Below are 121896 nucleotides of genomic sequence, written 5' to 3'. Positions count from 1 at the left end.
CACCTGGTCTTGTTCAGATTCTGCAACCCGCTTGCGTGGGACACGTTGTCAAACGCTACTTTCAGGTCGAGGGGGCGTATCCCTCGCGGCGCGTGCCTCGTTGCCTCGTTGCCGAGAGTCATTCGTTTGTTACAGAATTGACCAACTTTGAACTCTTCCGTTGAAGGCTTTGAAAGAAATGAGCCAAGCACCTGGTGAAGATCACATAACCGCAGACTTCTTGAAAAGGATGGCGGGCCCATTGTACTATTAAAACTGTCAAACCTGTACACGCAATGCCTAATGACCGCGAGTGTATCGGAACCTTGGAAGAACACGAACATCACACTAATTCAGAAAAAACGTGACATGAAGGACTTGAAAAATTACAGGCCGATCAGCTTAACAGTCGTCTGCCCAGGTAATCGCTAACAGAATTTCTGCCACCTTAGATTTCAGTCAGCCTGAAGAACAAGCGGGGTTTTGTGAAGACTATTCATCAATGGACCATATTCACACGATCAATCAGGTGATAGAGAAGTGCGCGGAGTATACACTGAAACCTATATACAGGGTGTCCCAGCTATCATGCACCAAGATTTAAAAAAAGAGAAATTGCGTAACTCAAAGAAAACCTATAGTGCATAATGTTTGCAGTACTGTGAAGAAGCGGATAGTAATTGTTTCGTTAATTAGACCTAATTAATTAATTTTAATTTATTATCTAACTCGCGAAATACTGTCCTAATCACTAAAATGTCAATGAGGCACTTGTAGGTAACCACGACGGGCATCTAACTGCGCTATTGTCAGCGACGAACTATTGCGTACTTATTTATTCTGACTGATAAAGGAAACCCTCGAAATATGAAAAATACCATGTGACGACGCTTACACGCGCATTGTAAAGCAGCGTCCCCAAACAAAGCTGATTGAAAGCAACTGCTTCGCCTGGCACCCGCCCGAAGAGACAGCGCATCACCTTGATTACAGCATGAATGGAAGGAGCAGCAGCAGCAAGATTCGCGGAACGCGTGTGAAGATAAGGAACAAACTCGGTCGCGATTTCTTCTTTCTTTCTTTTGTCTATTTCATGCTGGCTAACTCAGAGGCTAGCTGTTTGAGGGCGTTGCTTTACGGTGCGCGCGGAGGCGCATTCACGTGGTATTTTTCATATTTCGCTGGTTTCCTTTATCAGTCAGAATAAATGTGTACGCGATTAGTTCACCGCTGAAAATACCGCAGTTAGATGCCTCTCGTGGTTACCTACAAGTGCCTCATTGACACTTTAGTGATTAGGACATTATTTCTCGAGTTAGATGATTAATTACAATTAGTTAATTAGGTCCCATTAAAGAAAAAAAATACTGTCCGCTTCTTCACAGTACTGCAAACATTATGCACCTGGTTTCCTTCGAGTTACGCCTTTACTCTTTTTTTAAATCGTGGTGCATGATAGCTGGGACACCCTGTATATACTTTATAGACTATGAGAAAGCATTTGACTCGGTCGAAACCTCAGCAGCCATTCAGACATTACAGAACCAGGGTGTAGACGAGTATTATGTGATAATACTAGAGGATATTTACAGTGGGTTCACAGCTACCACTATCCTCCATAAGGAGAGCAGTAAAATACCTATAAGGAAGGGCGTCAGACAAGGAAACACAATCTCTACAATGTTATTCACAGCATGTTTACAAGACGTATTCAAAACGTCGGATTGGGAACAGGTGGGAGTAAGGGTTAATGGAGAATACCTCAGTAACATCAGATTTGCTGATGACGTTGCCTTGTTAAGTAACTCTGGGAAGGAATTGCAAAGCATGCTTACCGCACTGGACAAACAGAGTAGAACCGTGGGCCTGAAAATCGATATACAGAAAACTAAAGTAATGATCAATAACCTCGGGGAGGCCGTGGAAGTGGTAAGCGAATATATCTACTTAGGCCAAGTTGTGACCCCGGATCCCAACTATGAGGCAGCGATAATTCGAAGGATAAGAATGGGGTGGAGTGCATTCGGCAGGCATTTTCAAATAATGAATGACAGTCTACCATTGTCCCTGAAGAAGAAAGTGTATGACAGCTGCATCTTACCGGTACTCACCTAAGGGGCAGGAACTTCCAGGCTCACTAAGAGGGTTCAACTTAAATTGAGAATGACTCAGCGGGCAATGGAATGGAAGATGTTAGGTGTAGCATTGAGGGACAAGAATAGAGCGGAGTGGGTCAGGGAACAAACGCGCGTTAAGGACATAGTAGAATAAATTAAGAAGAAATGGACGTGGGCAAGGCATGTAATGCGAAGGCAAGATAACAGTTGGTCATTAAGGGTAACAGAGTGGATTTTTAGAGAAGGCAAGCGTGGCAGGGGGTGGCAGAAAGTTAGATGGGCAGATGAGCTCAAGAAGTTTGCGGGGATAAACTGGTCGCAGTAAGCACAGGACCGCGGTAATTGGAGATCAATGGGAGAGGTCTCTGCCCTGCTGTGGGAGTAGATAGGCTGGTGATGATTATGATTATGATGATGATGATGATGAACTCTTCCGTAGAGGGTCACTAAACTCTCTTTCAAAGAGAGTGCCGCGACTCTTAGGCCGAGAGTCGTGACCAAGGGTCGAAAGAGAGAATGCAGGACTCCATAAAATGTAGTCACGGTGACTCTAGATAGGTGATCAAAGACAGTCCAGTTGACTACTTTGTGACCCCACTAATAAGAGTCACACTGACTCCTTTTGAAAGAGTCCCGAGACTCGGTCAGGGTAGAAAAATTTCCCCGCATTTCCCCGAGGGGAAGAATGTGAAAGTGCGAATGCACGAGTTGAATTTGCGCGGTTCGGTAATGTTCGCGAAAGAGAGATCACACACACACACACACAACTACAAAGAAAGAAAGATGCATTTATTCAGAGACACCTATTTGTGTTGTCGTTGTATTTGATTGCTAGAGCGGATCTCAGCTTTGAAATTTCGTGTCAGTACTCCTTTAAGCGGGTGCATTAGCCCTTCTCACGCCCGATTCCTGGCCAATCCCCCATGTGGGTATGTGCCATGTCAGCGGCCAGGCAGCGCGCGCCCATCTCCCCCCGTTGCCAAGGAAGACGAGGAGATTCCTGGCCAATCCCCCACGTGGGTACGTGCCATGTCAGCGGCCAGGCAGCGCGCGCCCATCTCCCCCCGTTGCCAAGGAAGACGAGGAGCGCGCGCACCCGCAGCTGTTGCTATGTGGACGGACGGCGGTCGCCGGAATTCAGGGTCGCTTATAAAGTGCATTCGCACTTAAAAGAATATGCCGGACTCCCTAGGACGTAGTCATTGCGGCTCTATATGGACGAACAAAGGGGGTCTTGTTGACTATTCTGTGGGGCCTCTAACGGGAGTCGCCAGGCTGGTTTTAAAAAAGAGTTCCGTTAGTTGGAGTTCCACTAGACGAAGAGAGTAAAAAAAGAGTATGGGTGGCTACATTAGACATAATCACTGCGATTCAGTAGGGTGACGCACGCATGCATGCAAGAAACATCAATGCGAAGAACTAAAATCTTATATATAAATACCAATCTAAAACAATATAAATTTGTGAGTGTCGTCAGCTGTAAATGTTGACTTAATCACTAGGAAACATCTCAGGTTAAACACAAAATCACTAGAGGTAATCCTAGAAGATATTTATATTAACATATAAAAATAATTTTCAGCAGCATTGAAAAAGAATTTGCAAGGTCACAACTACATCAATTATAAATTGTCCTTCATTGGCCTTTCACAAAGGCCACATGACAACATTTGATACATTGAAAATACAAGTTGAATGAAATTCGAACGAGAAGTTCAATAATAGCCGATTGGGCTGCCTCCAGTGCAGGTGGCAGTTGGGTGGGAATATATCATTCTTGCAACCTGCAGAAACGTGGCAAATAAACGGGAAATTTCACTGCAAAACTTGGTGCAAGAACGTACTTTTTAAAAGTGTGCAGCAAATAACAAATACAATGTTCATACATGCTGCATGTGTTAGTACAGTGGAAGAAGTATGCATGATGCTATAATAAACAAATAAAAATTGAGGGGTTTAGCACGCCCAAGCTACATTTGTGCTACTAAGTGTGCCATATAGAGAAGCGACCTGAATCCATTTTGACCTCCTGGGGTAAAAAGGCTAAAAGACCGCAGATGTGCAACAAGCCAATATTAAATGCAGAGCATTTCTTTAACTCACGATGTCACCCGGCGTTGGCGTGCCTCGGCGTCCGCAACAGCCGTCCCAGGTGCGCCCTCTCCCCCACTCCTCCTCTCCCGCATCACGCTACCCTCCTCGCTCTCAACAACAGGTCCGCACCCCTCCCCCTACACTATATAAAAAAATAATACTTACCGGCGCCTGGTTTCGATCCCACGACCCTGCGGGCGGAACGCAAGGTACATGGTGCTCTCATCTTAAAAATCCAACTGCGCGCAAATTAACGAGGACGTGAACACACTGAAGACACCACAAGCGCAGTGGTCCTCATTCACGTCCTCGTTCAGTGGTTCACGTCCTCGTTAATTTGCGCGCAGTTGGATTTTTAAGATAAGTCAATACCAACTTGCCCAACTTTCGACCCTTTTACATGGTTCTCTACCCACTGCGCCACAAAGCCGACACAGAATGAAAGGCTACGAACGCGCCTTATATCCTTGACTCATTCAAACTACGTCAAGAAGCTGCTGATACAACGCATTCACTACCGATGCGCGGAACGCGAGGTACATGGTGCTCTTCCCACTGCGCCACAAAACCGTCACAGAATGGAAGGTTACGAACGCGCCTTATATCCTAGACTCATTCAAACTACGTCAAGAAGCTGCTGATACAACGCATTCATTACCACCAACTCCCCAAACACTAAACGTTAACGCAATACACCCACCCCCTATGCGACGCATTTACTCGAGTCCCCCTCGCGGGGAGATGGGCCCTTTTTTTCCTTTGAATTAAAATCTGTGATATTTGGGTGGGTTGCTTTGCTACATATGTGAAGTAATTTTCAAGCAAATAATATTAAAAATAAAACTTCCTACATAAACCCCTACGCAGTGAACCCTCACGGATTAAGTGTATATTGACCAGAAGCTTAATTAAAGGAGTACTAACACGAAATTGCAAAGCTGAGATAACTATGTAAAATGCTTTCTTTTTATGAGGAGATATCTCCCAGCAAGTTTCAACAGCAACCGTTCGGCGTGACAAATTTTAAATCCATTTTAATCTTCGCACGCACGAGAAAGCCCATGACATCATCTGCTACTTTTCCCGAACTGCCGACGTCGGGGTTCCCGTGACGAAGCCGACGCGCTGCTCCGGCTTGTGTACACGTCATGCTTTTGGGACTGATGTCATGCCGCACGGGCGCGTGAAAACCTCGGCCGGTCTGGGCGCGCGCGCGCGTCCAGAGCGGCAGCGGTACGGCAAGAATGGTGACGTCACGTGATACCTCCTGTCATGGCGGCTGCTCGGCGTTCGTTTTGTCGAAACCGAAACTGACACGAATCAACGACGCCGTAAATGAATGCTTACGCTGCGGTCGACCGTCTAATGTGTCATTCTATGATTAGTGGGCTGCTAGGCACGCATAGCCGCGAAAAAACACGGAACACGAAAATTTCGTGTCAGTACTCCTTTAATGAACGCTTTCTTTCCAGTTGGGACTGCATCAGATTTTAAATTGCATCTGTAAGAATTTTGAGCAGGCAGTTTGAAAGTGTGGCAAAGGAGCGTTTGAATTCTATGGTTTAGCTTAGCAGTCCTTTGTGGGTATCCACAGGCCTTGCGAATGTTACCGAATGGTTTGAAGTAGAGAAGTGTGGAACAATACAGCGGCTCAAGCATGTGCAAAAAATCTAAACTCAGCCGGAGATGCTTGAGATTCATTTTTTAAGAAGAAACCATTATTTCAACGCAAAATTCCTTAATCGTGAGAGCCTTCCAGCTTGGCTGTGACCAGAATCGTTTCTGATCATGGGTTTCTTTTTGCCTTCTGCACATTTTTAGTCCTTAAAGTGTTCTCTGTGGTTGCTAAGCAGATTTTCCTATCACTACCAACAGCAACGGAGATTCCATGAGCTATATAGGCATCGATTCCTTTGTTTTCGTTTACATTCACACCCTTGCAACGTTTATTGACGTACCAGTACGCTCACCTGCCCGAGCTGAAGCTTCTGTGAAATAACTTCACAAAATAACAGTTTGTAAAGGCTTAATTACTTCATAAAAGGAACAGTATCCCTTTAAGCACGAGGCAATCGTGTTTAATTATGACGCTGAAAAAACGCTTACCTCACAAAATATCCCCGCTTCAATGAGTTATATTCAACACTCTGCTCAGACGTGCACGCACTGAACCTGTGACTGCACTTGGCGGCGGCTGGAATGGTGAGCATTGCTACACCAATGCACGGCACAAGGGCAGAGCTTTCGAAGAAAACACTTTTAATTTTAACATCTTGTGCAGCAGTCGGCCACAAATTTTACACAAATGAAGAAAAGCATGGCCTAAACCCCGCTAGCGCAACAGTCATCATGTGCGAGGTAGCTCCGAGTATGGTTACGCATAGCTGGAAACAGCTGGCACACAGGTTGGCTGCTTCGCGAGGGCCCGATCCCCACGTAAAAGGTGTGCTCGTTAAGGAGGCGCTTCTAAGCTTTTTCCTCACGAATATGGCCTTGCATGGCAGCTGCATCTTACCGGTACTCACCTACGGGGCAGAAACTTGGAGGCTCACTAAGAGGGTTCAACTTAAATTGAGAACGGCTTAGCGGGCAATGGAGCGGAAAATGATAGGTGTAACATTAAGGGACAAGAAGAGAGCGGAGTGGGTCAGTGAGCAAACTGGTGTTAAAGACATATTAGTAGAAATTAAGAAGAAAAAATGGACGTGGGCAGGGCGTGTAATGCGAAGGCAATTAAGATAACCGCTGGTCATTATTAAGGGTAACAGAGTGGATCCCTAGAGAAGGCAAGCGTTGCAGGGGGCGGCAGAAAGTTAGATGGGCAGATGAGGTCAAGAAGTTTGCGGGGATAAATTGGTCACAGTTGGCACAGGACCGAGGTAATTGGAGAATAATGGGAGAGGCCTTTGCCCTGCAGTGGGCGTAGATAGGCTGGTGATGATAATGATGATGATGGCCTTGCACCAGTCCCATCATCCCGTTGCAGGTTTTCTATATAGAAATCCCATAGAGCATGCAAAGTCGAAGTCGAAATAGACGGGGCAAGGATATTACCCCTAGCACGCATACCAAAATCCTTGGCCTGATAATACAAGCAGACGGCAAGGCGTCGCAAACGGTGAAAAAGCTCAAGACCACAACGGACCAGATTCTCAACATGATACGTAGAGTCTCCAACCGAAGAAGAGGCATGAAAGAGGACGACACATTACGTCTGGTGCAGGCCTTCGTGATATCAAGAATAACATACGCAGCACCATACCTGAATCTCAGAAAGGCAGACACCATATACCTAGATACTTTAATCAGAAAAGCGACCAAACAAGCCCTGGGGATACCGCAAAACTCGTCAACAGCGCGACTTCTGCGCATGGCAATCCGCAACACGCTTGGCGAGCTAGTAGAAGCCCACCTTTCAAATCAACGAGTTCGCCTCAGCAAAACGGACGCCGGAAGGGCTGTACTTAACAAGATAGGATGGCAAGAAGCGCCACACGTCACGGAGCGACAAGTCCCAGACCAATGGACTTCACAAATCGAGACCAAACCAACCCCAAAGAACATGGACCCCTACAGAAACAAAGGAAGAAGGGAGGCGAGAGTAAAAGCAATTAACAAACTGTTGGAAGAAAAGAGACATGAGGGAATACTCTACACTGATGCTGCCCTGCCCAAATTCTCCAACAAAGCAACTATATTAGTGACCACCAAGAAACGAAATAGTGAACTGTGCATCATTGTACACCACGGAGCCAGATGAAGCGGAAGAGGCCGCCATAGCACTGGCGCTAACGCAACCTGGTACAGCGACAATTCTCATGGACTCAATGAAAGCCTACAACAGATACAGAACAGGACGGATCTCAGAAACTGCCGCCAAAATCCTGACAAGCGGAAAACCCCCGGAAACAAGAATCAAACTCATTTGGGTCCCTGCGCATTCCTCGATCGGGGGCAACGAATTCGCCCATCGACAGGCCCGAGACTTAAAAACCTCCGGGCCACAGAGGAAACGGAAGAAGGGATGCACCCAATAACCAAATATGCAGAAATCCTCAAACATTACAGGGAGAACAGAAGAAGCCTTCCGCGCCCTCACCCTAAACTATCCAGGGAAGAACAATCAATTTATCGACAGATACAGGCAGCCTCTTTCCCACACCCTCTACCACTGAACCGCATGTTCCCAATTAGATACGCAAAAGAATGTCCCCTATGCTCAAAACGAGGCACCCTGAAACACACCATCGGAGAATGCACAAAACTCAAGTCCCCCCCAATTCTTGTTGACTCCGTCAGCATAGAGGATGAGCGATGGGAGATATTGCTGACCAGCCCCGCCCTGGAAGACCAACTTCGGCTGATCAACAGGGGCCAGGAGGCTCGGGAAGCATATGGGAACCTGTGAATAAGGAACCACTCCGACTGAGCTGAAATAGCTCCATCGCAACCCTTTTTCTAACAATAAAGTTTAACCTCTCTCTTTCTCTCTCTCTATTATCTAAAACATCACGCATATTAACTCAGAGTACCTCATTTTTACCACTGCCTGAAGTTCTTCAGATTAGTTAACTCGAAAGCCGCCTGAATGCTAACAATATTGATTTCGTTAGACTGGCAGCCTATGGACCAAACTAATGTGCGCGAGCTGCAGCCGCATGGTCCGGACTTTCAAGTTTTTGCAATTAAACCATCAACACATTGCTGGGGCGCGCGAGACCGCACTTGCAAGCAAAGCATAGAAGTGGCTCCGTATACCAGCATAGTTTCTACCCAACGATGAGCCACAGGCGAAGAATAAAAAGTGTTCTGTGCACTAGCCATCCCCTAGCACCAGCCACCACAAGCTTACCGACAGGGTGTTCAGACACAATCACTTCGGGACACTGGCGGCATTTGTGTCACGTCTGTATACAACTGTACTGGTCGTACCATGCTGAACATGTTACACATCGTACTTAACTATTTCCTATTCTGAATTTAAACATCACAGTTCACACGGGATGTACACGACGTTAAGTTATTTTAGAGAAATGTCTAGTAGCATTGCCGATGATGGACACGATACTGTATCGGACGATGCGCCGCCTTTCGAGTAGGGCCTCCATAGTTTGGTGTATATCTCGTAAGGGCTGGCGACCGGGCTCAGAGGGCAGAAGTCGGCGTTGTCTCCACGTCATCAGTATCGCCTCCACATGGGATCATCATGCACTGTATTGGGCAGGTATTCCCTAAGGCTCAGCTTTTTCCATCTTTTGTTCTTCTTAGGCTGCTCCGATGTTACTCACATCGGCGTCTTTCATTTGCGGCTTCATTCTTGCTCCCAAAAGGCGAGACATTGGCCGAAGAGAAGCGAAGTTTGCCGTGTGGCTCACCTCTGTAGGTCTCTTTTACCGGGTTTCAGCACCAAAGATACGTAAAAAAAGGGACAAGCCGCCGAGACCCCTCCCAATGATTACTTCAATCCTATCAAGTAATGATGATGATTATCTGGGCATGAGAGAGGCACAGCTACTTTTCTTACAACCTCTTCGCTGTCAAAACTTGATTACAGAAGTAATTTATAAAGAGACAGTGCGCACGATCGGGTCTCTTAGCTGCTAGGGATTTTTTAAAGTTTTCAATGATATAGACCGCCAGGTTTCAATGATATAGACCGCCAGTTTTCAATGATATAGACCCCTCTTTTATTTTACTGCCATTTTCAACCCCATTTATGTCCAATACCAATGGCGGAGATCTTATAATCATAAATAAATGACACGACAAGGACCTCTTTCGCACCTTCCTCTTTTATTTACAATAAGAAACACGAATTTAAATGTACAACTGCTTGCGCAGGGTCAGCAACGATGTTGGTCACTTCAAAACAGGCACAATGTATGTCTCAGTCATAGTTTCAAGTACTCAAAAACAGGCTTCCAACGCACAGATACACTTTGTACAGATTATTTGACAGTTGACATAGCAGGCAGTAGGTTACACCCCCTACGAGATGATTTTGACACCCCCCAAAATCGAAATTCTGGATGAACCCGTGGCAGGGATCATCAGCAAATCTCACATAAGCATCAAGTACCGGCCTTTTCCAACATCCCTACCTTGTACACAACTATGTTCTTAGTTTTTACATGCTTACATACACTTACAGACAGCGCACAACAAGATGAAAACTTCCTATAACTGCTGGCCCAGAATACCAAGAAACCGGCATTCAATGCACAGCCAGCACTGCCCCGGGCACATTGGCTGGGCGTGAGACTATAAAAGCAGGAATGCTCTTGCAATCTGCCCCCAGACCACATAATGTGCCTTTTCAGAACTTGCACTCATGCCCTCATGCAAGGCAGAAACAAAGTTGAAAACAAATTTTAACACTCATGCAAGGCCGAAGCTAAGTTGAAAACAAATTTTAACGAATGCTGCGCCCTTGCTGATAAATGCGAATTACTGTAGGCATACTTTTGTTGCCTAGTATATACAGATGAACCTTGATATAATGAAGTTGTAAAAAACAGCAGTTCACTTCGTTGCATCAAAAGTTCACTTCGTTGCATCAAAATTTCATTGCATTTATATTCTGCCCCTACCATGCAGAAACACTACGTATGCAATTGCCACTTGTAAGGATTCACTCAGAAGACCTGAAAGTAATCTGTGCCCATATTTTCCGCCTGTTAAGCTATCAGGTTTTGCTACCGCGTGGGTTACCCAAGCCGTCTGCTTCGGCAATGCTTTCTTTTTCCCTCAGCTCTTACTGCCACAAATAAGTTGTCCTTCCGGGTCAATTTTCTTCAAGCCGAAAGACTTTGTTGTATTATAATTGCACCAACGTTATTTCTTTATATCTATATTAAATATATGGGCTTTCCAACAAACATTTGATTACTTGTTCTTTACAAGTTGATTACACCGAGAATTTTGTTATATTGAAGCTTGTTATGCTGAGATATTACTGTACTGTATTTTCTCGCATAATGCTCGCATCTCCTTGCCCCAATGATTTTTATAAATTAGAGCCTTTCTTCCCAGTACGATCACTGCACCCCCAAAATTTCTGCCGCAAGAGCCATCTGCTTATGCCAACCAGTGACAATGATAGCATACGGCAACCAAACACCATGTTTTATACAGTACGCAAACCGTATTTGTGCTCACAAGCGCCAGAGTGGTGAAGTTGGCAGACGCTCTTGTGTTGATGATGCTTTCAGCCTTTGGTGCGATTACGGCATTTTGCAAAACGACTTGTTGGCATGTTGGTAGCTGCAGGCGGAAAGTTTTTATTTTCCCGAAAGGGGGGGTGTCAACCTATATATATGTATAAATATACAAAGTTACCCGACGCAATATATATATATATATATATATATATATATATATATATATATATATATATATATATATATATATATATATATATATATAGATATATGTAGCGAATCAGAATAGGAAATGAGGGGCTCGTTGAAATAAGACAGAAATAAGGGTTGGCAGTCAAGAAAACCTCGGAAAGCAAAGGGGAGGATATGGTAGGTCATTGAAACAGATAAAGAATTTGGAAAGAAAGAAAGTGTATTGTAATATATATTTAATATAATATATATATATTGTAATATACATATTACGTCACCCACTTCAATTGTAGCCCATGATGGTGGTAAGATGATGACGGTAATGAAATGTACCTATCATCATCACCATCATGTATACAACATGGTGCGTCGAGGTTTTGGCACATGTTAACCATACCCACATAGAATTAATCCAGAGCCCACCACTACGGTGTGCCTCAAGTGAGAGCGTAGAATTCAGCATTTTCAACTTCATAATATGAATCTGATTCTGTTTCTGAGTGAACGTGGCTTGGCCTCATTTTCAGTCGTGAATGAATTATATATATTTATGACCTCTGCATGCAAGCGATGATGCGTCCATCCCTAAAAAATGCAAATTATTAGAAAAGCTTCTTCTTTCATGCATCGTCAGGATTGCCTAGTGGAAGGAGTAGCAATACTGAGACACAGCACACTCACGTGCATTTGACAAGCTGCTGATAAAAAAACTCTGCTGACACTGAAGTCTGCAGCCTTTTTCCAGGCTCGAAAACACATGCACAGCAGTTTAGTGAGGCGAACATACAGCGACGCATAAACTCCGTCCTACTCTTAAAAACATAATTTATTCCTGTGTGTATATTTAAATGCATTTTGTGTGTACATACCATTCACAGTCAAAAGATAAAAAAAATGAAACAAAGGTACAAAGGCATCAACGACGGAACCAGTGCCGGTTCTTCTAGCACTTGTCCTCCAATATTAAGGATTTGAAGAAATAAACAGAAAGAATGTAAGTAAGCGCTGCACCTCAGCGCCAACAATGATGCAGCAAGCCTTTAACCACAACAACACTTTAAGTGAAAAGGTAGAGGCAACTGAATTTGGGGAGTAGTGGCGAGGGGGGAAGGGGGGGGGGAAGAATCTCCCCCAGGAAATACCGGAGCTACAAACATAGTGGGCGCCTATGTTTGTAGCTGAAAGCTATTGAGTTTGCTTTTGAGCGCAGTAACCGTGCCTCCGGGAAACACTTTCCCAATCAACCAATTTTGCGTTGACTAATGGAGAAATCACAAGAGGTCGAAGACAAGATATACTCAGCAAACTGCGGTCCAAAGTACACCAAGTTCCGGGGCATTGAAGCGTAACTCCTTTTAAGTACACCAAGGTTTGTCAGCGCAAGATTGATTAGAAACTAGGCTCGTGTAGTTGCAAGGAGTGAGGGCATCTTGCTGCAAGGTTGCTGGGCCATAAACAGATGAGCCACGCAATCGATGTGGCGCATATCACTTAGAAATTAGCAGCAATTACTTACAAAGCTGCGACCAGTGAGACTCGAGCACGTAGGGCTTGACTAGCCTAAGGAAACAAAGGCATTCACACTTTGTAGTTATGCAAGTACCTGCACTGTCCATCCGCATATTTACAGAGGCTGGCACGAAAATTCAGGTTCAAAGCCTATGTATATTCCTGGGAAATATTCCTAGGAAACAAACCCGAAACATTTGGTTGAAAATTTTTTCTTGCATAACTATCGCGCCCCCTAGGTTCACGTCACTTTTTTGTGGGGAAAAATGCCAGGATTATACAAGTAAATATGGTAGTATTACATAATGAACACTTCTCCGTCACATGTAACAATCCCAATGACTGGAATGATGAGGTCAGCTGCAACACATACAATTTCATACACAAAAACTACATGGCCACCTAAGCACTTCTTCTGATGTAGGGATTTCGTAGGAATACTGTCGAATTGCTGAACGTCTCCTTTCATTATTACCTTTAATCTTTGTTTTGCATCTTTCTCTTTTTCTTTCAATTACTAGGACTTGGCGCGCACCTGCGTTCACCACTCCAAGCAAAGTGGGCATTTAAGTGGGAACATGCTATTGTGGTCGCCCAACTGCTATTTCCGTAATGGGCGTGCTAAAATTACTTGTGCAGGCTTCAAAATGTGCCCCTAACGTGTATCTGCAAGTCAAAGACCACAGTGCGTTAACTAGGCCCGCACTTAGACAGCAAGATGCTAGTTGCGTATTCGAAAGGTCCCCGGTTCAAACTCCACTGGGGCCCAAATTCACCTCACTTTCTCTCATCTTAGTTACCCTGTTTTTTATTCTTTGAGCTACTGGTAATTTAGTGTGCCATCCGCTGGACCACGACACCATATTTTTGACGTACCAAGTTTTTTTTAGCAAATTTTATTTTCATTTACTTTGAGATGTGGGTTTTTATGCGGAAAATTTACAATATTACCTATAAATATAATATTAATTTACATACTTATTCGCATTAAAGATAAAATGCTGTCGAGCTACAGCAACAGAACCAAAACATCTTTGCAAAACAAAGGTGTGTCAGTGTTGCCAGCCGTGCAAAGTGCGTTGGACTGCGTGTTCCTCAAACAAACTGTTCAACTGCGGACCCACCAATGCAGACACGGTCGGAAGGTAAAGTCCGTCACAACAGTGCCACAACCTAAAATCCCACGCGAGCTACACAAATCACGCAGGGGCGTTTCGTACCCGTATGCACACTAATCACGCAACTCTGCACAGCACTGCGAGCACGGGCTCAGCCCCTCGAGACGAGTCGTAAGCTGATGCGGCCGCGGGCCTTGTCGATGGAGACGACGCGAACGGTGACCCGGTCGCCCAGGGAGACTTGCTGGCCGTTCATCTGGCTCGAGTGGATGAGGCCATCGCGGCCGACGCCGATGTCGACGAAGGCGCCAAAGTTTGTGCAGTTCTTGACCTTGCCGGTGAGCTCGAGGCCCTCGTGCACTTCGGCCATGGAGAGGACGCCGCTCTTGAACAGCGGCTGGTGCTGCTCTGCTCGGAGGAGGAGGAGGAGGAGGAGGAGGAGAAAAATTAAAACCGTTCCACTCAATGTGAATGCTGTTAGATGCGCAGAGCAGTGATTCACCATAATGGGCTGTACCACTGTTATCAGCTCACTGCTACCACCCAATGTGATTCAAATTTCCCGCCTTCGCAGTGCTCGCACCCCCTGCCCGAAACTGCGCCAGCGGGAGTTCTGTTCTTTTTGTGCTTGCTTTTCCTCCCGCACGTGCCGGCGTTGCACTGCCACTTTTTTTTGCTTATTACTGTAAAAACCAAACCAAGGAGTGCTCCTAACTAAATGAATGCGGGCACTGCCGGTTAATTACGTATATTTTGCCTCAAATGTACCTACTGTTCTCTTTGCGCTAAACAACGGGGAGATGTATGACAAGCGCCAGCGGTTCGCAAGTTGCGAACGCTTATGACTAGGTAAATTGCTTGGCTTTCGAAACCTCCGGGTTACGCCGCGACGATGGAATGCCATGTGGCTGTACTTGGGTCCAGCAAAGAGCGAGCTACAACAAGGCGAGCCCCTAAAGTCCTCTGCACTTAATAAGCACTGCTTGGGGCTCGCACAAGGATGGACTAGGAAGAAGAGCCCGTACACTTAACGTCAATGCTACGCACTGACAACTGTGACAACAAGTATAGAAGCAAACAAAGAAAACAAAACACTAAAAGAGGGAAAAGAGAAGCAATTCATGGGTCTGAAAGGCCATTCCGGTGGTACGGGCTGAATTTGAAGTGATTCTTCCGATAACTGCATCACATGTTTCGCGAGTCCGATAGAGCAGGAGCTTACACACACTTCTTTGCACCAAGACAACACAAGAGAATAACAAGAAAATAATAACAATAAAAAAAAATAACTGTACACCCATCCATGTAGGCTTCTACATGCGTCGTCGGCACTGCCTCGTGTCAACCCTGACCCCTCTTATCAGGAGGGGGTGAGGTGTGGACAGTGTCGATTCTTTGCATGCCCGTTTCTCATGTGATTTCATCGTGTAAAGCATAGAGTCAAGCAAGGTTAAAGATGTATAAAAACAAGAAAAGAGAGCGTGGCAATCTTAGAGGAACCCAATGAAAAAAAAAAGTGGAGGGTAAAAAGAGAACATGGAGAGACAGTTGAGGCAGGCTGCCAAGGATACCGAATTGTCAGTGCAGACAGGAACAGGAGGGGAAAAAAATTGGGGGCCTGCGAGGAAACGCGAGCAAAGCAGTTAAAAAAGACAAAAAGGAGGACGAGAGATGCACAAGATTGAAAGCACAAGTAGTATAAGCTACAGCAGTCTCGCACAGTGTTAGAGACTACCATATTTTCAGGCATATAGCCCTCACCAACAAATGCAAGGTTGAGCTGTAAGTACAGAAATACGTATTTATGCAAATTTTGCCCCATAGAGTGGTTTCACCACAATGCGCATTGTACTGTTTTGTTCTAGCGGGCGTATTGTCATCTCTGCTTCACTTGGTCACCGTAACCTTCCTGAAAGCTTGTTTTGACTGGCTTTCACTTTTGTCCGGCAGACTAAGAGCCAATCAGAAAAGGTTTTCTAAGTGTAGTCTTGGTAAGGTGCCAAAACGTGGGGATAGACGCACTGTTATCTCGGCCTCTATATCATGAGCACACTTGCTGTGACGGGCTCAGATGCTGCTTCGGGGAAGTAAGAGCATAAGAAAGGATAAGATGCTGGCAGGCGCTGCCTTGAGCACAAGAAAAAAAGGAGCGTCTTACAGCCTAGCAGTAGCTTTGTAGAAAAAAAGGAAGCTTGGTGATTACCAATACACTCGTTGTGTGAGTAAATTGGATGTAACTGCACAGGACTCCTTTTATACAAGAACTCAAAAGTTGTGCAACGTGTTCCATTATTCTAGGATAATTTATTCTTTTGTGGATGCAACATGGGGTTAATATGCTACGTGTTCAGTTTGAAAAGGTGAAGAGTAGGGTGCATACAGCTGCGTGTCATTAACCCAGACTTTCAATACATTGCCTTTATGGGGAGTTTGACAGGGCCACGGCATATCACGCTAAATTGCAGATTGCTGCATCAGCAAGGGACGTAGTAACACCAAGGTTTCCCACTGTAGTTTATTGAGATTTTTGGTTTCTGATAGCTATAATGAAGCCAGCGTTTCGGGTTGCAAACTCTCCACACAAAAACTACGACACTTAAAATGTCGCCCTTACTTTTTGAGCTCCAATGGCAAAGTATAAGTTACAAAGGCAGTGTTATTCACACCAGACAGCTCTGGTGGTTTCCCCTCGAAGATACATCAGAGAAAATCATGAGGTAACCGCTTACAGTTTGCGTCTGGATATGATGTCTTTTTTGTAGCCCCCAGTTCTCCTCTAATAGGTCTCAATGTATAGCAACACCACATAAAGCACAACACCGGTTCGTTGACCATAGCAGCTGGTACCTCGATACAGGGTCACATACAAGAGAAAAAAGAACCAACTCTCCCTCCCATGGTTGCACATTCCTCTCTCCCCTATAACTTGTCCGTGTTAGGTCTAACGTATTCATGTTAGACATTCGAGATCACTTGACAGTTTCAACAGACCTTTCCCTTGATGCACCTCTAGAGAGAGCAAGCCTACCACAGTTGTTTCTAATGTGAGTTGTTTCCACCAGTGTTGTGGTTAATAAGCAACTAATGTTCTGATCATGCATCACCAGTGGCGTCAGCTCCATACCAAATGACAAGAAAAAACCAGGGTCCTCCACCAAACTAATAGAAGAAAAAAAAAAAAAAAAAGATAAAAGCCGCGTTCATGATGTGTAAAAAGGCACAAAATAAACACTGCCTCATTCCTAAGTGGTAAAGCTGTAGACTGGGCTGTAATTCATAGTGATCAAATGTAGCGCAGCAGAAACACACGGGACGGAAAGAATACACACAGAGGAGCGCTCACTTCCAACCGATTCTTTATTCACATGACGGCAAATATATATGCTTAGCCTTAGCAGGAACAATAAGAAGAGAAAAAAAAAACGAAACAACAAAAAATAAAAAATACTGACAAAGAAAGAGCGAGTACACCCAACATGTGCCAAACATTTTGACAATCACAGTGGCCTGTCGCGTATGGCATCACATTGCAGGAAATGTAATTCACGGTCAGATAATGTGACCGACGGTTTGCTAACACAGTCGTTCCTTTCACGCGCCAGCGCTCGTCTGTGTGTATTCTTTCCGTCGCGTGTGTTTCTACTGCGCTACATTTGATTCCTAAGTGGTGTCCGTGTGAGTGGTCACATGGTAAATGAACAATGCACCCACCACAAAACTAAATCTGAAGGATCTTCACTCCGTTTACATTCGCAATATTCAGCTTCGCTTCCTCTTTCCCCAGGAAACCAATCACACCAAGCATGGATCGCTACATAATGTGTGTGGTTTCTCAGCTTTCTTCTTGCTATACCAGGTGTCAGCACATGCCTTACTGGTTTGCTTTGGCTCCTTATAGAGGGCGCTGGAGAGTTCCGAGGTGCGGACATTGAAAAATCTATGGAAACCTAGCCATAAACAGCTCCGCTGTAAAAGGCTTGATGCTTTAGAATGTGCAGAATGACCAATACTATATCCTGATCATTATGAAAAGATGGTTGCACACGGACATATGCGATGTAGAAATAACACTTTTGAGAAGACATACATAGGGAAATATTGAGGGGCGCAAGGGGGGACCCAGTGTCAACATTTTCATTAAAATCAACACTGAATTTAAGATTCTACCTACCAAAACATAGTAGTCTGAATTAAAACTAAATTAGGCCAGCATACAGTGTTTACAGGTGGTGTGTATTGGCCACCGGGTTGCCCCGTAGATGTATCATTGGAACTTGAAAATTTAGTACATTCTAATCTGCACCAAAGGGTACATTCTAATCTGCACCATTTTCCTCCTAAGGAGATATAATTTACCCGAGGTCGAATGACTGCCTCCCTCCTCTGGGGCGGAAGATGCTGCCAGTTGTGAACATCTATACAGCTTCTAACCGAGGTTCTAACTGACTGCAAACGGTTACAAGAAACAACGTCCTCAATTCGTGGCTTGGTATTTATCCCACCATGCCTGTTATCCTAGCTTATTTGCTTTGAAGCTGTAGAGGGCCTGCCAGGCAACAAAATGGGCATTATGCTAAACTTAAAAGCAGACATATTTCATTTTGATTGGAGGAAGTCTATCCTAGATTTTTGAACCACAGATGACATTGGAGCACTAGACTTTGTCAAACAGTCGCTCGACCCTTCATGGATAGTTCACCAACCTGGAGCTACTTACAGGCCTACTGTGGAGTGCTCTATCTAACATTGTACAACAAAGCAGCGTGTGTTTTGTACCCAAACTCCTTGGGTGAGAAGGGAAAATATACATACAAAAAAGAAGCTGAAAAGGAAATGAAAACCCTGTTTTCAGAAACCTCACTTTACAGAACGCTGTATCTATTCAACACCTAAATAAACAATTAAAACAACTAGTTTGGAAGAGTAAAACGTGTTTTAAAGCCCTATCCTAAAAAAATTTCTCACAGGAGCACCTAGAAAATTTTGCTGCTAGGTTAATTTTTCTGCTAACCAACAAAGCACCAATGTACAGATTAACAGCTTCAATGACCAGGGTGTCTACCAATTCCACATTTTAAAATTCCCTGACTTTTCCTGGTTTTCCCTGACAATTCTAAGCATAATCCCTGACTGATATGCCTGCTCAAAACACTCTAAATACGGAAAGTAAGCCATCCAGTGGTAAAAAAAGGACAGGGCACTTGCATTAACTGCAGAACACACTGCTTGATTACAATCCCTTGCTCGAAAGGATCCTTTAGCAGAAAATACAGTATTAAAAAGGCACAATAACTTATGTGCAATAACAAATGCAACACCTTTCACTCTTTCAGAGACTCTTGCTGCAGCAGAAAAGTCTGCAGTTCTGCATTTTTCATGAGCTTTTGGATTTTCAATGCAAGTTCTCTTATAAGAGCAGCGGTGCTTCTTTCTTCAATATCCTACAAATACAACCGTTCTCTCATCACCATCATCATCATCATGAACAGCCTATTTAGGTCCACTGCAGGACGAAGGCCTCTCCCACCTCCACCTGCTTCTTTCCTGCGCTACCCGAGTCCATTCTTCGCATCCCAATTTCAGTTTCAGTTTCAGTTTATTATTCGTAACAAAGTATACAATGTGTGAAAAAATATTATACAGAAAGGGGTCCCAGAGTTTAGCACTGTAATGGGACCCCTTATTTGCTTATTTCATCTCTCCACCGTGTTATTGGCCTTCCCTTCTTCTAATCCAGTCTCTGGGTACCTATTCTGTTAACCTCTTGGTCCACCTGATGTCAGTTAATTTCCCTACATGGGCAGCCCAAGTCCTTTTCTTTTCCTTTATTTTAACAGTGATACCTTGTACCCGAGTTTGCTCCCCGATCTAGGATGCAAAGAGTTACTTTATCATTACCCTGCCCAGGACCCTAAGTGTTACTCCTATCATTATTTGCTTCATGGCCCGTTGGACAGCACTCCGTTTGACATCGCTGGTAGAACGCATTGGTTGAACACCTTTCTTTTTAGAAATAGAGGTAGCTTACTTTTCATTATTTGTGAGTGCTTGCCGAGTGCACCTCAACCCATTCCTATTCTGCGCCGGATTTCTTTCTCGTGGTTGGAATCAGCATTGACCACCTGTCCGAGGTACCGTAGTTATATTCTTCAACTTGCTCAGGTGTTTCGTCACCTATGCTGAGTAGGGCGCATTCAGCATGTTTGTTACGTCATTACTTTAGATTTATTCATATTTATTTTTAGCCCAACAGCCACGCTTTCTGATTGTAGTTCCTCAAGCATTTTTGCATGTGTTCTGCAGACTCACTGAGCAAGACCACGTGGTCTGCAAACCTGAAATGGCTCAAGTATTCCCCAGATATCCATAGACCTGCATTTTCCTAGTCGAGTTCCTGAATAGCCCCTTCAGACACGCTGTGAACAATTTTGCCGAGATGGGATCTCCCTGTCGCAGTTCCTTTTGGGATTGGGAACGTTTTGGTTTGCTTGTGAAGGACTATCCTGCCTGTACATACCTCATATATTTAGTCTAGGAGCCTTACGTTGGTCTCCTCCATTGCTCGCTTCTTTAATGCTTCCAATACTGCTGTAGTGTCTATTGAATCCATGCTTTTTCACAGTGTATAAATGTCATAAAAATAGGTTTATATACTCTGCGTATTTTTCTATTACTTGATTGATGACATGATGTGATTCATTGTAGAGTATCCTTTTCTAAACCCAGCCTGATCCCTGGGTTTTTTGAAATCTAGGCTGTCCCTTTTGCAGTTAACTATTACTTTGGTAAACAGCTTGTATACAACTGACAGGCCGCTTGGTCTTTGGTGTCCCCCTTTTTGTGAATCAGAACTATGTTGGCGTTTTTCCAGGCTATGGGCAGTTCAGAGTCCTTAAAGGGACACTGAAGTGATATGTAAACATTGCGGGATTACTAGCGCAAATTGTAGTCCGGAGTCCCCAGGCCATGTTTCGACCACTCTAGGCGCGTTTACGCGATTTTATTTAGTAGAAAAACTAATTCGAAAACGCTGTCCTCCTCTTATACGCTCGCCCATTTTCTGTGGCGTTTTCGTGTGACGTCAGGAGGGGATGAGCTGGCAATTGGCTGCGCCACGGCTGCGCTACTGCACGGCTCCCCGGCCGACAGAGCCAGTCGGCCCAGCGTTTCGTCCGCCGGCCGCCGGCGGGTCGTCGCAATCAAGGAGGTTAAAAAAAATTGCTTGGTCGCAATTCGTTCGCTTAGTTGAAACGAAGCCAGGACACGTTTGTGAATGGAAGAATGTGCCTTTCTTTACTTGGTTTGTTTGTACACTGTATCTAGCTCCAAGTCAAGGTCGCTTCACACAAGCGCTGCACATGCGACGCTTCGCTGACTGGTACGCCAGTAGGAAAATATAAGGCCTCTTGAAGGCGGGAGAAGAGTCAGCGAAGTCAATATAGGTACTAAGCAAAAAAAATCAACTGATATTTTTACCGTACAGCGTAAAACTAGGGCGCGGGAAGCACTTTTTTGCGCTGGGCGAACAAGCACAGCGGTCAGCAGCACGACTACACATCTGCGCACGCTTTTCCGTCTACGAAATGCAATTGCTAGACGTGAGCTACTGTGGAAACTCGGGCGACGCTTACTGCACGATCGCAGTACGACAAATAGTCACCTAAGCGGCTTGAAATGCCAAAACTAAATAAAAGTGTAAACCGGTTGTACACTATATACCCTATATTAGCAAGGCATTCGCGTCCCGCTCCGTGGCCTAGCGGTCTGAGGCGCTCGGAATTCACCGCAAATGTTTTGCGAGTCACGAGTTCAAATCCCCGCGGGTACGTGCTTTTTTTTTTTTTTTTGTAAGTTAACTTTTTTGTTTTCCGCCGATGTTTTCTATATTGAGTTCACCTTTTTTGGGGCCGCAACGTTCATGGCTACACGAACTAGTTCACAAAACGCGCGCAGGCTGGCACTGGCGCGCTAGCGAGTTCTCGTGGGCGTGCTGTTGCCATAAGCACCGACTGCTTGCAGGCAGTGGGCACAGGCCAGAATGAACAGACCCTTGGCCTGGTGCGAACACGCTTTTTACGATACAGGCATGAGGGAGGCAAGCTCCAAATATGGGGGAAAAGCGCATGACATTTGGGCGTCTGCGGGTACGTGGAGGGCGTTCATGCACTGCGTAGGTCTCGGCTAGTGAATGCTACGACTACAAGCCGTCCTGGGAGGCTTATCTTGTGCATTTTACAGCCGACAACATGGCAGAAGCGCGGTACGATGATTACTGAGATATTGAGAATGCCCATCCAACAAAGCCATTGGTTATGTTTTACAGAACCGAAACCGAAACCGAAACTTGTGTGATTGCTAACCTTGGGCATCGTCCAATCACGGCGCCCCTCCTCTCAACGTCACAGCCTTAGTTGGTGCGGCCGCCGCAAACCGCGCATGGTGGTTTTTCTTCTTTCGCGCTTTGTAAAAGAATTACCGATTTGTCAACGGGATAAACGATGAAAAGTGTGCTAATTTGAGCCAGTCTACGCAGTGCAAGCAAAAACGGGAGCTTGACAAACTCACTTCAGTGTCCCTTTAAGCATTCTGAGATTAGTCTAGCAAGCTTAAGGGGACACGCGGGTCGAAAAAACGCGATTTTTTCGAAATATACCTATTTTTTGTTTTCCCTTGCATTAGCATCTTTGACTATCCTTCTTTCATGGGCAAAAAAATGAAAACGAAATACGAACGAGAACTTAGTGAAAAATGTGTCTGAATGACTCGCGGTGACCCAAGAAATCGTGCAATCAAGCCGAATTTCGGCCAGGTTTGAGAATTTATTCCGCACGGCAGCGTGGCTCGCCGCCATTTCGGTCACTTGAGAGAGGTGGATCAAGCCTTCTTCTCTCGATCGAGCCGCTCGCCAGCTTCGTATCTCCGCGTAAAAAAAATAAAAAAAATGTTTCTTCCCGCTTGTTTTGCGAGCTCCCACTGGGCATTTAAATCACGTGACGCGAAAGCGGGACCGCCATTGGCTCTTGCCGCTTGTGAGCCGCCATCGCCCGCATCGTCAGCATCGTCTCGTTCGATACTTCGCGCTATCTTTTCTATTTCCTTATCGTGTGTTTTTAATCGTGAACGGTGAGGAGAAGCGTGACTTTTGTAGCCGGAAGCAGCGTACTTCATGCCGGTATAAAGGAAAGCGCAAGCGGCGCAGCATTGTGACGACCACGGCCAATGCCGGCACGACCGGCACCGTGAGGCCTAACGGCGCCGGGCCTTCAAGCGTTGCAAGCGCGGCTCTACCAGGCGGGGCTGATTTTATCAGCGAAGATATCGGCTTTATAAGCGCATCGGAGAAGAAGTCGGCAGCCTTCCAAGGTGAGGAGACAGCCAGCCACGGGAGCGGTGCAGTTATCTGTGAAGTCGGCGCTCTGACTGACCTTGAGTGGCACCGTGTGCGCGACGTGCGGGAAGTGCGAACTCGTCGTAGTTGAGGCGGTTGAGGTTGCGAACAAGCGGAAGGGCCTCGCATCGGTACTGGAACTGAAGTGCAAAAGCGAGAAGTGCCCTGCGGGAGTGATTTCTTCTGTTTACTCGTCGCAGCGCGCTGCCGCCGTCGGTCGCTAGGCCGCAAACCGGAACTCTGCAGGGGAAGTCCCCGTGATAGTTTCGCCGTCAATGTGAAAGCGGTACTCGCTGCACGCGCGGTTGTCATCGGACACGATCAGCTGTGCAGGTTCTGTGCCATTCTTGGTCTACCAAAACCACAGCATCAAAAGACGTTCTACAACACTGCCAAGAAAGTTCATGTTGCGGCCACAAAAGGCGTCTCTGACAATCTTGCTGAAGCAAGGCAAGTAACTGCGTTGCAAGCTGGTCAGACTGACCTCAGTGTGATTTCTGATGGTACTTGGCAGAAGCAAAGACACGAGCCACAACAGTGTTGGCACTGCCATTTCTCTTGACACTGGTCTCTGCCTGGATTTTGAGGTGCTGTCAAACTACTTGTACTTGTAGCCGCCACCAAAAGCTTGATGAGCAAGAAGAGGAAGTGTGGCAAGCCTTTCATGCCTCTTGTGTGTGAAAAAAATGTCGACTGCTCATCCCATGCCATGGAGACGGAAGCAGCACTGCGCATCTGGCACAGGACGCTATCGTACAACCTGCAGTTCACTGTAGTGGAGACTGCCACTGCCCTAGCAGGGTTGTGGTTCAACAGGGGCCACACTAGCTTTGAGCAAGTTCTCCAAGAACTGGGAATCTTCCCTTCAGAAGAACTGGTCAGACTAAGCAATGCAAGTGACCAGCGGAGGATCAGGCAGATGTGTGCCAAGCTGACTGCTAAGGCTAGCCTCATTGCCGCAGCCTGGTGAAACGGTCCCATACCAAGGACCACCCCAGCAAAAACCGTGAGGGTGCAACCTATGCAGCAGGAGCATTCTAGTTTTAGTACCTCAATGTGGACATTTCAGACTGTATCCCCACCAAATTTCATGTTGTTCGAGCAAGAATTTCTGAATCTGCCAAAGAAATAAACTTTCAATTGCATTTTTCTCAGCTTGTTGTTTTTGTCCGTTTTCTGAGTTTGTGCACACTTATTTTCCCACTTAAAGTTGTCGTATCAGGATGAAATTTTGCACAGATGTTCATTATAACACGTAGAGTGCACAAATCTTGTTCATTATGCAATTTGTGTCCTTAGATATTTCTGACGGTCATAAAACAAAAATATACAGAACAAAAAAAGGCACACTACCAGTCATTTTTTTTTCGTGGTGAGGAAAATGATGATGAGGCTTTTTCAGGTAGATTTGTGCACTCTGCAGTTCATAAGGAACCACCTAGGCTATTTTAAAAGTTTCAGAAAAAATTTTTACTATAACAAAAAGTGTGCACAAAAAAGCCATTTTTCTGAAAGTCATGCTGCGTAACATTTTATCCGGAGCAGCTATTCAAAATCTGATTACATATATGACCAGAGGAGCTCAATCTCTACAAGCTGTGAAAATTTCAGCCTCCTAACTTCTTTATTAAAAAAAAAGTTGTTTGGAGGAGCACGTCCCCTTAACTCTTTCGTTACGGCGGAAAAACGGCCGATTTTAGGTGCTTCCACAAAAAATTTTTTTTCTCTTGAGCTACTGGACACACGTAGCCTTGCTATGCATGAAATTGTAGCTTATAGATTGCTCTTCCAAACACAAAGCAGCAGTTTTGTTAAAGGTACAATTACTTACAGTTTATTCGTCAAGTAATAAGAAAAAATCCCCCAAGAAAAGTATACGAAAAACACAAATCGGCACATTTACCGGGTCTAAAAATTATTTCACGTATTTTAAGATATACAAATTGTTGCTACGTTCCTTGGCTATGATTTAATATATAAATCAACAGTGTACACCAAGTTTTGGATTTTTGAGGGCCCGTTAACATAGCGCAACTGACGGCTGTGCCACGCGGCGAGGGCACTCAAGGGTGAGTGAGTCTCTGTAAAACGTGCATCCAAGTACCGTAATTACCCGATTCTAACGCGCACTTTTTTGCCCGAAAAATAGGTCGAAAAATAGCATGCACGTTAGAATCGGATACGAAACCGAAACCGAAACAGCGGAAAATTTGTCCCACCCATCGCCATCGCCATGTCAAGATGGCGCCCAAGCTTTTAGCAACGATTTTTCGGACGCAGGAAGCATAGGAGGCGCCTAGGCTTTTCTATCGGCGTTCACAGAAATCGTCAAATCGTTCCACTTGCGCGCTTGGTAACAGCAATGGCAGCAGCGGCTCTCACGCGTTCAAAACGAGCGGTCGGCTCAAGCGTGCGCCTCTGGAGAAGCTCGCGGGATGGGCGTGTGAGGCGTGGGCCACGATCCCATCGACCATGGTTGAACGTGAGTTCAGAAGTGTGGCATTGCGAACGTGCTTGACGGCACCGAGGACGACATGTTGTGGTCAGCGGAGAGCGACGAGAAGTGAGATGAGTGAGATTACTTCGGGAAATAAATCACCCGTTTCTCTCGCATTCGTTTTTCTTGCTCACACAGTGCCGTGCGCGTTACAATCGGAGGTGCAAGTTTTTTAGTTTTTTTTGTCAGGAAAATCGGGTGCGCGTTAGAATCGGGTAATTACGGTATACTCTTTTGTGTCCTCGCACAAAATTCTTATCAGTTCGGTGGTAAAAAACAAGAAAAAAAAATCGAGCGCTCTCGACAAGCGTCGCACCTGAACCCTGCAGCGCTAATCTGACACCAGCGCCAGGTTATCTTGAAGGTGATAGCGCGATACGGCGCGGTGCATTTGGCAAAATATCCCGGCCGTACGTTCTCGAGACCCTAAACACAAAATCAAAACCGCAGTCGTCAGATAAGAAGCACGTTTTGTTTATAAATACAGCCCGGAGTCGCAACGAAATTACCTGCCAGCACTTGTTGAAGTGCGAGGCACCTGAACCGGAGCTTCGTCGTCCTAACTGAAATCTGAGGATCCCACATCATTGCTTGATCCCTCACTGCTGCTGGAATCATAAAAATCGACAGCAGGAGCGGCCGAAGTGCTTGCTACAGCAGTCCGACTGTGCGGAGTGCGGCGCGAACCCGATGCCATTTTTCCTCCTCCTCCCTCCCCCTTCGGTTCAAATTTCTCTTGCTACGCCGGCACCACACGAGACACATAAACAAACGAAACCGAAATTGAAAGAGAAGTTGCCAATGAACACACCAGATGGCGATAGTTGTCTGTGGAGCGCGGGTTTCAGATTTTGCGGGAGATTTAAAATCATCGGACGCCGGCTTCCGATTGCCTATGGCGCCGTCGTGAAAGAGTTAAAGGGCAAACGGTTACGTCATTGTCACCTGCAGCTTTTCCTCTTTTCATGCTCTTGAGAGCCTTTTCAACTTCGTCTTGTGAGCTAAGCCTGTACTCTTAGTCGTTTCCCCTGGTGTAACGTCACAGAAATATGGACTGGTGTAGAATTGTTCCGCTACTTTTATTATCTTGTCCATGCTGTGTGTAATGCTACCCTGCTCGTCTTTCAGTGCGTACATTGAATTTGCTAATAGGTAGCTTCCTTTTAGTTGCTCTCAAGCTTCCTCGATCGCTATCATTTTGTACGCACAAAGGTTGTTTGTTTTACATCTGTTAATTTCGACAGCCCTGCTGATTCAATTTGATCCACTGTACTCAACAATTTCATGTTCTTATGTTTTGCAATAAGTTCCTTTGTATTCGGTGTTAGTTTTCCAGTCTGTTTTTTGCATGCTGCTTCTCCCACAGTTACTGCAGATGACTGCTGTTGCTAGATTGTTATTTAGCGTGTCAACACTGTATTTGTTCTCATCGGTTAAAAGCACGAATTTGTTCTGAAGGGCTATTTTGGCTCCTCCATCCTGGCTCTACCCGACTCCATGGTGGGTTTTCTACACTCCGCTAGTTCCCCCTCTTTCTCTTTTGAGACTCAGCCTTATTTTGCACCTAACCATCCTATGATTGCTGCTCCGAATTTCGGGTAGCACCTCCACGTCCTGACTTCCTGTTATATTCATCTTCCATCTGATGTTACCACTATGGACAATAGGTCCTTTAGACCATCCAGACAATTTGTAGCATCGTCTAGATCGCGCGTAGGGATGTGCCAGCAGTTGGCAGTCAGTTGGGAAACAGAAGTAATCAACCGTCTCAGTTTCCATGACCGAGCCACATTTCTGAAGAATTTCCTGACAATTCCCTGACTTTTCCAGATGTGTCCGGATTCCCTGACAATTCCAGGTTTTCCCTGTTTTCCAGTTTGGTAGACACCCTGAATGACTTTTTCTCGTCAGCCTTCGCACAAGATGATGGTACCATTCCACATTTTGTGGAAACCTCGAACCAGCCCACAATAGGAGACACAGGTAACAGTGACGAGGGAATTCTCAATCTGGAAAGCAAGATGGAATCCCCGATGGGTTTAAGCAAAGGAATGCGGAAAGGGGTCTTAAAAATTTTGCCAAAATATTTGAGTCGTCCATTCCATTTGCCGACTGTTTCCCAGTCCCTGAAAGTGCGTTGAAATTGCACTGGCCCACAAATGCGACCCTATGAATTTGCAGTGGGTATGAAAATGGCACCCTCCGCAGAGGCACACCTTGAATCCTTGTTTGAGGTCAGATTGAGTGTTCTGGCAGCTTGTTTGGACTGAATGGAGGAGTTGGACGGGCAGCTAACATCAAGAGCACTCGGAAGGGCAACTGAGAAGATGGTGGGAAGACAGGAAGACAAGGCAGAAGCACAATTTCAGGCTACAATTTCAAGGGTCCGGCAACCAAGTGAGCCTCGAACCCGAACTGCGCTTGTGCGACAGCCTACCGTGTGAATTTGTGAATTCACACACACTGCACCCCCCATAGGCAGGAAGTCCACTGCATCATCTGGTCCCGCATAAGTAGCGCCATTCAGTTCCAAGCTAGGTACAAGCATGGCACTGCCTGTGCGCACTTAAGGTGGAAAGTTGGGGCAGTTGGTTACTATTTGAATATATAGTTCACTAGAGAGGAAAAATGAAGACTAAGAAAGGTGCACACAGGGTGCTCACCAGACTTCAACTGACATCTTTAGTCTGCACACATGAAAGAGAGAATAATAATGTAAAAAAAAAAAATTGATTGTACTGTCACAGCTATGCCTAACCCAACACACGCCAAACTACGTGTCGCGCACGTTCCCTTTCTGTGTTTTATGTGTTTGTTCTTTAGTCAATGTTTATCATTCTATGTTTCACGTGTGCAAAGTAATGACTTCAGTTCAAGTCTATGTCCTCGTCCTGTTTTCGCTTGTGAAATCTATTCCTGTGCTTCCAGCGCCACCTACTGGTTTTCTTGCAACCCTCCTTCTATTCTCTTGAGAAACTGCTAAAAGTACTTTGCGGTTCAGCCTCACTGGCCTAGAGGTAGGATTGGAGGTTCTGATGCAAATGCCCTAGGTTCAAGCCCTAGCCGTGGCAAAATATTTCTTGAGACCCAGGACTGTTTTAACACGAAAGTGTTGTATTCCCGGATAGACAAACATTTCGGTGACGTCATATCCGTCATGGAAGTGATGCCAGTACAACGGAGCAAGCGGCCTGTAAAGGGTGCACCCCTGCACACAGGGTCTTCTTGCGGGGAAGCAACTTTTAGTACTAAAGAGTATGTTAAACACAGGGTTGTTCGCTTTTGGGTTTTATATTTTAACATGAAAGTGTTTTATGCCAGGATACCCCAAGATTTCACTGACACCATATCCATCATGGAAATGACGCCAGTACACCTTTGCCGAAGCGACCCGCCAGCAGGACGTCGCTCACCAAGCACACCCACAAGACAGCCGCCGACCCAAAAATTATGCTCAGCTGGAGATTTTGCTGCACATTTCACTTTCGTGTTTTACTGATTCCTATGACAGAGGAATCAACCACAGTTTCCTTTTTTTTTTCTTCTGTAAAATGTTCTCTTAGCTCAATTCCGCACATTCTTTTTGTAAATCAGGGTTGTTTGGTACCTTTTAGCCGCATGTCAACATGTTTAACTAATGTTCCACGTCGCACTGGCAGTGCCCAGCTTGTATCGATCTTGGAACAGAACATCGCCCATACGGGATTACTCAGCCGACGCCAACAGTGCATATGTGGGGGAAGTAACAAGGGAGATCACCCACTGCAATGTCAGAACACGGCCTACGTGCTGCGAGGCTCAATGGCATTCATGATCCACGCCAAATGGCTGCGACTGGAGTGGAACACAAACAGCTCACTTGATTTGCTTCTATCTGAGGTGGGCCCAGTCTTGTGTAGACTGATTGAATGAGTGATTGTGAGGTTTAACGTGCCGAAGATACACCTCCGCAATGAGGCGCTCCGGATTACTTCTCACCACCTGCGGTTCTTCAATGCCTCCATCAGAAAAGCAGCTGCTGCTGCCGGGGATGGAACCTGCATCCTTAAGCAGCACACCGCCCTAGCCACTGATCCACCGTGGTGGGTCCTCTGCCATGCTGATCTCCTCTACGCACACGTTTGTGGACCTCCAAGCTAGGGCGCACTTGTCAAGCAGTGGTGCCGTTTGATGGGGCCCACCTGAATTTCTTCATGAATGATATCCGCGTGGCCTGCTGTGCCATTCTAGTTGACGTCAACTGAGTGAAACGCCCATCTCCCCCCAATGGCCAACACCGAATCAGGATTAAGGGGGGACACTGGTCTTGAGGACCGAAAATTTGCCAAAGAATCAATTTTCTGTATTAATTTTATTTGCAGTCTACAGGTCCCAAAGAATGTACTTGCAAAATATCATAGATGTATCGTAAGTATTCACAAAGCTGTCGCCTTTTGAAGTCGCCTAGATGACCATTTTTGCCTATGCTTGCAAACTTCCTGCCCTCATTCTGAATACCAATTTTTTTTCCACATGGTCAGCTGTCGGGTACAATATCTTGGGATGTAATACAGTCGAATCCCGCTACAATGAAATTAACGGGACGTGCGAAAAATTTCGTTGAAGCGAAAATTCGTTGAGGCGAAATCTGCCCCAACACACCACGGAAAGGCCAGAAAAATAGCCCCGTGCGTTTCCGCAACATTGGCAGCATAATGCAATGTTTAGAAAAAGGAGTGACGCGCAATAACTCATGTTTATTCGGATAACAAACATACCAATGGTTATCTGTTTTTTCACCACCCAAAGAACGCATTACGGAGGGGGGTGAAGATATGCAGGCGCAAAACGTATCGCTGTACAACAAGGCGTGTCCACCGAGCTGATTACTTGCAGATAGCTGCTAGGCCGTGGGAAGCCCCCCTCTCGCTTGTGGCAGGAGCAGTGCCGTTATCTTAGCCTCTGACAGGGCACGGCAGCTACTGACCTTGGCAGGCAAGACGCGCGCGCTTGCATTTAACAGGACCGCGCGCTCGCGACTAAGATAGGATGACTAGGCTTCAAGACCAAACGCGCAAACATGATTTTCGCTCTTGGCTATGAAGAATGGTAGAAGGAAAACGGCAAGGACAGCTGCTCACAACGCATACATGACGGCACCGCGCCAGCAGCGGAGCACATTCATGCAATTTCAACTAGATACGGATTGGCTGTAGCTCTGGGGCTCCGCCTTGGCGAAGCGGGCCTGCGCCTCGTGTAAAGACGGCCAGCCACATCGTTATCACCATCAAGCAATGGCGTGCGCCTATGAGTTATTTTTTGTTTTGTTTTGGGTGGCGGTGTGGTCGCAACGCGCATTTTCGGTGAAACTAAGCCTCCTGAATGTATAAAAAGTTACAGACAGCTGGCGCTATGCTTATTTTATTGTCAAATAATTGTTCAAACCCAGCCCAAATCATCGAAAATTTCGTTGAAGCGAAAGCAAGCCTGACAAATGGTTCGTTGTGGCGAGGACTTTGTTGCATTGACTTCTATGGCTAGCTGACGGGGAATTGGAAATATTTCGTTGAAGCGGAAATTTCGTTGAAGCGGCATTCGTTGTAGCGGGGTTCGACTGTAGTTCAATTTACATCATTTTTGCTGCATTCGAAAGCTTATGAACTGAACAGTGCAATAAAACCACAAAAGTACAGAAATTCTTTTTGCTGGCCCAAGATTTTACGCAGTTAGTTTTACAAAAACATTGTAAATTGATGACCTGACATTTACGAATTTTACAGCGTTTGCAGAAACCATGCTAAAATTACTGCAGTGGTTTAGGTAGTTGCACTCCCTGGTCCTTCTAGAGCACAAAGGGATAAAAGCTATTTGAGTATTTCATAGGTACATAATGAAAAAACTGCCCGAAACGGAGTGACATAACATGTTGCACAACTCTAAACTTACACCCCATAGACAAAAACTGACTGCATATTTGTGCTCAGGCCCACAGAACAAGTTTTTAGAGATCGCACCACCTTGTCAGCCAACGCCCCCTTCAGTAAGCCCCTCACTCACCTCTACAAAAGGGAACCCCCATTTGCTCCAAACTGAGGATACACCCTTCCCCAAGAAATACCTGACCATTTTTTGCGACATTTTGCCCCCACTTTTCTACACTTTCCAAACTCCAGGCTAAGGAAACATGCAGAACAGACGAGTTACAAAACAGTGAAACCAAGGAACGCAGATAAAAGAGTGAAATACTGCGAAAGCGAAAAGTTGCGGCCAGTGAGCCCGCTGTCAGCCACAGACGGGTGCTTTTTTCAGCATCGCAAATGGAGCGGGCTCCCGTACTGCCAGTACCTCTTCCAGTTACTCACCCGAGCGGATGTCGTACTCGACGCTGTGCTGCAGAGCGTCGATGATCAGCTGCATGGTGGCTATGGTTCCCCCGAGCAGGTTCACAAAGTGGCTCACACCTGCACGTCCAGGGAAGGGGAAGGCACAACAGACAGTGTCATCACGTTTCTCCTTATTCTAATGTGCACCACCCTTCCTCAACAACAAATGGAGAGGGGGTGAGGCAGTTTTCACATATAGATGCTCCTGCATGGCCCCAGTGGCTGTGGTTTCCTACAGTGGCAATGCGGAAGTCTGACCTTTTATATCCTTCTCAGTGTTGATTCAATGATCAGGGCTGCTCTCTCACTGTGAGTTGGTATGCACGCATCACTGACACTGACAGTGGGGAAGGAGAGAGCCTACCGTAGATTTTCAGTCTCGCACGAAAAAAATACAGTGGATGTTTGTAGGGTAGACGTGTAGTCCGCACTGCTATGCACCAATCCCCTTTAAAGTTGGATTCACTGCTGCGAGAAAGTCCATTGTTGGGAAGACAGTTTTTCAGGAGCAGTGTAGTCCGCCTAACATCAGTTTAGGAAGGCCCCAAGGGCTTTTATTTAAATGCCTCCATAAGACCTCGTGTATCTAAACACAGCGCTATACACCGACTCCTTTAAAGCAGGCTTCACTGCTAAACACAAGAGTTGCTGGGAAGACACTCTTCCAGGGGTAATGTAGGCAGCCTTTTATGAAAGTATGAAGGCCCTAAACAGTGTGGGGGGGGCGAGAGAGAGAGAGAGAGAGAGAGAGAGAGAGAGAGAGAGAGAGAGAGAGAGCGCACACTTTTACTGCCCGAAGGACTAATTCAGGGGAGGGGTGGTGACCAGGGCCGGCAAGTCCCCAGTGACTTTGGCCGCCCACGCGACAATGGCTTTTTGAACCGCTGAATCCGAGCAGCCCAAAACATCTCATCATGGGAGAAATGGTTGTGGGGGCACTGCCAGAGGAGGTGGTCAATCGCTCGGACCACCCCATAAGCAGGGCAATGGGAAGAGGAGTACAGAGCAGGGTACAAAGGGAGGGTGCACATCCAAGAGGTGCTGTATAGACATGGAAGAGGGCACAGCAAGAAAACAGCAGTCAGGAGGAGTAGGCTACCAAGCACAGCGAAGGTCACCCTGATGCGTCACTCCGCGACAGGGCACAAAGCAACACCAAAAGATATTCAAAAGCAGGGTGCATGCTGTCTCTGATGCACGCCCTCAAAAAAAGGAAGCGAAATCCACGTGATACAAGGCGCACCTACAACAAATCTGCACCAAATCGCACCTAATTTTCACCCCTCTACTCGGACACACAATGCCGACTGAAAACTTGGCGGGTCTTTCCTGAATTTGAAGGCACCATTACGAAAAGTGCGGCAGCGAGGGGATTTCCCCAGACTGGCCGGCCACCGTCCACCCACCGTGTTTGGATGTTTCCTGCTTGACCTTCTCAATGAAGTGCGGCTTCCCAATGCCGTCTTTGGTGAGTCCCAGGTGGCTGATGAGGCTGCAAAAGAATGCAAGCGAAGGCAAGACATGTAGCAACTCGCAGCAAACTACTACAGACAACAGTGGCGGGCAGCTTTCTTTTCTTCTATAACAGTGGGAATCGTTTAAGTGGCACAGAGGAGAGAAAACAGAAGGCCCGACTTAAACAGGCCATGAAAACGAAGTACAACTTAGTTCAAGTTTGGAAGAACTAGTCTTTGTGAACCAACTCAGCTCCCCTCAAGCTACAAAAGACATTATTTTAACAAAAAAACAAACACAAGGATTATTATTTAACCTTCAAATTTTGCGCTACTGTGATGTAATACAAGCAGCGGTGACGTATTACTAGAAACATAAACGTATTACCAGCACTAAAACCGTACTACCAGCACATGACGTATTACCAGCACTAAAAACATACAGTTAAATCTCGATGATACGAATCTCGCGGGACCGCGAAAAATATTCGTATCATCCGAAATTCGTATGAACCAACACAGGCAAAAAAAATTGAGCACTAATAGAAGTTTTCGTATATTTCTTTTCTTACTGTCGCGTGAAGAAATCCATGACGTTTTTAACCTTTTATTAACATCCATGTCGTCGAGCTGTCCTTTTAGACTTTAATCTCCTCACTCGCGGTGCCCAAGCTCACTATAGGAGCGTTTTTGCACGCGATTCGTGCGCGTCGGCGATTTCCGCGCCCGCGGCCTCGAGTTCCGAAGCGCTCGAGACGCCGGCTGGCTCCGCCGGAGATGTTTAGGCTTAGCACCCCGGCGGATATTTCGCGGGCGCTTTCACTAGCGGCGCGGATGATACTTTATAGCACCGTTTCCGCCCCCATTATTAGTTCCTTTACCGTACAACAAAATTCGTGTGTGCTTTGAGCGGCATTTTAGAGAGCCGTTAGAAGCGGTCGTTCGAGCGCCCCGCACCACTTCGCGACCAAAGTCGCCGCCATTTTGCTGCGGCCGGCTGCGCCCCGAGCAGCGTGCGGGTGGTTTCGCGGCGGCGTCAGCGCGGTGCGTTTTTGCGCGCAGAAAACAACAGCCCGGCCGTTCCTGGAGAAAGAGTGACAAAGAGGGTAGAGGGAACCCGTACGTTGCCATCGCTTGCTCGCTCAGCAGTCGGGCGCCTTGCCGGCTCGTTCGTATCATCCGCCGGGCCGCGCAGGTCCGTATGTAAGAGCCGAAATTTTCTCCATTACAAACAATGCAATTTCGCCGGGACTTGTCAGAAATTCGTACCATCCCGAAATACGTATCACCCAGAATCGTATCATCGAGATTCCACTGTAGTTATATCAGTGTGTAAAAGGGACACCGAAGTGAATTTGTCAAACTTTTGATTTTGTTTCAAATAAATACTGGCTCAGATAAACACACTTTGCATCGTTTATCCAGTCGATAAAGCAGTATTTAGTTTATAAAGCCCGAAAGAAGAAAAATACCGTGTGACATCCGTGGCGGCCGCAACAACTAACAGCAGTGACGCGTATTCATCTTGTGATGTGATTGGACAATGTCCAAGATCGGAGTTCTTCAAACCAGTTAGAGTTTTGGTTCTAAGCAACAACATGATTGGCATCCGACATTGTCGTTGGCTGGGCATTCTCAACATCTCAGGAATCAACACACCGCATTTCTGCCATGTTGCCGGCTCTAAAATGCGTCACTGCCAGCACAGCTTGGAATCACAACATTCAGTAGCCGACGCGTACGCAGTGGCTCGGCAAGCAGTCGCTGCTTATGGCAACGCCACACCAACAAGAACTCGCCATCGCGTCAGTGTCAATATCTGTGCGTTCTGGGAACTCGCTCGTGAAGCAATGAATGGTACAGCGAAAAAATGGTGAATTCAGTGTAGAAAACAATTCCAAAACACAAATTAATCAACTTCAAAAAAAAAAAAAAAAAAAGAAAGAAAGAAAGAAAGAAAGAAAGAACCGTGATCACGGATTCGAACTGGCAAATTGCAAAACAATGCACCTAGTGCTCCCGACCACTCAGCCATAAGCCAGCACTGCGAGGGGCGGAAATATACTGGCTATATAACGTATAGCCAGTTTACATTTTTTTTAGTTTTAGCATTCCAAGCAGCTAAGCTGCCCATTTCTTGAATAGCGCTCGTGCAGAAGCGTCCCCCCAATTCTCACATAAATCTCGTCGACTGCATTCATTAGGTGGAAAAGCGTTCGCAGATGTGTGGTTGTGCTGCTGACCGCTGTAATAGTTCACAAAGCGCAAAAAGTGTATGATAAAAGTTTCAGTTGGTTTTAATTCCTTAGTACCTACGTGAACTTCCCTGACTCTTTTCTCGCCTTCAGTTGGCCTTAATGATTTTTTCTACTAGCGAACCGTTCAGTGAAGCGTCGCATGTGCGCTTGTGTGGAGTGACTTGGACTTGCATCTTGATACAGTCTACAAACCAACAAACTAAAAGCACGCTCTTCCAGGCAGAAACATGCTGTGGCCCATTTTCAAGCGAGCGAATGAATTGTGACGACCCGCCGGCAGCCGGCCGACTAAACACCTGGCCGAATGATTCTGCCGTAGGGTGATAGAGGCATGCAGTCAAGCCAAGCCATCTTGTTTTGACATCATACGAAACATCATAGGAAATAGGCAAAGAGAATGCAGAGAGGAGGACATTACTTTCGAATTGATTTTTCTACTGAATCATCATCATCATCATCATCATCATCATCACCATCACCATCACCACCACCAGCCTATCTACGCCCACTGCAGGGCAAAGGCACCTCCCATTAATCTCCAACTATCCTGGTCCTGTGCTAACTGCGACCAGTTTATCCCCGCAAACTTCTTGATCCCATCTGCCCATCTACCTTTCTGCCGCCCCCTGCCACGCTTGCCTTCTCTAGGGATCCACTCTGTTACCCTCAGTGACCAACAGTTAACTTGCCTTCGCATTACATGCATTGCCCACATCCATTTCTTCTTCTTAATTTCTTCCAATATGTCCTTAACACACGTTTGTTCCCTGACCCACTACGCTCTCTTCTTGTACCCTAATGTTACACCTAACATCTTCCATTCCATTGCCCGCTGAGTCGTCCTCAATTTCAGTTGAACCATCTTAGTAAGCCTCCAAGTTTCTGCCCCGTAGGTGAGTACCGGTAAGATTCAGCTATCATACACTACTGAATAAAGTCGTGTAAATGCAGTGCGAGTGGCCGAAACATGGCCTTGAGACTCCACACTACAAACTGCGCTAGTAATCCCGCAATGTGTAGAAATCACTCCAGTGTCCCTTTAAAAACAGAGGTTCGGTCTTTATATTGTCTTTCTTTTTCACATCAGCCACTGCTGGACGGTCTGACAAACCGCAAGCACAGTCTTACAAACGGCGAGTGCGGCTTTAAGCACGGCTGCGTTTCTTAGTGTGCGTGAACGGATGCCGTGGGACAACATGATTAGAACGCAAGCGGGATTGTTTTTTTCGCTCCACCTTGCGTTTTCCACGCCAAAGGCGCTTGCTTATCAGTACAAAGTACAGATAGTGGAAACCTTGGGTGTTCCCACTCACTATCTACGGATGTTCAAAAAGGGAAAGGACAGTTGCTTATTTACACAACGCTCTAGTAGGAACAACTTAAGGCGTGTGGGGGGAGGGGGGGCTCGCTATCTTTCAAGGTGTGTCAAGCAAGGGCAGTTGTGGTTGCCACTTGAGTGCCAAAGGAACACACGAACTAAAGGGTGCCTATTTTTTCCTTCTGTGTGTTGAAGTGAAAGGAGAGCAAAGAGCTCGCACTGCATCAGATGACTGATTCCGTCTTGTTTTTCTTCCTCGCGACCCTAAAAGAAAGCCCAGCGGGGCCGATTGATCAGTGGACCCATCAAAAAACCGCACTATAGCGTGCTGCGGTATAAGCAGTATAAGCATAAGTGGTATGCAAACCAGTGGTAAACAAAAACGCACGTCACATCTGGTCCTGCATTATAAATGGGTACGTTATAAATGGTGTAGACTGTTTATCATACAGGCTAAGGCATGGATGTCATACTCTGCCATCTCCACTTTTGCTCGGCAGCACACAACGCTTTCACAACAACATGAACTTTGACTTCTTCATTGTGATTACAGGCAACGCTGCACACGACGCCCGAACACTGCACCCGAATGGCCCGGCACCGAACAGGTGCACGCACGCAGCCTAGGCGGTGGCCACCCACGTGAGGCGCAAAGAACTACCACTTGCTTGTAATGTGGCGAAGTGTCTGTACTATGGATTTTTATTTTTTATTTTTAATGACTCGCCTTCACGATTGTTACGTGACACTCCCTCCTACAGTTTCTTTCCTCCATGGCAATACTGCAGGAACCTCAATGCACTGTAAGCTTACTGCGATACGATTTTAGCTGGAACTAGTACGATACCGATTCCCTATATTCCTTGACAGAAGTTTATTGCGTACAGTGGATGACTTTTGGATGCCCTTGGTACGCTCCCACTTTGCGATGAATGATATCAATCCACAAGCTGACGTAGCGCAATCACACACAGCCCCGCATTGCTGTCGTAAGTGTCGCGGTTGATGCAGACGTATTCAGCCAATGAAGTCAAAACAAATCTACGAGTTCCGATGTCCTCCAAGCCCAAAGCAACCTCATGGAGCGAGTGCAACCCTGGTAAAGGTCCATACAAAAACAACAAGAACCTAGCGATAAAGTTTAATATTTTGTTTCTTACGCCCACATTTCTTAGCACTAGCTAAATTTAATTTAAACTCTGATATACAAAATACCGCCACAAATCCAGTTTTACGAAACCCAGATGCTGCCATTTGCCTGCACAGAGTTTCTGGGGTGCAAACATGTTTTTACCTGGTTTGCCCCAGTGGAATTTGTGACCTGATTGACTTCACCTCTGTGTTGCATGACTGGCAATTGAAGGGCGAAAGTGAAATGGCAGCAAATAAAAAAAAAAACTGGGTACTAAAGGGAAGCAGCTTGAGGCACAGTATTGTAAAGGAGGTCTCCATTCCTGACTTCGAGAAAACACGCAACTTTGAATGCGGTTATTGAAACAGGGATGTCTCGTTGCTACCATGTAACTTAACCCATTGACTCTGCTTTACATCATTCCTGTACACGTCCCTCTTTTCTATCATTTGCTGCTATTACTCAGTGTATTTTAAGTTATTCTGTATAGGAGGTCCCGCTACAGTCTTCGACCTTGGGACCTCCTTCTGTATATATATAACCCCCATGTATAATTTTCAGATATTAATAAATTGATTGACTGATTGATTGATTGATTGATTGATTGATTGATTGATTGAAAGTAGTGCTCCAATGTGAGAGTCTTCAGAAGTGTCACTGTGAGTCAAAGCGTCGGCACAGCATCATCCCTATTTTGATGAGGAAAAAAAAGTAAACACGAATTTACTTTGCGTGATGAAGGCACCCACAAATGTGCTTACATTTCCCGGGAGTGAAACTGCACATTTTAAGTGCATAAACACTACACTGAAGTTGAGGAAGGCATTGCCAGACATTTGTGCGCTGTCCAAAATGTCACAGCTAGGTACTTTATCACACATAAGTGTGGGAAATAGATTAAAAGCTGCGCATTCACATTACTCCCGTGCACAGGCTTTGTTTTTTCCAACAGCTATTTCAGACGACGAGAATCATTCTTCAGATGATTAGAGACTTGCATAGTGGAGATGCAGCTCCTCCATAGCTTAAGGGGGGACACTGGTCTTGAGGACCGAAAATTTGCCAAAAAAAAAATCAATTTTCTGCATTAATTTTATTTGCAGTCTACAGGTCCCAAAGAATGTACGTGCAAGATATCATAGCTGTACCATAAGTATTCACAAAGCTGTCGCCCTTTGAAGTCGCCTGGATGACTATTTTCACCTACGGTTCCAAACTTCACGCCCTTTTTTCTCGGTACCAATTTTTTTCCCACATGGTCAGCTGTCGGGTACAATATCTTGGGATGTACTGGTTCGATTTACATCATTTTTGCTGCATTCAAAAGCTTATGAACTGAACAGTGCAATAAAAGTACAAAAGTACAGAATTTCTTTTTGCTGGCACAAGATTTTATGCAGTTAGTTTTACAAAGACATTGTAAATTGATGACCCGACATTTACGAATTTTACAGCGTTTGCAGAAACCATGCTAAAATTACTGCAGTGGTATAGCTGAACTCCCTGGTCTTTCTAGAGCACAAAGGGATAAAAGCTATTTGACTATTTCATAGGTACATAATGAAAAAACTGCCCGAAACGGACTGACATAACACGTTGCACAACTCTAAACTTACTACACCGCATAGACGAAAACTGACAGCATATTTGTGCTCAGGATGTTAAAATACACTCAATGTGTAAATATCAAGCACATAGGTTAAAGAATAACAAAAATGTCCTCAAGACCAGTGTCCCCCCTTAATCGACAGTAGAAGCTTAGCAAGCACAACCAAAAAAAGAAGGAAATGCAGCCAAGGGGCACAGAAACGATGACACTTACTGTTCTGCGATGGTGTACGACTCTGGGTGGATCACCGTCATGTCCAGGGGGTCGAAGCTGTTGCTGCTGCTTTTCGCCCCTTTTCCCTTCTTCTGTGGCGCTGCTGTCGCCTGACTGTGGCCAAGAGGGGATACACGAGGAGGCATCAGTGCATGCAAAGCCATGGTATGCAGTGTGTAGTAATTAACAGAAAAAAAATGTGGCAGTGTGCTTCCCACGCGTATGCAGGTTTCGAAGCAAGTGCAGGCTGGTAACAGAATAGAGCAGTTGGGGTATCCCATTCAAAACTTAAATTCCCCACTGGCACTTTGCATCATTAGTACAGCTTTCATCCTTCATTCAATCAATCATGGTATACATTTATGCCAACGCAATGTTGCCTGTTAGGGCACAGACAGGCACCTGCAAGAGGGACAAAGGTTAATTATGAATGAGCCCTGCAAAAACTCCGACCGCACTGGCTGGGAAATGCACGAGCGCTGATGAGAGCAGAGATTAGGAGAAATGGTTCTGCATGAAGCGGGTGCGCTTTGAATGGGAAGAACACGATCACCGAGGGCGTGCACGTGATAAAGAAATGGGCCCTGTTTATCCGAAATAAGTGGACTTGTTCTCTGCAGAAGAATGGAGAACTGGACATGTCGGTACCCCTTTGTCTTTATTGAACAGCGAAGCTATTTAGCAAATCGTAAGTTTTCGTGTCCGCCGTGAAAAATACCAAGAAATTGCCGAGTGCGCACATGTGAGCGCACCTCGCGGCGACCGCCCGGCAGTTAAAAAAACCAAGAAAATGCCCAGCGCTTGTGTGTGCGCGCCTCGAGACGATCGGCCAGTGTCCCCGGCGCATGTTTGTCAAGCCAAGCATACCTTAGGGCAATTGGCGAAGATTGCAGTCACTGCCCAGCAGTTAACAAAACCAAGAAAATGCCAAGCATGCGTGTGCAAGCCTCGCGGCGACCTCCCAGTGACCCCAGCACACGTTTGTTAAAGCAAGCACACCCATTTGAGGAGATTAGCCAAGGTTAAGAAAAAAAAAAAAAAAATCTAGCGGTTGCTTTAATTGTGGCAACACTTGCTCGGAAAGAGAAAGACTCCGGTGTTCACTGTAATCGTGGCAACACTTTTCACAGACAAACTTGTAGACAAACAGATGAAGACCAACTTTGTGGCAAAACAAAGGGGTGCTGACAAACAAGCAAGCTCCATTAATTGGATGCATGCATAACAGCAGGTGCCACCGAACTTTTAAAAGAAAAAGGAAAAAAAAAAAAAAAGAGCAGAAGGTTACCCCTTGTGGTTGAGATGTGGCCCTTGGTCCTCCTCCAAGAGGGCAACTGAAGCTTGGACCACACATGGTCGTTATGGGCGACTGACCAAAAAGACCCGAGCAATTTTGCGCTGGCCCCCATGTGCGTTCAAAGCACGGAGTAAGAGCAAAGCAGGAGGGGGAAGCGTCGCTTCCTAGGACGGCCAGATATCGTCACAAGTGCTTGGCCCATGTTCGGCTAGCCGCATCTGTTGCGGGAGAAAATAGCTGCGTGGCCACCGCAATCACGGCGCACGGACTCTACCATTTCGTCCACCAGGGGCCGCCACCCTCTCCTTCCCCGCTGCAGCCACAAGGCATCGCAGACCACCTCTGTTTTCGCTGTGATATTGTCCTACACTTGCCCACACCCGCAAAAATTCCTGTTCCGTGGCTGGAGAAGGAGCTGAGCTCACCCGGGTGGCGTGCCTGCCTGTCGGGTGGCCGTCTCGGGGAAGACCTTGACGAAGCCCGCGCACTGCTCGAAGGCCTTGTTGCCCAGCCGCTTGACGCTCAGCAGCTGCTGCCGGTTGCAGAAGGGACCCTGCGTGCTGCGCCACTCCACGATGCTGCGCGCCGTGCCCGCATTCAGCCCCGACACCTTCCTGAAGGGGAGGGGGAGGAGAATCCCACATGCATTCTTACATGCACGGCAGCCAAGCACCAGTGCTCATGGTGATGTAATTTGGTCCGGCTTGTGCGTTCCTGATAGCGGACCAAGAGTTGGCAGTTAATTTCTATTGAGATAAAGTTTTTACATATCAAGGGAAATTTTACACTTAGGCGATTGCATCAGACTGGGGCTTAAGTTTGGTACATTCAAAATAATGTCTCGTTAGAGTAACACCGACGCCACTCTTAACGCAAACTTCCTCGCTAAAATAAGCTGTAGAACGACGAAACACCGAATGGTCATGCGACCCACTATCTGATTTCCCGAATTACAACCTACGATGTATTATAAGAGCTGTGCAATTGGCTGAGGCCGTCAAAACAAACGCAAGTTAGGCAAGGCTTTCAAGCTTGCGTAATGACCTATTTGCGCTTAGATTCAATGCATGTCCTTTTTATAGCACTAAGAATGGCATGGCAAACAACGGAGGTTACAAACACACAGGTAAACGTAGCAGCACGAGTGTGTTCTGCATGCACTATGCCAATTATAGCTGCACAGCTGCCCGGTGTGTTGAGCTTACATTGGCCAAATGGCATAAACGACACTGTCTTCTATGACTCTGTTGAGCATTCCCCAACTTTCACAGAACTATTACTAACAATTGTAACAAAATTAGCCACGCACCAATTCGGTCAAAAGCAAAGCGAGTCCGGAAAGCAGTTCTGATCAGTATCGTGGTGCCATCTGAAAGGACTAACGGTAAACGAGGCAACAACTACGTTTGGCCGTTCGCTGCAGCCTTAGTCACTATACTAACAATCGACTGATTGATTGTAGGGTTTACAACACGCCGACGCAACGCAGGTGATGAGGCGTGCCGTAGTGGAGGGCTCCGGATTAATTTTGACCACCTGGGGATCTTTAACGTGCGCCGAAATCTCGTACACATGGGCGTTTTTGCTTTTCGCCTCCATCAGAAAAGCGGCCGCGGCGGCCGGGAATCGAACCCGCGACCTCTTGCTCAGCAGCGCAACGCCTTAGCCACTATACTAACAATCATTTCAGGTTTTTGCCCTAGATATGTCATTGCTGACGTCGCGAAACACACGATTTAACGAGAGAATTAAAATTTTGGCACATTTAAAAATTTCAAATTTCTCAGTGAATAAAGCACCATTTGCTGCCAGACAAGCACTAGGGGACCTGTAAAACAGTAAATCGGCCCCTTTAGGCACTCGACCTCCAAGAAGAGGAACCAGGCAGTGGAGTTAAAAAACTGTTCCGGTGCAATTCTAAAGCAATGGGACATGCGGCTGACGCCTAATACTGGTGCTGTGTGCAAAAATAGGCACCAGGTGGTGGACACCTCAAACTGTGGAAAGAGCACAAGTGGAGCAAAAGTGCTCATCTGAGCTACTTCCTTGAGCTTGAGATTTTTTTTACTTGAGAGTTCGTTGTTACAGGGGCGAGCAATGCAGCTATATTTACCACTTTTATACATTCTTCCTGTAGAGGTGATCCCTTGCTAGAGGAGACCCATGACCCAATTTTGCTGCACTCGCAGCTGTCTCCTACCAGGACAACCTAACAAGTGTACAGTTGCAAGATCACCCACATTTCAGAAAAAAAAAAAAAAAAGAAAGGCGAGCAGTATTTTTGGACAACATAACCTCTTTGGAGCATTGCACTTCCATGCTAAAACTACCTTCCCCTGTGCCATTCCAGCATGAGTGAGGAGTCAGTGAGGCTGTACTGTATGTTACGAGTAACGTTTACTTTTCCCAATCTCCCTGTTCCAAGCAACCTCCTTAAACACGGGTACCAAAAGAGGACGCACTTGAGCATTGACTCGGGGCAGACGTTGATGTCGACGCCCACGAAACTGACGCACTCCACGACCACTCCGTCCAGGGCACTCTTCAGCAGGGACTCGGTCACGTCGTGCTGGAAAGGTCAAGAGGTCAGATGACGGACCCCAGAGCAAGTTTGGCTCATTAGGAAAACTGCTTTGTCCCGATAACAGTGGTGCCAATATTATCGCAAACTTCGTACCAATAACTGCAGTAATAATTAAAACAGACAAAGCCGTGGCGACTCACCAGGCCCTCTCTGGCTGTTTCTCTGTGACATCGCCGAATCTTTGTTTGTGCGATTAGCGGCAACCGGCCTAAGCTAATGCCAAGGAACATGACCAGACGATTGTAGTGGGCCCTCTACTTTTGTTTGGCCCTATCACTTAAAGCTAGTGTAAATTTAGTACACCAATAACCACGTTTTTAGTAGGGATGGGTGAATATTCGGTGTTGTCGAGTACTCGATTGAATTTCTCTCTATTCGTTAATCGCTCCACTCCGAATGCAGGTATTCGATGTTTTCGAATTATTCGGCGCTCCCGAATAGGCAGCCAAAGCCAAGCTTTTCGGTCAAACTTTCCGACATGTCATCCCAGGCTTGTGACAAGACCCCGCCAACTTGGACATTTTCCATCATCAGTGCCAAGTTGTTGCCTTGCCTAGAGGTGCGACGAGCCCTCGGCCGCCATCACACTTTCCGTTAAGTTAAAAGGCGGCGCTGAAACGATACCGCTGGCCACATAGCGGCACCAAGCCGGTGCAGTTAAACTGCCGATTTGATACGCAATTAGCCGAACAGTTTTCAAAATGGCGGCCAGTAACATGCGCTTTGGTTGGCTACGGCCACAGATACTAGTGGCTAGTGTACTCTTTTTAGCGGAGCTTCTAGGCAGTGCTAAAAACTCTGGGGCCAACTGCGTGTCTATTTTGGGGACTACTAATTGCGCTGTTGTCAGCAGCCGGTGGGAGCTGCTTCTCGGGCAGGACGTGGAGCACCTAGTATTTCTTCACGAAATCTTGTGCATACAGTAATGGAATGCTGTACATGTAATTTCTGAATAAATACTGATCTGGTAATAGTTTCACACAATGTTGGGCCTACGTGAGTTCTAATTGTTAGACGGGTCACAATTCGCTCATTTTTCTATGTAATTTCTGATGTGAAGTACTATTCGATTCGAAGTTATTAGACCAAATCAAATCACTATTCAATTCGAATTCGATTTGAACCTCAAATTCACTATTCGCCCCTCCCTAGTTAGTGGTGGCCCATGTTACACCATTGCAACATGAAGCTTGAAAGTTGTTCGGTACTTCTTGTGCTTTTTCGGTAAAAAACAAAAGGTCTTTTGCGCCTGAACTGGTGCTGAGTGAGTTACAAAAGGCTAGCTTCTTTCAAACTGAACACTTTGTCTTTGTGGCCCCTCAAACCCCTGGTTGACCTCACCTGGTACATGCCGACGCCGAGGTGCTTGGGCTCCACCTTGACATACTCGAGCAGCGGATCCTGCAGCCTGCGTGCAATTCCCACTGCGGGGGAAATCCGCATGCAAGTTCAAATTTATTGTTTCTCAATGTTGATGGTCTCCCTGGCAAGAAATCTGTTGCTACGGCTTGACGGGGCCAAACGGCCAGCTCATGCACAACTGCTCAAAGTACACTGCAGTTTACATAAAAAGGGAGCACAATGTGACAGTCACACCCAGTCACCCCTGTCACACGGGCACTTTCAATCATGATTGAAGTGAATCGCGATCGAGTTTTCGAGCGCGATCGATGCACTGCTGCTGCTACACGGCACGTTTCAATCGCGATCGAGAAGTTGCACCGGTTGCACTCGTTTACGCCAGATGGTGCTAACAATGTACTTGCGGCCGGCGTCTGGTAACTTCGCCCGGTCGCAGCTACACGTAACTATGTAAATGTTACCTAACGCTTATTTGGGTCAAGTTACTTGACACAATTTGTGGCGTTAGTTGAAGTTGTAACTTCCTGTGCCATTACTGAGCGGGGATGAGAGTATCGCCGCTTTCGTTCGATCGCGCTTGGAAGCCTCGCTCCTGCTTGAGAAACCAGGATTGAGTTCGAGCGGGGTCGAGCTCAATCGCGATTGAAACTGCCGTGTAGCAGGGGCCTGATCCAGATTGAGCTCGATCCGGATCGACTCAATTGCGATTGAAAGTGCCCATGTGACAGGGGTATAACTCTTTCTGACAATATTTGACAATAATAGGATGATGAATAATGCCAAAAAAATGCAACTGTATCACAAAGTTAAGCTTGAATGCATTGATTTGGCATTCTACAATCACTTACTATACAATGTAGACCACTTATAACGTATGCCACAGGAGCCACAAAAATATGAAGTACAAGCGGTACCGCACTATAAAGAAAACATGCTCGAATCCAACCATACAGCTACCTACCTTTCAATCACTCTTTCTTTATCACCACTGAATGGACACCACGCAAAAACAGAGGTATGGTCTTTATTTTGTCTGTTTTTTTCCACATCATATGCTGCTGTATGCTATCTTCAGAGGTTTGCCGAGAGCAAGAGCAGTTGTGGTAATCTCGCAAGTGCAAAAGGAACACATGAACTAAAGGGTGCCTTTTTTTTCTGTGTCTAAGTTAGAGGAGATAAGGGAGCGCATTGCATCGTATGGCTCAGTCCATCTTTCTTTTTTTTCTTTTTTGCGAGCCTAAAATGGCGTCTCAGCAGACCTGTCAAAAAACTGCCCTATAAGTGGTATTGTGCTTCGAGCAACTGCGTTTTAAGCGGTATGAGTTCTATGGGAGGCAAACCAGTGGTCACAAAAACCCGTGTTATACCCGGCCCCACACTATAAGCGGCTACGTTATAAATGGGCTACACTGTACAAGTACAAGACAAGACTGGACAAGACATTGCTTAGAATTGACCACAGCAGCGCACCACGGCACAAGCCAAACACAACATTCCCAATGACAAAAAGACTTGGCAAGACAAAATGCACGAGAGAAGCTTGTTGGAAGCCCAGTTTTCCTGTCCTGCAGGAAATTGTGATGTTGGGCTAGTTGGTTACACGATCACGCAGAGAACTTTCAATATGAGAGGTGCACACGCAGGATTATAGACAGAATGGGGCAAGCACTGCAGAAGCGCCGACATCCTATCCTGAAATTGTGTCCGCTGAGGACCCTTTCGCACCAGTGTTACTTGCAACTGGGGATGTCAAAGAGAGAAACACCCAACCACTTCTATCGGGCTGTGAATGCGAAGGCACGGATGTATAGTTGAACAAACACCTCGGAAGCTGTGTAATCCTGCCACTTGACCCACTTTGCCCTGCGATCTGACTCAACACTGCTTCGATCTGACACCTACGTGTTGGCTTGTTCAGCTGAGTCCTTCCACCCCCTCATCTGTGGCACACTGGCTTTGGCAGCCATTTTTCCGTTGTGCCAAGTTTAAGCTCCTGCTATGGAAAGTGAAGCTTTAGTCACTTGCAATGCCTCACAATGTTACAAGAAAACATTTTACCTGGCACTCAGACACTGTTTGAGAGGCCAAAACACGGAGTTCCTGATTTCTGTTTTTGTGCCGCTTATTTCCTTAAAGGGGCCATGAAGCAAAATGCAAGTTTGGTTCATTCGAAAGATTGCCTCGTTAAAATCATGCTGACACCACTTTGAACGTAAACTTCGCTCAAATAAGCTACATAATTAGGAAAAAATGGAATGGCCATGCGACCCACTAGCTCATTTCCCGCAACAGAACCTATGATGTCATACCAGCCAGCTCTGCCATTGGTTGAGGGCGGAAAAAGCAAACGCAAATTAGGCAGAACTTATAAGCTTGCCAAACGAGGTACTTGTGCTTCAATTTAGGGCACATTCTTTTTTATCAGTAAAAATGGTGGGACAAACAGTGGAAGTTACAAAAGCACACGTAAACATAGAAGTACCGATGAGTACTGCTGTTGGTACTGCGCGCACTATGCTTCCTTTAGATGCACAGCGCTGCGGGGCTTCGGGGTTGTCTCAGACGACACTGGCCGACTGACGCAAGCGACGGTGTCTTGCGTGACCGCATTTGTCGAGCGGGCACCATTATTATTTTCTCCCAGAACAAAAACAAGCCACCTTAAATACGATCACAAACAAACCAAAGGCAGAAAAGGGCTTGCTGCAGTGTGGTGGCGCCATCTAGGTTAACTAACAGTAAGCAAGACTCCGCTCCACACCAAGTTTAGCTGAGAGACCTGTTTTTATGATGTCATTGCAAACGTCATTCGACCACACATTTTGGCGCGATAATCAAAATTTTAACTTAAATTAATTAATTTCTCAGTGAATAAAGCATCGTTTGCTTCTGGACAAGCACTGGGGGCACTATAAAACACAAAATCTTTTAAATAAAACAAACTTGTATTTTGTCTTCATGGCCACCTTTAACCAGGCAGCTTTCGTTACTGCTTTGAGTGGGAGAAAAAAAGGGCCTGTGCTCACCTGCGCTGCGGATGTTTGGGTCCAGGCCAGGAAGCTCAGCCTCTGCCTCCTTGGTGACCGAGTAGACGGAGACGCCGCTCTCTTCGACGGTGCTGCACGCATGCATGTAACTCAGCTTGCAGCAAAATTAAGTTGACCAGAACAGATACTGGCGGGAAACGCAAGAGTGAGACGACACACTTCTCCTGTGCTCGTGTCATCCATCTACGTCTGTTTAGGCCAGAGTTCTTCAATATCCACCAGCTGCGAAACTCTGTTTCAGGTTACAGGCGGTGCAGGGCCCTGCCTCGATGAAACATTTACTGAATTTTCGCGATTCTAACGCGCACCCTTTTTTGGTAAAAGGTAGCTTTAATATTTGTGTGCACATCACAATCAAGCTGAAAACCGAAATAGGCTTTAATAAAGCAGCCAGCAGCATTGCCATACGGAACAGACGCGAAGTCCCCTCAAAGCCCAACTCAATCCAATAAAAAAAAAAATCTCTCAACACCACGTGAGTGAATTTCGGCGCACTAATTACTATTGCGCATTTTTTGTGCTGCTGCAATTAGCCCGCCACGCCTACAATTGTGAAGATCAAGGCACTTGAAATCGCAAACAGTTTCAATGCTCCCCGCTATAACTTTATTTCCAGCAGCAGCTGGGTAAGCAATCTTATGAAGCCCAATCATTTTGGCTTCCACAGCTGCATACACAAAATAAAATCTCCTTCTTCCAGGTACATGGTGTCATGTCTTTTTCATCTGCGCAGTACACTCAGTGTCAAATTACTTTCTTTACGAATTTTCCTGTGCGAACTTACCCACGCATTACGATTGGGGGAGCGTTAGAACCGCACAAATACCGTACTTAATTACACAACTTAATGAAATAAAGCTTGCTTTTCAAATCAGGAACCGTCAAATTACATAACCTTTGTTGGTTTCCACGGTTTTTCCTTTCATGACTTACAGCAGCAGCCGCAAGCGCTTCAGTACTACGTGCTTCAACTTCGTGCCACAAGATGGCAGGCCAGTCAACTTGTCCCTGTTTGCAACTGGTGCACAGGGTGTTACAACGATAAATGGAATACAGTTGAACCTCGTTATAAGAGACACTGATGTAAGAGACAAATGGGTATAAGAGACACTATTCACCCACATGGTTGGCTGCCCTATCTTTCCCATTAAATCGACCTCTTTTATAACAGACATTGGATGTAGAAGATTGGTTATAAGGGACAAGTCATCCTTATAGTTTAATCAATAATCTCGCTTGTAACAGACATTTTAATTTCAGATGCAGTGCCAGCAGTCACTAATTGCAGTTGCTTCCATTGTGGAAACACAGGTGGACGACAGACACCTGCAGTCCCTATTTATTATAACTTCAGCAAACACAGAGTGGTTCAGTCAGCTATGAAATGACAATGAGAAGCCCTGCCAATGGAAATGCAACTGACAGAAGTGGTTGAAGCTTACTGCCATCCATTGGATGGAGCGCGATCGCACATGCGGGCTCTCCCACTCGCGTAGCTCCCAATCAAAAAGCACTGCAGATGGAAGTGTTTGGGCCTGTTGGTTCATACTTCACACAAAAAACAGCGCTCAAGACGGGACAGAAGGAAGGAGGCTACACACACAGCGCTGTGTGTGTAGCCTCCTTCCTTCTGTCCCGTCTTGAGCGCTGTTTTTTGTGTGAAGCACTGCAGATGTTGAGTCCTGCAAGCGTAATGAATAGCCTGAGCACACAGCTGAAGAAGCTGTGCGCTCTGGCTATTCATCAGGCTTGTGAACTCAACATCTACGATTTATCTTCCACAAAGAAAGAAAGGAAAAAAAGCTTGTAGAATCGGTTGTAAAAAACAGTGTAAATACAGTCATGAAGCAAACAGTTTCATAAATTCTGTGGCCAAACATTAATTAGAATGAATCTTTTGAAACATGCTGTAGCATTCTTTTGAGCTTATATTAGTCATACAGTGCCCACATTGAACTAGGGTCTGATTAGTAAGTGAAAACATGGTTCCCTGCTTATAAGAGACATCTCGTATAAGAGACAGAAACTGCTCCCCGGTACGTGTCTCTTATAAAGGGGTTCAACTGTACTTTAAAATTTTCTCCTGAGCGAACCTCTGCTTCGTTTGCGATCAAACTTCAATTGAAGGTCACATTTTGTGGACTTTTCTGTTTGACACCGGGAATGGCGACGGCACTTACTTGTTATGCTTAAAATAAATAAAAACGATTTTTGTCTATGGGAAAATGGCGGCCAATTCACAGCAGACAAAAAGGTTGCCTTTTCGTCTGCTGCAAATGATCTCATGACGTGCAGAGGGAGGTCCAGAGTTACTTATGACGTCGTGTCCCAAGCACAGACACGCACACACAGAATGATGAGTAAAACAAGAGCAAAGCAACAAACTTCAACAGGGTGTCTAGCAAATTGCCCAATTCAATTTCCCTGACTTTTCCAGGTTTTCCATGACCATTTTAGTTGAAATTCCCTGACCAATACAACACGCGCCACTTTGGGAAACTGTCCGTGAAGCATATAAAAAGCGTAGAGAAAACACATTCTATCATAAGGAAAAACGCATTTGTTGCAAGTGCCCTAATTCTCAAAATCCACTTTGATTAATTGCAGTTTGTTGTTTGAGGTTTGCTTGCCTTCAGTTACGGCTTTAGATAGTTTATTTCATCTCTCGGGATAGAAGCTTCAAGTTGCGCTTCAGCAAGCACCTTTTGCTTTTTTTCTTGATTGTCCTGGCTTGACATGTGACGTGAACCGCATGGTGCGTTGTGCGTGCGATTTTTTGACGCCCGTGTCGACGATTCGCGCGCGCGGCAGCTTCTGCCTCGCTCAGAAAATGACGCGCGTCGCGCGCGGCAGTGGGAGGAGCCTGACGACTTGCGCCAATGGGGAGCCGCGCGCCTCATGGCGGCAGTTTCGAAGCTCTCGAGGCAGCCGGCTGGCTCCGCCAGAGATGTTAAGGCTTACCACGCCGGCAGGTATTGCATGGGCCCTTTCAGTAGCGGCGCGGATGATGTTTTATTGTACCATTTTCTCCCACATTATAAGCTCTTTTACCTCACAAGCAACTTCGTGCGTGCCTTGTGCGGCATTATAGAGAGCGCTTAGAAGCGGTCGCTCGAACTCCCGTCACCACTTCGCGGTCGAAGCCACCGCCATGTTGCCGCCGCCGGCAGCACCCCGCGCAGCGTGCGGGCAGTTCCGCGCAGAGTTCCTCTATATAGCTATATATATAAGCTATATATATAGCTATATATAAAGGAACTCTAGTTCCGCGGCAGCGTCAGCGCGCCTGTGACGTGCGCGGCGCGTTTTCGCGAGCAGAAAACACCCCATGTGGTTCACTGGGTTCGCGCTAAACCATGTTCCTTTTTGATTATGTAATTCTGTCTCCTGATGTCATAAGGAAGTTCTTTCAAGATTAGTTCCCAAAAAGCACTGCCTTTTAAAATTCGCTAAAAAAAAGCCCGTTTTGCGTGCGATTTGGGCACCACCTAGACGTCCCTCTGCCGCAAATGCACCCAGCAACCTAAGCCAGCTGCGTGAACCGCACGGCGAGTTTCTGCACGCGATTCGTGCGCGGTATTTTCACGGCCGCGTCGACGATTTCGTGCCTGCGGTGGCTCCTTTCCTGCACAAGCAAGTGCGTTTGTGCCTTGAGTAGCATTTTAAAGAGCGGTTAGAAGCGGCCGTTAGAGCTACCGAACGACTCCGCGGCCGGTGCTGCCGCCATGTTGCCAACGCCTACCGCTCGGCACGCACCGTGCGGGTGGTTTGCGCGGCGGCATCAGCGCGCCTCGGGCGTACGCGCCGCGTTTTCCCTTGCAGAAAAACCAAAAAGCATTTCATGCGGTTTACGCTTTCGTCGCGCGCGAACGTGTTGTGTTTGGTAACTTCTTGGGGGCCGCCAACACTGGTTTCCCCTATTCTAAAACTGTGTGGGCTGGCCCCAAAGTGGTTTTCCCTGACTGGTACTACTTGATTCAAAAATTCCCTGACAATTTCCTGACTTTTCCCGGTGGCTCAAAATTCCCTGACTTTTCCCGGTTTTCCCGGTTTTCCCGGTCGCTAGACACCCTGTTCAACAAAGGATCGTGGGCCTTATTTCGGAAAGTGTGGTCACCTGGCACAGCAGACGCCAGACGACCTAAAACCAGATGACTTGTATTGACAATGATGAACAGCGGGAATACCTTACGTGATTCGTATGAGCTCTCATGTAAGTACTTGTGGCTATCATAAACTATTGACAAGAGATTTTCTGATCGTCTGCTACCTCACTTGGCTCCTTTCTACCGTAAATCACCACCGCGCGTTTCGTTTTGCACATCCCAGGTGGCGCCGTCGTTTCAAGATCAGCTTGCATATCTAAATTGCCGCCATTTTCCCATAAGTGAAAATCATTTTCATTTATTTTTGGAATAAACAAGCATGTACCATTGCTGTTCCCGGTGTCTCACAAATAGACCACAAAATGCGACCTTCGTGTGAAGTTTGATCCCGAACAGAGCAGAGGTTCGCCCAGGAAAAAATTATAAAGTGTTTCATTTATCGATGTTACACCTTGTAAGTCTGCGCTTACGCTGCACTGCTAAGCCTAATGCACCTGGAAAGGGCTAATCTGGGCAGGAAAGCAGGTCAAGCTGAATGATGCCCTACACCCCAAACAAAAATTATTGCCAAGCATGTACCCCAAACAAACACTCAAAGGGGCAATGCTTCAACCGCAGAAGGCCCACACATAACAGGCACAGGTATACAGATAAGCGATGACCCCTTATGCATCTGCCATGGCCATCCTGACGGTGCACAGTTTCTGGAAGATGGAGGAATATCCGTTTTGTTTTTCTTGTATATTTGACTGAGCCCTGCTCCACTCAATATCCACTTTGACCCAAGCATTGCATATGAAAAAATATCCTACATTAAAAGTTCCCCAAAAAGTGTTTCCCCTCGAAACCTGTGGCTAAACAACTCTGGCCCAATCATTGCTATCACCAACATGCTCAAAAATGGTGTCAGCAACTGCCAACAATGAACTTTTGGTGTCCAATATGAGTAAACCTGCGCATTCTTTACATAACACTCGACGTCCGCCCCATCTGTCAACGACACTGTTTCTGGAACACCGAAAAACCAAACTACAGTGGAAGCACGATATACGACTTTCAAGGGTGACAATTTTGCATCTTGTTTTTTTTGTTGCAATAAGTAGCTAGTGACCTACTTATCACCTGTAGAAACCTCATTTGCTTCAGCGTGCAACAGTTGTTTAATTAGAGGCATTTTCGATGCGGCCAGTTGCAGTTTCGGTTTGAGCAGATGCCGCGAAGCGATGGATTTTGTGTGAACAAAGCTGACCACGTGACCGTCGGAGGAGCAGTGCAGAGCTGCCGTAGCACTGTCGAACCCGCGTCGCCGGCAGTTTCTGCGAATGCCCCCACATACTGATCTTGTGAGCCGCTTAATTAAAAAACGACCGTGGACGAGACACAGGCACTGCGAGTGCAAATGCTGCCAATGCTAGAGAACGACGCGCGACGCTCGAGACAGTAGGTAGCAAGACGCGCGCTGGGGGCAGCCGGCCGCTCTGCCTACAGGTCCGCCTACAGATGTGCACGGCTTAGCATTGCGGCGGATGTTCGATTGCCGCTCTCATAAGCGGTGCAGATGACAATTTTTAATGCAACCCGCCATCGCATCATTAACTCCTTTCTCATATAAGCTGCCATGGTTGGGACTTTGGTCCAATTTCGTGCAGCGGTAACAAGCTATCAGTCGAGCTACCTGCGCCGGCCTGCGCCACTTCGCAGCCGTGGCCGCCGTCTGCACAGCGACCGTGCGGCTCGCTCAATGGCCTTTTTGTGTCTCCGGCGCGTTTTTGCGCCCAATGTAAATAAAAAGTAATAAAAAGAGAGTGCCTGGAATCGATGTAAAACTTTAGTTGCGGCCAGCTGCCCGATGAGCTGACGAAATCATGGATCCTCCGCTGCCAACAATCGGGTCGTTCATTCTCGAGCGCAGAAGCTCCACCATCCGATTGGAGCGGTGAGCCGGCGAAAAACGCCGGCAGTATGGAAGCGGAAAACACAAACTCGTGACGTGTTTGGATGTTGTTTGTTTACAACATATCCACGGGATGTCGACTGCGCGAGGACCTCTGCTGGCTACTTGGTTGCGTATCACACACTTTAAAATTGATTCTATGTATGTTCTAGGCTGTATTCGTCGCTGATATTTTGCAGATGATGTATGTGTGTTCACACCAATCTATCTCCGAAGTTATCTCGCCTTCAAAATTTTGTGTCAGTACCCCTTTAAGAATTTAACGACAAAGTACTGGACTAACATACACGGCATGCAAAAACTTCAATTCAAGCCAGCATACTCGATTCAGAAGTATTTGACCAAAGATCCTACCTGCTTGAAGTGTGATCAAAACTTGTGATCTGCCCGTGCCTAAATTTCCGGCACTACAGATTCTATTTCAGAAACTGTAAGGTGGACGTTCATTGGATGCAACTGATTCCCTCATGTTCTCTGAATGTCGTCTTTCCTAGCTGATGACAATGCGCTTGATGGACGGAATGTGCACGCGAGAACATTTCTTTGAATCCAAGTACACATCGTATTCTGCGCTAAATCCCTCCTCCTAAATAATGCTCTTGATATGCTATTCGATGTAAAATCTTTAGCTTCCACTGATACTAGTTCCACAGATATACTGAATGCATAGACACTATAAGGGACTCGGAAGAAACTTGCACAGCTGAACAGTTTTCAGTGCACATAGGTTGAAGGAGGTACTTGGAGGCACACACACGCACATTCCCAGAGACTCACGCAGCCCGCATTCGGCGATAACACTTGTTTCCTTGCTGAGCACGAAGATGCAGGTTCAACTCCCGGCCGAGGCGGCCGCTTTTCTGATGGAGACGAAAAGCAAAAATGCCCGTGTGTACGAGATTTCGGCACGCGTTAAACATCCCCAGGTGGTCAAAATTAATCCGGAGCCCTCAACTACGGTGCGCCTCATCGCCTGCGTTGCGTCGGCGCGTTAAACCCTACAATCAATCAAAGCAATAACATTCGTCCCCCGTCATCCACCCTTCCCCTTGCAGGTTAAAGTTAGGACGGACTCGTATTACAAGGGGGGCGATGCTGGTGCCCCTGCTGTTCCCAGCCACCCCGTAGCAGTATGCGCCAACCAGCACTGACCAGTACTTGAGCTTGAGCGGCTCGAAGTGGCCCCGCGAGATGAGCTCCGACAGGAAGGCCTCTGTCTCCCGGCATGCCGTCCCGTTCCCCAGGGCCAGCAGGTCGCAGCTGCAGGACAACAGGTCACTGTTGCCATCATCACGTCGGCCCCGAGGGGGTTCAGCCACAAGGAAGTGAAGCATGGCTGAACAGACACATTCCCTCAACGGCCCAGGTGAAGTTCGTGCCTTCTTGCCTTCTGACCCACAACAGACGTACATCGAAACCACCAGCACACAGCCAGGACTAGAAGTTACTTCGACGCGCCTGTACTCAAGAAACGGCAACTAGCAAATCTACTGGTTCTCAAAATGCACAGCTGCTTCTGTGAGGAAGCAGGGTGTCGGAACAAAATGTTTGTCGTCCCGGTTCCTGTTTCATTCCACAAATAAAAGTCCCGTTCCGATTCAGCTCAGGAATTAGAAAGATAATGGTTCATAATGATTCACGTTTGCACGCAAGAAAAACTGAGATTCAGGAAATTACATTAAAAAACACTGAGAATTGATGCTGATTAACTTTCTGTGGAAATGTTCGCCAAATAGCTCGACCGCCCATGAAAAAATCCAAGGCACTCCTTGTCACATACCTCTCAATGGCACAGCTGCAAATGACACTCCAAGTTTTCACCCTGGTCCCCAGAAACTAGTACGTGCGAGCAGTACCCAGGTTCCCAGGTTTGATTGAGATGCTGTTGTAGATAGAAAATCCTCGAGCGTTATTTGTTTTTGGGGTGCCCCATTGGGGTGAAGTACACAACTGTCAGGTACAAACACTCCAAGCTTCCAAAGACCAGGGTGCTGTGCGCGTACGCTCAATTCTCGAGTATGTCACCTTGGACTGGGACTCGAACACTAAAATTCTCCCGAATAAAAAATTCGAGGCAATTCAAAATCTGGCTTTGCCCTTTGTTGCTAACTCGTATACGTTAAACCTCGATGTAACGAAGTCGGTAAAATTCGTAATTTACTTCGTTACATTAAAATTTCGCTACATTGAAATTCTCGGTTATAATGAAGTGTTCATCCCGTGAAGCGTTTTCTGAGAAAGAAAACGTGGCGCGCATACACGGCCGGCGCACTGTTTCTGTTTCTATCGGTGCTTAATCGTCTACGCGGGCATCAGTGTGAACCGCATGGAGCGTTTTCTTCCCGCAAAAACGCGCCCCGCAAGCCACAGACGCGCTGACGCAGCCGCGGAGACCACCCGCACGATGCGGGTAGCTCCAGCGACCGCTTCTAACCGCTCGCTGAAACGCAACTCAAGAGGCAAACGAGAGGGGCATGCGAGAAAAAAAGCAGATAACGTGGGCGAAATTTTCACTGTAAAACGTCATACGCGCTGCTTACGAGAGCGCCCATCAAATATCATCCGCAGCGGTAAGCCTTATCGTCTAGCCAGCTGGCATCCCCGAGTGCTTCGAAGCTCCCGCCATAGGGTGCGCGCCTCCCCATTGGCGAAACCATGGCGAAACCATGGCGAAACTGGTCAGGCTCCTCCCACTGCCGCGCACAGCGTGAGTCCCCTCCGGCCGCCGGCACGCAACCGTGGACGCCGGTGTGAAAAAAACGCGTGTGCAAGGCTCATAAAGATTCACAAATGCTTGCTGGGACGATGCAACCCAACAAGCATGAGCGAACTCGAACGAAGGGCAAAGCGGCGGCATGCGGCGGCGGCGGCAACGCCAGAGGCGATTAGGCTTACCACCGCGGAGGATATTTGATGGGCGCTTTCGTAAGCAGCGCGTGTCACGCTTTACAATGAAAATTTCGCCCACGTTATTCGCTTTTTTTCTCGCATGCCCCTCTCATTTGCCCCTCGAGTTGCGTTACAGCGAGCGGTTAGAAGCGGTCGCTGGAGCTACCTGCATCGCGGGGTGGTCTCCGCGGCTGCGTCAGCGCGCCTGTGGCATGCGGGGCACCTTTTGCGTTTTTGTGGGGAGAAAACGCTCCGTGCGGTTCACGCTGATGCCGATTAAGCCGTAGACGATTAAGCTCCGACAGAAACAGAAACAGTGCGCCAGCCGTGTATGCACGCCACGCAGTTTGTAGGCAAGGGGCTTACTCAGACTCCGTGGCTGGCTGCATCTGCGGCATTGGGCGACCCGTGTCGCCGTTCGCGTTTTATTGGGACCCCATTTCGGCGCTTGCATCTCCCAAAATCTACTTCTACTTCTCCCAAAATCTACTTCTTAAATTTCATGCCTAGTTCTCCATGAAACTTCGTTACATTGAAATTCCGGCAAACGGGGCTTCGTTACACAGAGGGTGAAAATACATGGTGTGCATACACCTGAAGTTACGAAAAATTTCGTGGTTTGTTACATCGAGGGTTTCGTTACATTGAAGTTTGTTACATCGAAGTTCGTTACATCGAGGTTTAACTGTACTTGGGATACTATTACCTTTATAAGATTAACACAATCTGTCTCATTGGACATTCTAAAATGCCGGCGCACCTTTTCTATGTGTTTAAGCTTAAAACAGATTGTATGAGAATAGGTAGCAATGAACCCATGTCAGTACCTTCAGCCCCCCACGTATACATCCAGACAATGTGATAACAGCAAGAAAATCAGTGAATATTCATGGCGCACATCTGAATTTAAAGCATGTTTGTCTAGAAACCATTAAAGATAAGATTGTTCTGCCCAACACTGCAATTTCCGCCCCCCTATGAAATGTTTTTTGCTGCGCTCTCGCAGCTACTGCGTACAAGCACAACATGAGCTGTAGCTGTTTCCATTTTTTGCTGCAGATTGTGTATGGTGCAGTGCACACCCAACATTTTATTTTTTCTTCTTTATAGTTACGTTGTATTTTACAATATATGTGCTTATTCATGTATAATACACCCGTACAACAATGCCCTGGGGCTAATGTAGGTATTTTTGTGAGTAAGTAAATAGGGCAGCGACGTCAGCATCGCAGCAGATGCGTGCAGTGATCATGTGTCTTGACCATGCAATGATAACGCATCTGCCTTGATGGTCACCCCTGACCATCAAGACAGATGGAGAAAGCCCAGAAGCAGGCAGCAAGTGAGATGAAAGAAGATCTTGTACCAGCAAATCGATGGCATTCTCCCACCTCACTGCATAGAAATTGAAACTAATCCTGAAATGCCTTAACTTCTCCCTCAAACTGAAAACTGAAATGAATTTTTTTCGGTTTCACTCCTGAACGAAATAACTTAAAACAAGTTTCCATTTTCGTTTTGGTCAAAAATAGTGTTTTTCTGTTTTTCGGTTTCGGTTTTCATTCTGTAGCGACATTACGGAGGAAGCACTTCTCAAATAGTTTGTGTGCTGTGCTTTGTGATCTTATTGCCATTCTTGTCTTTTTGCCGAGTCAAGCTTAGTGTTAACTGACCATTCTGGCTGCTATGATACAGCCTGATAGAGCAAAAAAGAAATATTGAAGCAAGAAAAAACAACCAAGCTTGCCCCAACACTCTAGCAATGTTGAATTAACCCTACCACAGAGAGCACATCCAGTACCTCACTTTGCTGATGTACCACTACATAAAAGCCTGGCAGCATCATCTCGAACAATTCATGAAGTGGCTCAGAGCGCACCTCCTCACCAGCTCTCAAAGACACTGATGCCAGACCTGCGCTCAAGGTGGCCACAATCCTTTCTTAACTATGAGAAGAAATAAAGCGCCAGTGCTGTTCGACCTTTTGTCCATACCCTAGTGCTGTGCATCCTGCCACACAGTCTACTAGTTGTCGTCCCTTCTCACGATAACTTGCTTAACCCCCCTTCTCTCCGAGCCATACAAACGACACCACAACAAAGATTGGCCAGCAAGCAGGGAAGGCAGGCCAGAACTCATTTCTGGAGACCACCGTTCATCTTATCTGAACAGGGAAACATTCAAGCAAAGTTGGAGCCTATCTCACCTTCCTACACTGTGTACTTACGGTCCTTGTACATTACACTGGTCGTACACGAAACATCAACCAATTCACTTTCGACTGCCCTTCCCTCCCTCTCTCTTCTTGATTTCAGCGAGAATGCACCCCTTCTTTGCACTGCCTCCTCCGTGTCCCTCAGTCACTCTTTTTCTCTCCACAAATTTTGTACGTTAACAAGAAAGGACAAAATGAGCAGGTGGACGGAGAAATGCCGCCTGGGGTCTGCACTAGACACACCCTGACCCTAACAGATTTCTGTTTTGATGAGGCCAAACCAGAAATTCTTGCGGGGAGTTTGTGCTGAAGCCTAGTACAGAGACTGACAACACAAAAAATGTACATTTTGATGTGAAGACATCGCAAAGTGTACTTTCTTTTTTGCAATGCCTGTGTCCATACTATGTGCTAGCACAAGGCCTCGACGATGCTATGTCAACCATCCCTATACCCAGCTTTACTCAAGCTAAGAAATTCTCAGGGCAACTAAGAAGACAAGGTACAGCCTTCCTTCGTCTGAGAGGCCAACTCCTCCACACCTCAACCAGAAACAATGCTGCCACCTCTGCAAAATTTGTGGTCAAAGGGTCATGTGTTTCAAGCTTGCTTGCCTCCCATGTAATCCTTGTTTGGTAACTGCGTTTTTTTTTTTTTCCTCCTGTGGTCTCAAGACCTTCACCACATTGCCTCCCTCCTCCAAAAGCTTACAGAGAAAAAAAGGAAAAAAAAAGAACAGGACCTGAAAAATAAAAAAAGAAGCGCAGAAGCTCACACTTCAAAAGTACACTTGGGGGAAGCCGACACGAACGAAATGAAGACAGCGTGAAGGAACGTAAGGACGATTGCCGTGTTCCGTCTCTCTGCCTTCGATTCATTCACGCTGTTTCCAGCCGAGAGTGCCACTCCGACTTGCTCAGGTTGCAACACTCTTTTTTCAAAGACAGAGCCCAGTTCACCATTTAGTTCATACCATTTGCACATGTACAGCCACGATCAAAAGTTGACGGACCAAGGGAATGGCAATTTTGGGTTACTTCTCTTCCTACAGCAGCCCGACAAACTGCCGAATGCATGCGAGATGTCGTATGAGTACTGAACTAATGAAAACTACTGCACATAGTACTCCGGGTTGCCGTGCGGCAGAGAAATAACTCAAAATTGCTGTTTTCGTGGTCCGTAAACTTCTGCTCTTGGGTGTACATGCACATCGCAGCACCAAGTCCAGTCCATTCCTTTGGGACACTCATTCATCAGTGACAAAATATTTGCTAATAAGAACAAAGTGGCTGAATAAAAAAGAACAAAAACGAAACAGAAGAAGCGAAGGAAGGAAGCAAGTGGAGAGGAGCATCGCTTGCCTGTGTTTCAGGACCATTTGCTTCAGGGTGTGCGCAGCCTGTGACCGCAGGCCGGTGTGGGGGAACATGACAGCGTGCTCCAGCAGCTTCCCTGAAAAGGGAGAGAGCGAAGAGAGGAAATTGCGCCCACCTCCCCGCGAGGGGAACCCTGTGTAGATGCGACGCATCGTGGGGTTCACTTGGTGTTTCCGTTGGATTGATTCTGAAATTGCGTGAAACGTGTCGGGAACGCGTATGGTTATTATGTCTTATGATTATTATTATGTTTTATTGGCCAATCTTGGTCAGTCTCTCTAAGTGGTATGCTTGGGGCTTCGCTGTCGCAACGACCTTTACTCCATCATTGTCGTTGTAAGTGGGAGCTTCTTTTCTTTTGTTGCAAGTGTTAATCATTGCCCCATCATGTGTGGTATCAGTAGCTTCTTGATGCAGTTTGAATGAGTCAAGGATATAAGGCGCGTTCGTAGCATTTGAGTCTGTCTCAGTTTTGTGGCGCAGTGGGAAGAGCACCATGTACCTCGCGTTCCGCCCACAGGGTCGTGGGATCGAAACCGAGCGCCGCTAACTATTATTTTTTTTTATAGTGTAGGGGGAGGGGTGTGGACGAGAGAGGGGCATCGGAGAGGAAAGTGGTGAGCAGTGGAGAGCGCAGCTCGCGCGGCGAGGAGAATTGGGGAGGGGCGGACGACAACAACGCCGACGCTGCGTGGACAAGGCGAGTGAATGAGATGCAGTCGCATCTAAAAAGTTGAATGGCATGGTGAGGGCATATTGTCCACATTGGGCTGCCACAGTGGCTAGACGGCAACAATGTTCAGGTCCACCCAACAGCTTTAAAGGGGGCCATGCAGACAAAACACAAGTTTGGTTCATTCGAAAGATTGCCTCATTAGAATCATACTGGCACCACTTTTCACGCACACTTCGCTCAAATAAGCGATATAATTAGGAGAAAAGGGAACGGCCATGCGACCCACTAGCCCACTTCCCGCAACGGAACCTATGACGTCATATGTGCCAGCTCTGCGATTCGCTGGGGCTGGCAAAAGCAAACGCAAATTACGCAGGCCTTACAAGCTTTCCAAACAAGGTATTTGCGCTTGCATTTAGGGCACGTTATTTTCATCACAGTAAGAATGGTGGGGTAAACAGTGGAAGTTACAAATGATCCCGTAAACATACAAGCGGTTAGTGCGGCTCATTGCTGGCTGACACTGCTAACACAGCCGTCAGAAGTGCTGGACTTGTCTGAAACAACACTGACCAACTGACACAAGCGGCACGCTCGCTTACGTGACCATGTTTGTCGAGTCATGGGTTGATTAGGAAACGATTAGTACGAATAGTAATAAAGATACAGCAGGTGTAGAAGGCCGCCCAGAAGCAAAGTGCGAACACTGGCACTTCAGCAGAAAGTGGGCGACAGACAAGATAACTAAATGGGGGCCTGCGATGTGGTAGTGACCCTGGGCAATAAGTTTTAAGGCCCTGCTCTTACTACGTCATTGTTGACGTCACGAAAACACACAATTTAATGGGAGAATTGAAATTTTGATTCAAAATATTTAATTTCTCAGTGAATAAAGCATCGTTTGCTGCCGAACAAGCGCTTAGGGCCCCATAAAACACTAAATGTTTCGAATAAAATAAGCTTGTATTTGGGCTGCATGGCCCCTTTAATAATGCTACACAAATTGGCTTCCAATCAGACGCTTCCGCTGACCCTGTACAGGCTGCGTGTAATTTCTGCAAACACACGAGTGAGTGAACAGCCAACGAGGTGCTTGTCCAAAGTAACACTACCCGCCGCGGTGGCTCAGTGGCTAAGGCGTTGCGCTGCTGAGCACAAGGTCGCAGGTTCGATTCCCGACCGCGGCGGCCGCTTTTCTGATGGAGGCGAAAAGCAAAAACACCCGTGTGCACGAGATTTCGGCGCACGTTAAAGATCCCCAGGTGGTCAAAATTATTCCGGAGCCCTCCACTACGGCGCGCCTCATCGCCTGCGTTGCGTCGGCGCGTTAAACCCTACAATCAATCAATCAATCAATGTGTCCTGTCTAGGTGTTTTCTGCCGGTTCCTCAACCCCTCCCCCAGCCCATGAGCCCCTTCACAGTCCCAGTCTTTTTTGCTCTGTCAATTTGCCTACGCGTCACACAAAAATTATATTCAACTTGGCTGTGACCTGCTGGATTGCCGCTGTCTGAAAACTTTGAGGATTCTTAAAGTGCTCTGAAGTTCCAAACTTCAAACAGACAGCAGTACCACCAATGAACTCACATACATGAAATTATGCATTGCTGAAAACAACACATTCACCGCTAAAAACACATGCACAATACAAACTCTGCAATGCATTAAAATGGGTAAGGCACCCAATACGTCCCGCTTTAAAGGGGTACTGACACCAATTTTTGGAGTTAATATTATTACAGAGTTTGCTTCCTTTACTCAACAGAATACCCTGGCTGAAATATGAGCGGCCTGCGACGCGTGGAACAGTTCGCGGAGCGGTGCGCAGCAAATGGACATCAGCGTGACATCACTCCGTGTGAAGAAAAAGAAGTGACGTAGCCGTCTGCCCCCAACGCTCGTCAGAAACTCCTGACTTCACTTCACGCGTGTGGCCCGGCGAGCGGCGATTGGGCACTGGCGCGTTCATACACGTACCCAAAGCTACTGGCATAACCGCTGCTTAGAAAGGCACTCTTGTGAAAAATGAAGTTCCACACGCGGGAAACGCGGAAAACGCCAGGCCATTAAAGCCCAGAATCACAGCAAAAGCCGCCATCAGGTCTTTTATTAAAGGCGGTCATCAAAGTTCTGCCGCGATGCTAGGCCTAACGCCTTCAGGCAGCGCATCCGCTCAGCTCCGGTGGCGAGGCGGTCGAAACAACGCCTCCTCAGGGCTTTGCAGTGTTTTGACATCCGCACAAAATGGTGAGGCCATTCCGTGATTCTGTCCCGCACGCCCTCCGGGCTGGAAGTGCGGGAAACCAAAACGGACGATTTTCAGGCGGTTCAGTGTAGTTAATTATCGCGCACTCAAGTATTTAAAGTGCTGTTTCGGGTTCGCCAGGCCACTAAGCATTGATGAAATCAATAAAAAAGGAACATAAAATTTTGGTGTCAGTAGACAAAGTTTGGTTCATTCAAAATTCAAAAGATTGGCTTGTTAGAACCATACTGATACCACTTTTAACGTAGACGTCGCTCAAATAAGCTACATAATTAGGAAAAAAGGGAAAGGCCATGTGACCCACCAGCTCATTTCCCGCAACATAATCTATGATGTCATGCCAGCCAGCTCTGCGATTGGCGGAGGCCGGCAAAAGCAAACGCAAACTAGGCAGAGCTTATAAGTTTGCCGAATGGGCTATTTGCGCTTAAATTTAGGCCACATTCTTTTTAAAGCAGTAAGAATGGTGGGACCTACAGTGGAAGCTACGAAAGCACACATAAACGTAGAAGTACATATGCGTACTGCTGTTGGTACTGTGCGAATTATGCATGGTTTAGCTGCACAGGACTGCGGGGCTTTGAGGTAGTTTTAGACGACACTGGCCGATTGATGCAAGCAACGGTGTATTACGTGACCATATTTGTCGAGCGAGCACTCTGTCTTACGAAACAACTGCTCTCTCCTTGAACAAAAACAAGCGAGATTGAAACATGGTCAAAAACAAACCAGAGGCAGAAAACGGCTTGCCACGGTATGGTGGCGGCATCTAGGTTCACTAATGGTAAGCAAGGCCTTCCAATCGGCTGGAGAGCAATCGGCTCCTGTGATGTCATTGCAGACCACGATAAACACACGATTTAGTTAGAAAATCAAAATTTTAACGTAAATTGATTAATTCCTCAGTGAATAAAACATCATTTGCATCCGGACAAGCGCAGGGGACACTATAAAACACTAAATCTTTCGAATAAAACAAACTTGTATTTTGTCTTCATGGCTCCTTTAAGCCCTTACGAATGCTACCAAAATGTACCGGCTTCCTCTGGTACAACGGTGACACGATCACCAAAAATACACTACTAGTTGCAAGCAAACTGCAGGACAAGAGGCAGGTGCTTTTCAAGCACCCAAAACCTTCCGAGTTTCAACTTCATGCTTCTCTTTCCCCTACATGCAACGTGGTTATGCTCAACTGGTTCCCCCTCAGCCCTCTCTAGATAAGAAAGCCTCGCTGCACACTGACATAGTACTTGGTTGCCTCACCAAATGATGCACACCATTCATCGAGTCCTTGGTGGGGGGAGCTGATTTTAAACAAAAAGATTAGTTTATAACAGCTACAGTGATAGAAACTAGGGGATATACTATGTAGTAGTTTCTCATTGTCACTGCACATAAATTTTGTTTTTGTGCAAAACAACTGTACCCAGATTCGTTCAGTTTTGTAGGTTTAATTTTTGTGAAAAATTTATTGTAGAAAAGCTGCTAGAGAGATGCAGCTCAATGTGGTGCCAGAGAATAGTGCCCTAATCGAGGATTGCAGTAAGACTAACATAATCATTCTGGTATTTCTATTGGAGCACAAGTTATGACCACTTGAAGTGAAGCCCTGAAGGAGAAAAGCGGTTTTCTTCGTTGCCACTTTTCAGTCGTCAGTAGTACCAGAAATGCAAGAGAAAAAAATTTCTTTCGCATTAGCTACATTTTTGTTGCAAATTAGTTTTACTGGTGAGAACCAGGTCAATACATAACATTATTTTAGTCCTGACTGTGATTGATTGCGGGGTTTAACGCATTGATGCACTGCAGGAAATGAGGCGCGCCGTAGTGGAGGGCTCTGGATTAATTTCTCTCTCGCCAAAATCTCAAACACACGGGTGGAATTTTCGCTTTTCGCCTCCATTAGAAAAGTGACCCGGGCGGCCAGGAACCAAACCCGCAATGTCCTTGAACTCAAGGACATTGTCCTTGAGCAGCACAGCGCCTCGGCCACTGAGTCACCAAGACGAGTACGAGACTGAGAGCAGCTCAGCTGAATAACAGTTCACAGGCCGCTGGCAATAGCCAATGCATGCCCTTTCCATTACGGTACGACAGACAGCTGAAGTAGTACAGTGTAGACCGCTTGTAATGTATCTTGTGGGAGTGACGAAAATCTGCGCTATAAGCGGTACTGCGCTATAAGCAAAACATGTGGAAATGCAACTACATCGCAGCCTACCCTACAGTCATTCCCTGTTTATCATCGCTCAAACGAACACCACTTAAAAACAGAGGTACTACCTTTATTTCGTCTTTTTTTCCCACATCAGACCCTGCAGCATGGTCTTACAAAGCGCGAGCGCGGCTTTAGCTTATACTTTGTGTTTATGTTTTCAGATACCTGCGTTTCCTAGCGCAGATACCTCAGTCGTCCGTAGACACAGATAGAGGAGAAACCGGGCTTATGCTGGCGAGACGATGTGATAAGCATGAAGCCAGATTTTTTTTTCATCCCCGCCTTGCGTTTGCGATGCCGAAGGCGGTTGCTTATCAGCACATCGTACAGGTAGTGAAAACCCCCGGCGTCGCAGCTCAGCCCACTATCTCCAGATATTCGAAAAGAAAACGGATTGTTTATCTGCACAAGGTTCTAATCGCAACAACCTACCGCGCCCTGTTGATGGGGGGGGGGGGAGCTCGCTATCTTCAGACGTGTACCGAGAGCAAGGGCAGTTGTGGTTATCACGTGAGTACAAGCAGAACACTCGAACTAAAGGGTGCCTATTTTTTTATTTCCTGTGTCTAAGTTAGAGGAGAGCAGGGAGTGTGTGCTGCATTGGATGGCTGACTATCCTTTTTTTCTTTCTTGCGGCCCTAAGACGATGCCCAAGCTGCACCGGTCAATCAGCAGACCCACCAATAAAGCCGCACTATGAACGGTATTGGGCTTCGGGCAACCGCATTATAAACGGTACGCTTATGCATTGAGTTCTACGGGAGGGCCACCGACGGCCACGAAAACCTGTGTTATAAGCGGTCGCACACTATAAGCGGTTGATTACGTCTTAAATGGTTTACACTGTAGCCTTGCGTTCAAAGTAGCGGGAAGCAATCGGGCAGCGGGGGTCCGGCATGCCCTCAGGGAGAGACTGGGGAAGCAAGTAGGGGTTGGGGGAACAGACCGTTGGCCGAGACGGCGGCCAGCTTGCACCCGTGCTTGAATCCGGGATCGATGCCCAGCACGGCGTGTCCCCTGACCGGAGGGGTGAGGAGCAGCTGGCGCAGGTTGCACCGGAACACCCGCACCGACTCTTTCTCCGCCTCCTTGGTCAGACGAGACCTGCACACGGGCAGGGTCACCAGTACTCAGCACACACACTAGTTGCGAAACTCCCCACAGTTCCCTCGCATCAAAAGGCAGTCTGCAGTTGGTGCACCCCCTCTCCCTACACAGGGGACAAATAGGAGAAAGCTCGGGGAAGGTTGACCGGCCTGCCACCTTCAAGTCATAAAACAAAACTTGCAGCTGCTGCTGCAAATTGTTCAAGAAAAACCACAGAAACACAAGCAGACATTACCTAATTTAACGCTTGTGAGTTTGAAAAGCAAATTTTATTTTAATAGGCTGTGTAATTAGGTAAGCGCATGGCAAAGTCCAGCTTTTGTCTCCTATGTGGCACGCAAACACACTTTCCCCTCTGCCTCAACGAGCAAGTGGAGTTTTGCAAATGGTGTACATTGAAGAACTCTGACTGCAACCTCAGTACTCCTAAAGCACTGCGCTAGCTTAAGACAGTGATTTGGGCTGGTTGGTTCAAAGACAACAGCATTCAAAACAGTGCCAACAGAGGGGACACGAAAAGCACCGTGTGTTGTCTTTTACTGTACCATTAGTGCTTCTTCAAGTACCATTGAAACTGCACTGGGCCCAGAGGAGACAAATGTGCCTCATAAGCGTGTCCATTACTGAAGTTGGCTGCTTTGTAGCCATGTATTTCGAAACATGAAGTGAATGGTTGTTGAACTGAAGGAGCCTGTGGCAAGTTTCTCCTGTTAGATTATACTGGCAGTATTGCCACACATTGCCTAAGAGACAGCACAAGAGCAGTGTTACATGGAGAGTCTTATTGCCTGTCGTTCCACAGCATCCCACCGTTTTGAGTGAAATGATACTGAAATAGAAAACACTCGGCTTAAATTATGTCAGAGCAGGTTAGGATTAATTAGCCTTAGATTGGGTTTAGGTTTGGTTAGCCAGGGTTAAGTTACATTAAATACATTGAAACAGCTTTTTTACATAGATAACGTAGATACTATAATGCTGTGGACCAACCTGCAAACAGAGTCTCTTACACACTGAGTTACAAAGCGTGCAGAACGAAAACCTGCAAACAGAGTCTCTTACACACCGAGTTACAAAGCGTGCAGAACGAAAGCCACTGACGGAATACCAGTACTAGGAAAGTGCACTTGGCCACACCTTCTGTAGCTTTGCTAACAAGATTGGAGTGGCATTTCTCGTGGGGAGGTCACCTTTAATGAAGACAGCTCAGCACTGCTACAACTGGCCCATTACCACAGTTCCCCTTCCTAACCGGCAAAAGAAAACGACACACTCCAACCACCGTGTGGAAGGAACTCAACCGGCCACAGCTGCATCGTTCTCGCAAAGCTGTGCTTGCAATTTTGTAATAAGATCTCCAATTTGTTTTAATTTCCACAAGGTGTGTCATTATTAGCAGTAGCAGAGCACCAGAGGCAGTTCCTACACAACTTGCCGGCAGATGTGCACCTAAGCTCTTCCACCCTCTGCTTCTTTTGTGCTCAATTTTTTAACTGGCCCCAAACGCAGTAAAAGCTCGTTAGTACAAACTCAATGGGGACCGTAAAGTTGTTCGAATTAGGCAGAGTTGGAATTAGCAGGCGGGCGCTAGAATGAATGAACATTGCACCACAAAGTGCGGGCAGAACACAACAAAGCCACCTCTGAACTCGCTATTGCGAATTAGGCACTAGTACACGTTTGTGGGAGGTTATTCGTAAATAACAGTAACGGCATGCGCCGTAGCACTGGCGTCGGTGGGGCGGCGCTGTCTGTAAACACGAAATACACTCGAATCCCGCCACAACGAAATTGATGGACGTGCGAAAAATTTCGTTGAAGCGAAAATTCGTTGAGGCGAAATCTGCCCCAACACAGCACGGAAGGGCAAGAAAAATAGCACGGCATATTTCCGCATCATTGGCAGCATAATACAATGTTTAGAAAAAGGAGTGACGCGCAGTAACGTCATGTTTATTCGGATAACAAACATACCAATGGCTGTCTGTTTTTTCACTGCACGCAAAGAGCGCGTTACAGAGGTGAAGAAATGCAGGCGCAAAATGTATTACTGTACAAGAACGCGTGTCCACCGAGCTGATTACTTGCAGGCCGTCGGAAGCCTTCCTCTCGCTTGTGGCAGAAGCAGTGCCGTTATCATATCCTCTGACAGGGCACGGCAGCTAGTCACCTTGCCAGCCAATTCGCGCGCGCTTGCATTTAACAAGACCGCACGCTCGCAACTAAGATAGGATGACTTGGCTTCGAGACCAAACACGCAAACATGATTTTTGCTCTTGGCTATGAAGAATGGCAGAAGGAAAACGGCAAGGACAGCTGCTCACAACGCATACATGACGGCGCCGCGCCAGCAGCGGAGTACATTCGCGCGATTTCAAATGGATACAGATTGGCTGTAGCTCCGGCTTGGCGAACCGGGCCTGCGCCTCATGTAAAGACGGCCAGCCACATCGTTATCACCAGCAAACAATGGCGTCCGCCTATGAGTTTGTTTTGGGTGGTGGTGTACACGTGCGGTGCACGTTTTAAGCGTCCTGAACGTATAGAAAGTTACAGATAGCTGGCGTTACGCTTATTTTATTGTAAAACAAATGCTCAAACCTAGCCGCAATGAGCGTAAATTTCGTTGAAGCAAAAGCAAGCCAGACAAATGGTTCGTTGTGGCGAGGACTTAGTTGCATTGACTTCTATGGTTAACTGATGGGAAAATTGAAAATATTGCGTTGAAGTGGAAATTTCGTTGAAGCGGAGTTCACTGTAGCGGGGTTCGACTGTAAGCTATTGCAGGGCATGCACCGCGCTGTTGTTTTTCTGTTTCGTTGTTTTGCATCTCTAGTAAATTTGGCCTGGTTCAGATTTGCAACACATTGTGAATTAATCACTCTGGGCCGATGTCTTCGGCCAGGAGCAATGGGAACCAGGGGATCATGTTCGAATTAACTGTTCTGGATACCGACGCGTTCGGGTTATCGGGGGTTCTTCCCCTTTGAAATATACAGGACTGTGCCGGGACCAGTACGTGAGTTCGAAGTAACCGGAAGTTCGAATTAACCGAGTTCGAATTAGCGAGCTTTCACTGTATAACTGTACTTGACTAACGTAATGTTACACAAACCAAACGCAACCTCGCAGTACACGTCTATGTGCGCTATTCCGCACAAAAAAGGGCAGCCACCCCGCGGTATCACTTCCGTACCCTCCACGAGTTTTCGTCACCACGCCATCGTTTGCTATCCTCCACGAGTCCTGCGACTCCTGATAAGAGCCAAGACTGTACACACGTAACGTGGCACACCACCTCTGCACCAACATGTGCCAACAGACTGGCCGCTCAGGGAACACATAAAAACAGCGGCACAGCTGCTTTTACCGCACGAGAAAAAAATAGTTCTCCCTGACACGTCTTTTCCTTTTTTCTTTTTGCAAGTTCCTGGTGCAAGCTGAGAAGCACGGGCGATCTTTGAAAAGATGAAAAGTGCAGCAACAAGGACATAAACAAGTACACCTTTTGCTTTGGCCGCAGCGCCAGGTATCAGCTACAACAAAATGACGTTTTCTCGGTGTTTGTTCATGCATGGGTTGCAGCCTACCCGAACATATACAATTTGTGGTCTTTTCTTTTCTCTCGTCCTTCTAGAGGGCAACAGTGTGAGTCTTCCCACAACACTTCACATAGTGCTTGGCACGCAGAAGGAGAAGCCCTCTAAAGCAGACAGAGATGTCACTGCCGTAAGATATCTTCCACAGATCTCCTTGACCCTACTTTATGGTTTGGGCAGGGTTACTGTCATTTCAATGCTGGGTATGCCGAGCGCAACGAAAGAAGGATCGTTCCCCCAGAGTGCTCTTCAAAACTGTACAAAGTGCCATCTCATTCAAACATTAATCCTTCCAAAGGAAGGATTAAGAAACAAACGCCATCCGCAATTCACCAGTCTCTTCGTGGACAGTGCAGAACTGCTCTCGCTATGTGGGGGTCACGCATCCTATAGACGTCTACGTGGTGGAAAAGCTGGAAATGACAATTATGAGCTTGGCATTGCAGTGATTCCGTGAATGGGACTGGCCAAGGTGCGTTCTTTTTGCCTTCTGTAGGTCGCGTGTGCGTTACACTGGACTCAGACAGCAAGTGACTCTTTTTATTTACTTCTAAACTCCCCATTAGAAACTCTTCCCTCCCTCCCTCCCTCCCTCCCTCCCTCCTTTCCTTTCTTTCCACTCAGTCCTGTATTTTGAGCGCTGTCTTTGAGACTAAAACCTCGACGATTTGTTGGGAGAGAATGTTTTGGGTTCAGGTTTCTTTGCCTATGGTGCTGTGATTGGTAACTCTTTATGGCCAATGAGCGGGGCTGATGAGTAGAAACTGGATTCCATTGCATCCAGCTTTCTCACTCTTTGCTGCCTACAGCTGTGCAGATGCCGGGTTACAAGATTAACACCTACGGGAATAACACCAGAGTTTTCGATGTGTCAAGGAAGACAGAAATCTCTCGCTTGGTGCGTGCTTTGTTCAGAGTCTGGTTCCCTTGCTGTTATCACTTGATGCTAGGTTGCAAACGACTAGAAAGCAAAGCGTAATCTCGTGTTGGCATGCATCGTCTTCTTGTCAGGTGCCTTTGAGTAGGCGCAATCAGCTCAGCATCTATGCACTACGGTCATCGCGTCTACGACTCAAGTGGTCGCGCTTCATCTGCAGCCTAAAAGCTGCTTGCCTTTAGGCTGCAGATGAAGCCTCGAAGGCTTTAAGCTATGCATGCCTAAAGGCTGCATAGTTGCATGGCTGTGTAAACACAGGCATGCAACTATGATCTCAGTGGGGCTCAACCATTCAAAGGCGACAGTGCGTGCTCACAAGAACCCAATACAGATAACTCCAGATATGGAAAACCTCCAGATATGCTGCAAACACTCCATCCCCTATTCTCGGTACGTTTGAGGGGTGACACTTCTGTTAAAACAATTTCTTCCAAGTTTTAAGTAAACTCTGTGAAACTTGTCAGTCTTGCTGCTCTTTTTTCACTGATTTCAAGTATGCCATTATTTTTTGAGTTGGTCAATTAATTCCCATGATTATTGGAGATAACTAGCCATTTTTGGAAGAACAATAGAGAAAACAGTGTTATACCCGTGCTACACGACCTTTTCAAAGGCCTTCTGAAGGCCATTGAACCAATTGTCTATCGAGTGTCCCATTGTAAATATATTAGGTGCACTTGTAAGCGAGCGTACAATTGTCAATTAAAAGTTGCCGTGTAGCACAGGCATTAGTCATACAACTGTAATGTTTATATTTTCTAATATACTATGAACCCCAGTGAACGGCGCAATAAGAAAGTGGTTTTTTGATGCAACGCCTGGAGCTAATTTTACAGCTCTATAAACTTTGGTGTTTGAAATAGGTGTTCGAAACTGGTCCTGGCCACTGGTGCCACCAAAGTTTATTGAGCTGTAAAATTAGTTCCAAGCCTTGCATCAAAAAAACACTTTGTTGCTGTGTCGTTCACTGGGGTTCATAGCATTATAAAATATAAAGATTACAGTTTTCTGACCAACTTTGTTTTCTCTGTTGTTCCTCCAAAAATGGCTAGTTATCTCTAATAATCATGGGAATTAATTGACTAACTCAAAAAATAATGGCATACTTGAAATCAGTTAAAAAAAAAGCAGCAAGGAGACTGACAAGTTTCACAGAGTTTACCTAAATATTAAAAAAAATTTAAGAGCAGTGAGTGCACAGTAGAAATTATGATAAATAGGAAGGTACTATAGTATTTACTCAAATTTTATGCACCTTTGATTTCAAAGTGCACCTATTTCTGTTACTGGGAAAAAGGAAAGTGCACAAACCTTCCCTACAAGACGTCCTTTACGGATGTCGCTATAATCCTAGGACAGCTCTCTGTCATCATTGAATCACAACAAAACCGTATGCACTTGCACGGAGACCACACCTCCAAACTCAGAATCCCTAAAATTCAGAATACAACATGTTTTCCCAGCAAGGGGTTGTCATGGAGCGACAATGTTTTCACTTTCAGAGAGGAATCACTGCACCACACTGACTGCTTTTTCCTTTTCGTTGGGGCAAAGTACATTGCCTCTAAAAAAAGGCTTAAGTAAAACCATAGCTGCTTGCCCATCTATCGTCTTAAAAAAGAGGCGACAGACACCATTCTTTTTTAGGTTTCTGCAACACACCTTACAGCTTCTTGCCCCGGCAGGTCACAGCTAAAGCATGGAGGCCCCAGACTGTCACCAAGATAGCTCGGGGTGCCCTGTGCAGGGTGGTGTTGGCCCCATAGCGTGTTTCCAAACACTCCACTGCACAGCGCCTTCCAAGTGGCACGAGTGATGTCACTTCGCGCGATGCGAAACGCTATTAAAACATGGTCACAGGCTTTGCCCCAAACCTAAGCCGACCTAAAGTATGCCAAATCACCAGTAAAGAAAACACTGTGTAGACTTGATCTTAGAGAACATTTTTTTTCAGTAATGAAAATGCCAACAAAGGTTAAACCACTGCAGTTCGAACCCAGTCCGTTAGCAACAGAACCCAGAAGTGTAGCTCACCGCCACAAAGGCTGTTTCGAGCAGTTGCAGAATAGACTAGCGCGTGACACAAGTCCTGTAAAGGCCCACTCCATTCCGTACCTGATGGTGCGGAAGAGATGTGGCTCAAGCAGGCGCGTGTAGGCGTCCTCAACGGCCGCCCGCACCAGTGCCGCCGTCTCCGTTCCTTGCATGCGCAGCCCCATGCTGCGAAGCCGCGACTCGCAGAACTGCTTCACCCCCGGAGTTAGGTTGGGGGGCAGCTGCAGCTTCACCGACAGCACCTTCTGCGACTCCCCTCGGTTGATCGCCAGCACCTGAGGGGAGGCAAAGGCAGGGACCGTCCACTCGCAGATGACACTCGAACAGTCTGGATAGTCCTTTGCTAGCTCAAAAGCAAAGGTCGCATCAAATCGGAAAGTTTCATCACATGCGGGAGTCATCTTGGTTATCCTGCCAACTCTTGAAAGATTATTGGGAGTTGGGAATAGCCCGCAAGGTTGGACGTCTGTAGTCTTTGCACCAATTAGAGGCCTTAGCATAACTCGTTGGAGATTACAAACGGCAGCTCTTGAGGCTGCAGAGATTCAAGACGAGCAGCTGCCATCTTTCTGTACAGTGATGTGGTCTCAAATAAGGGTGCGCAATTAGTCTACATCTCTGCGAATAACAATATTTCATTAGGCGTCTAATTCTAACTCAAAACCTGAAATGTTTGGAAGGGTCGGTGAGTTGGTATGCCATAACTGAAAAAAAAAAAAAAAAAAAAAAGCACAAATGGATGAATAAACGAGAGGAAAAAAGCCCCATGTCTTCTCCCTTTCTCAAGTACTATATACATCCATTAGCAATATTTAAAGTTACTTCCATTTGCAATATTTCCAGTTACTTAAAAAGTACGTATTCAAAATATTTTAAAATTCAAAAACGCAAAGGGACAGTTGTTTCAATGAATTCGGATACTTGAAACCGCGGCTCGTTGAAAACTGAAAATGGCCTGCAAAAAACACAAGAAAAGTATATTTGCTAGGAGTGAGAACCAGTTTATCACCAGGACAGTTACTGAAGCATGCTTGATAAATTATAAATTTAAGTCTTCTCGTTAGAAAGTGCTAAACATTTGCTCTGGTTTGAAACTAAAAAAACTTATTATTGGCTTAGTTTTCGCTTTGAAAAAAAAAATTGGCCGTGTATCTGCTCCTTTCGTTGCAAATGTCGTCAAAAGACGATAGTCTTTATTGACTTTTGCCAAGTAAATGCCTCTCTTCGCTATCCCGCTCACCTCTCATGTTGTTCCTCTTGCATCGCGCTAGTACCAAGGTAAAGACGCCAAAGGTTTGCTTAAATCATTTTAAATTTCCCGCGTTCCACTGCTCCAAACCGGGTGTCTCGATGCGAACGCTGCCGTACAGCGAAGGCGCGCGTAAATCGAGGCGTCCTACTTCAATGTTTATAGAACCGTGTTTCCCTACTCCACGTGCGTTGCAAGCAGAACGTGGAACCTATCTAGTGGAACCTTTCGTAACTGTTGCCTGTTGATTCCTTAAAATGGCGCCAGAAGCTATAGTGGCGCGGGCGACAGCAGGCGACGGCGGAGGGATTTTTTTTTCTGCAGTTGATGAAGTATTTAATCTCGCACAAATCGAACATGTACGATTTTTTATAGAGGAACGCTACAAATATCACTTCTGTATTACCTAGTTGTCTCACATTTGCGTAATGTCTTGTTCTTCTTCAACAATGTTGACAAGCATGAACATTACACCGGACTTAGACGGGCACATTTAGCTGTGACTATATAAGACTATTGCGCAGGCATTGTTTTGCTTTGGCCGGGTGGCTGAATCGAGTCACAGACAGACAGACATACAGACAGACCAAAATTTCTGGGTTTAAGTAGCCCAAGAAAGACTATCGTCTTTAAAAAAAAAAAAAATCACTATCCACACACTCGAACCATGGCAGCACCTCTGTGGATAAGTGCTTATTGCGAGGCCCCACTGGCCGCCACGCAAACACAATGTGGGCCTAACAGATTAAAAGCTCATTGGCTCATAACAAGGGTAGAGAGAAATGCTGAACTGGTTTCAATGATTAAAAAAAAATAACATTTCAATGTTTGTTTGAATGACGCTAGTACACTGGGAAAGCAGGAATTCTATTATGAAGTACAGTCGAATCCCGCTACAACGAAATTGACGGGACGTGCGAAAAATTTCGTTGAAGCGAAAATTCGTTGAGGCGAAATCTGCCCCAACACACCACGGAAAGGCCATAAAAATAGCCCCGTGCATTTCCGCAACATTGGCAGCATAATACAATGTTTCGAAAAAGGAGTGACGCGCAATAACTCATGTTTATTCGGATAACAAACATACCAATGGTTATCTGTTTTTTCACCACCCAAAGAACGCGTTACGGAGGGGGGTGAAGATATGCAGGTGCAAAACGTATCGCTGTACAACAAGGCGTGTCCACCAAACTGATTACTTGCGGATAGCTGCTAGGCCGTGGGAAGCCCCCCTCCCGCTTGTGGCAGGAACAGCGCCGTTATCTTATCCTCTGACAGGGCACGGCAGCTACTGACCTTGGCAGGCAAGACGCGCGCGCTTGCATTTAACAGGACCGCGCGCTCGCGACTAAGATAGGATGACTAGGCTTCAAGACCAAACGCGCAAACATGATTTTCGCTCTTGGCTATGAAGAATGGTAGAAGGAAAACGGCAAGGACAGCTGCTCACAACGCATACATGACGGCACCGCACCAGCAGCGGAGCACATTCATGCAATTTCAACTGGATACGGATTGGCTGTAGCTCTGGGGCTCCGCCTTGGCGAAGCGGGCCTGCGCCTCGTGTAAAGACGGCCAGCCACATCGTTATCACCATCAAGCAATGGCGTGCGCCTATGAGTTATTTTTTGTTTTGTTTTGGGTGGCGGTGTGGTCGCAACGCGCATTTTCGGTGAAACTAAGCGTCCTGAATGTATAAAAAGTGACAGATAGCTGGCGCTATGCTTATTTTATTGTCAAATAATTGTTCAAACCCAGCCCAAATCATCGAAAATTTCGTTGAAGCGAAAGCAAGCCTGACAAATGGTTCGTTGTGGCGAGGACTTTGTTGCATTGACTTCTATGGCTAGCTGACGGGGAATTGGAAATATTTCGTTGAAGCGGAAATTTCGTTGAAGCGGCGTTCGTTGTAGCGGGGTTCGACTGTACAATTATTTGCTCAAATGCTATTTGAGTCCAATTTAAAATTTCACCGTTCGCACATCAATATTTTTTCCACAGCCAGCGGAAAGTTGTTTTTGGGTTTGTGACTAGGAATGGATAAGTTTTTCACTGGAGCAATTTTTCCTAAAGCAATTTCCTAAAGCAAAAGAAAACCAAATAGATATTGGCCGTCTTCTGCGCTGTATGTCAAGAGGAGCCAGTGGCGCCCCAACAACCCCTGCACTGCTTGGCAGAACATGGTGCAGTGCACAACCATCCTCACGAACCACGCATTCTTGTGCTACGCCCTTCACCGGTGCTGCACGCCAATGTTGCCACAGAGAATCACTGATTGATTTGATTGATGGTGGGGTTTAACGCGCCAAAGTGGCGCCTGAGTGGAAGACTCCGGGTTAATTTCCACCACCTGCCTGAGATCTTTAAGGGGGCACATGGGTCACCAAAAAAATTGCCCAGAAAAGCATTTTTTTAGGTATCCCTTTTCTCTTGATTTGCACAGCTTTTCTTCCAAAATTTCATAAGTGGAACAGTACCAGGAACTCATAAAAGCCATAGAGGGCCAATTTCAACAAAGAAATAATTATTTTCCCATAATTCCCCACTTTTTCGCCACGAGTGGTATCGCAGTGTTACAAAATTCTCGAGAACATCCCAGAATGTAGTGCAGCTACGAAGATAATTTCTTTTGCACTGTGCAGCTGAATGTTGAAACCATGCGATATGGGAAGCAGATTTTGCATTTTGTGTTTCAGCAGTTGTTTAATTACTGTTATTTTTAATTTGTTAGCAGGAGTAGCTCATACCTAGAAGTTAGAATTGATGTAAACGTGTATGTGATTGCAAAAGTTTCCCCGCATTTCCCCGAGGAGAAGAATGTGAAAGTGCGAATGCAGGAGTTGAATTTGCGCGGTTCGGTAATGTTCGCGAAAGAGAGATCCCACACACACACACACAACTACAAAGAAAGAAAGATGCATTTATTCACAGACACCTATTTGTGTTGTCGTTGTACTTGATTGCTAGAGCGGATCTCAGCTTCGAAATTTCGTGTCAGTACTCCTTTAAGCGGGTGCATTAGCCCTTCTCACGCCCGATTCCTGGCCAATCCCCCACGTGGGTATGTGCCATGTCAGCGGCCAGGCAGCGCGCGCCCATCTCCCCCCGTTGCCAAGGAAGACGAGGAGATTCCTGGCCAATCCCCCATGTGGGTACGTGCCATGTCAGCGGCCAGGCAGCGCGCGCCCATCTCCCCCCGTTGCCAAGGAAGACGAGGAGCGCGCGCACCCGCAGCTGTTGCTATGTGGACGGACGGCGGTCGCCGGAATTCAGGGTCACTTATAAAGTGCATTCGCACTTAAAACAAAAACACTGCTTCCCATGTTTCATTCTCCACAACTTCTGGTATCTATTCATGTTGCTGGTAATCTTCTGTTGATTAGTTTTTTCCCCATTGTTCTCAAGAAAAATCAAGGGAGATTTTTTAACTAACTCGGAAACTAGTTACCTCACATCAAAATTAATTTGATATTCTAAATCAGCTAAAAAAAAACTGAACAAGCCCATGAAGTTTCATCAAATTGGTTGGAAAGGAAAAAAGTTTCTAAGACCAGTGTGCCCCCTTAACATAAGCCCGAAGCTCCAAACACAGGCGTTCTAGTTTTTCACTTCCATCAGAAAAGCCGCCACCGCGGATGGGATCAAACTAGCATCGTTGGGCTCAGCCGCACAACGCCTTAGCCACTGAGCTATCGCGGCGAGTGCGGAAAATCACTCACCGTAAGAGAAACAAGAAAAATGATGAGCACCCAGCCGCTCGTATGCGTTTTAGGGGCAAAGCACTTTAGGGGCTCGGGCTGTCGGCGTCTTGTCACGGTAAATCAGGTTGTCAAACGATGGTCAAAAAACAAGTGTACAATGGATAAAACTGGTTGAAAATAAACTAACGTGATTTCCACTAATTTAAAATACAGGAATATTCAGGATTTATTTGCATTAATATACCAGAAATATGTTGAATTCCGTCTCGAAATAGCTTTCAAATGCCAGGATTTGTCCGGTAAAACATACTTCTTAGCAGCTTACGGCCAGTCTCGCTCATTTAATTGCTTAAATCCGGTTCAACGCAAAAGAGGGCGCTACCGCCTCAGCAAGAGCATGATTGCTCCTCCCACTGGCGCTTCTCCAGGGCCCAATCAGCGTGCGCAGTGTGGCAAGAAAGAGGCGTACAATTTTCTAATACACTCACACATTGTATGCTTTGCCCCTCCCCAGCTTTCACATTAGTGGAGATGGCCCAGGATTTTTCGAACAGCTTATCCTGAGGTGATTCGGGCATATGGGTTTGCAGACGCGATGTAACAGAATACGAGGGCTCGGATTCCTGACCTGGTGCGGCTGCACAAAGCGGAGGTTCTTGCAAAAGTTGGCGTAGTTGTCGTACTTCTGGTCACTGATCTCGGGCGTGCCGTCGGCATGGGCTTGCCGCTCCAGTTTCACTGCCGAGGCAGTCTTGGTGGCAGTCAGTTGGATGCCCGGGTTCTGAGACCTGGGTGGGGGGAACACCGGGCAGGTGAGGAGAAAGAGGAGGGAGCAACCGCAATAAGAGAGCCAGCTGAGAACTGTGCGAAGAAGCAAGCAGGTCCGCTTTTCTCTCAACACCAGATTTCTTGAACATGACAAGGTGCTTATGCCGCCACTACCTACTACTCTACTCAGATACCCCTCCAGGATGAGTACTCGAAAGGTTGATGTTTGACTGTGCTAAGTGTTTACGGAGGACGGAACACATACACAAGATGACTGCAATACGCGCATGTGTTCTATGATCCGTCTTCTGTAACCACCTAGCACTGTCGTACACGAATCAGTACCAACTGGCCCTTTTTTAGCGTCACTCAGCTTGGCAGGTGCGGGCTGATATTTGTTTCCAGGTCCTATAAGAATGTAACGTGATGCATGATAACTATGGTTGACGTTATTCTCTGCTAACCCAATCCAACCAAATCTTTACAGTCCCACCAGAGTCAAAATTTTTGGTGAACTATTCGGTTGCGCTGTCTTCAGTATGTGTTTCAACGCAAATATTGCGTGCTGTCGGCCTTCAATGACTTTCCCCTCACAGTAGCAAGAAGGCTAGTTATTTTTAAGTACAGATCAAATTAACTGAAGTCAGTACTGTACAATAAGGGGAGCTACGTTTGCTAGAACCAACTGAATTATACAACAAAATTAACCAAGGCCAAGTCAACGACAACCAAATGTTTTCTACAGTATCAACCACAAAAACCTGCATACAATATGAAGGGGTTTTCTATAAACCCTGAAGCGTTAAGTATTCCATCAAGTGAAAAAGCTGGCATTTCTGTAAGCGTCATAAGCCACGACTTGTATCTGGCTCTATAAAACACGACCTTCCATAGCAACTAAAACAATAAAACAAAGCCATAACAAGTACTGCAGCAATCCTCGTTAGACAACAGCTGCCACAAACTTAATGTTATGTCTGTACAGTTTTGCCCGGCACGTGTGTTTAATTTACCACTAATAAGTATAGCTAGCTTTGTTGCTAGAGAATGCAGGTTATGAACGATGAGTGATGTGTACTTTTTTCCTTCTAATCCGATGGTGATTAAAGACACACCAACGAATTGTGCACGTGGCATTCTTCCTGACATTATTCTATACACCCGCAGTAAAAAGGAAGGAAAAAAAAAAACAGTGTACGAGTCCCAGAAGCATATGCATCGAGCCCCTGTAGGTGATAGTCTGCACCCGTGTCATCCATTTCTTCTTCCAGAGGGTTTGTCTTTTCGCAGTTTTTTACGATGAAACAAAGACAGCAGTGCAGGAGAGGGTCGAGGCTCGAGGCTGGCGCTTACGCATTGGCAAGGTAGTCAAGGACTGCTCTGTCCTTGGACAGGACATCGGCAAGGATGTGCTGCCAGCCAAGCAGGACCTCCTTGGCCGACTGCAGACCTGGAATGCGAGGAACAAACACTCGCTTAGTGGTTTGCAGACACAAACCAGAGTTCTCCAATGTCCACCAGTTGCAAAACTATGCTTCTGGAGAACCCCTGATTGCTCAATGAAGCAAGGGGGGAGTGTATTGGCGCACCACCTAGAGCACAAAAACTGAACTTTCCTACTAAACACTTACCTAATGACACAATAAAAAACTTGCTTTTCAAATCAAGAAACACTAAATTAGGTAATGTCCACTTTAGTTTCCCAGATTCTTCCTTTTATGACTTACAGCAGCAGCCACAAGTGCTTGAGTGCTACTTCAACTTTCTGCCAACAGATGGCAGGCCGGTCAACCTCCCCCTTGCTTTCTGATAAATGGGGCCTATGGGGAGTTTCGCAACTGGTGATACTGAGTAACTCCGGGTGCACCACCAAGACCAGGGGGTCTTTCCTACTCCCCCTACTTCCACTTTGAAGTTTGGAAATACACCACAGCTATGTCCGACGTTCTTAGGTATGCCACTTTCATCGAGCCCTGTGCTCGTTCAATGTCCGAGAGCCTTTCTTTGGCCAAGTGGAACAGCCAAGCTCACTACAAATGCCGCTTCGGGAGCTGACGGGGGGCTTACAACTGAGAAGCTTGGAGTGTCACCCCCATTTGCTCCACTGCCCTCGTGAAACGTAAATTTTGGCAGGTGTGTCACTAATTCTTTCTCATGGCCTAAAGGAGCCATGAAGACAAAATACAAGTTCAGCTCATTAAAAAGAGTGCTTTGTCCAAATAACGATGACAGCATGTTTATTACACACTTCAAACAAATAATCGAGACATTAAAGAAAATAGATGAAGCAGTGGCAACCACAAAGTTTCATACAATGACAACTAGAGAGGAATCTGGCACTGCGATCGTCCGCCGCAATGGGTGCAATGGGTAGTTTTGGGTAAGGATTGGCACTCGATGGCTTGTGGAAGTTACTATGGTTTCATTTTCATTTTGGACTTGCACGAACGCATTTGCCTACGCGGGCTGTGGGAAAAAAACGTTCAAAAATACGTTTCTCCTTGAACTGCATGCCGCACGTGCACTAACGCCGCCCTGAGTGGAATGTGCGAATTGGTTGGGTTATGAATTCATTGCCGGCACAGTGAGCACGAAAACACAAATGGTGGCGCTGTGTGCGGCAAATTTGTCCGCGAATTAGGAATTGTGGCGCTCCTCATTCAGCAGAGCAATGTATTTTTGAAGCTGACGATGGTTGTGAATTGCTTGGAACAGCCACATCTCTCGTGCGAACGCTGGCTCCTACGGTGTAGACCAGCAGTACCGGCGGCTGATAGGAATGCTGCTTGATGAATATCACTAATTCAGGCTAGAATAACTTCTCCAAAGGTAATCGGTTTATTTTTTTAGGAGCACAAAACTTTTCTTATTATTAAAAAACTACAAGCGTCGAAACTTTTACAAATAGTATTTGGAGAAGTCCACGTCCCACTGTGGTTGGCAGCAAATGGAAAACGTACTCCGCAAAATTCCTCGGCTTCGCTTCTGCTTTCTATTTAAACACGCCGTTTTATTTCACACAAAAGCTGTTTTTGGTCACTAGCTTTCTTGTTTGCCATGTAATCTGTAAACAGCGAACCGTGCAATAGCAGTTTCTTTTGTCAAAAAAACACAATTTGTGCAGCCATAGGCCGTTTCGATCCTACGCAATCTAGTTCCAGAACTGCCTATCATTCCAATCGAAGCATAAGTGCAGCCTTGGTGTTCACGTTGACACCAGTTTCCCCTCTAGTTTATGTTGTATGAAACTCTATGGTGGCAACTCCCTAGCACACTGAAGAGATTTCTCTAGGTCATCATAGGAACTTGTTTGTGCAATTGGCGGCCACCCATCCAAACCACCGCCAAGACACATGACTGTGACACTGTAGAGGGTAATCTAGTTCCCTTTCATTGTATCACTTGAATACGAGCATGCAGTTAACACACCAATACAGTGGAGCCCTGCTGATACGTCCCTCGAACTTACAACGAACTGCTTCTTACAATGGATCACCACGGTCCCGGAAAACTCCCCACAGAAACAATGCATTAAAAACCCCGGTGATAGGATGCTTGGGTGCATGCTGTCCACTTCTTACGACCGACCCTGACAGAGATAAACCGGTGTTTTCCCCATCTTTTACATCGCTTCGCCACCTCGTCTCGACCTTTCTGGATTCTTAACCTCCGTTTAATGCTGCTTGATGAGCAAAGGTCCGCAGGCGGGCCAGACCACTTGCTGAACAGACTCAAGCAAGCAGGCGGGTACTGGCGGGCAGGAGTTAACCTTTGACGGCCCCACGTGGAAGCAGAACGCCAATGCGCCAACCGCGAGAAGTCAAAGTCCAAGTGGCTGGCAGACCGCAAATTCAGAGCTGCCATCAAGCCCACCATTCAAGGAGCCGACAAATGCGAAAATACATACTCTGCAACGTTACGGCGATGATGGAACACCAGTTTTTCTCGCCCGCTCAATCCAAGTTCTTTCCTCTCACGATTCTCTCTCCCCCCTCTCTCAATTCTCTGCTTATCAGCGTCTTTCAAAGCCACGTTGTCGTCCCGTTCCCCTTTTTTTTCCACCCTTTTTCCATTGCCACCTTGTACTATCGTTCGTTTCGCTTGACTTTGGCAGTTTCACACTCTCACCTTTTCCCCTTTCAATTTGCTCGACCATGCCGGCCTTATATCGCACGTGTGACGCGCAAGGCTGGCGGGCTATAAATAGCACCGGACGACACAGGAGTCGCGCAGCGTGCAGTGCATGGCCGGCGGGCTAGCGCAGACGCCATAGAGGGGAGGGGGGCACAATATAGGAGTTTCATTTTTAGAAACAACGTTTCAGTTAGGGGTTCGCAAATTACGCGAGAAGGCGCTAAATATAGCAGTTTAAATAAGTTCTTAGCTGACCTGTCACGTGAGACCATCTACCAGGCCAGCATTTACCCGTGCCCCGATTGTATGACACCCCTGTCATACGACGCTTTCGCGCGGTCCCTTGAAAGTCGTATTATCAGGGTTCCACTGTAACTGTGTTTTTAGTGCTGCCCTAGAGCACGTCACTCTTGCCCCTATTTCGTCACTGCAGCGCAAAACTGGAAAGCTTTTCAACGTTTCTTGTGCTTTTTTATTGTTGTTGTTAAACAAACATCTTTGGTGGCCGGAGTGGAGCTGAGTGAGTGACGAAACAATAGTTCTTTCAAACAGAACAAAGTTGCATTTTGTTTTCACAGAACCTTAAAAGCATTGGCCTGTGGGGACAGCATTGGCATCGTATATTCAGCTCCCTGTGACCTGTTGACGTCGTGTCTACGATAAGGGACAAACGATGTCACTGGAAGCGTGCTTGAGCTTCAATCATTCCCAGCCTTCCTGCAGTCACTGACAGGAAACTGCTTCATCATGGAACTGTATAGACAGAGAAAACTGCGTGCTGTCGCCTTCACGGCTAACTGTGGAAAAACGTCACCCTGGTCGAATCCAGCTTAAATGAGTCATCACTTAGAACAGTAAAATTGTGGTCACTGACAAATCAAAGAAAGATGTTGTTGGCATTCCGGAACCCGTATGGCTTTCTCGTCCACAGTGGTAATGAGCCGTTGCCCAACTATAACCCAAATCATCGTAAGGCAAGAATAGAAAAAAAAAAAATGGATGCTTCAATTCAAGAACATTGACAAAGCAACGTTCTCCTACTCACCTTTACATAAGTAAGGTGTTGGTAAGACGTTATGCTGCATTATTTGTAAACATAATTTGTAAACATAAGCAATCTACTTAACAAGCTCATGAATGTAAAGACACATAGAAAAACTAAAGGTTCCCAGAAATTGTTTCCGATGAAGCTTCTCTTGTAGTTAATACAGGGAGTAATTCCCAGTAAAGTGTGTCTCTTATGTGTCTCTTGTAACAAGGTTTTACTGTATCGTATCTCTACCTCAACCTAACGTGGGAATGAAGGATCGCCAAGAGCAAGCACAGGTGCTTGACAGAAGCGAGGGCACCGAGCCTTTTATTGCTCAAGAGCAGTACGCAAAGTCTGACGTACACCATTCTGCTGCCTTTTTCTGACAGAAAGCAAGAGCATTCATTGTGCAAGGGTAAAAAAATTTAAAAGCTTGATGATGCAACATGGGGGATGCTGTTCACTTTGCGAAAGTATGTCCCACTGCTCTTAAAACATGTAAGTTTTAAATATGTGAAACTTGTCAGTCTTGCTGCTTTTTTCCCACTGATTTCAAATATGCCATTACTTTTTTTGCGTCAGTCAATTAGTTCCCAGTGTAATTAGAGATAACTGGTCATTTTTGGAGGAACAGTCATAAAATTGTAATCTCTATATTTTCCAATACTACGAACCCTGGTGAATGCGATCAGAGAATCCATTTTCTGACGCTCTGCGTGGAACTAATCTTATAGCTCATTAAGCACCATTGCCAAGGAACCATTTCAAATGCCCATTTCGAACACCAAAGTTTGATGAGCTGTAAAATTAGGTCCAAGCGGTGCACACAAAAAAAAGAAAAAAAAAAAGAAAACACTTTTCTTATGGCACTTACCAGGGTTCATAGTATTGGAAAATATAAAGATTAGTTTTATGACTAACATTGTCTTGTCAATTGTTCCTCCAGAAATGACCAATTATCTTGGTAACGTAATTGCCTGGCTCAAAAAGTAATGGCATATTTGAAATAAGTGGGAAAAAAAGCAGCAAAACTAACAAGTTTCACACAGTTTCCTTAAAAATGAAAGGAAGCTGTTTTAAGAGCAGTGTCCCCCCTTAAAAGGCTTTGGCTACACAGTACACATCAGATTAGTGATGCCTGGACGGCTTGGCTGCACCAACTGCAGGATATTGTGCGAAAACAGAATATACGCCCGAGCTCAGAGCTTTTTTCATGCTATTTCATGCTAAATAAAGTGCGCTGATTGCCGCGCTGTGTTTCCTACTTCCTGCGTTTTGAAGAACCAATCAGTAAGCTAGCACCTCTTGTCACGGTCCCAGAAAGCTCTCAGTGGTGCGTAAAGGTATCAGATAAGCTTCAGATGGGCGTATTTTATATTCCGAATTACAGCCTGATATGCCGAACTGTTCCGTGAACCCTAAAGTGTTCGATATACATGGGTCCGACAGTCCTTCCTATTTTTCCTCCATAACCCTGAGCTGCGAGGCACAGTGCTTTGGCCCGAAATAGGGTTTGTTGTATAGTACCCGGCCTAAAGAATGGTTTTCTGCAGACCCCTAAGAGTTGCCCAATCTAATGACTCCACGACAACTCAGCAAGCCACTGTGACCTCTCCAGACTGACGTTTGGGCAAAAGCTGTTTCCTCACCCTTGACGTCTGGCTTGACGAGGCTCTCGGGGTTGATGGACTCGACGGTGGCCTCGCCACGCAGTATGCGCTGCGCCGTCTCCTCCAGGCCCAGGTTCTTGGCCCTCTGGGCCAGGGAGCGACCTTTGGACTCCTTGTAGGGGGCAAACTGCAACAGGGGTGCCATGGGGTCGAGTCAACTGATTCACGCACGTCACGTCCGGATGCACTGCACCCGAGTCCAGCTAGCTTAACAGCACGTGCATAGCCATGTGCACGGCAGCGCCAACCGAAAGTAAAACCAGACATAAAGCCTAACATCTAGAGCGGCATTGCGGGAGACAAAGCTAAAACGGTGAATTCTTCACCCGCGGTCAAGCGACAGAGCCGTAACTCGAATCGAAGCGACAATAAAGTGTAACAGCGAGTGTCGCCACACATTGGTAGATTGCAGTGCCGTGAATATACAAATATATCACTTGCCACAGCAGCAGCTGTTTTTTAATGCAGAAAGGGACAAAAAAGTGGGAGAAGCTATCACCCCACCCCCCATCCACCTTCCCACCCTACAATTGGTGACAGCACAAATCGCGAGCGGTGAAACAAAATTAGCGGAGCATGGCTAAGCATTTCTTCCCTCCCAAAAAGAACAGCAAGCAAGGCCCATCTAAATCACAAATAGTTTTAAATAAATCGATCTGGAAACTTATGCTTACTGCATTTTCCTAGGCTGCCCAAATCTCACAAGCAGGAGGCTACATGTCAGTTCCAAATTTTGGTGCAATGCTTTGCCGTGGTAGTGCAAGCCCAACCGAAAGGTACATGCTGGTGAACACGAGAGGTTACCGTACCCGCTTGCCACTAGCGCATATACGTATATGCAGCTGCTGGTGTCAAAATCGTAGATTGCGTATTAACGTGACTAGCTTAAAGGAGCCATGAAGAGAAAACACAAGTTTGGTTCATTCAAAGGATTACCTCATTAGAATGATACTGACGCCACTTTTAACGTAAGCTTCGCTCAAATAAGATACATAATTAGGAAAAAAGGGAATGGCCATGCGACCCACTAGCTCATTTCCCGCAACAGAACCTATGATGTCAGATGAGCCCTGCTGTGCGATTGGTGGAGGGTGGCAAAAGCAAACGCAAATTAGGCAGAGCTTATAAGCTTGCGAAATGAGCTATTTGCGCTTAAACTTAGGCCACATTCTTTTTAAAGCCCAAAGAATGGTCGGACAAACAGTGGAAGTTACAACAGCACACGTAAACATAGAAGTGCCGATGTGTACTGCTGTTGGTACTGCGCGCACTATGCTTGGTTTAGCTGCACAGGACTGCGGGGCTTTGGGGTTGTCTCAGACGACACTGGCCGACTGATGCAAGCGACAATGTCTTACGTGGCCGTATTTGCCGAGCGAGCACCATGTTTCACGAAACGAATACTTTCACAAACAAACCAAAGGCAGGAAACGGCTTGCCACGGTGAGGTGGCGCCATCTAGGTTAACTAACGGTAAACAAGGCCTGTGATGTCCTTTCAGACCTCGAAAACGCACGATTTAGCAGGCAAATAAAAATTTTGACTTTAATTAATTTTTCAGTGAATAAAGCATCGTTTGCATTCGGAGAAGCGCTGCGGGCACTATAAAACACGAAATCTTTCGAATAACCCAAACTCGTGTTTTGTCTTCATGGCTCCTTTAAAATGAGACGGCGAACAACTTCGTAGGTCGCCCACACGTGTATTTTCTACACCGGCAAGCAGTGCGGGGCCCTTTGACTAAGGAAGGAAGGCGAACATCCGATGCTATCATTTCCACCACACTACCACACTCTGCATGCTGCCAACTAAGCATTGTGGGGTTCAATGCGCCAACGCAATGGAGGTGATGAGGCGTGCCATAGTGGAAGGCTTTGGGTTAAGTTTGACCACCTGGGGATCTCGAACACATGGGATTTTTCGCTTTTTGCCTCCATCATAAAAGCGGCCGCGGGGGCCGGGAATCAAACCCGCTTCCTTGGGCTTCGCTGCCGACTAAAAGTACAGGAGTGTAGTACAGTGTACGTTGCAGAGATCAAAGTTAAATGCAAAGTCCTCTGAAAAACCGAAGGCGCTGCCGATGGAGACTCACTTTCAGCCCCCATCCTCCAGCTAGCTGCCCTGGGGAGAGCAGACAGCTTTCGTCGAGGTACGTATAGTCTCACCGGAAGTAGACGATTTTGAGTTGTAGTGAAAAAGACAAAACGCAGGCTGCAAAGGCGACGACTCACTTTTGACTTCCCTGCTTAAGCTCCCCTAAGAAGAGTGAGCAGCCTTTGTCACAGGAGTGAAAGATTGAGCAGAAGAGAAGCGGCACACAATTGTGCGAGCACGATTTTAGAGGCCAAGCCCCTTAGGGGCTGGGGCTCTTGGCATCTCCTGTCATCATCGTAATCGTTGTCTCATGAGGTCACGGTACTAAAACACCGGGAAAATCGTTTACGTCCCACGCTGGAACGTAACGTGTACTAAAAAAACACCGGGACACTCGTTGACGCCTCGCATTAGAGAGCTCTGTCCTGCAAAGAGAAGACTTTTGCAGCAAAGCTGTACACTTGTACCCCCTAACGGTTTCATCTCTGTTGGCAAAAGCGCACAGGCGCCAGAAATACACTTATACACTGCATCCATAGGTTTCATGTTAGTGGAGATGGCCTGGGATTTCTTCATACTGCATAACTCCGTTCGCAAATATTCTTCAAACACTTCTAAATACTCAAATATTCTTTAGATATTCGAATATTCTTGTGGAATAACATTTGCGGAGACAGAGACTCCACCCCTAAAGTGCTTCAAATGGTGGCCACAAAGTGTTGCGGGGCCCCTTTAAGTCGGCTCCGAAATTGCATTGCAAGCACACACAAACCATGAAGTGTGGTCAGATAACCCATGGACTGCAGCCACTAGGTGCACGACAACCCGTGCTCCAAGGCTCTACTCAAGTTTCTGCATGAAACTGGACTTGATGCCTCCCTATGACCTGCCCTCCCACTAGGAAACTCCCCTTGCTTTCCTTACTCTGTTTTCCTATTCCCCTACTTTTTTCACTCTCCAACCTCGTTTTTTTTTTTCATTCCACTAAGCCTTCTTTCATGTGCGCCATGGCAGAATGTCGAAGTAAATAAACAATGAAAGCTTACGTTAGCAAGTCTGCTGTGGGCAAGGTATCACTTTCCCACTCTTTCACTTGCCTTTTGACAGCCTACCACTGCTGGTATACTACAGGTTTTCCCACTCAATTTATTTAAATCGCCATACAATTTAATCCAGGCCCCAGCAACTGTAATCCAAGTGCCATTTAATTTAATGCAGATGCCATCTAATTTAATCCAGGTGCCAACTAATTTAATCCCTTCGCCAACCAAATTAATCCGTATATCAGAAGAATGTTCAGAGGTGTTTTGTGCAAAATTAGGCGCAGCTTTGCAGACTTTGTTGTGCGTAGTGTGATGAAAACGTGGTGTTTCTTGATCCACTATGTGCAAAATATCACATGCGTCCAGCTTAAAGGGACACTGAAGTGATATGTAAACATTGCGGGATTACTAGCGCAAATTGTAGTCCGGAGTCCCCAGGCCATGTTTCGACCACTCTAGGCGCGTTTACGCGATTTTATTTAGTAGAAAAACTAATTCGAAAACGCTGTCCTCCTCTCTTTACGCTCGCCCATTTTCTGTGGCGTTTTCGTGTGACGTCAGGAGGGGATGAGCTGGCAATTGGCTGCGCCACGGCTGCGCTACTGCACGGCTCCCCGGCCGACAGAGTCAGTCGGCCCAGCGTTTCGTCCGCCGGCCGCCGGCGGGTCGTCGCAATCAAGGAGGTTAAAAAAAATTGCGTGGTCGCAATTCGTTCGCTTATAGTTGAAACGAAGCCAGGACACGTTTGTGAATGGAAGAATGTGCCTTTCTTTACTTGGTTTGTTTGTACACTGTATCTAGCTCCAAGTCAAGGTCGCTTCACACAAGCGCTGCACATGCGACGCTTCGCTGACTGGTACGCCAGTAGGAAAATATAAGGCCTCTTGAAGGCGGGAGAAGAGTCAGCGAAGTCAATATAGGTACTAAGCAAATAAAATCAACTGATATTTTTACCGTACAGCGTAAAACTAGGGCGCGGGAAGCACTTTTTTTGCGCTGGGCGAACAAGCACAGCGGTCAGCAGCACGACTACGCATCTGCGAACGCTTTTCCGTCTACAAAATGCAATTGCTAGACGTGAGCTACTGTGTAAACTCGGGCGACGCTTACTGCACGATCGCAGTACAACAAATAGTCACCTAAGCGGCTTGAAATGCCAAAACTAAATAAAAGTGTAAACCGGTTGTACAATATATACCCTATATTAGCAACGCATTCGCGTCCCGCTCCGTGGCCTAGCGGTCTGGGGCGCTGGGATTTCACTCCAAATGTTTTGCGAGTCACGAGTTCGAATCCCCGTGGGTACGTGCTTTTTTTTTTTTGTAAGTTAACTTTTTTGTTTTCCGCCGATGTTTTCTATATTGAGTTCACCTTTTTTGGGGCCGCAACGTTCATGGCTACACGAACTAGTTCACAAAACGCGCGCAGGCTGGCACTGGCGCGCTAGCGAGTTCTCGTTGGCGTGCTGTTGCCATAAGCACCGACTGCTTGCAGGCAGTGGGCACAGGCCAGAATCAACAGACCCTTGGCCTGGTGCGAGCACGCTTTTTACGATACAGGCATGAGTGCGGCAAGCTCCAAATATGGGGGAAAAGCGCATGGCATTTGAGCGTCTGCGGGGACGCTGAGGGCGTTCATGCACTGCGTAGGCCTCGGGTAGTGAATGCTACGATTCCAAGCCGTCCTGGGAGGCTTATCTTACGCATTTTACAGCCGACAGCATGGCAGAAGCGCGGTACGATGATTACTGAGATATTGAGAATGCCCACCCAACAACGCCATTGGTTATGTTTTACAGAACCGAAACCGAAACTGAAACTTGTGTGATTGCTAACATTGGGCATCGTCCAATCACGGCGCCCCTCCTCCCAACGTCACAGCCTTAGTTGGTGCGGCCGCCGCAAACCGCGCATGGTAGTTTTTCTTCTTTCGCGCTTTGTAAAATAATTACCGATTTGTCAACCGGATAAACGATGAAAAGTGTGCTAATTTGAGCCAGTCTACGCAGTGCAAGCAAAAACGGGACCTTGACAAATTCACTTCACTGTCCCTTTAATGGACATTTACTAACACCCGCAGGCAAGGAGAGTGGTCTCGTATGATCCATTGGTGATTGTCTGCGAGATCGTCAGAAGTATTGTCTGCTCGCGTATTCTTACATGGCAGATTTGCCGGCGTACTGGTACGCGAGAAGACGATGGTTCTGTCGTAAGCAGGCAATATTTCTGACGATCTCGCAGATGACATTATAATTTGGAAATATTGCTTAACACTGCATAAAAGCGTTCATTATTTGAAAATCAGAATGCAAAGGGCATTTAAGTAATGCGTTTTTATCAAAGGAGCTTCTGAAGCCATTGTTACGCGAAGAGCAGATGATACTTCTTATGTGAGTTATTGACGGCGATCTCGCAAACGATCAGCTCACAGCACACGGCTCCAACGGTCTGCGTGTGTTAGTAAATGTACCGGGTGCGCAAGGTATTTGGCGATGCTATTCTTTATCGCTATAGACACCAGCAGGCTCATCATATATATTTGGCGTACGGCTTCTTATTCGTCGACCCCTTATGCTTCATACTGCGCAGTTTGTTCAGAGCTGGAAGTGTACAAGTTGAACCAGGAAATAAAATGCCATTCAGTCCTCGTCGCCCTGGTCGTGCACCACGGCGACTTGCAAGTTTCTACCTTTCTGAAAGGAGCGAAGTCTTTCGTTTACAAAGTGCGGACGGAGGTGGTGTGTTGTGGCGGCGACGTGGCGTGTGTAGCGAAAAGGAAAAAGCACAGTCAGTGGTCAGACATCGTCAGAACCCCTTAATTTCTGCGGCGGTGGTGTTATCCGTCCTCCGCAATGAGGGCGACGGCATGCTGGCGCACTTCTTCGCAGGACTCCACGTTAATGCGGCTGGTTACGTGGACGTGCTCACTACCGTTGTAAAGCTATGGATAGAGAGTGTTTCGAAAGAAAGATCATACGTCTTTCAGCAAGGTTCCGCTCCTGCCCACACCGCCTGCGTCACAAAATAGTGCCCGGCTGACAACGTCTGCGACCCCGTCACTCCAAAACTTGTGGCCTCCTAACTCTCCAGATTTAAATCCTCTTTACAATATGTCTGGGGCGTCATTGAGAGAGAGGCCAACAAGGGACTGCATAATACAAAATACTGGCTGAGGGCTGCCGTTTCTAACTCAATGGCTAACATCTCTAAGAAGCACCAGATCCGTGCATGCAGCCGTTTGCAAAGCCCAATCGAATCACTTATTGCTGCCGATGGCGGATTCACTGTGTAGTTACGGAATTAAACCATAACAGAAGTACTTTGCAAAGTTTGGTGAAAATATGTCTGATTTTGCTCGAGATATTCTGTTGTGCCTGTCGCCAACGTATCCGGTACACATAAGCTGTGGCATAAGGTATTTTGCAAACAATGGCTCAAGAAACACCGCGTTGTCACCATACCATGTGCAACAAAGTCCGAGAAGCTGGGCCTCATTTCGCAGAAAACACTCCTGAACATTCTCCTGACAGACGGATTAATTTGGTTGGTGAAGGGCTTAAATTGTTTGGAACCTGGATTAAATTACATGGCATCTGGATTAAATTGAGCGAGAAAACCAGCAGTCAGCAAGAGAAACAAAGCGCTCCTCTCCAAACTTGCAGTTCTCTGTGCCCATTCCCGCCTCCAAGGATGTGGATGGGGAGGAGATGCTCACCAGGTGGTCCAACTCCACGCTGCTGCGGGCACTGATGATGAGCTTCCGCACGTCGGCGTCACCCTTCTTCTCTTTGCTAAGCGTCTGCAGCATGGTCTGGGCCTTCTTCTTCACCTGCCTGCACCACCCCCCAGCAGAGAAGATGTGAAAAAAAAAAAAAAAAGAAATGCAAATTTGGGGGTTAAACGCGACAAAGCTTCACCTACACTACGAGGCCCGCCATAGTAGAGGGCTGCAGATTGATTTCGACCCCCTAGGGTGGACCTTTAACATGCGGAGAAATATCAACACACGGACGTTCCTGCTTTCTTTAATCTGAAAAGCGACCACTGCGTCCAAGATCCAATTTGCGTCCTTGCTTGGCCTCGGCAACACAACGCCACTGAGTTATAATAGGGAACACTGGGAGGAGGAGGACCAGAGGCCACAGGAACACACCATCCCAAACCTTGGTAACGGTTCACTTCTGAAACTGAGCGCTTGCATGCTTGAGCTTATTTGCAGGAGAGATGCTGCCCCGCGAAAGAGAACAGGAAGGCTCACAGCTTGCCCACACAAAAATATTTTCTCCGATTTAAGAGTAGGGGCAGCAGCTTGTTTTAAGATGGTCTCCACCTCCTAAGTGGCGGAAAAATCCCGAGGAGGCCAGGCAGCCACTTTCAGGATTCACGATCCAATGCAACATCAAGGAAGAGAAGGCGAGCAAGAAGATAAACAAGCTGCCCTTCCTGGTCCATGACGCTCACAGCCCCAATCCATTTTGGCCCTCCACGGGCATGCGCCCCATGGGCAAGGCCTTGGAGAGTTTCTGGGGCCGCAACTAAGGCAATTGAGAAACTGCTCCACCGACTGCCGATGCTGGATTTCAGGACAGAGCGCTGCTTGCCAGTCTCGGAATTCAACAGTGGCCCCACACCACTCGCAGAAACCGCAAATGGACCACACTGCGCTAAGTGCGCTGTTCGGTACAACTACAGGCAGGTGATCTAATAGTGACATGCCGCACCGTCTAGGCGCCGCATTTTCTCTACATCCAAAGCAAATGAAATTGGCCAACTCTTACTTGCGGTGTAATTCAGATTAGGCAATCCCTTAGTGCACTGTCTGCCAGGAACAGAGATCATGAGGAAGACAAAATGCCACACACAGTTTGTGGCCTTCGGAATCAGACTTTCCAGGTGTTCCACAGGTAGTGAAGGCTTTTTGTCCGTTCCCACTCAATTTGGACGGGTGAAATCAGCTGGCCATTTGCTAGATTTTCACCTGCTAAACTTGCTAGAATGTCATCCCCGCCAACGTCAGCAATTTGAAGACCAGGATGGTGCAGGAGAACAGTCGTTTCGAAAGCACCTTTCTCAGAAAAGAAAAATGCGCGTAAATTGCCCGATAAAAAATTGCAGCCTGACCTTCACATCCTAAGCTTTAACTTTGTAGAGTAGTTGGAATATTTTTCTAGGTGCCTTAATTATTCTTCTAATATTAAATTTTCAAAGAAATACGTTCAAGTTAAGACTCACTGGCAGCTTGTTCTCAACTCGATAGCTCACTTCTGGCTGCCTCTCATCTCCTCCAACAAAGGAAATCAGATTAGCCCACCTGCACTAGCTTAGCACTGCCTCGAAGCCAAAGGGGTACCAAGGGATCGATCAGGTTTGGGTACAAAGCTTACCTCGGTACCAAGACAACCAGACCAGACCAAGAACAGACTTGGTGCTAGACCTTGGTAACCCCAAAAGGAACTCATGCCCTTCTAATGGTACAACCATGCGCACCAAAAGGTACAGCACCAAAGCCTTGGCTTGAAAGGGCTGCTCCCAAAAGTCAACACACAGCCAAACCAGATGACCGGCAGCTGACTAGCAGTTGGTCCAAAAGATAGCCGTAAAAATACATCATCAAGAATGCAGCGTGACCGCCATTCATCATGCAGCCAGTCAGTGGAAGATCTTCCAGCCGGCCTTGGCACTCCCAGCACTGCCTCACCTAGAGGAGCAGCAGTCATTAGTGAGCCAGGGCACTCTGTGTGGTGCACTGTCGCACTCCCTGCCAGTGCTAGAGCCACTTTTACTGCTTTTGGCACTGAAGAAGTCAATGGCACTCACAATACCGGCGAAAACAACTTTTAAGACATGTAGGAATATTACTTGAAAGCAGTTCACCCACGGGACCATAATATTTTCACATTTCTACACGTAAACAGTTTGAACTATATCTGCTTTTTTTTGTCTCCATTCTGAAAGCATCAAGTTGCACGAGTCAACTTAATATTTCAAACGCAGTGTTTTGGAGTTACCCTTCTTTTTATGCGATCAATTAGATAGCACTACTTCTACCATTTTGTAGGTTGGAGAGCAGTTAGTTTTTGATGGCTCCAGTGCACTACCCCACTGCACCCCAGTACAATCGGAACACAAAGGAAGGGAAGCATGAAACACGTGCTGAACACTCCCAACTCATTCATTTTTGCAGGCCCATAAGGTCATGCACACTGAGAGTCATGGATCAGCGGTAGGTCCTGCAGCTGTTCTTTCTGAATACCTTTCTAGTGTGTGCACCATTTGTGCCAAAGTGAATGAACCTGGCTAACCTTCCTAGGCCCTCCCCTAGTTCACTGATGGGGTCAGCTTGGTACCCTTTCCCATTCTCCCCAGAGTTACTCAATGTACACCCTTTGCGAAACCCCCATAGGCCCCATGTATCAAAAACCGGTTCACGGTATGCCCCGTGAACTGAGGGCAAACCAGGGCAAAATTGACGGAACTTGACCAACTTGCCATCTGTTGACCACAGGCGCTAGCTGCCACTGCCTTAAGGCATAAAAGAAAAACCGTGGAAGCATTAGTAAACATGACTTAACTTTAATGTTTGCCAATTTGAAACGCAAGCTTTAAAACGTTTCGCAAAGATCAGTTTTTGTCCCCTAGGTGTCACACCAATACACTTACCCAACAGCTTCAATGAGGGAGGGGTGTTTGCACTGTGCAGATTCTGAAGCAGAATTTGGCATCTGGGGCGTGTTTAACCCTCCCCCCTTGCTTGCACTCACATGAGGCCTGTGTAGGTGTCCTGGATGTTCTGCAGGCCGTCTGCCTGCAGGCCCCCTGTCTGCTCACGCCGGTAGCGGGCCATGAACGGGATGGTGCAGTCCTTGCTCAGCATGTCGACCACGTTGCGCACCACGTCCACCTGTACGCCCACGGCCGAGGCCACCGCCTCCTCCACCCGCCAGCCGTACCGGGCCTCCCACTCTGCCTCCACGTCAATGGCTGCATCCGGTGTCGACCCTGCCCCGGCACTCGGCACCTGGGAAAAGCAGAGGGGACAGGGTCAGCCCTTGCGGCACTCCGTTCCCACCGCGTCTTCACCGCAGTTCAAAATGCATCTTGGCGGTGAAGTGGGCAGCCCCCACACGCATTTCTTCAACTGCGTTGAACAGCGGCTGTTAAATAAAACAAACAATTGTGGAGTTTAACGTGCAAAAATAGCACCTTGGCTATGAGGCACATTGTAGTAGAGGGCTCCAGATCAATTTAAACCACCTTGGTATCTTACATGTGCACTGAAATCTCACCACACAGGTGTTTGCGTTTTTGCTTTTCCGTCCCATCTAAAAAACGGCCACCATGACTGCTATCGAACACGCGTAATTGTCCTCAGAACCCCACCGTCTTAGCCACTGAGCCACCACGACAGGTGCCTCCCAAAATAAAATATTCGAAATAAAATATTCGAAAATCAAATACAATATTCGAAATCTTTCGAATGGATAGTTCTCGAAGTGAATACGAAATAACATATTTCTTATTCGAGTAATATTCAAACTTTTCGAATATTCGCACACCCCTACTTTTTGCTGATGGCAAAAGGGCCTGTGTATGTGGCCAAAAACTACTGGACACCCCTTGTGAATCGGATTCCAAAGCCAGACATGATTCCCCACAGCATAAGAGGTGGATGGGTGTCATTGGTCGTACCGCGATTTCATTCGAAGCCTGAGAGGTCAGTATGCGAAGACGAGCCAGTCGACGGGCTTCTCTGGCGCGGCAGAGAGTCCGAGAGACCGACACATCATGGTGTACAGAAACCGGGAGGATCGTGTCGAGAAAACTCGAACAAGGACGGACATAAAGCAAGGAGAAAGGGGCGTACCCTGTTATCTCGTGCTTGGTGGTGTTGCAAGCATACGTGACCAAAGGCACCACCGCATCCCTGTTTTTGTGATCTGAATCAACACACAGAGACATCATGTTTCTAATCGTCCGTTCATTTGTGGATGATAGGGCATTGAATGTCTGTGTTTGGAGCCACACTAACAGAGGAGTTCTTCTACGACATCAGCTGTGAACTGTCTCTCTCGGTCTCTAAGACACGGGGTACACCATGGTTGAGAACAATGCACTTCAAGAGAAAATGAAAAAGATCTGCTGCTTTTGCGGACACAGTGGCAGATGTTTCAGCATAATGTGTCAAGTAGTCAACACGCATGAGTATCCAGCGGTTTCCGATGGAGGACTTTGGGAACAGGGCAATCAAATCGACACCCACTTTCTCGAAAGCTGCCTTACGGGGATTGACAGGATACAAGGGACTTGGAGAAGGAATGTTAAGGTGCTTATCCGTTGACAATGGTGGCAGCTGACAACACACCGCTGAGTATTGCAACCAAGTTGGACTCGCATGGCACTGACTGGGCATCCTGGCATTCTATGGCACCGCTGCTCTCTGCCTGCTGTAAGTTCAACTCCAGGCCATCAACTGTGCCTTCAATTGTAGCACTACGCAGATACTGGCTTGCATATGTGTCCCCAGCACTTGAGTTATGTACTCTCAGTTGATAGGCCTTGTTTTTTGTGCTGCTTTGCAGTAGTTTCCTCTAAGGCTTGCATCAGTTGGTTTAGGAATGACATCCACTCCCACCAAGCCATCCAAACCACCAAATACTCGCACACATCGGAGTGCTTCAACGTAACAGAGTGGCTGCCTGAATAGACTGGGTCCACGGACATGAGACCGACCAGGCCTCTCACAGTGTGGCTCAGGAATCTACCGCCTCGTCCCAGTGCTTTCCTGTCATGCAACACAGTTCCACACGTGACCAGAACGGGGGAGCTCTGCTCACGGTTCATGGCCCAAAGTAAGTTGCCAGCAGCTGCCAATGATCAGCTCGGCACACTCTAAGCAGCAACGGCTGTAATGAGCAAAAATGGAGCAGACTTTCACCTGGAGGTTGGCTTTCTTAAGCAGGCCCACAGCAGACTTGCGAGGCCGTGCCACTTTCTTCTTGGGCTGCAAACAGGGCAGGCATGCGAAGCATGTGATGCCAATGCCTTCCCAGGCAACAAGAACAGGTGAGCCACACCCGTGCAATACAACAAATTCCTGACACAGATTCCTGACACAGGGCTCCAATAAAAGAGCCAAAAGCATGCCATTGCATGCACGGTATTTTGCAGTCCCCTGACCTTGCGCCAAATAGGTAAGCCATGCAGACAGCTAAGAGGAAAAGAGAGGGAACTGGGGTGTGGCTAAATTGGTACCAAGCAACAGCTACCTTCTGTCAACACTACGGTAATCACCCGTTTGTCCATTTTCCACTCCCACCTCCCTGTCTTCCAGATACGTGTTTGAAAATCCTGCTATCCCTGCTTTTGCCAGCACCGTTCATTACACGCAACATTGGTTACGTGAATAATGAGGAATTGAATACTGCGCAAGCCACACCGTTATGAAGGAAATGCGACACCACTCTTGGCTGTAAATCTGTCACTAAAAAAGGTTGTTGCGAACGAGGGCTCGCATGCAAGTACATAAGCTGGTGCTGTTTGTGCATGCTGGGTATGATTTCTTGGTGGAGCAAAATTTCAGTATAGGAAGGAAAGTGCCGATATTAGTGCATTTTTTTAAATTGAGGCTTCACTCTACTGCTGGCCAAGTCGTAACTCTATACTTCATGCTGTCAACCTGAGTATCGTGCTGTGTTGAGTATACATGCTACTGTCTGCTCGGACTGTACTGCTCTTGTTGCAATTTGAGTTTGTGTTCTCTTGTGTCCTCTCCCCACCCCCCCCCGTCCCAACTGCAACACCATATTGGCACTGTGGATACCAAATAAATAGATAAAAATAATATCATAATAAACAAGGCCGCTGAGAACTGCCATCGACAGCAGAATACACATTTACCAATTAGGTTACACTTTGTCACACTGGAAAGACACATGCGCACGTCGACGAAAAGGAAGCCCTACGTCGTAATCTGCACTATGCAATATATGCAGCACTACAAACGGGTTCTTTCATTTATGCGGTGCTTGTGGCTTAGTGCAGTGGCATCAAAAAATTATGAGGACGTGTAAGAACACCTTTCGATATAGTGAATGATGCGGAAGCGTCAGTGTCTCAATTGCCTAACGCACTCTCTCATTATCAACATCATCCTTTCTCCTTTTCTTTTCCGTTAAGCCTGGGCAAAGGCTTAACAGTGCATAGCTGCAATTACGATGTGCAAAGCTGTCACGTCAATTCATCATGCGGATTGGACACACAGAAAAAACCCTTTAATAGATGGCGACGGTATTAAGGCACAAGACAAAAACGGTAAAGAGTCATGGAAGCGTTCTGGCGGTTTGAGTTCGCGTTTAAATCTTCGAGTGTGACGTAGCCTCACGTTACAGTCGATGCGTCTCGTCACGTCTCGTAGAGGCTTGCAGGACGTGGGCCCAGCCGACGCTGCCAACAACCAAGGGAGCGTAGCCCTAGTTGCAATGTGGAACTGGCGTCGCAGCGTAGCCCGAACGTCCCAGCCCGGTAGCTTAGTTGGTAACCTGGAGCCGCTGACGGTGCGCTGCCGCGGGGTCTCCCTCCAGGATCGCAGCCTGGAGCTCCAGTCAGTAGGCCTGAGGCGTCGTCAGGCCCCGATCACGCTGGGATCGGTTCCAGGAGTGTCGCCTGGTCTTCTTCCTTCGTCCCCACGCTCGCCTCGTTCCTCTTCTTCTTCCAGTCTCGATGTTCCTTTCCTTGTTTGCCCACTTGTTACCTTCTTGATTGCCACATACCCGTTCGGGGGGTTACTTATGACAATATACCTCCCCCTTTCAAGCGTTTTTTCCCTAAAAACGGCTCACTTTCCCAAAAAATCATGCCCGCTTTGTTGAATTGAAGGGACTCTTGGTTCGAATGCAGTCTCTTCTAAAACTTCCTGTCACACCACAAAATCCTAATCCAGTATAACTTAAACAGTTCGCTAACACCGTTCACTGTTCCGTTCAAATTTTCCAAGTGTCCACAGTTCTCAGACCCTAAAGTATCCACCTGAACACTGCACGGTATAATTCACAAGATCTGCCGAACACCGGCATATTCAAACTCTTAAATACCCAAAGAACAATTACAGTTTACACAATCACTGTTCATAACATCTCCCCCTGCACTTGCCTTCCCAGTCACATGATAACAGTAACTGTACTAATGCGCAGTGGTACTCTCGCAGTAACTCTTGATGAATTGGCGACATCTCCGTGCGCTGTATCGTCCAGTCGTAGGATGCTTGCTGCACTCTGTCAGCCGCTCGGAGACCACTTGTCCTCTTCTCGCGTGTCTTGGGCTACCACGGCCTTTGGAAAAAACTTGCTTGCAAACCTTGCAGGACTTGACATATCTTCTTGCATCACTTTGCACGCCTGGCCAAAAGAAATCTTCGGCGATTCTCCTGATGGTTTCACAAATCCCTCGATGGCCTGCCACGATGTTTTTGTGTGCTAAAGCCAGGAGCTCCTGCCGTATATTTTGCGGTGCGACAAGCTGCATAACTACTCGTCCGGAGCGGTATATGCACCTCCGGTAAAGAAGTTCATTCTGAACTATAAACATGTAAACGGCACGATGTCCTCTCCATTCCACCCCTACTTGCTGATAACAGCCCTGCAGTGTCCGATCTTGCATCTGGTGCTTGGCTAACTCACGAGAGTTTAGCGCAAGGGGTTGATTGAGTGAAGCTTTTGGAGTGGTCTGCTCCTCCACCACCTTGACGGTTGCTTCAACGGCTGCTGACATTTCCACTTGGGCATACTCTATGTGCGGTAAATCACCATTTGTCTTGTGTAGTTCTTCTGATATGCTGCGGCGACTTCCTTTCTCCCTGATTTGCGCCTTGCAAATCCATTGGGGGTCGGGAGCGTCTACATCTCGAACACCTGGAACATTCCCCAATATCAGGTCCGTCATATAAAGGGTTCTCTAGGCATTTTGCACTAACGCTCCCAGAATAATAGGGTGTTGAGATCTCTATGATGGCTTCCGGTAACCACTTGATGGTATTGTCAACGAAAATAACTGGTGACGTCTTTCCTGTCAGATCTTCATCACGTACCAAACTCCTTCTAACCAGCACCGTGTTCGCACCACTATCCCTCAATAACGTGATCTTCTTCCCTCTGACTACTCCCTCACTGATTGGCATTCTGTCCATATTGTTCATCTCCGTCATACATGCTCCTACTGTTCCGACTTCATCTCCTTTTGCTTGAGCATCATTCGGCCGTTGCGCTGGTTTTGAATGTGGAGACACCATGCTCGCAACTATGTCTTGAGTCTTAAAGCGACAGGCCTCAGTCCTGTGTCCCCTCCTATCGCAGACTTGGCAAATCAGGTCAGATTTGGTGCCTTCAAAGTTAATGCGGCAATCCGCGGCTAAATGGCCAATGCCATCACAGAGGAAGCATCTCCTACGACCCTGTTTGGTGATGCGGAGCTTCCTAAATTCTGGCGCGTTTCCTCCACTTGCCGGCTGTTCTTGTTCATCCGTCACCTTACCAAAGTTTTTAAAGCCCTGCGCCTCCAGGAACCCGTCAGTCGACTCGGCCAGGTCGTCGAGAGCATGCAGTCGCTTTTCTTTAAGAAACACGACTAACTTGGGATTACAACAATTTAAAAATTGCTCTGCGACAACACGATTTCTGATCGCTGCATAAGTTTTCTCAGTTCCAGAAAGCTCCATCCACCGATCGAAGTAATTACTGATTCGTGCTGCGAACTGTCGACCGGTTTCAGCATCTTCTGGTTGGCAACACCTAAACTTTTCTCTGAAACCTTCCGCAGTCAAGCGAAACCTCTCCAGTAACGCAATCTTCACCTTGTCGTAGTCGTGTGAGTCGGATGGTGGCATTCGGCCGAAAACACTTAATGCTTCGCCTGCCAAACACAAGCTCAAAGCCGTAGCCCATTCAGACTTTTCCCAGCCCTGGCCAGTGGCTATCCTCTCAAAACGTTGCAGGTAGGCATCCAAGTCGTCTCGCTTTTCATCGAACGGTGCCATCAACTTTTTGGGACTGATCTTTGGGGCTCGAGGTGATACGGAACCTGATGCTTCTCCAGTCTGCACTACTGCCCCCTGCGAAGCATATTCAGCGAGCTGCAGTTTAAGTTCCAGTATTTTCTGTTCTCTCTCTGCTCTTTCCTGCTCTCGTTCGGCTCTCTTCTGCTCCTCCTGGGCTGCTCTTTCATACATTGCCAGCGCCTCCTCCTTTGTCAATCCTAGTGCCTCAGTAAGGGCTACCAGTTTTTCTGGGTCCATGATCCACCTGGCTGAATTGACAGTGACAATGAAAATTGATTGATCCTGGCAGGCTCGCCAAAATTGTCACGTCAATTCATCATGCGGATTGGACACACAGAAAAAACCGTTTAATAGATGGCGACGGTATTAAGGCACAAGACAAAAACGGTAAAGAGTCATGGAAGCGTTCTGGCGGTTTGAGTTCGCGTTTAAATCTTCGAGTGTGACGTAGCCTCACGTTACAGTCGATGCGTCTCGTCACGTCTCGTAGAGGCTTGCAGGACGTGGGCCCAGCCGACGCTGCCAACAGCCAAGGGAGCGTAGCCCTAGTTGCAATGTGGAACTGGCGTCGCAGCGTAGCCCGAACGTCCCAGCCCGGTAGCTTAGTTGGTAACCTGGAGCCGCCGACGGTGCGCTGCCGCGGGGTCTCCCTCCAGGATCGCAGCCTGGAGCTCCAGTCAGTAGGCCTGAGGCGTCGTCAGGCCCCGATCACGCTGGGATCAGTTCCAGGAGCGTCGCCTGGTCTTCTTCCTTCGTCCCCACGCTCGCCTCGTTCCTCTTCTTCTTCCGGTCTCGATGTTCCTTTCCTTGTTTGCCCACTTGTTACCTTCTTGATTGCCACATACCCGTTCGGGGGGTTACTTATGACAAAAGCAATGTCAGGTAGCATTTCGGCTGGCGTAGCCGCAAATTTTCCCGCCATTTTTTTGCCGGGCTACCATGGTTGCCAGACCAGGACTGCCCTCTGTTGATTAGCTCGCATCATTCGTAAAGGCCGCGGATCTGCCAGCCCGCTCTGGTTACAAACCCCTGGGCTCGAGCCCGGGTTTTTTTTCGCTTCGTCCCCATGGGAGGTACTACAAACGTATGGGGCCCGTAAATGCAGTCCATAAAGGGGAAGGCAGTCATGGTCTGGCAACCATGGGGACGAAGCGAAAAAAAAACCCGGGCTCGCGCCCGAGCCCGTGGCGCGAGCGCGCAGGGGTTTAACCAGAGCGGGCTGACAGATTCGCTACCTTTACAGAAGATGCGAGCTAATCAACAGAGGGCAGTCCTGGTCTGGCAACCATGGTAGCCCGGCGAAAAAATGGCGGGAAAATTTGCGGGTACGCCAGCCGAAATGCTACCGGCCTAACACTAGGTAGGCACATACCCTGTTCACAGTGCTTGCACGCTAACTGTTGGGGTCGTGCCGCACTATCAGTGATTCGGGTGTATGCCACACGATGGCGCTACTACCAACAGGCCGACACACAGCACCTGTGCCCACCACATCCCCAAGCAAAGAGGACATTTAGCAGGAAAATACTTTTCTGCTCGCCCAACTGCTATTTCTGTAATTTCTCACTTAGGCCTCAGTACATCCTCCAATGTGTGCTTCTAAGTCGACGCCCCCAATGCATTCCCTAGTTTCAACTTCGGTCAACTACAGCCATTAAGCTGTGGCTGCATTGGGCAGCAAGCCCAAGTGGTTCAATTCCCACCCAGACCAAAAAGTTACCCAACTTTGCTTTTTCAATTTTCAACCCAACTACGTTACTTTCTTTCTCTCTGTGCTGTCAGCCATTTTGTCTGCCACCTCTTGCATATGACTAAGGGCAGTTGATCTTCGATGAACCCTCATTCACTCTTTGCCAGTTAAAAGAAACAACACGTCTAATTTTCTCTTCACTGCCTCACCACCTCCAAAAAAGTCAGTGCTATGGTTACCTTTGTCAGCTGTGTCTCATTTATGGCAAAATATGTACCAACTTCTAAGAAACTGAGTGGCAACCACTTAAGGACACCATGAATTTCAGTCACTGAGTGAGTTGCCGATTGACTGGGATTGACTGATTGACTCAAACTGCAAACTGTTTGTAGTTGGTAGATTATAATCCTTTATTTATTTGATTGGCCGTGTTGTCAACTCTTGGCCAAGCGCAGCCGCTGGGTGTGTGCTACCCTGTCTCTGTCCACTCAAAATGAGCTGTACATCACCATGCCTTTGCGGGAACCCTAACTGCACCAAACACCATGAGTGCAGCAACCTCGCAGCTAACACAGTCCAAACTGGAATGAGGCTCCTGAGGGTAAATCAAGGAGTGCATGCAAGTTGATGATGCTCACCACGCTGCCATCGAGGGCCACGACGTCGGGCTTGTCCGTGCGGGCCCGCTTCAGTGGCTTGGCTTCAGCCGCATCCAAGGGCCCTTCTAGTGGTATGTAGTCCGGTAAGCTCACTTTTCGTTTCCGGCCAGGCTTCGGCGCTGCTTTGCTGGCCGGATTATTCACAGGAACCTGCAGGTTTGTTCAGGAAAGTGAAAACATGAGCACACTGATAACTCGCAGCTTAGTTGTGGCACTGAGAGTACTGCAACCAAGAACCAGCACAGAACAGAGGCCCCAGGTAGCAGTGCTTGCCAGCCGATAAGACTCTACCGGTGTACCATGCCAGCTGCTCGATATTCTCAGCATTGAAACTACCATCCATGCTGCCCTTTCCTGTACAAACTCCCCGAGGAGAATGGCTGAGCTGAATGCGCAGCTGGTCTCAGCGTAACTGGGCATACGTGAAGCCTGAGGTGCCACTCAGCCAACACTGTGGGAATGCCTTAGATAACAGTGATTGCGGGGCAGGCTAGAACCCGCAGCAGATCTTGAAAGTGATAAAGAGCGAGTTGACCTTCCCACAGAAATTCACTTGGTGCATGAAATGAAAAACGTTAAGTTTGCAAACTGAGTGAAGGTATGACGTGAGCAAGCCAGCAAACAAGATGGCCTCACAGGGTGTAGCATTTAGATTCTGTGCAGTCTTGGTGAATGCCCAGCATGTGTGCATTATAGTGCCCAGAGCAAAATGACCCCCCTCCCCCAGATCTGTACCATTGCAATACTTGGCCAATTCACCCCCTGTGTGTGTCACGTGTGAGTACTGTGACAGCATGGTTCTCAGGAAGCAATGGGACATTGCTGTTTCCAGTAAAACCACAATCGGCAAGCCCTTGTGAATTTTCATTCCGTCTCCAGGACCAAAACAGGTCTTTTGTGGCCTGTCACGGTCCGAAGGGCAGAACCATGGCTCATACAGAAAGCAGCGTGCCTTACTGTCAGCCCAGAATCGTGGCCAGGTTGCTACTTCGAAGAATCTGCCTACCATCCCACAAACAGGCAAAACCACTTTACTGTTTTTATTTCTGTGTTATATGTGTCTACATGTGCACAAAAATTTGAGTCATGGCACTACAAAACGCATTTTCCACCTGCAACACATCAAGCAACAGTGTTAAGGAGAAGGTAACAACTATGATTATTGCACGAAGGTGCCCACGGCAAGCTAGCTGTCAGCTTAGCATCCAGTGCGTGGAAACCAGAGCCATTGGGATCAGCTCGTACGAATGCATTGCTACAGACCCAAAAACAATAACCACAATACTGCTAGCATTGAATTCCACTACCCAGAAAAGGGCTTGTGCCTTTCAAGCGGCCATTAGTCCCTTCTCAACAATGGCCACCGCAGTCTACAGTCTAACCTTTTGTTTCCTGCGCTTGCCTGTCTTCTCAGTTTTGATGTGTCCAAACTATTTCTAAAAAATAAACTGCCGTTGCCTACTTTTTGTCACGCTTTCTTATAGTTTCTTTCCCCTTTAAACCAACTGAAGATTCGAATTAAATTCCAAGAAACACGCACAAATCTGGCACACAGAACTGCAGCATCTAGAAAGTCACTTGCCAGGTGATAGCAGCACAACTTTACTGCTACTGTCGCCAACACATTGTACAGAATTTGGGGCACAATGGTGTCCATTCTAACAGCTCTGCACCACATGGATGTATAAAAATAATGTGCTGTATGTTTGAAACTCCTTCCACTCACAAGTTTTTAGGCCCACTTTAAGTAAAAGCTCAGGTAAATGAGGACAGTATTCAAAATTCTGCAGCGACGAAGTCTGGAAAAAACCCAGTGGAATGTCTTACTTTAATTTTGTCACGGAAATACGGAAACTGTTTCCCATATGAACAAAGCAACAGGTGAAAGCTGAAGTCAGTGTCCATCCAACCATTAAAACTCAAGCTTCGTGTCTAAATGATAGGCTTGCTAATGCTATCTACAAATGTCTGTGGCATTAAAAAGCCGTTCTTCGCTACCACCTAGACTGTCAGAGGTACTGCCTGTTTGTTCTTCCGCATACCTGCTGACAATACACAAGTGACAGCAGCTCCCAACTCCAACACCAAAGTTTGCAGGCCTGACCTACCAAAGCAACATGCAGGCTTGAAGATGCCTCATAATGTGGGGCAATGAATTCATTTATACCACCTGGGGGTACTCTAACCCACCCACAACTTGGATGAGTAACTCCTCTCACACTTTTTGCTACTGTCGGAAAAACGACTGCTATGATCTGGTCTCCCAATACTTATCACAGTAAATGCCTTTCATGTTTTTGACTGAAACCAACAGCGGCTTCACGCCCCAGCGTCCTTCCCACAAACGCTAGGGTAACTGGAACAAGGCCTTGCTTACCATCGAAGAATCAAATGCTTGCCACCCAAAGGTCAGAGCTGGCGAGCGAAAGCAGCAAGTCTATAAACAGAGCTTGCTGACACGGTCAGCTAAGGCCTTGCTCACAAATAACATTGATATAAATCATACAAGGGGATTAATGTAACAGTAGACGGGTTAACCCTTAGATATACGCGAATACTGACACAGCTGTTGTCCTGTATAAGATGACCGAAAGGAGCCGCTCCATTTTTGTGGGTAAAGGTGTGAGCAGCAACGCAGCTTCAGCCCCACAACTCCGTGCCAGTCATGCTGTTGTATAAAAATTCCCCATTTCGTCTTCAAGTAAGCAGCATCAAGACCACAACCGTATTTAGTCGAATATCAGGTGATGTTTTTTTTCAAAAATAGTCGTAGTCTCAAAGTCATACCCCGCCTTATAATTGAAGCTCAGTATACATATATAGCCATTTTTTTTACTCTCCAAACTTCACCCTCGCCTTATTATCGAATAAATACGGTACTTGACTCCCTTAGCTGCATTTCCCTGCAGGCACGCCCACTTGTTTGTTTACTCCGTCTATGCAGGCGCTCTTTTTGCCTCGAAGCAGGACTTCACAATAGAGAACTGTGCAAGCCGTACTAACTGCCGGCTTTATGAATGTCTCATAGGGCTTTTTCCCGCACGCACAAGTAACCACAGTGAATGTAAGGTTTGTAGAAACGTACATGCCCTTAACACGAGCTTTATACTGCCCCTAACAAAGTGTACAGCTGGAGCATCGTGTTCTTTTCTGCACCAATGTTCTCCCACAAGCCCCTCTGATGCTGAATTAAACCTTACAGGATTCTGTACCTGCCACCGACTTTTGATTACTGCGTTTGTTTGTCATTTGACAGGTTGTCATGAATAGAGGCGTAAGTCATGGGGACGGGGGGGGGGGGATCAGAGGAGTCCTAACGCCCCCCCCGTAGCGTGGAATACTACTTAAAACCTGAATTATAAAAACACAATGGCCGCCAAAGCAAGACGTGCGTCCCCCTCTGTGATTTTTCCGGAATTACGCCACTGGTCATGAATACATTTATGACCGCCTCGGATTCACCGGCCAACCGACGTGGCGAGACGTCAGAAGCCGGTAACAGAGTATAGCTGTTACTGCAGTACACTTTTCTCACCACCGGACTCTCAGCAGGCGACACCAAGTCAATCACGACCGGCGTCTTTCGTCGCGGAGCCTTCGGAGCCTTGGCTGCCGGCTTGCGCCCTTTGGTTCCCGCCTTGCGGGATGGCGCGGCGGGTACGTAGTCCTCATCCCCGTCGTCATCGTCGACCTCCGGAGACGACGGCGGATCAATCACGTACACACTGTCGTCATCCATGCAGGAGGTGGTCGGAGTCGAGCCCTTCGATGAGCGTGTTCCTCCTACGTGGACCGGCACAACACCGCGCTGTCGTCTGCAACACAAAGGCGTCTTGGCCGCGGCACTCGGAACACCCAGCCGCACGGAACGGAACGTCAGAGGAGTTTACCGGCAACCCGCAGCTAATGCGATGCTACAGAGCCTGCACACCCGACCAAACGCCAAAATTTTCGATTTGGAGAGGCAGGCCACCAAAAGTACAGTGCCCAGTACATTAACCAAGAGCTTCAAAAACTGCGAAGCTGGTAACGGGTGGCCCATAGTAGCCAGGTGTTACTCGTTTAGCCGCTATATCTACAGGCTAACCTACTTCTTTCTCCTGTTACAATTTTATTATTCATACAAAAGCGCGAAAATGCAGCAATGGTGTGCGCCAAATCTGGCTGAATTTACTATTGATTTAAACATTACATTTATGTCACCATCTTGGTAAAGTTAGTTTCGGTTTTGTTTTTTGGCAGTGTCAGTACCCACAAAATGCGTCCGTGATAAAATGAGTCCGTCCTATTCAGGTGCACCACGTGAACTAGTTCAGGTGGTACAGCGCTTCGCCGTTCGTTTCAATGGTGCAGCTCGCGGCACCCGAACCGCGCCGTTCGATTCACCGGGGGTGCCAGTACGGGTGCAGGACGTGCTCACGGCTTCACCTGCACTCTATGCCGAAGAAGAAGAAGAAAACTTTATTAACACTATACCTTTTGACATGCCGCCGTCTTCCCCGACTGAGACGTCAGTCCCTGGAGGTGCCGCTTTACAGTTTGGGGATATCCCTAACAGTGCCGGCTATACTATCGTTCGGGGCACCCGAAACGTGGTTCTGCCGCCGGGATGTATGCTCTGCCCTCCTGCGCTACATTGAAAATTCAAAACGATTATCTTTATGATTGCGATTGGTCACCCTCGCATTTTGATTTGTCAGGATTTTTTTCTTCAAAACCTTTTCCAACCGGTCTAAATTATCTTTACTAAGAGTCTCGTGATTAGATAAGAATTCCATTCATTTTAACAATCCTCTGTTGATTGGGCGATCCCACTGATCTCCACCAGAGTTGCTGGATGGCGCTTCGAGCTCTCCGGCGCACGGCCGCCGGAAGTTCGAGCGCTCGTCCCGGAAGTCGGGCCGTTCCAGCATAGCGCATGCTACGCATGGGCTGGTTTCGCACGCATTCCGCCAAAAATGCCGGCTTGTTGCGCCGTCAACTGCACAAGTAGACCAGAGAAGTCGTCTGGGAAGACGTTCTACTTGGAAGTATATTATATTCTGAACGACGTGCGTGATACGCAGCGAAACGCAAATGTCATATCAGTGTCGTTTTTAAGCTGGGGCTCTTGTTACGCAGATTCCCTCGCTCTAAGCCGGATTTATACCGGCGTTCGGTGGCAAACTTATACCCTAGTTACACGGAGAAAGTAACCGCAGTTAAGTTTAACCGTGGTTATTGCCAACTGCGGTTTTGGATGTTGCACGCGAAATTTCAAGTTTGGTAACCGCAGTCACTTGATTATGAGCGCAACAAAAATAAATTGCCACACTTTTAACTTCACGATAAAGAAAGAGAAGCAGTGTAGACAAAAAGAAATATCGCTAAAGCATTCGCTTCTGACACAAACGCAACGAACTCGTGCGCGGCGAGAAGAGGGGCTTCCCCAACAGCTCGCAACCGGCTTGGTTTGCTTAGGTCTGTTCGGTGTTGGGAACTTTCATCTTAGCATCGCGGTAGATATTTGACCACCGCTATCTCTACAACTGCGAATTACAATCCATAGCACAATTTTTCACCGCACTAACATCCATTTTCTCGAATGCGGAAGTTCTTTTCCGCGATCAGATTGATTTCGAAGAGCGGCGATGCGGTAAGCTGTTGCTGCCGTGGTCTGGGACGGTTCGGGCTGCAAGCAGTGCCGTGCGGGCAGGCGCGCCGGCGCGTTTACAGGCACGGCCGACGCGCGCGCCGATCGTTTCCGTGTGCTGAAAACGCTTCAAGATTGCCTGCTATATCCATTTTTGGCGGACGACGCGCGGAATTTACAAATTTAGCACGGCGTTTGTCGTAGTAGATCGGGCGGATCGGGAAACGAGCCGCTGCTGACGGGCAGTCGCGCTGATTGCGAGAGCGATGCAAAGAACGTAAGCGCGTCTTGGGGACAGCTTTTGGGCGCCCGCTATTTGAGAACCTTTGTCTCTTCCGAACGCCAAGTGATTTTTTTTTTCGCCTCCGCTGATGCGCCGCCACTTGCGTCCGAACTGAATTGTGCGATTTTGAGCACTGCGGCTGCAGAAAGTGCGGTTAGCGTGACCGAACTTAGGTGCCAAGCTCAGTTTGAGCTAACCATGGTTACCGACGTAACCGCAGTTTCATCTGTCGTGTAACGCAGCAAACTGCTGTTTTGTCTAACCGCGGTTTGCTTAACCGTGGTTAACTGTGCCCGTGTAACTAGCTCTCCATCCTCAGGCAGCAGGCTCTGCAGTGACCACTTTACTGACAACTGTTTTGACAGAACGGGCGCACGAACTCGGCTACAGCCTGTCGCCGTGCCCACGTTATTTTCTTTCTAGCATAAATCCCTAGCATAAATTTCTAGCATAAATCCCGTTAGAGCTGTGTCGTCTCTCAAACCAAGACCCAAGTGACATTTTCGTTCTCCTTTGCAATTAAATTCTGCTTCATATTAACGTCGCATATTTCGGTATAGCATATATGTTGCGATCTGAACGCAATGTGTACAGCCAAAATGCAATAAAGTGAGAACAAAATGCCAAAATCCGCCAATGGGGACGCTTATCAGCGGTTGAAAAGCATAGCAGACGCCCGACTTCCGGGACGAGCCGTTGAACTTCCGGTGGCCGTGCGCGCGCCCGGCCGCGACAGCGGCGAAGCGCCATCCAGCAACTAAGTGGAGATCAGTGGGCGATCCCCTGATTGGGTATCTGTCATACCTAAAGGCGCAACAACAACAACAACACAAGGATCCCCTAGTATGTATACCTAACTCTGTATTGTACCTTGAGGCACGATTTAAATTGCTAACTGTTGCGACATTTCTAAAACTGTTTGAATCTCCATTGTGGCCTGACCTTTTTCAAAGATTTACGTGGCCCCGATTTCAGCGTCCTCAATCGGATTGCGTACAGGCATGGCTGCAGCCGCTTCATGCAGATCTTTTTCCACTCCAACCCTATTCTGATAATTTGTCGCCTCGACATAAGCTTGGACAACATTTTTCCTCCGCATGCGAAATTATTGCCGGCCCAATTACTCAATAATTTACTTGAAGATCATTTGGCTACTCTTCATACTCATGTCGTCATTGCCACAGATGGCTCGCAAAGTGATGAGAAGGCTGGGGTAGGAATATATTCTCAGTTACTAGATTGGTCCTTCTCAATCAGGCTACCAGACTATATAGTCTGGTTCTGCCTGAAAATTCTGCCTGAAAAATCGAGGTATATACCCCGATTTTTCAGGCAGAATTATTGGCGCTAATGTTAGCCCTTAATAAACTACAGCATAGATTTGCGCGGGTGATTATCCTTTCGGATTCTCTCTCCGTGTGCACCACTCTAACAAATGATAAAGATTCTTCCCTTCTCCGGTCATTCCGTTCATTCGTTCCTTACCAGCTTCGTGAGATCCGGTTACTACGAGAAGCCCTGATTTTTCAGCAGAACAGGCGAGGCCACGGGCGAGGCGACCGCTACCATGGCGTAGCGCTCCGTCACTTCGGCCGATTATTTTGGAGTGCTTCTTCAACTTGTGCTGGGGAGCCTTTTGTTGTCCATATGGTGATATCATCGGCATATATTGCATGATATTGTTACGTGGCGGCAGAACGAATGACAGGAACAATGGCTGAATGCGAAGCGATGTATTTACATGATTACGTCCATTACAGCACCAAGCAAAGCCACGCACCACGCACACACTTCGCCCTCTTCGACTTCTCTTCGTGACAATATCACTGATGCGGTTAAGTTGCGCTGATAGGGATAGGTTCTTCATCGCGATATTAAAAAGGAGGGGTGATGGGATGGATCCCTGAGGTGTGCTACGGTTGGAGGCTTCCTTTGCACGGGACTCGATTGGTCCCAACTTAAGTGTGGTCATCCGGTTACGTAGAAAGCTCCGCCCATAGTTGTAAATTTTTGAGCCGCAGTTTGTTTCTTGCAAGTTGGCCAGTATTAGGTCATGCGAGACACTGTATCAAATGCCTTCGAGAGGTCTAACGCGAGGGCCGCGCGGATTTGAGCAGTGCTGGGGTCATCCAATATATTGCCTCGAACCATGTATGGACTTGTTTATTTATTGTTTGTTTTTTCTGCGGGGCCACGCCCGGCTGTGTTATCTGCGTTCCAAGCAAAGCGCGTATTGCATTCTTTATTTTTATGCCGCACGGGCTACCACATTCAGATAAACAGACTGTTTCGCCCTAACGTCGCTAGCGCAGACTAATCTTCTGTGATCCACAATGTTCTGGATGTGAATCGACGGTTCTAGAAACACTCGCACCGAAAGATAAAAGCCTGCAGAGCAGACGCCGCGGCATTCGGTTCGACGACACTCGCCTGCGCAAGTCACTTTGTTGACCGCTGCTTCACCGCCTTTGTATTCTTTTGAGTTGTTAGGGGAGCACAAGTTCGCTCCAATAAACTTGTTTCTCCTGCAAGACAACTGCGTCGTACTTGGCTTCGTGACAATATCCTCCTTGAGTTGGAGAAGGCAGTCCAGTGCCGAAATCTTCTCTCTGTAGCCAATGAGCGTGTTCGGAAGCGCATTCGATTCTTCGAGGTACTTGGTGAGCCTGATTAATATTACCTTTTGTATGAGCTTGCCCAAACAGGACGTTAATGATATGGGCTTTAAATTGTGGAGATCGAGTTTTTTTCCTGGTTTAGGTATTAGTATGAGGGGGCGACGGAGAGGCCGGACGTGTTCATATCGGCTCCCGCCTTTATGAGCAGTTTTAACCGGATATTTTTCTCGTTGGGGCCTAAATTTTGCTAAACGGATCCGCGAAGTTACCAGCTGCACCGGGATAGCGGACGTTCTTCAGTGAGTGGACTTTACGTGACTTTACGGCCATTTTTGTCTCGACCACGCCGCCGGAGGTGTTAACCCTAATCGGCGGGCCCGCCGTGCTCGTGGGCCGTGCCGGCCCTCCGGCCGTCTGAAGCTCTTGTCATGGTGGAATATGCTGTGGAGGGTGAGGATATTGCTCCGGAAGAAGTTTCGGAGGATGCTGGCTGGAAAATTCACTGCGAGAGGAATTCTACGACCAAGGCAAGGCTATCATATGGCGTCAACGCTGTTAGCCCTAACGTCGGGCTGGGACCCACGAACGGCCGAGGGAGTACAAACTCGCCTGGTAGTGTCAAGAAGGGTATCATTCGGCGCGCTGAAATGTCTCTGCTGCCGAAAAATGATATTAAGATTATCGTCAGGATCAGGGGAGGTCTGAATATTGCCAAAATTGGTGCGGCCGTGGTGGCTGATGCAGTCACGGCTGCTGCTTGCATAGACGATGCGAAGCGAGAAGCGGACACGATCTGTCCGAATTTTCAACAAAATATTGCGGCGGTTAGCACACCGGAGGAAGAAAATGCTACGAAATACGTGAGGATCAAGGATTTGTGCATTGCTGGGCACATGCGTGAAGCTGCGGCATATCGTGCTGCGCCGCATGAAACGTGCAAGGGAATATTAAGAAACGTTCCTCTCAGCGAGAGCTCTCAAGCGCTCCATCGCAAGATTGTTAACCCGCATAATCCCCTGGCCCTGCATGGCTGCCAAGTGAATCAAGGAGTCGGGCACGGTCATCTTCGCCTTCGAGGGGTCCAAGGTGCCCAATTGCGTCCGGTGTGGTAAACGCACTGGTTAGGTGCACGCTTTACCGCAAGTAGATAGATTTTTGTTATGCGCGTGGAAAGTTGGGATATCGCGCTGACGTCTGCCCCTCACCGGAAGAAGCGGTCTGCAGGGGCTGCCGTTCGCCCAATCCCCAGGAGCCCCATATGATGTACGCCCAAGTGTGAACTGTGTGGAGGTGAGCATATCACGGCGGGCAATGAGTGCAAGCAGCGGTTCCGTACCCCATATGTGGTCCGGCGCCGTCGTTTTGAGCGGGCTATGGCGGATACAAAGGCTGAGGAAGATTAGAAGGGAGGCTTCAGGTACGACGAAAACCAGTTTCCGTCGCTGGGGAAGACACCAGGGGCTGGGAAAGGACAGGAGCGTGGGCATCGACGTTCCAGATCAAGATCAAGGGGACCAGGAAGAGCATCTCACAGCCGCTCCGGCGGCCGGACTGGGAGCAGACCGGCGTCTAAGGTGCGCTTCGGACTGGACGGACATTTGGGGACTGGGACTGTGCGTGGCCCCAAGGGGACTGAGGGGCTGGGTGTGCGCAAGAGTGGTGTGTTGTAGGGGATACAAGGCAAGGGCCCCGGTGGAGTGGCCAGTGGTACTGGCTGGGTGGAGCGGGAAAGTTCCCGAATGGAGATGCCTATAAGGCCAGAGCATGGTAAGAATGAGGAGAGATTCAAGAGGTTAGAGCAAGAAAACGCAGTGTTGAGAGAAATGGTGAGGATGCTCAGAAATATCGGCCCTTAAGGGTGCGGCAGTCCCTGCACCGGCCGATGGTGCAGTGCTTGAGCCCGTAGAGAGCCCGGATGTTGCTGACGTAGCTAGGTGAGGCTGGTGGGTCGCGCCCCTCAAAAAGGAAGGCATTGACCCATGAGGCGGAGCCCGTGCCGAGGAAGTTGAGATCTGAGGTTAAGGAGATGACGTCGGGTGTTATGGATAGTATTAAACAGGTCAACGATGGCCTGGCGCAGCTGAATGCGCCTTTCACTGAGTCGCTCGCCTCTATCGATGTTTAACGGAGATGCGATGTAGAATAGAGGCGTTGGAGAACAGGTGCAATCTGAGTGCCTCTCACGCCCCGAGGTCGAGATCACAGTCTCCAGGTGCCCCGACAGGGAAGTCTGAGGCTCAGGAAGGTGGCTCGCAGCAACAACTTCAACATGGCGCGGCGAAATGAGACTTTTCGTGTATGGCAATGGAACTGTAGAGGGTATGCTCGTAAAAGGGCGCCTCTACAGAAGTATATCCGCACGTGTGAGGGTAGGCCTATTGGGTAGGCCTATTGCAGGAGACAATGCGGAAGAAGTATCTCTGACGGGCTACCGAGCCGTCTTCGGGGGATCTAAAGCTAGGGGGACTTGCATTATGCTGGATAGCAAATTGACGCAGGTGGTGCATGACCTTAAGATACCTTTCAGTTCCCTGGAATATGTCATGACTGAGGTGATTCCGAACCGGGTGAACAAGGGAAGCGTGTTCATTCTGAACGTGTACGCCCCGAGAGCTAGGGCGCAGAGGTTCAAGCTGCTGCTTCAGAAGGCTTATAGCTTGCCGGGAACCACACGCTGATCGTGGCCGGGGATTTTAATGCTCCATATCACGCGTGGGGGTACAAGCATGACACGGCCAAAGGGAGGGACCTCTGGCAGAACGCTGCAGAGTTTGACCTTACGCTGGTCCCTGACCCTGCCTTTCCGACGTGCATAGGGACGTCTACGTGTAGGGACACTACCCCTGACCTCTGCTTTGTAAAGAACGCTACCAAGCCTAGTTGGTGCGATGTTGCCGAAGACCTCGGTGGTGATCATTACATTAACCAAGTCGCTTTTGAGGTTGAGGGTAGGCGCCCTAGGGAGTTGACCTTTATAGACTGGGATAAGTTACGGGTGATCCGGGAGGAGCGAAGGGAAAGGGAGGAGGAAATCGAAGGCTTGGACAGGCCGTCTCTGGAGGATTGGGCCGCCCAGGTGAGGGAGAATGGAAAGGAAGCTATGGATAACTACGGATCTGGAGGTGGACAGTGTTGATAGTAGGCTGGCCCATCTGATTGAAGCCAAGCAGTTTGTGCTGGCTAGATGGAAGGGGCAGCGGCTTAATCGCAGGCTGCATAAAAAGGTTTTAGAGCTTAATAAGCTGATTGAGGAGCACTGCAAGCTTTTGGCTAGGCAACAGTGGGATGAGATATGCAACTCGGTGGACGTGCAGGTGCGCAACGGGAAGTCGTGGGGCTTGCTTAAGCATTTGCTCAACGACTCCAATACGAGAGCTAGTCAGGGGCACGTCCTTGCTAGAGCTACACACGACGCAGTGAGGTGTGCCTCAAAGGAAGAGCTGGTTGAGCAGCTGGATGATCTTCTCACGGAGCAGACGTACACGGGGGACGACAACTTTTCCCTAGATGAATACTTTTCTGTGGAAGAGATACGCACGGTTTTGCATAACCTTAACAGCAACCCCGCTACCTGGTAGGACCGGATTTCGAACAAGCTTTTGAGGAACCTGGACAATAGGTCGATCGAGTACCTTACCGGGGAGGTTAACGCTATGTGGAGAGATGGGGAGGTTCCGCAGCAGTGGAAGACAGCTCTCACGGTGCTGATTCCTAAGTATAGCGAAGCCCCGAGCATTGATAACTTAAGGCCCATTTCGCTCACTTCATGTGTGGGCAAGGTGGCGGAACATGCGGTGCTCAATCGGCTTACGAGGTACCTTGAGGAGAACGAGGTGTACCCCCCCACTATGATTGGTTTTCGGGCCGGGCTGTCGACTCAAGACGCAATGAAGCTCATCAAACATCAGATCATTGACAGACGTAGTTAGGGCGTTAAGGCCATTGTAGGGCTGGATCTAGAGAAGGCTTTTGACAACGTTCGACACTCATATATTCTGAAGTCTATTTCTGATCTAGGCTTGGGCGCGCAAATTCACGACTATGTGAGGTCCTTCCTGTCAGGTAGGAAGGCTACCCTGAGGGTTGAGGAGCTGGAGACTGGGACACTGGATCTTGGGGACAGGGGCACTCTTCAGGGGGCCGTCATCTCGCCCACATTTTTCAATCTGGCCATGGTCGAATTGGCCAGGAAGCTCTTGGAAATTGAGGGGATTAAAACATACCATGTATGCTGATGATGTAACCATATGGTGTCCTGGGGGTAGTGAAGGCTATATCGAGTGTTCTGCAGGAGACAGTAGGTGAAATCGAGACTTATTTGGTCCCAACGGGATTAAAGGAGCCATGAAGAGAAAATGCAAGTTAATTTTATTCGAAAGATTTCGTGTTTTATAGTGCCCCCAGCGCTTGTCCGGATACAAACGGTGCTTTATTCACTGAGAAATTAAACAATTCAGGTTAAAATTTTGATTTTCCAGCTCAAACGTGCGTTTTCGTGGTCCCAAATGACATCACAGGAACCGACCGCTCTGCAGCCTAGAATACCTTCATTCACGCATCCGCCGTACAGGGTAGAGACACGTATACGCTGGCGCCGCCATTTTCGGTTGCTCGCTCGCCGCCGAAGCAAGTCATTGCGTCAAAAACCGCGCTAAAATTATCGTCGCAACGCGGTTTACTGAAGAAGTTTGAATCATATTGTCTGTTTCGCGTTTCTAGGTCTCGTGGGAAACGAAAAGAATAACGCGTTGAGCCCGTTGGCCCAATTGCGGCGGCACGGGACCGTTCAAAGGTTGTCTCCACCCTGTATACCGGTGTTGGTTTGTTCCCGCGTTTCTTTACGTTCCGTAACCTAGATGGCGCCACCATACCGTGGCAAAGCGTTTGGTTTGTTTTTGCCCGCATTTAAACCTGGCTTGTTTTTGTTCTGGGAGAAAATATTCGTTCCCTGAAACAGTGCTCGCTCGACAAATGGGGTCACGTAAGACACCGTTGCTTGCGTCAATCGGCCAGTGTCGTCTGAGACAACCTCAAGCCCCGTAGTGCTGTGCAGCTAAACCAAGCACGCTGTGCGCAGTACGAACAGCAGAACGCATCAGTACTTATATGTTTACATGTGCTTTCGTAACTTCCACTGTTTGTCCCATCATTCTTATTGCTTTGTAAAGAATGTGCCCTAAATTTAAGCGCAAATCGCTCGTTCGTCAAGTTTGTAAGCTCTACCTAATTTGCGTCTGCTTCTGCTAGCCCCCGCCAATCGCAGAGCTTAGCTCATGTGACATCATAGGTTCTGTTGCGGGAAATGAGCTGGTGGGTCGCATGACCATTCCCGTTTTTCCTAATTATGTAGCTTATTTGAGCGAAGTTTACGTTAAAAGTGGTGTCAGTATGATTCTAACGATACAATCTTTTGAATGAACCAAACTTGTGTTTTCTCTTCATGGCTCCTTTAAGGTGCTCTTCCGCCAAGTCGGCGCTGTTGGTGTACAGTCCCACTAGAAGGGAACCCAAGCCTAGGGGGTGGGTTCCCGTGGACAAGATTAGCATTCAGCTTCGCACAACGAATGGGGATATCATACGTAGGGTAGACAACATCAGGCTTTTGGGGATGCTGATTGAGTCGAATGGCGCCAACACGCTGACGAACGCCAAAATTATTGCCAACACAAAGAATGCGGTTCGCCTAGTGAAGAGGGTGGACAACAGGCAGAAGGGGTTGAAGGAGGATTGTCTAATTCGGCTTATGCACGCCTTTGTGTTGTGTCACTTTACCTATGTGGCGGCTATGCACAAGTGAAAGCCTTCAGAGAAAGAGAAGCTTGACACGCAGATAAGGAAGATCACCAAGGAGGTGTTGGGAGTACCGATGTGCACCAGCAACGAGCGGCTTCTCCAGCAGGGTATAGATAATACCTTAGATGAGATAACTGAGGCTCAGGAGAGGGCGCAGATGGTGCGTCTCTCTATGACCAGCGCGGGTCGGCAGATTCTGAGAGAGTTAGGTGTTCCTCAGGAGAGGATTTCGCTGCTTCACGTCGGTGTACCCTTGAAGGCCCGTAAGAGGTATCAAGTGAAGCCTATTCCCAGGAACATGCATCCGGAGCGAAATGTGGGTAGAAGAAAGGCCAGGGGGGCTTGCCTGCTGAGACTCATTCGCGATGAGAATCAGAGGGTTAGCTTCGTTGACGCTTCTTTTAACGAAGAGAGGTGGATAATGAGGGCACGGTCGTCAACGCTGCTTCCGTTCGGAGTGATAGACCGGAGGTCGCCGAGAAGGGCGGCTATTGCGCTCGCCCTGGTTGACAGGAGCAGGCCTTTTGTGTATAGTGCCCCAAAGTTGGCCGTTAAGGCTTTCGAGAAGGGCTCGGCGGCTAAGGTTGCTTTCAGAATTATGCAGACCTGTGAGATCTTTCAGCACTACTTATGTTCGTTTTCTGCTCACCTTGGGGTGATTGAAGGAGCCCCTCTCAATCTCAACGAGTCTGCTCATGCGGCAGCGTGAGATCTTACCCTCCGTTCTGCCCCGCGCCACAGCGTGACGGTACTCCCTGAGAACAGACTCCCCTTCCACATACAATGAGGTAGCGAAGTACTATCTTCTTAACCGCAGGATTTACGGTTTGCCGCATCCTAAACTAAATCGGGCTCAGGCACTTGCATTACGGTTACTTCAGACTGGCACCTATCCTTGCCCGCGTAGGCTCAACATGTTTTATCCTGAGACGTATACGGAGCCTTATTGCATAGACTGTGGTGATTTAGCAACACTGGAAGACATGCGCTGGTCTTGCGAGCGAATTGAAGACCCGGCTATCAAGGACGCGTCCAGGAGGGAGGCTACACTTCGCAGTCCAGACCTGAACGATCAATTCTGGGCTGTCCAGCTGGCTCACGACGTGGCTGTGGGGCTTGGCCACTCGGTCCCGACGTGGGATAGGCCCGCTTAGTGGTTAATTATCACTACTTGCAGGACCAAATAAAGTTTTTCCTCCTCCTCCTTAGGTGTTAGTATGACCGTCTTCCATGCTATCGGATCGGGATCTCCCCTTGGTCTCAGACTTGATTCATGAAGGCTGCAAGTAGGGCATAGTCCTCATACCGGAGATTTCTGATGAGCAATTATGTCCGGTCCCCGTGTCGTGTTGCGTTTCGTGAACTCCAGGGCAGCCTATATTTCCTCGATGGTAATAGGACCACTGAAGTATTGAAGGTCGTTTCGGTCTCCTGCATAGTCTCGATATTCCGGGTCATCCTTGGGAGGTAGGTACATGCTGGCTAGTTCCTCCAGTGTCTGCCCCGGATGTTTGTTTTGTCTGTGTAGCAGACGAGTTATGTCCTTAGCTTTGTCTGTCGTTGACTGGTTTGGCTGTATGAGGCTGCGTAGAAGTTCCCACGTTCGTTTGGCTCTGAGGTTGCCGTTGAGTTTCTCGCACAGGTTATACCAGTTGGTACATGTACGCGCCTCTGCATAATCTTGCGCTTCTTTGGAGATACGGGCAATCCTGAGCTTGAGTTTTTTATTGTGTTTCTGTTTTTTCCACCTCTTAACAAGTCCATGTCGCGCTTCGCATAGATGTAGAAGATGGGCCTCCACATCGGGTTAGTGTTCGTTGGCTTGGACTTCTGTGGAAGTTTTGTCCATTCGCACTTGCAGTTGACCTACCCTCTGATCGAGATCTTCAAGAGGTGTTTCCTGGTGCTCGCTCAGCCGGAATTTGTTCCAGTTTGTTAGACGGATGGACTCTCTCTCTTTCTCGAGTTCTTGAATACTTAAGTGGGTCCCGATAATAACGTGATCACCCGTTAGTGTTTCCCGTGTGTTCGTCCAGCTACACTTGTAGGCTCCATTGTACAGCGTCAAGTCTGGGCTGGTATCTCGTTAGACTGAATTGCCTTCCCTGGTGAATTCGTTGGCATTGTTGAGGATCGTATACGTTGAGTGGCAGATAAGGGCTTCCAGTTTCCTTTCCTTGGCGGTAGTTTTCTTGTACCCCCCTGCAGGGTGTTGTGCATTGAAGTCCACAGCTATAATGCTGGCGGCACCCTCCAAAAAGTTGTTTGAAGTCCAAGGAGGTCCAGAAGAAGACGAAAAAAGTGCAGGTCTGGTTGCGCCGATGGTGCAGGATGGCGGGACCGGCTTTCCACTGCTGTGAAGGGTGAATCGAATGGACCCAAGGTGTTAAAAAA

At 47.3% G+C, this 121896-nt stretch overlaps 1 protein-coding gene across 2 annotated transcripts; it reads right to left on the bottom strand.

Annotated features, from left to right (window-relative positions):
* Window positions 1-9966: 9966 nt before the first annotated feature.
* Window positions 9967-109802, bottom strand: LOC144153008 (S1 RNA-binding domain-containing protein 1). 2 transcript variants are annotated; one of them, XM_077684631.1, is made up of 21 exons: window positions 109653-109802; window positions 108712-108991; window positions 105156-105326; window positions 98715-98780; window positions 96541-96797; window positions 93495-93612; window positions 86623-86770; window positions 81163-81259; window positions 79670-79829; window positions 74152-74366; window positions 67340-67497; window positions 61216-61306; window positions 55903-56010; window positions 48670-48761; window positions 45623-45705; window positions 44160-44266; window positions 42123-42311; window positions 40401-40514; window positions 33823-33908; window positions 32396-32494; window positions 9967-14577 (listed from the first exon to the last, which is right to left on the bottom strand). In XM_077684631.1, the coding sequence occupies exons 2-21, from the start codon at window positions 108913-108915 to the stop codon at window positions 14321-14323; spliced, it is 2820 nt and encodes a 939-aa protein (XP_077540757.1). In that variant the 5' UTR covers window positions 108916-108991; window positions 109653-109802; the 3' UTR covers window positions 9967-14320. The 2 variants fall into 2 exon arrangements, with proteins under 2 accessions (XP_077540757.1, XP_077540756.1); XM_077684630.1 differs by having other exon boundaries at window positions 108712-108959; window positions 109653-109785.
* Between the last annotated feature and the right edge of the window lie 12094 nt (window positions 109803-121896).

Source organism: Haemaphysalis longicornis, unplaced genomic scaffold (assembly GCF_048455015.1).
Source record: "Haemaphysalis longicornis isolate Haplotype H1 unplaced genomic scaffold, Haemaphysalis longicornis Haplotype H1 scaffold_9, whole genome shotgun sequence".
Taxonomy (NCBI): domain Eukaryota; kingdom Metazoa; phylum Arthropoda; class Arachnida; order Ixodida; family Ixodidae; genus Haemaphysalis; species Haemaphysalis longicornis.
The sequence above is the reverse complement of the archived record's forward strand: the minus strand, read 5'-3'. Positions and strand labels throughout refer to the sequence as shown.

Coding starts and splice junctions, on each gene's coding strand:
- LOC144153008 (XM_077684630.1), bottom strand. Junction 79,830..81,162: donor CTTGACTACCTTGCCAATGC/GTAAGCGCCAGC, acceptor CCCCCCACCCAG/GTCTCAGAACCCGGGCATCC. Junction 32,495..33,822: donor GCAGGAAACATCCAAACACG/GTGGGTGGACGG, acceptor CTGGACGTGCAG/GTGTGAGCCACTTTGTGAAC.